Raw genomic sequence first — 144179 nt, 5'->3', positions numbered from 1 at the left:
AAATTCCTCCTTTGGGAAAATCTATTGATTTCTAAACCTTGCAATTGTGACAATTCATAAGCCATGGAATTTTCAAGATTTTGGACACATATACATTGCTATCTCCACAAACCTCAATCCACTCAAGCACAAACTTGTGGATCTTTTTCATGCCAATTATTGAAGCATGACAGCCTTAATAGAAGTGTGACATCCAAAGCGTTTCGCTCAATTTTGTGTAGCAATGATGTTTTTTAGTGGGTGCCTCTGAAATCATTTTTATCAATCCCTTTTTGTCTTTCACTTCTCTTCTTATATAGAGAAAGACATATACAAGATCTTGCACTTGCTATGGTTTTGGCCTCGAGGCATCTTAATATTGTGGGTCTCTTCTCGAGAAAATCCTTTATGAGCATTATGAAAGGGTCAAGCTATTGTGGCCCATCTGGCATATACCTTTGGAAAGTGACTCATTAATCATGGGAAACCAATCATGTTTCATATATAGTGTCAAGGACAAATCATAATATTCACATGGTGATGCATTCCAATGCATTGTTTTTAAAGCTTATAGAAGCAAAGCTAAAAATTAGTTGTGGTGGTTTAGTGGGAAATGGGAAATTTAATGCCAAGGTGGAATGTGGTCCCTTGCCTTTTTTCCTCATTTTTGGCCATGCAAAGTGCCTATGGAATGTGTAGGGTTTTGTGTTTTTCTTTAATTTTGTGTGTAAAAGGTCTTGTTGACTTCTTATGTTATGGTTAAGTGTAATTAGCTTAGTTAAGCTTAGTGTTTTGGCTAATTGTGGTTAGTTTTGTTGGAGAATTAGGGTTGTGAGGGTATCCAATGTTGAGTGCAAGGTTTTGTGTGGTCTCTTGCCTTTTTTGGTAGCTACATTTTAACATGCTTAATGGTGTCTCTCCTTTCCCCGGTAGCTATGATGCCTCTCCTCATCTTGGTGGCTATGGCACCCCTTCTTTCCTTAACGGTTGTGCTTGGTTTCTCTCCATCGTAGCTTGTAGGGTCACTCACTTCTTGTGGTAGTGTGGTTCAAGGCTTCCAACTTGCAATATCACTTTACATGTGGTGGCTAAAGAGGTCAGCATAATTTGACCAAGGATATGTTTCAAAGGTCGAATGGTGGCCTCCTGTCACCTTGCAATCTCTTCTTCTCTGTCGAATGTTGGTTTATGACATGTGAATGATTTTATTTGTGGATAAAATGGCCGCCTCTCTACTGTATTGGCTTTATGTTATCTGTCAAGTGTTAATCTTGCTTTGTCCTTGTCACTGTGATTGCTGGGACTAGGCTTACACGTGTGAAGGTTGCACTTTGCAAACTCATGTGAAGGGACTGTTTGATCTGTAGCTCTCGACATCATGTCATCCTAGCATGCCCCTGGATGATTTTTTCAAGTTAGTATCATTAAAAAGCTAAATTTGTATACATATTGGTGTCGAAAGTTTGTATGCTCTAATAAAAATAAAATCTGAAAGATTCACTAGGATTCAGAACTTTATGCAACAAAATATAAAGTTTGGCCAAGATTTACATTTTTTACTTCAAAATTCAAAAGAAAATATATAAAAGTATACTACACCCTATCAATATTGTGAAACTTAAAAAATGAGCTTGTTAAACTTTCACCAATATTTTATAATAATATATATGCATAACTTTGATAAAAACATCAATGGTGCAACTTATATATGCTGCCTGTGGCTCAGTTTAGATGAGATTTACAAGATCCGGTGGATCCTCCTACCGGTGTTAACTGACATGCATGCTTAAATGTTCTTCAAGACTTGTGTTGTGGATGATGGTTCTCTCCTTTGTTTTTATGCCTCTATATATTACGTGGGTGATCCTTTCCCTTCATGCTTGCAGAAATTTATGTATCCTTTCTACTTCTTGCCTCCTGTGGATTTCGGTATCATAATGGTTGATTTTTGGAAGGTGTGTCATCTATTTCATTTATTTTTGCATTTCTTTCTCATATTTCAAGCTGATCCCTTTGTTATTCAACAAAAATGCTACATGAAATGGCTATCTACTAATCCTTCGAGTAACCTAAGCCGTTTGTCTCTGTTTTTTCGTGCTCGTTGTTATTAAGCATAATGGGTATAGTTCGAACTCATGATGATTAGTTAGTTCTAGTGTAGTTTCTGCTATCAAAAGCTTTGGGATTAATTAGTTGAACTACAGTTTATAATTTGGGAATTTTTGGATTATATGTCCTAACTTGCGTGGTAAATGACAGCTCACGTATGGAATCTCACATAGCGAAAATAGGAGATTTTGGGTCTTATGTTTTTTTTAAATTATGAAGTCTACCTTTGCTGAATAGGGGTTTTTAGTACCTTATATTTGTTTCTACATTTCGTATAAATAGAGGTATAAGAGTAATTTTAAGCACTATATTCAAAAGCTCAGTAGATTTTGAGGTATTTCATGCAGAAAGAGGATTTGTAACCAAAGACATTCTTAGTACCTTATATTTCTTTCTATATTTCATAAAAATGAAGGTATAACATTGCTTTTAAGGAATATATTCATAATCTGAGTAGATTTTGAGGTATTTCATACTAAAAGAGGATTTGTGTTGGCATAAATATGAGTAGGCAGTTGTGATGTACCGATATATATGAGTGGATCTTGATTGTACCATTCAATCCATTGTAACATTAACTTGTGTATTGGATCTATCTTGTGGGAAAATGATTGATATAGATCACATTCATTTTAATTACTTATATCTTTCCTTAAGTTGCTAATGAAAGACATGAGAATAGTATGTCACTTTGTAATGTGTACTTTCATCTCTCATGTAGGAATAATCAAATACATAATGAAGATGGCTTGATATAATAAAATGTTACAGTAAACAATTTTGTTATGTTAGTTTTTCAAGATATACAAAATATAAATCTGCATCTTGGAATGTGTTCCAAAAAATTGGGTTCATTAACTAATATTGAATGTTTTAATATTGGCAAGTTTCAAACATTTCTATTATGGTTTTAGCCAGTGGAGAATAGTAACTAGCAAAATTGGCACATTTCCTTTATATGATCAGTAGATAGCTCATACCTGCATTACTACCACATTTCATTTTTGTTTATGGTTAGTGGATGGATCATTCTGGGAGAACTGGCAATTTTAATAAGATAAGTGGTGTTAATCTTTGCCAATACTAGCTGATTTAACAAGTACTCTTCTAGTAGATAGTTCTTGGTGCCAGATTTGGAAAGACAATTTTTAGTTAGTTAATATATCCTATTGATAGTTCTAGAAGTGGCAATACTGACATTTTAGATTTTGTGAATCGGTAATTATTTTTGCATCATTGTACATCTAAAATTCGCATTACTTTTACTGATGGTTTGTCTTTTGTCACATTTTTTGTTTTGCAAAAAAAACATTAGCAGAGAATTGGTTTTTGGAAAATGTGTTGGAGCATAAACTCCTTTTAATTCAAGATAGTTGGTTGTTGTTGTACTTGCAGACTAGACTTTTTTCATATGGATGAAGTTCGAATTCCCTTTTTTGTTTAGTTTAACCATCATTTGTAAAAGCACATACTTTTCTGAAGTACAGTGTTATTTTCATACCAAATCCGTCTTTTGCTAAGGAGAAAGAGAACACTCTCTTGACCAGTGAGTTCTCTCCTATCAACGACTCATAATACCAGACCCTCTTTGTTGCATGATGTTGCCTCGCTTTTAGTAGCTTCCCCTCCTTTTGTGAAAGGTTCTCCTACTATGAGCAGTCTATCAAAAGTTCTTCTTATGAGAACTCAGCTATAGAGGATAAGAAAGCCAAGACTCTCACCTTTGGAGTTCAAATTTCAAACACTGCATCTCATGTAGATCCCTTGCCATTGACCCCACTAGGATCACCTAAAAATTGGAATGAAGATGAAAAGCCAACACCTATACTACCCCCGCCGAATAGTGAGCCCTTGTGTGTTCAGACATTGACTTGTCTATAAAAAATGGAGTCTTTGAGGGTAGAGTCCTCAATAAGTATGGGACTTACATGTTATAGAATTGTCATACATGAAGTCCCTAAAGGTTGACTTGGTAGATAGGAAGGGTATTGGATGCATAACTTTACACATAGATGAGGTATTCTATGCGGACTTTGTCATCAAGACATTGAATGTAGGGGACCGCGTCCACATGCTAAATTTTTAGGTTTGTGTCAAGAATGCGAGAAATGATGGAGGGACAATAAATTACACCTTCACATTTGATCCCTCTACTTGCATTCAAAGAATTCCAAATTTTGTTGTAGAGCCCTACTTCCTACGAAAAATTCTATCACCAATTGCAAGGACCTCATCAATAAAGGGGAGGGGAATCCATTGCCATTCGCAAGATTGGCAGTCACCATCATTAAGTTGGGCACCTCCTTCAAACAAGGGGATGTTCTTATGGTGACTAGGAGGTGGGAGTAAAGTTTATCATCAAATACTGATAAGCTGCAACTGGCATGTAAAGACCCCCAACGTTCCTTCAAGGATGAAGAATCTAAGCTGGTTATTGCATAGAACTTGTTGGTTGTTCTATTAAGTTTCATCAACCTATTCTAGGCACAAGAATTTTGACTAGTTTGTGTTTGTTGACTCATAGGTACCTTACACATTTGGCAAGAGAGAGAAAGATCTCTAAGATTCCAAATTTGTGCAAGAGTTGGGTGGAGATTGGACATGCTACATGCATGTATCCACCAAGTATGCACAATTCGTCTCAGTGGGAAACTAGCAAACTATCCTTGGTGGATAGATTTCCCTAAAGACCAAGTGTTGGTGTTGGAAAGAGACTTGTATAATACTTATGCTTCAAGTAAAGTCACTAAAGAAAGTAAGGATAAAGTGGAGGGAAGCTTAAGGAAAAATAAAATACAAACAAAAAAACAAGAACCAACTCAAAACAAAGGTAAGGAAGATACACACATTTTGAGTTGTTCTTGTTATTCATAATGAGGGTTTGACGTAGTGTAATAATGAATATCATTCTTTCCTCTCTATTTAGATGAGGATCTATCTAGTCCACCAAGACAAGATAAGGATCGCATGGAGAGTGTAGGTAAGGGTGTAGGTATCTTTTTCGTTTGCAGTTGTTGTTTCAAAGCTTGATTTGGTTATGATTGATAGAATTTTTCCATATAGATACACAATCTATGACAAAGCTTGTAAAGCATTATGTGTTCCCAAAATCGCAGTCACCAAATATTACATTAGCCTATGGTATCGCTCCTTTGTATGCTTGTATGGTTGATGACTACATTAGCATGGGCATGGACTTTGCTCAGTCCAAGAAAAATGAAAAGTATGCCCTTCTTCATGAGTTTTCCATGATTGTGGTTAGTCTAGACCGCGACTACATGAGGATGGGTAGGAAGCTAAAGTCGGCTACTGCAAATTTTATATTGCTTGATTCTATGATTGGCTATCCACTTGATGAGACAGGACCCGCTCCCTTTTGGAATATCTTGCTGAAGGGCCATGTGCATCATGGGCTTGCAGTTGCAGTAGCTTCTTTGTCCCCAGTAGTGGTTGGTTGGCATGCATATGTCCTATGGAAGGTAAGATTGACTAGCACGATTTGTATTATATGTATTCTAATTTCATTCTTCTAGTTTAACATAAAATTATTTGATTGTAGGGCATTGTGTTTCTTGGAAGGAGCGCTTCGCATTTGTTTAGGGCTTGGAAGTTGCTAGACGTGTTGTCATCCATGACAAGCTACCATATGGATACTTGAAAGACCAAGGCAAAACTCTTAAGGTAGGCTACAATTCCATGCATGCTATATTGTGATGTGACAATCTTTTTTATTTGCTTCTCTAAGTGTTATTGATAGATGTGACGCACCATTTTGCATGTATTATATTGTGATGTGACATTCAATTTTTTTTAATTTGCTTCTCTAAGTGTGATTGATAGATGTGGTGTACCATGTTGCATGTATGCTATGCTTTGAACATAAAGTCATCCTTTTCTATGGAGTCTTCAGTATTGGCTCTAATACATAGAGCCAAGAAGAATCCGTCAATTTTTTTGGATGAGAGTGTTCCACAACTTTCCATTGATCCACTTGATTTGTGGACTCACTACGTACCTCTCACTGAGATGACAACCATGCCAATGGCTTCTCAAATGGCACAATGTGGACTTGAGAGAAGTGGTTTTTTTGTTGGGTGCCTTTTGTCTCTCCTGTGTGTTCCAGGTGGACTAGTTTTGGAGATAGGTTCTAGCACTTCTCCTCTCATGCGTGCTTGTCAAGCTACATGTTGGCCATGCTTTTCATTTGATTCACATAGTTGTATTTTGGCTAACATTGTTGAGCCACTTGTGGTGAACCATTCTGGCAAACGAGTGAGGTCATACCATTATGGAGATGGGGATGAAGATAGAATGGACCCTATCACAAACCCATTTGATTAGTATGCTTATGAACTTAGAGCTTTGGATTGTTGTTATGTTTGATTTTCATAATCTACCTCACTGCCTATTTATTTTGGAAGAATGTAAACTTCAAAGCCTATTTAATGGGTATCTTTGAAGCATGCAATTCAACTTTGTAATGTACTTTTCTTAATGTTAATCAACTTTATTAGAGAAACATTGTGTCATTGTTATCAATAACCAAATACATTCTTAGGCATATATTAGCATGCGAGAAGCCATTGGCAAGTTCAACTTGTGGAAATTTATTTTGCCTCTAGCTATTTTGACTTACAGTGATTTTAAATGTATGTTTTGTTGCAGTTCGTTACCATGCTATGCAGAAGAAATAGCAAGATTCGTGTCACGGAAAGGAGATATGATGAGAGGCATTTAAATAGGCCACGAGCTCACAACTACTTTGTTGATAATGAATGTCAAGAGGAGTAGAATATGGTTTTAAAAACCATTTTGATCATAGTTTGCGGATAGTTGTAATAAGAAGACTCATTTTTGAATGTGGTAATATTGCTCCATGTATGCAATCCCATGCTTCCAAATGACACTTCGGTTTTTTGACATATGGGTGAAGTGATTTTTAAACCACCACTTTCTTCATAGTTTGGTCACAATTGTGATAAGAAGAGCTATTTTTAATTTAATAATATTATTCATTCTTCCTGATGTAAACCCATGCTTTGAATTCAATTGGGTTCCCCCGCATATGGGTGAAGCGATATTTATGTTACTAAGTATAACTTTCAAGCAATGTGGTTGTTTTGATTGTTGTGTCAATTATGACAAAAAGACCCATTTTTGACTGTGAAAGAATTGTGGTATTAGCCAAGCAAACCCACATTTTGGATTGGCACTTTGTTTTCTTTCAATTACTAAACCCACATGTTGCCATTGCAGAATATGACTATGCATTGGCTTCAATTGAAAGTTAAGGTAGAGTGTAAGTTTCAACGTTCGTATAGTTATTGTGCCCACTTTTTGATTTAGCAATTTAAGTTTCACTTTGGAGATTCTTCCAAAATAGTGGATTTCACAAAGCTATGTTAATGTTAAGTACCTCTACAAGGGAAATGTGAAAAAACCCACTCACTTTTTCTCGCTCCTTCTGCCGACTACCTCCACAACTAGAATAATAGTTGGGGGTAATGTTGACCCCCCTAAATGAAGGTCTTCAAAAGGAGATGAAGCCAAACAAGGGTGCTAGAAAATGAATGCACCTCAAATGATACATTTGCTAAAGTCAACATTGTATGGACTTTGCAAACCCAAAGAAGATCGTTTCTAAAGTGCTATGAGCTAAATAATGGGTTTAGAAACCTTTTAGATATGTAAATCATGTACAACATGTTGATTCATGATCAAGTGAATGGTATCCTGATAATAGATAAAAATATTTGATTAAAACTCTATAGGTGATAATCCCACTAAGTCGGATCTGCCACATAAGCTAGCTCCCAAACATCTTTCCACCTACATTGGTTGCCTAAACATTCTTCAAATTGCCAAATGTGACCATTGTGCATGAAAGTCACCATTTCCATAGCAATGATGGTGTAGAAAGACATGGATAAAACCTTTCCAAGAGTGTATCTAAACTAGATGATGACCAATGCATTGGATCGGTCTAGCATAAACTACTGGCCATGTATAAGTCTTATGAAGAGAGCTCAAACAATGATTGGATAACATATGTACAAAAATAATGATAAATATAAATGGATCCCATGAAAAAGTGCAGGGTTGCTACACATATTATCAAGGCAAAACGACCGCCAGATTGACATTCAACATAAGCAAATCAATTAGGTCTATCTAAACTTGTAACATTAGAAAACGACTCAAACAAATTGGGTGATAGGCCCCCTGATTTGCAAGGGCTTTACATCATGTCCATATCATCAAAATCCTGATTGCATTCTTATAGTTTCAACCTAGGGGACCCTGCAAGGAGATATATAGGTAGTAGATTAGATAAGTTGTGGAACCAAAGTACATTATCCTTTATCTCTAAAAGCATGGTAAAAAGAGTTAAAAGATAAACAAGTTTAAGCATGCCCACAAACTAAAATGTGTCGATGACAATTTCCAACGACTACTCAACCCTCCTTGCAACATATCCAAAAGCTAGGACAAAACTCTAATGCAATTTTTCATGCACACTTGGAGCTAGTTAAAGTAGTGGGCTTTTGTTAATCAATGTTATCTTGCTTCTAGTCGTTATGCAAGTCCTGTAATGTATATCTTGGTTTCTATTTGGAGGCATTGGCTCTTTGAAGGTGTTCCCATAAAGATTCTTCAATAGGATCTAAGTGAGTGGCAGTCGATTGTAGCAAATAACCACACTGGAGTTTCTATAACCACTGGCTGATGAGGTGGGGAAGGAGCATTGGAAATGCTTTCTTCCTCTTTCTTGACCTCCTCATATTCAAATACATGTTGCTTCCTTGGTGCAACTTGAATCACATACCAACATTTTGCATCCAAGCGTTCGGTTGAAAATTGACCTAAGAATGACTTATGTTATAGGTCAAATTAGCTATCTAAAAATCTATGATGGCATAAATGTATCTATACAATCATCCAGACTTTGATTGATACAATGATGGGGAAAATATCACTCTCATTTTTTCTCACAATTTCTTGAGCGTGTCTACCCAACTTGCAATCATTTCACATCCAACATTGCTTGAGCCTCTCTACACACAACTTGCAATCCAACATACTTATTCACCTCTCAAAAGTTCACTTTCCTGATAGCTTGGATCATTCCAACATACTCCAACTCGCTTTCCATTGTTTGGATTTCCCTTGCATTAGCTTGATCCTCTTGGGAGAAGTTTACCATGATTCCATAATCAAGTGTGTTACACTTCGCATCAACAACCCCTACACAACAATGGTGCTCTGTGACCACATTGCATTGGATGAAATATACTGAACATGAAATCAAATTAAGAAAACTTAGCGTTTCAAATGATCAATGGTATTTCCAACTTCTCATCATGAGAACTATAAAAGGAGGAGATTGCTACTTATGTGAAGATCATTGCCCTTGGCAATTCCTCATGCCCTAATACCCACAATCTCTACCTTGCCTTTGTAATTGTGTCTCAGAGCCATGACGTAGCTCTTGTTTTGTGACTATAGTATGCTAGTATTAGCTCTTGGCTCTAGAATTTCACTTGCAAGTATGTTAACTAAAGTTCATCTCTTTGGTTATTGGCTCTTGACTCAACAAGCCACTACATTACGTATCTCAACCTCATGTTTCCAACAAGTAGCTCTTAGGAGCTTCAATGCCTTTGACATCTATTTATGCTTCCATCATGAGTTAAGATTCTTCCATCCTTGCCATCCTAGAAATGATGGTGTTACTTTGTGCTACCAATATGAGTTGAGATCCTTTCCTCCACACCATCCTACACATGATGGTGGTGTCACGTTGTGAATGCTGACACCTAAAATCAATCGTGACAAGTTTTAGCCAATTGGTCAACCCCTTGAGCAAGGTTCGAAGTTCAGCTTGGAACTCTTTTCTTTTGGATCTTAGTCCAAGTTCCTATCCAAATCCTAGTCTAGGTGGATCTTAGTTTGGGATAATTATTCACATCCCAAACTTGGATGCCTAGAAGTTTACATGTCATTTGGTTCCAAGACTCCTAACTTTCAAAAAACAGCGTGGAATCTATCCAAATTTTCAAATTTGCTACGAAGTTTGAATTTAGTCCACTCAAAATTTGGCTACACTACAGAGTCAAAATTCATGGTCTATCATCTACCTCGCATTTTCCTCCTCATATCCTCACGGTGAGGTAATAGCCTCTGACAAGATTTTGTTTCTCTTGCTCACTTTACGTCATATGAATTTCCCCCGTTGGTTTTGCACGAGCATCATAAACTTAGTAAAATTCTAGCTCTAGCCACCATTGACATGACAAACTATTCATGATGTTTATTAAGACTTGGAAGCATAAACTTGGAAGCTTATTGTCAATTTTTTAGCCTATGGATTAACACTCTAAATCCATCCATGAGAGGTAGTACAGTTCCATTCGTCACTAAGAACTAGCAAGATTGCCGTTGTGAATAACGGATAGGAAAGAACAATTATGCTGATACGCATGATGGGAATCAAGCCTTGTTAACAAAAGGCAAGGGCCAACCTCATTAATGGAACTCGTTCCAGGAGTTATTCATCGCACATCATCCCAAAAGAAAGGGTAAGTGCCACTATTGTAAGAAGACTGGGCTTGGTATAACAGAAAACCAAAGCTTGACTACCCCAAGGTCTTTAGCAGCACAACCTATGTACATGTGCCTAAACAATTGGGAAGCATGTACATGTACAAGGTGATAGATCAGTCACACAAACGAAGTAAGCCAAAAGCCTTGTGGAAAGCTTTGATCTCTCTCTCTCTCTCTCTCTCTCTCTCTCTTACTCTTAGTGTGGCAGGGCTACCCTCTAGCTCTGTTTCTCTCTCTTTGTGGCAAAGGCCTAGGGTTAATTTATGCACTTCCAAACAGTTGGACTCACTGGGATGTGCTTACTAATCTACAAGGAGGACAAGCTTCTAAACTCAGAGTTTGTAGATGATATAGCCCTTTCTGTGGGAAGATTGACATACAGCCTAAAGGGAGTCCAGGGTGGCCTAAATCAGTGGGCTTCCTCATGACACTTGAGGAGGTTCAAGAGATCATGGGCTGGGGGGCTGCCCTTGGCTTTTGTTGGGCCCTGTAAGGTCAGGCAGTGAGGTACTTAGGCTACCAAGTGGGCATCAACATTTCAACGAAGTAGCAGATTACCCAAGTGCTGAGTTACAACAAACTTAACATCACTTTTCACATCCTCGTGACATCTTTGATCTCAACAGATCTGTTTGGGTGTTGGAGGGTCTACGATAGGCACTATGGGAGTAGTGGTAGGTGAACTAGAAGTCGCAGAAGTAGCTGCAGAGGCAGGAAGTGCCTGTTGTGCAAAGACAGGTCTAGTCTCTGATCCATTTACAATACCCCAAAAGTTATGGGATACCAACAAGTGGCGCACCAAGTATGATAACATGGGGTAGTTGCTACCATCAAGTTTGTCTTCATGGGCAAGCATTCCAAGAGACTGATGGTGAGCCATTGCAAAAGAGAATCACAGCATTTCAATCACCGCAGCATGCAATGCGTCCATGACCACCTCGTGACCATAATATATTTCCATGGTTGTTGGTTAACAAGAGTATACCATGCATGTTGACAAGCTAAAGTTAAATTAGCTTGATGAGTATACAACTCCAAACCTTCAAAATCACCTTAGAACTTGTACAAACATATGCCACATGTAATACCCATATATTTGTGATCTAGACATCCAGCAAAAATACTTCAACAACACCCCCGCAATATGCAATGAATGCTACAAGACACATGCAAAGATAGATTTAAGCACATAAGTCAAATTGTAACCAAGATAGAGATGTTCAGGCTCCAAAATATATCAATCCCCAGATCTTGGATGAATTGATTGTCTCTTCCCTAGTAATAAAAGAATAGCCCATAATGATACATTTCACGAGGGAACCAAGCAGCCCCCGCCTTGAGGATGTGCATGATGGATTCTTCTATCCAGGGCGAGGGAAAAGTAGAACAGATCGATTAAGATGAGAGCCACTGCATCCAACTGAAGGCTTCCATCGACGCAGGGTGGCTGAATACCAATCTGGTTCCTCAATGGAGAAGCTGGAACTGACAGTGGAGCCCAGTATTAGCTGCTCATGGCTATGGTGATGGCTGAGAACTCCTCCAACATAGACACTGGATAGTCAGAAGCTGTGGCAGCTGAAGGGCAGGGGCTGCTGGCTGCTGAGGCTGCTAAATTTTCAAATATGGACTAAACATCAGGATAACAAATAAGATATTTTATACCAAGAGTTTTCCAGATGTGTACCAATTTGGCAACATATAAAAAGTAGTTCATTGCTCCTCATTCCTATCCAGGTTTTGTCCAACCAAAAAGCTAGCGCACCTCCTCAAATTCATGCATACTGAAACATGGCTTGAATCCAAAAACTGAAGGAGCAGAGGTGGAAACAAGCCTAGGTCATGCCAAAGGAGATGTATTTAAGTACACCATCAAACCTCCTAAAAGAGAGATGCCGCTCGTCCAAGCAAGCCTCAGAACGTCATCGTCATGCAAATGCCCAAGGGATGTAGCATCAGTGCCCAAATCGGAGGATGTGAAAGGTGTTATTAAAAGATAATCTTGAATCAGAGGATGCCAAAGGTGTTATTACAAGATAATCTTACTTGGCCAACTAACCAAACTTCCCATTTCCCCTTCTGGACGGAACCCGGCTCAATCACGAGTAAGCATAACAAGATGCACCCAAAACCTAACATCTTAAGGACACAACTGCAGGAGCTGGCATCTCAACCTTGAATCCAAGAAATTCATGGTCATAGACCTCACACCATAGGTGGAACCGAAGGGGATCGAACACACACACACACAACAGTGACAAATCCTTGTAAACAAACAAGTCTGCCCCCAAAGGGTGGCAGAAATATTGGGGGAGGTAGGACTATTCAGTATAGGGAGAGGGGCTTTTTATTTATTGCAATGAGCAGCAACTAATCTGGCTGACCACCCAATTACACAGCCACCCGCATTGCCAACCTAGGCAGATCTGAAGCTGCATCAAAGTGGGCCAAAATATACCTGGCCCAGCCTAGCACTTCGGCCAGAACAGATGGCAGCCGCCCAATCCTAACACTAGCAGACCCAGGTCCAGAAATAGCTGGCACTACAACATCAGTCTCAAGAGTGCACCCTTAGGCCTAGAAACTGCAGCAGCCTGTAGAATCCAAGATTCCAACCCTGTATTCAATTTCAACCAGTAGATGAAAAAAAAGTAAATATTCGAGAGACCTGATCAAAATAGGCAACAGTTACCAAAGCATGCGTAATGTCAATTCATTCTTCCTTTCCATACAGTGCACACATGCCACAGATCTTTATATTCAAATAGTAGCTCCAAATATCTAGCATCCCCAAATTAAATATATACCTTCATAAGACTAGAATATATCCAATCTTACAAATTAATATTTCTTATAGAACAAGCAAAAGAACAAAGGAAAGGAAATGAGAAAAATAAAAGATAATAATTGGTAAGCAAAGCTACACTTATGTTCTCATCAGTACCCAAGCATAAGCTGCCATCTGGATTTCGAAAGATTCTCTTCGGTAAACCCAGCTTTGAAATTCCCTAAACTAAATCCATAAAAAACCTGTAAGTCCTGTAGAAACAAGAAATCAATATCAGAGAAAGGGCAACAAGCTAAAGATCTCATTACTCTCTCCAATCACATAACTGAAAGCCATAAAGATCGTACTTTAGAGCTCCACATATGTGGACTGTCAAGTGCGGTCCCAATCCTCAGCCACAAGGCTGAAAAAAGGCTGAGTGCCCAGATCTATGCTGGTACTTCTGTCCTCATGCCTTTGGATGGCTTCAGGGGGGAGCATTGAGTCCCAAAGACCACCTATCTATATAATAGGAATGGCGGTCTGCCCCCCTCCCCAAAACAAAAAAACAACCGGCCCCTAGATGGGCACAGCCAGCCACACCTCATCCCAGGTCAGGTTAACAGCCGACCACGTCAGCAAGATGGCCATCCTAGACGGGTCAGCTCTGGCCCTCCTTCAGCGCTAAAGACCTGAATGTCCTCACATGGGGGCTCACATGTAGGGCATGGCATTTTCAAACAATCAACAACTTTGCAGCATTCATGGACTACTAGAACTTAACCAAAACTTCCATGCGGGAGATCAACCCTTCCCTTTGGACAGAATCCTTAAAGACCACCTATCTATATAATAGGAATGGCAGTCTGCCCCCCTCCCCAAAACAAAAAAACAACCGGCCCCTAGATGGGCACAGCCAGCCACACCTCATCCCAGGTCAGGTTAACAGCCGACCATGTCAGCAAGATGGCAATCCTAGTCGGGTCAGCTCTGGCCCTCCTTCAGCGCTAAAGACCTGAATGTCCTCACATGGGGGCTCACATGTAGGGCATGGCATTTTCAAACAATCAACAACTTTGCAGCATTCATGGACTACTCGAACTTAACCAAAATTTCCATGCGGGAGATCAACCCTTCCCTTTGGACAGAATCCTTTAAGTTCATTCTTACATGCCTCAGGCCTGGACAGAAATCTAACAAAGAGTGTATTATTACACTTCTTAACATCCAATCCCCTGCCATAGCCATGGGCAAGTTTTTCAAGGCATCACAAATGCAGCAGGTGACACCTACAAAGACAAAATCAACTTGGGCATGCACAGAACTAAGCTTTGCATTTTTTTTAAAAATAATGAAGATGCAACAGGAGGAACAGAACGAAACGATAAACAGGCTTACCAAGGGAAAGTGATAGTAAAGGTGCACAGCGACTGAGGCATGAATATGTAATGTACGCCTGACCTGCGGAAGAAAGACGACTCAAAGAGGCATGCACTTTTCAGCCACAACTGAGCATGGCCTGACCTCTCAATGAAGTTTATTCTAGAGCTTCAATGCTTTCACCACACGGCTGTTCATAAGGAAAACTGCAAGTTAAAGCATTGGCACTGCAATATAACAAATCCTTGCAAACCATTTTAGAAGACCTCAATGTGGGCACCAAGAAAAAATCAATTGGAAATTTGGGCCTCAGATCCATAAGCAAGATAAGAACTGTGTGATAGGGGGCAGTTAAAATACAGCAGATTAAGCGATAACATTCCCATCAAGTACGAAATCACTTTTAGAAGACAATCCTAGAGATTCCATAGAACTAGTGTAAAAACGTATGGGAGCGATAAAACGCTCTGTTAAAAGAGGGCAATAAACAAGACTTTTGACAAGGTTCACAACTCCACCCTAGGGTCCCAATATGCGTTACAATTCTAAGCTCCCAGCAATGAAAGCCCACAAATGGGTGAGAAGATGAACACAAAGCGACATCAGTCACCCTGATGAGTGTTCAAAGATGTCTGCTTGCTTTTCCGATAGGAAGGTGAATTTCAAACAGCAAATGTTGTAGCTGCAGGCCAGGACAAAACGAGAGTTTAAAAACGATCTCAAAAAGAAAAAAGAAAAAAGTTAGTAGTGAATCATTGATTGGCAAACCTGGGCTTCACTCCGTTTCCGATGAGCTAGAAGACGAGGAACTACTTTCCTTTCGACTTTGCCTCTCCAGCTTAGCCATTTCTCGCTTCATCTTGGTAAATATCTCCACTTTGGCCATCTCAATACGGGCAAAAACATCAGAAAACCCTACCACTGCCCCAGTTAAAGCTTCCATAGAGTCCACAACTTTAGCTTTACGTTTTTTCGAAGAAGCTTTTCCTGAGAATCCGGGCTGCTCTAGACCCTTCCTCGAACGGCTGCCCTCGTCCAGGGACTCTTGGGTGCCTGTTCTGCTGGAATACTTGTCCTGCTTGTGACGAGGGCTACTGTTGAAGTCTTCCTCCGAAATCCCATCTGTCTCATCTATAGTCGTCTTTCTTTTTCTCCGAAACGGTACATCATACATGTTCAAGTCGGCTGCAAATTCACAGGGAGCATCGATCTGCTCAGGCCCTGCACGAAGCAGATCTGGATGACTAGGCTCGGAAAAAGGTAATTTTACTCCTGCATCTACGCCCCCTGGTATTCTGGCCACCCTTGCTTGCGAGATCATCATGTCATCCAATCTGCTGAAGAGCGGCCACGAGACTACCGAGGACCCAGAGTCCACAGCCTTCTTCTTCTCCAATCTGTACCTTTTTTTCAAACTGTCCACCTTGTCCCGGCATTGCTTCATCGTTTTAACATCCCTAAGTCCCTCTCTAGCGTTAACAGTGCATACAACCTCTTCCCAGTCGCTGTTTCTCAAATAGCCCCGACCAGATGCATACTTCTCGGCATAGCAATCTAGCAAACAAGATACGGCCTCCGCACTCCACTCGCTCTGCCCTGCATTTTTCGCCCGCCTGGATTCCTCATCGCTCCTGGCCGAAGGCGGGACATGATGAACTGCAAACCGGATGTTCTCTCTGTCCACCATTTTCTTACGGCCCGTGCCAATCGGCCTTTTGTCAAAGGGGGTCCGCTTGCCCATCGGAAACCGCCGACCCGCATCTGTCATCGACCGACGGTGACTGGGTTGCTCTTGCTCTTGCTCTTGCTGCTGCTGTCGCTGCTGTTGTTGCTGCTGCTCTTGCTCTAGCTCCTGCTCTTGCTCCTGCAGCCGTTCTTGCTCTTCCTGCTGCAACAAAGTCTCAAAAAGGTGCGTAAGCTTGTTGGTTCGGAGGCTCTTTTCTTCCATCTTGCAAGCTCTTGGCCACGGCAAAGGCCTGTCATGTAATCTGGATCGCCATCGCCATTCTGTCGCAGCATGGATTCTCCCCCCTCTCCTCCTCCTCTCAATTGGGCACTCAGCCGCACAGGTATTTCGTTTTGTGCATATATATATATATATATATATATATATATATATACATATATATATAATGGCTTTACCTTTATTCAAATTTAACTCCTAACTAGGGTAAATAGGGCTCAATTGCCCTACTTTCTCTTCTTTTCCACAACATACATCTCTCCAAGCAAACTCACGTTTTGACTCAATACAGGCATCGTTTGCTTGTGCTATACCCTATTTTTTATATTGCTTCTTCCATCAACCATTACTAGGTATAAAGTGGAAGTGTTTCAAGTTGCCTCCCTCCCCCCCCTTTTAAAAGAGAGTGATCTCTTCTCATATTTACAAAATAGGTTCAACTCATAGATCTTTTTTAGAAAGAGGTAACTTTTATATCATCTTTTATCTTTTGCAACCGATCTATAGGTAAGACCATTAAAAATCACTCAAAAAGTTGAGCTTGTTGTTTTTCTAAAACAAGTTTCTTTAGTTTTTGGATTTTAATTGTAGCACCTTTAGTTTCAAGAATTCTCTCATTTACATCAACAGTCTCAAAATCCAAGACAACATATGTGGGATAGCAAGTCCAAAATGTAACGATCAAACATGTTTTGATAATATGTTGAAAATTTCGTGTAGCTTATATGTACATGGATTTCATTCATATTTCATGCTTGCCTCTAGGCATCATTTACAATCGTCATTTTCGGTCCAAGATAGCAGGAGAATAACATCATAATGTTGGTAGCCAAGAAAAATAACCGGTAAATCAAATAAATATGCCATCGATAGTTTTATCTTTACCAACGGCAGTAGGCTCCCAGGATGATATTTATTCAAGGATTAGTATTAGTAGCAGGAGAGGTGACGAGATTTAAATAAAATTAACCTAAGTTTTTGGGCAATGAATGCGGCGACGCAAGATTAAGGTAAGTAAATGGATAGACCACGCACAAACTTTCTAGAAACTCTTGAATGTTCCAGAGGTCGCCCTTGAGCAAGTATAAAGACAGGTCTAGCCTCAGCTGCCTCGAGTTCTCTCCCTCAGACTTTGATTGCGATGAACCATTTACGCAGAGAAAGTGAGAGGAGGGAGGGAGAGAGGTGAGTGGAGCAAGGAGGAGAAGAGCAGAGGGAGGCAGGGAGATCGAGGGAGAGGCATTAAGGCGATAGTGAGAGAGACACAGCAAACTCCAAGTCCATAAATTTCCTATATTGCTTCTATATAGCTTAGGTTAATTGCTTACATTGATTACGATTGAGGGAGGGAGAATGGTGGAGCGCGGGAGAAGGAGAGAGAGCAAGTGAGGTACAGGGAGGGGGCAGAGTGGTACTCTAAATTTTCTGCTCAAAATTAGCAATCCATTGCAATTGATCCGAGGGTTGGAAATTGTTTGTAGTTTGGCCTCTTTGTAGGAAGCCATACATAAGTGCAAAAGGGTCCTTTTAGCTTTTTATGTTTTAAATAAGAGAGAGAGAGAGAGAGAGAGAGAGAGAGAGAGAGAGAGTGAGAGAGAGAGAGAGAGGGGGGGGGGGGCATTAATTCAAGTAATTTGGAAGATTTTGTTTTTTGTTTCTTGACTTGCTTGTTTATTTTTGCTTAGTCACCTTCTCCCTTTCTTCTTTATTTCTTGTTTTCTTTCTCTTTTGTTTATTTAACGTATTTTAATAAGCATTGGGTTTGGCCAAGAGACTCCATGGGTCTTTAGAAACCCGGTATAGCTACTTATGCTTGGGCATTGATGACGACAAAAGTGTTGCTTTGCCTGCTAAGTATGTCTTCCTTTTGTTTTTCATAAAAGTTTTTGTTTACCTCTTTTTTCTTCTCTTTCATTTTCCCTTTTATTTTCTGTGTAGATTTTTGGTCTTTAGAACAACAAAAAATCTAAATTTGTATGATTGGACTTATTCTAGTCTTACAAAGGTATTATTTTCTATCACCTTAGTGGACATGCAAATTCTTTGAATTTTCGTCCAAGTGGTGATCTGCTATTCAACTACATTGATTTATCTTATGCGGCCCCAATAGTTAAAATTCTTCTCAATTATTCTTTTTATTATTTGAATTCTTTTCTTTTTGTTTAATAATTTATTATTATTATTATTTAAAATTTAAAATTTTTATATTTATTTTTTTATTATCATTTTTATTTTAGTTTTTTACAAAAATTGTGCTTTTGCCTTTTGTTTTAGTTGCTCTCATTTGTTTATTTCTCTTTTCTTGTCTTTGGTAATGACCGCTTTATTTTTTATTTTTTATTATTTATTTTTTATTTATATTATTGGTAACTTTTCTTTTCTCTTTCTCTTTCTTTGGTGCTTCTAGGTTGATTAAGCTCTTACAGTCGCCTTGGGGCCTTGGCTAACTCTAACTGTAATCGTCAGTTTGGGGGTATATTGGCTTAGCAATATAGGCCGGATTTTCGAAGGAGTGAGTAGTATGAGTAGTAAGGTATTAATGACAGTTGATCATAATAGGATGGGCGGTTGAAGTATTTTTCTAGTTTCTTGCTAGTCTTTTCCTTACAAAATGCTTGCGAGAGCCACAAGCGCTCTTCATTTAACAAGATTGTGGTCATAGCTTACACCTAGGGTAAGGTGGACCACAATTGAGTTGTGAGGGCAAGGGAGAGATTATTCATTGCAGTTGTGGAAGTGGTCGAGTGCGCCGATATCCAGCATATTAGGGTAAGGGTTTACCACAATTATAAGCCAATGAATGTGAGATTATGGGAGGAGACTAAGATCATGAGATTTCAAAGAGGTCATCTTTTTCCTTTTTTGTGAAGTGCATCTTCCATGCACCACACTTTATATTCATGTAACGTGCCAATTGTGGTTGATGAGCCAAAACTAAGCCCCATGTGGGCCTTCCCATCTCATTGGCTGAATCTTATCCTCTAGGATTGGTGGAACCTAGATTAGTAGAGGATGAGGGACGAAAACTTGTTCTCTATTTTATTGATCTAAAATGGTTGTTGGAAGCCTTTAGATCCACATGCCTATCCCAAGGTGAGAAGGTATGATCTTTTGTTGAGGGCCTCTCTTGACGTCTTCCTTTGTTGAGTTCCTCCTTAGCCCAACACCAATCCTCCAAGCAAGTGGTCTAGCATCTTATTGCTTACAAGGTATCGAGCAATCTTTTTCAGTAATACTAGATGAAATTTCCTTTAAGTGTAGAAATGTAAGTATCTTCATCGATATACCCTTTGGACAGAAACCATTGGTATGGTGATTGGGCACGAATGCAACATATGTAAAAACTTTGCATCAATATATTCATCGATCATCGATGCAATATGCATTGTATATTATTATCAATATACCCAGTAGGCACGTGTAGCAAGAAAAGGTTTCCATGATAAAATAGAAGGGCAAGAATAGGTATGAAAATGAACATACATTAAACGAAATGCATTATATGACAAGATAGTAAATAATTAAGACACTTACAAAATACATTTGCTCAAGCACTAATTTTCCAAGCAAGTGTTATAGTGAGACAAGATTGTGTGAGGCTATAGCGAGACAAGATTGTGTGAGGGAGAAATGGATTATTATTGAGTCAAGATATAAGGAATCAATTGGGCCCAATGCAAGAGTGCTAGTGTAGCAAGGAGAGCATGGATCAAATGGTACACATTGGCATAAAAGAAATTGATTCTCTACACCACATCTCCCCCTTTGATTGCATCCTCTAGCTTGCCTTCTGCTTACTCTGTTCCTACCTTTAAGTACGCATCAATGTAATTCTTGAATGACTCTTCATTAAATGTCAACCACAAAAAAAGGCTCCCACCATCGAAGTATCGTGTGATGGTCCAAAGGGGATCCTCTCATGTCACAACAATAACTTGGATGAGGATAGGGTGTGCTATTTGCATGGCCACCTCTCGTTGTGCTTCTCATCTGCAAGCACTAGTTTCTAGAAAGATAGTAGAAACAACATGAAATAGTGCTGTAAATGAGATAAACTTGACAATACAGGCTCCCTTCTTGAGCACATGCTAAAGAGTCAATAAAATATGCTTCTTGAAGACTTTACTTTTCTAAAAGCATAAGTATTTTCTCAAAGTAGAGAAAAGATAGATTGATGTAGAGCCACGCTTCAATACTTGGAAGGGGCACTAAAATATGTGCAACCCAAAGTACTTGATGCTAGACTATATTTTGATGTTTGGAAGGCTCAAGTAGCACTAAATTCTGATCAAATATCTTAAAGCCAATCATGTACTAAAAGAGACTAAGCAAAAGACATAATTGAATCATGGTTATAGCAGTCAAGCAGATCAATCAAAGCCAAACAAGCTTCATCTTGCATCCATAACAATCATCGTAATGGGCAAAATTTATTGTAACATTTTCCAACAATTCTATCTATTCATGGCTCAAACATATCCGTATGGCTGAAAATGCAAAAAAAAAAGCTCATACAATCAGGCCAAGGCTTATGTTGGTAGTCAAGCCAAACATTGCATTAGTAGTCTATTATAACTGTCACTCATGCCAAGCATCACAGTGGCCATGATTGGAAGACATAAACCAAGGACCTTATACTATAAATGTTTAGGCCTAGTTTTTCAACAAAAAGTAGTAGAGAACAGCTACAGTGAGTCTAGTTTCTACACAACTGTGTCATGTCAATAGTGTCAACTCTCAACTTGCTACCACCCTGGTATACAAAGTATTCCTAAGCTTAAGAGAAACCAATAATATGCATAAGTGCTGACCACCATTGCAATCCATAACCAATTAATAATGGGCTTTCCATTAGTGATTCTAGAATATTGAAGCCCGTCAGGTATAGCCTTTCAACAAAAAGTGGTTGAGTCACTTTCTCAAAAACCTATTAGACTATATCATTTCATTGTTAGCGACCTATCAACTCCTTCAGCCCTCAAAAGTTCATTAGGCTTCTTCTGGGTCATACAACAATACATATCAGTGGAGGGCATACATGAACCTATTGAAAGTCTACTGAAACCATCATAATCTTAAAAAGCTTTAGTAAGTCCAAGGAAGGCACAAGTGTGCAACCCTTGTATGCATACTCATAGATCCATTTAAAAACATAATGGCCAAGCTTCCATCAACAAGCATATATGAATATACTTGAAAACTATTGTAGCTAGGATACTCTAATAGATGTTCACAATGACTTGGAGGTGGTTGCGAATGCTCACTTCTACAACATGCAAGTCCAAAAAGCTTCCAAAGGCATAGTGGCCTGACATTTTTTGGTACAAAATTGCATATGCAAGCAACTCTCTGGCTAGGGATAAAACTCATGGTCCATGGAGCTGCTACATAAAAAGTGGAGAGAAGGAGAGGGTCATAAGCCTTGCGATAGGAAAGAGGGGAGGGATCTAAGTAGGCAAAGTGAACAAAATGTAGAAATTAAAAGGAGGAGATCAAGGATTCAACCATTCAACCTAGGTGTTCTCCACCATGAAGACAGTGAGCACCCACCTTCCTACTTCACAGTAAAACCCTTGTTAAATCTCAGAACCCCTACACAACACTCCATCTTCAATGTTAAGAATCCATCTGGCCTCAAACTTGATGCTTGGTTAATGTCTTATGTCTAGCTATGGAAGGTGATAGAGCTCAAAAATGTGCCATGTTCTCAAGTTATCCTAGATGGAATCCTTTACTCTTTGACCTTATGTATTATCCATAATTACATGTACCTTTGTGGCCCATATCATTTAATTATGATATGGTCCATTAAGGTACTAAATTGTAAAATATCATACTATTCCCCTTTTACCATAAAACATGAGAGTCATCCACTCCTTAAAACATGTCCATCTATAGTTCATACGAGAAAATCAATGGTAGTGACATCTTAAGCTGGAAAAAAGATAAAAAAGAGTCTCTGTTAGACTACTTGATTTATAATCCTTATATTTTAATAGTACTCACCACATAGGGATACTTGCCTATCTCCCAAAACCAAAACATGAATCGAAAGATTCACTTATACAACTGTGGATAAGAGAAAAGTTACATTGTAAAAGGTTGTCATCCGCTCTTTAAAAGGTCAAATCAAAAAGCTTGCCAAAATGCTCACATATAGTGTATCCATCGCCGCATTGTTGACAATATTAACAAATATTATCTCTTAAGAGCATCGTGGCATACACATAATCCTTATGTAACACTAATATACAAAGTCCAAATCCACACTACATTTAAATAGAATCATCTTGAGTGTATTATCAATATGGTGGTCGTTCAAAATGATGTAGAGTATCTTAACAAAATAATGATTCAGTGGCAATTCGGTATAGATAACCCACATTGCCAAGTGTCCTAATAAATACTCATAACAAACCAAGTCCTCAATAATTACTACCATCACTATTGGATTCCTCACCACCATTGGGTCCCTTCCTTTTCCATGTGAAGACCGAATAAGAATACAGCCAAAGAATGCATAGGATCCCAAGGAGGTACTTGTGTATGTGTGTGTGTGTGTGTGTTAGTTTCTCAATAAAAACATAAACCAATAGATGCAACCCATTATGTTTCCCCTTATCATGGTTAGGTATGTGAGATCCATCTGTATCAACAAACAAGTCATGGGTTCCCAATCGATATCAATTCTGGGGAATCCCAAGCTATAAGGCAATATACAAATATTTATGGCTAAACCATAAGGTTAAAAATTTTACTCAAGTTTATGGCATCCCTTTTGTTAGCTCTTTCCCATGGCTTTCGCAGGAAGAGTAGGGCATTTTTAGTATGTAGGGTTCCGAGGGTTTTTGTCACCTATAGATATATCGGTGTCGTTGTTTGTAGTATAAGTGTAGCTTACGACCTCGGGGCATATTCCTGTGAGACACGTAGGCTTAAGTGTGGTAAGTAAACATATTGCATGCATGTGTGAAAGGATCGTGCATCATCATGATTGGGGTAATAAAGGCTTTCGCCTTCATTGGGGGTTGAAGGGTTTAGAAGGAGTTTTAAGGGTTAGAAAGAGGTTCAAGGTTCAAAAGGAGTTTCCAAGGTTTAGAAGAGGGTACAAGGTTTAGAAGAGGTTCTAGGGTTCAGAAGGGGTTTAAGGGATAGAAGGAGGATCCAAGGTTCAGGGTAGAGTACATGGCGTAGAACTCGTCTCTGTCACAAATCATGAAGGTTAAGGGTTAAGGGACTAAGGGTTTAGGGGGAGCATAGGAGTGGGAGAGTAAGAAGATGTAAGGGCATGGGGGGGAAGGAGAGAGAGGAGAAGGGAGGAGGAGAGGGAGGAGAAGGGAGGAGAAGGAGGGAGGAGGAGGGAGGAGGAGAGGGAGGAGGAGGGAGGATGAGGGGGGAGGAGAAGGGAGGAGGAGGAGAGAAGACGAGGATTTACACTTGGAGACAATTGCTTGGAATACCAAAGTAGAACTCAACACAATGCCCCAAAGAGTGTGGGCTTCATTCCACTATGGGGTATTTATACAAGTTGGAGAGCTTCTCTCTCTACATGTAGGAATTGTAAGACATTCTCTCTCTACATGTAGAATTTGCATAAAGGAAGTCGCATGTAGAAGTTGCAAGTTGCATGTAGGGGTTGCATGTAGCATGTAGGAACTCCATGTAGGACTTGCATGTAGAACATGCATGTAGAAGTTGCATGTACGACTTGCATGTAGAACATGCATGTAGGAGTTGCATGTAGGACTTGAATGTAGAACATGCATGTAGGAGTTGCATGTAAGACTTGCATGTAGAAGTTGCAAAAAGTAGGACTTTCATGTAGAACATGCATGTACGAGTTGCATGTAGGAATTGCATGTAGAACATGCACATAGGAGTTGCATGTAGGAATCGTATGTAGAACATGCAAGTTGGATTCCTAAGAGGAATTATTCCTAACCTTATGCAAGTACAAGTGGAGCTTTGCCACTACTCTACACACACATTCTATGCTACTTAAGCCAATGTTGGCATAGAGACAACATACCCCCGAATCCATTACCCATCCTCGGGTTATGGCTTATTTTGATTTTGGAGTTGGGATGCCATGTGTGTAACCCAGTGGTTGTGGAGCTTGTGGCATGCTAGTCGCTCATGCTATAATGCCTTTAATGCCTTTGGACTCTATCGTCGAATCTTCTTGGCAAAAGGTTTGGTGGGAGTATCATTGTTGAGGCTGGCATTTCTTGCTATCTTACATTCATGTTGGATGGGATTATACCTAGATCATTGAACTTGTAGATCAATTTGTATGCAAGTGTAATATTTGTGCATTTAGGAGATGACTGTGATGTTTGGTGGGGGTCTCATTGCTGAAGTTGTAGACTCTCTTGTCGAATCATCTTGATTCTTGTCCTACTTGTGAATTTATTGCATGCTTTGAGAGTATGGAATGAAATTGTGAGATACTAATATTGATGCAATCTATTATGTGCCTATGCAAAATTGTGTTGAGTGTATGTGATTTGTTGACTAGGTAGGGATTAACTATATGCTTATTTGTGGGATTTCATAGGGCAACTAAGACTCAATCATCCCTAGATGGAAATTGATTACGTCTACCTATATGGGCAAAAATATGCATAGGCCAGTGAGTGTGCATGTAACAATCTAGTGCAAACTATATGTGCAAAAACGTGCAAATGCTAGTGACTGCACATGTAACAATCTAGTGTTAACTATTGAAAACTTCGTGTTCCCAAATCTTCATTATTGTCGGGGATGGCTTGCGTGTTGATGTAGTATTGCTTCAATTGGCTCTTGTTTATGGTTGTGTTGAACTAGACTCCATCCAATGTTTCTAGTAGCACAACTCTGATGGGATCCATTTTTTCAACTCTATAAGGTCCTTAACCTAGATATTTGAGTTTGCCCTTGTGGACTTTGGCATTGTATAGCAAAACTAGGTCACCTTCCTTGATGTCTTCGGCTTTAAGGTTTTTGTCAAACCATGCCTTTTTTATGCGTTTTTCTATTGTTATGGCATGGTAGGCGACTAATCTGGTCTCTCTACGCTTCTCCAATTGATAGAGTCTTTCTTTTAGGGATGCATGATCTCCCATGCATTCCTGTACTACTATACGTAGGCTTATCTTGGGTGTGGTTCGATATGCCCATAAGGCTGCATCTAGTTTCTTTGCCCAATCAAAATGCTTTGGTTCTACTACCTTGGTGAGGATAATGCATAATATTTTGTTGGTGGACTCAGCCTATCCATTCCCTTGTTGGGGGTAGTAGGGGGTTCTTTTTCTATGGATTAAGATAAAGCCAAACAAGAATTCTTGGATAACCTCATTGACAAAATTCATGCCTCTATCCAACACAATTTCAATGGGGCATCCAAATCGAGTGATCACATTCTCGTATAAGAACCTTGCTGTGCTTCTGGCATCTACATTTCTGACTGCTTTAGCTTTAGCCCATTTGGTAAAGTAATCAATGGTGGCCATAATGATGTAGCATGCCTGTGTGCCCTTTGCTACAGGATGGATGGGACCCACATAATCAATCTCCCATTTTTCAAATGGTTTTTGTGCAACGATTGTTGTTAGGGATATGTAGCATGCCTATGTGTCCATTGCTACTAGATGGATGGGACCCACATAATCAATCCCCCATTTTTCAAATGGTTTTTGTGCAATGATTGTTATTAGGGGATTGATGTCCTTGTGTTGTGGTTTAGTAGTCCATTGGCATAGATCACAGCTTTTGACATATTCATAGGTATTTGCCCAAAGTGTTAGCCACCAGTAGCCTATGAGGAGGACTTTTTTTTATGTTGCTTCCCCTTGGAAGTGTCCTCTTGCAATGCCTTCATGGACTTCATTGAGGATAGGCATGATCTCATGTGGCATTACACATCTCCTTAAAACTTGGTCCTTGCCCATCTTGTATAGTTGTCCTACAATGAGTTGATAGCGTGCAACTTTTAAAATTAGTTTTCTAGAATCCACTGCTTTCATTTCGAGGGGTGGTCTACCTAAGTACCCAATGATGTCTACACACCATTCTAAAACAGCATCTTTTTGAAATAGTGTGGCATCTGGCAAGTCGTATTCTACTCCAGTGGCCTCTTCTCCCGGCTTGACATGAGACATGTGATCAACAATCTAGTATTGGGCACCTTTGTGGACCACTATTTTGAAATTGAATTCTTGAAGCGAGAGGAGCCATTTGGTTATTCTTCCTGTTGTATAGGGACAGTTCACGAAATAAAGCAATGCTTGATGGTTGATGTAGAAGACAAAATCATTTGCCAATAAATGGTGTTGAAATTCTTAGCACTATACACCATTACTAGGGCTTCTCTTTTTGTTGTGGTATAGTTGATCTCTGCATCATTGAGTTGTTGACTAGCAAAGTAGAATGGGTAGTCTTTTTTATGTTCACCACATTGGCAAAGCACACTCCCAATTGCATACTTCCACTAAAGCCATCCAAGAAGCTCTATATCTTTGATCCAGCCACCTTTTCCAACATTGTTTTTGTTAAGGGTAGGGGATATGCTCCCTGATTGTGGTGGCATTCACATTCTTTAAGTTAACACATGTTCTTAGCTTCTTGTTGTGTTTAGGCTGCAGCATGAAATTTCTCATTAGCTAAACAAAAATCCAACTCGTCATAGACCATGGTGCCATATTTTAAATTTGTTCGATAAGGTCCACATACCTTATGATGGGCACCTTCCCTAATAGGTATCATGTGTACTCCCACTTCTAGTGAAATTCCCTTCATTTCCTTGTATGACCATGCTAGGTAGTCTTGATATTCCATTAGGACTGCTTTGAGCTTTGTTTCATCTTCCTATGTAATCTATTTCCCAATGAATACCAATTTCTCTTCCTCCCCTTCAAGGGCGAGGTTTATTGTGCGAGTTTTGGCTGGACCTTCATAGATTGGAGTCTCTCCAATATTATTGGTTTCTTGCACTTCAAATTCTCTTACTGGTCTTGGCATGGTTATGGGGACACTACCACTGGTGTAGTTCTTGAAGTAGTCATGCACTTCTTGAAGATCAGCAGTCTCTGATGGTGTTGAACTAGCCGTGCATGGGCTATGGGTGGCATAGTATCATTAACCAATTTTTGAGGCTCTTGTGGACTTTCTTTTTTTGAAGTTTCATTATCAAGCTTCATCCACACATGTGGCTTAAACTTTTAAAACTTCTTACGTTGGGAACTATGGGTATTTGCTATGCATACTCCTTCAAGTCCATCAGGGGACCATTCAAGAGGAGGTGACTCGGATTTTGGGGGAGTTGGCTTGGTAAGATAGAACTTGATGATCCTAGTTTGGACTCATTCGAACTCATTGAATTGGTCGACCTTGGCTTTGCGGCGATGTGTTCCTTTAGCTTTCTTGTGGGATCTTCTACTATTATTCAACTTTGGAGTTTCAACTTTGGGAAGTTTGACCGCCATTAGGGCATGGAGAATGGTGAAATCATTGTCAAAGACATGGTCTTCAAATTGAGCATTTTCAGCCTCTTTTTCAAGGTTCCAAGGAAATTCTGAGTCATTATTGGAATGGGTACCTTCTTCAAGTTCATTATTCCATTCAAGGTCAACCATAAAGAATGGCAGCTCTGGATCGATTAGTTCTTCATGTGTGAGTGGAGGTTTTACCTGCATGACCTTAGCATCAATTTGCAAGAAGATGGGATCTAGTGTATGGCAGTTGCCAATGGTTGCCAATGCTTGGAATCAATTGTTGACATTGCTTTGTGTATCGCCCGTTAAGGCATGATGTTGCAAGGGGGCTGATTTGCTTGAGATTGTCATTGAAGAGGTTTCATCCAACGCTCTAGGCACAATTGGTTCCAATTATCCATGGCGATTAAAACATCAAACAGCACCAAGATGTATGTGCATGCATTCGTGCATGCATGTGTGTTGGTGTGTGGAAGACTTTACAAAACCCTCTTTCATGGGTAAAATGAAACCAATTTAGACAATGGATTTAGAAGAGAAATTATTGCATTTAATGGAAAAGTCTCAACATGTAGGTGAAACCCTATTAGTGATTATAAAAAAGATCATTAAGAGGTTCGCATTTTGCAAAATTTTACATAATGCATAATTGCACCAAAGGGTTGAGCTTTGATAAGTCACAACAAGCATCACTTTTATTAAATAGGGGAGTCTGCATACCTTCCACCACCTAACAAGAAAAACATGGTAAGAACCATCTTAAACCCTAGTTGGGAAGACATGTGTCATAAACACCCCTCCCTTGTTGTCAGTGTCACAATAAAAATAAGAACTTAACCATGGCTTATTAAGCTTAATATAAGCTTGTGAGAGTAAAGACAACTAGAGTAATCGTGAGTTTAGGGAAAGGGTGTAAGAAAAAGGGAATAAATTTGTGATCATTATGGAGGGAATTAATAAAGAAGAGGGGTGTGTGTGTGTGTGTGTGTGTGTGTGTGTGTGTGTGTTTAGATTTAATAATCCCATCAATAAATGAACCATACAATTAATTCAATCATTTGGATAATTATAAAAGGATGCATATGAGAAATGGATTGAAATTCTTTAAGAAAACTAAATTGAAGTAACTTTTGACACTATTGTAATCCAAAATTTTGGTACAGAAAGCTAAAGGATTGGCAATAGAATTCCTATTTACATAGATTTTAAAGCAAAGAATCAGTGTACAATAGTGTCGAATTCGTCCGATAGTCCAGGCTTCGAGGTCAAGGTCTACTTACTTGCCACCATCCAAATACACTATATGTTAGAACAAGATAGCATGATTTGGGTAGATAGGTAATGTGTGTGTTCCCTGGCTTTTTATTGCCTTACCTAGGAACATGCACAACCTTCTAGATTCTAATGCATAAAAAAAGTCATCAAGGAGGAAAAATAAAAGGAGATAATCCATAGAAAATGTGTGAAAAAAAAGGGGGGGTTAGTCCACAACCATTAGAATAACCATCATTTGAAATAGACCAAGAAATGAATAATCATCTTAAGAGAAAAGTTACACCTTGTTATAGGAGGGTAGTCCACACCCTTTTTAAATATGGGGGGTATTCCTCACTAAACTAGGTTGAAAATAGGTCAGAGAAATAAAATGTACATAAATTACTTGACTGGGAATTTCAAAATTAGAGCAAAAAATCCACACCATTTTTAGAAAAATGTAATTAAAAATTAATTGAAAATGGGGGGTAATCCTCACCCATCATTGCACAACAAGGGCAACCTAGACACAGATTTCTTTTAAAGGGAAAATAAACCAATTTGCTTAAGAATCTCTATATGTATTAGTGGCAATTAATTGATTAAAGCAACTAATTAACCAAGAAAAATAGGGGAGAACATCTAACCAAGGGAAATGAAAAGATTGGTTTAACCAAGAAAAAGATTAAATAAAGAAAAATAAAAAGCAAAAAAATCAAACCAAAACTTGTTAAGGACCAAGGGAGAAGGTGACTTAATTAATGGATAAATCTACAACTATATATAAGCATATAAATATATAGAAGACTATATATATAAAGTTATATGTACAACTATATACGTGCATACATATATTTATTATTTTGTGAAAGGGTAACAAGAAAACAAGAGCTACTACGGAGAGTAAGAGCTACGTAGAAGTAGCAGACCACCGTCTCCAGACTGCATGCTATGATAAAAAAGATAAACAAACCAAGTTACGTGGGAACGGAGGGCCAAGTTTGAATGTGAGCGAGAAACCCAAAAAATCGAGAAGAGAAACTTACGAACGTAGAATAGACAGAGGTGCATAGGGGAGAGCTTGGCTAATGAGCATAACTACGTGTAGAATCGTAGTGGAGCTCCTCATGGAGTCGGAGTTGCAAGAATGTTCTTTGGGATATGGGATTGTTGTCTTGTCGATTTGCAGACATTCATTCTCCTATACGTGCATTGCCATGCCAAGAATGTTAGCATAATCAATTCAAATCATGGCTTTGATTTCACCAACTCTAGCCCAACGTTCGTTCCTTTGCTTATCTCATCTCATGGAATATTTCCTCACAATATAAAGAGAGATAAATGCAAACAATTGGCTTTGAAGGCTTGGAAATTCACCTTAATTGGTGGGCTCCTTTACCTTTATCATTCATGTGTAGATGGTGTTCAATTCAGCATACTCATGTTCATAGTAATCCGTTGCAAAGACTTCTAGCATTTGGAATTTATGCATATGCATTTTACAAGTTACATACCCAACATCCAGGTTTTGATCTAGGACTCTATTCTTCATAGCTTAGTTTTGTTATATGTTGGTATGTTGTCCATCATGTGTGAACAAGAGAGAAGCATTACCAAGTACACAGAAGCAGTCACTATGTCCAATCTACACATGTTCTTCTTACTAACAGATTCCAAGATAGTTTAGCTTCAACTGGCACAACAATTCAAGCCTCAGAGTAATCAATTGAAATTTCGGTTCATCAGAACCATCTAACTCAAAATGGAAAAAATAACATCATTAGCCACGAAAGAGTTAGGAGAAATAGGACAGGTTGTAGAAGGCAAGAAGACCTTTTCCAAGTAAACAAAAAATCCATCTAAGTAAATGGCAATGAACTCAGTGAGATAGTCTCGAAAAGTTTCTACCTACCAAGCTAGCAGTCCACTGCCACCAAAACGGCATTGTGCAGCATTTGTGAGCCATTGGGTTGTAAATTTATTCTACTAGTGAGGCTCCCACGGCATCACTTGTTAGCATGGGAAAGTCCTCTTACCAACCATGGTGAGTACAGTTGGCAAATCTCATAATCACTAGGGTAGATTACAATATCTTAAGTGCTCACTAGGGTAGATTACACAATCCTTTTCTTTTTAAATTGAGAAACCCATATGATGGACAAAAGGGAGACATTACACAAAATCTAAAAACCAATAGAAGAGGAGGAGAACGATTGTATATGCAGTACATCCAAGATCTCTCAATTGCAAAGTAGAATGCATCTTACTGTCTCTGATTTTAGATTCAAACAAGAATATACAAGACATTGCATCAAAGTGGAAATAGATAAATAGTATACAAAATATAAGATAGTCAGATTCGATTCTTTATTACTCAACAGAATAGATCATTACAAGGATGCATATTGTGTATTCTCTTCTCATGCTCTCTCCTTTACCCAACTTGTGGTAGCTGCATATACGGTTATAACTTCTAATAGTTAGAACACTTAACCATTCTGATACTAGCTTTGGGTTGATTAATTGATCGCTTAACACATCTTGTGTGGAAACAAGAGTAAGGTGGCTACTCAAACCTGGATCATGTCGAGCCCTCATGTGTGCATTACTGTGTGGGTCTTGACAGTGACACACATGTTGTGGGGATTTGAAGAGATGCCGATGGAGCCTCCACTCCAAGCTACTCCTTGTGAGAGCCAATGCAAGGCACAAGCCATCTGCAAGTGTCACTCAAGCGGCCTCCAGATTGTTGCAATGTGTTTCCATGAGAGAAAGAGGGAAGGGGGAGAGGGGAGAAGAGAGGGAGAAGGGAGGGAGAGAATGGGAAGGGAAGAGGAGAGTGAAGGGGGTGGAGTGGCAAACACAAGGGCACTACAATGGAAACAACAGAATACCCAAAACACTCTTAGAAGAGAAGAGGGAACTTGTATTCAAACTTGTGCAAACAACAATGAAGACCAAAGTCAACCATTTGGCCTTTTATACAAGTCACCTTTTGAAGGGAGGGCCAACCCTAATCTCTTTATATCACTCTCTTTTCTCATTATTTTACCATCCTCTTGGGTCCATGTAGCTCCAAGACACAATCCTGGCTCTATGAACTTTCCATTGTCCATCAAATCACATCAGTTAACCCGCGATGGCATATTGTTAATGAATCTGTTAACATGCCCCCTTCCTAAGGTAGTCTTTCTTGTGCACTAGGCTGAATCTTCTTTTAGTCCTTATTATGGAATGATTGCTAGAAGTATGGATGAGTAATTATTCCGAAACTAGCACCTCAAGGTTTGAGTGAGCCAAGGTGAGTACTTGTGACCATTCAAAGAAGGAATACAAAAAAGAAAAAGAAAAATCGAAGGGGTAAGTTATTAGGAAGAAGGTGTTAGTAGGGGTTTACTCCCCCTTATTTTGCCTGCATATAGCCTATAGGTTCATTTTGTTTTGAGCTCCATATCACTCCTTTTGTTCTGATTGTGTATAAGCTTCTGCTGCCACTCTAGGTATACAAACTTTACCTTGTGTTCCAACTGTCCTCGCCAAGATTTTTAGCCTTCCCGCTAGGGCTTTTCTTCCAATTTTCTGTGTGCATAATCTCAACCTATTTGCTTGCCTGTTTACTCCCTTAATTTAGTTTTTTAAACCTCTTAAATATATTTCACTTTAGCCCTTTTCGCACCTCGCTACTCATATCCTTGCGTGAGACAGCTTAGATTCAAAACTTTTCTTGTTCAGTTAAGATGGTTGCTTATTAGTATGACAACCTTTGATGAAGAAAGATTAGATCAGAACAAGAAGCAAAGCCCAGGCATGGGTCAAGATGACCCTCCTAATATATCTCATGAAACACAACTTGTTTATGAAATTATGCACGAGGGGTTTGAAGACACTCAAAAGGATAGGAAGGACCCAGCTCCTATGGTTGGCATTGCCATTGAGGTGGGATGATATTGTTGACCTCGTAAGGGGATATGCCAACAATGTTGTGATTATCTTTTTCTGAGAACAAATTCCAATTGCTGCAAATGTGTGCAACTAATTGATATGCACTTTGGGTGGTTTCTTTGTTCCAAAGTGCATAATGTAGCCCAAGGTCTTTTTGAAGTAATAATGAAAGATGAACTTCACAAGCAAATGCTTCTAAAAAGCACTCCCCCCTCTATTATGGGCAACACATGGTGCACGTATTGCCTTGGTCTACACACGAGACTATCAATCTTTGATTTATGGTCGTTGATCGGTTTATGTTGGGGTTGTGGATTTCACTCAATTCCTGAAAAAATATTGCCAAAAATTGCAGCTTCATTAGGAAAGGTGCTGTGTCCACTCAGGCAGAATGGAATAGATTTTACCTGTTGTGGGACATGGATGCTCCCACACCATAATTGTACTTGGTCTCGGTGCGTAATGTGCCAATGGGTAGTGCATTATATTAGCTTAAATGGGGTCTTTTTGCAGGATCTTGTTTTGAATGTAATTGGCCACATGGCCTCGGAATGTCCCCTAGCTTTACACAAGATGCCTCCTGATGGTGTGCTTGCCTCTGTACAAAAGAAAGATGTTCATGGGACTTCTGGGATTAATTGTAAAACCAATAAGCATGTTCCTATTGTCTAGAATAAAGGAAGATTGAGGTTGCTCCTACCTCCCAAATGGCAATACTCACATGACACAACAACTCAAGCAAAAGCAAGGGAGAAATCCTTGAATGAAGGTTGGCAAACCCCGAGGAAAATTGTCTCAGCTAGAAGGCCACTTGCATCTCATACATGGATGGGTACTTCCTCTAATGGGAACACTCTTGCCGAGAAATTAGGTATAGGTATTATTTAGGCTGCAGTGATTGCGAGCCATACTCTATCCCCAAAAGATGAAGCTGCTCTCCTATTATATGACCCTCAGGATCATGCTTGGGATCCTAAGATAGATATGTTGTCTTGATCACTATTTGGGGTGCTACTTACAAATTTGTAAATATGTTGCCAAAGATATATACAAATTCTGGCCTCATATAGTGGCCTTGCAAGAGCATAATTAGCATGGTTATGTAGGCTAGGCCAGATTAGTAGGCACTTTGTGAGATATGACATCTTCTATGCTGGTGAAAACTCCATCTCTACATGCCCTTCAGCCACTTGTGGCTTTTAATGACCGAGCTGGTCATTGGATAATTGTGGAATGCCTTGTGCAAGGAGAGATATTTGAATTTGCCTTGGTCTATGCGCCACAATCCTCTCATCACAGAGCTTTGACCTTGAGGGATATGATGAATTATCCTTAAAGGAAAAATGTATTTTTCCATGGGGATTTTAATAATGCACCATAGCCAAGAGACAAAACACCGGGTCGTACACATATGCTTGCTTCTAGAGAGTGCAATGAATCAAATTGTTCTCTCAATTCGGTCTTGTTCACCTCTGGAGAGGGACTCATCCTTTGCGTCTTGGTTGTACTTTTCAACATAGTGCTTATCGAGCCCTTTTGATCGCTAGTAATGTTTAATGCATAGCAATATGATGCCTTCACTTGTAACATGTGGGCTGATTATGCTTTCGTGCATTCAGATCATGCTCCTCTATGGCTGCACTTGTCATTATGAAATTCAACAAGACAAGCTACTAGATAAAAGGTTGCTTTTTGTAAACAATAGTTGTTTGCAACATGAGCCATATCAAAATTTGGTGAAAGATGCAATTTCTCCTCTTTGGACACATTGTCACATAGATTCTAATTATGCATGGACAGCTTTTATCACCTGCAATCAACATGTTATTCGCAACTATGGTAATAATTTTATGCCTAATCTTAGAGAGGATGTTGCCAAAGCTAAAAGCACAGATCAAGAACTAACTGAATTCAGTCATTTTTTAGAATTCAACTCAAGATGAGGCTGCTTGCCTGCATGTGGACACACACTTTGTTCGATGCAATGATCACATAAAGGTCCAAAAATGGGAAACTAGGGCCAGACAAAGGGCTTTTACTGACAAGGGTTGTTCCTTGAAGGAATTTCTCAAAATTTTGCATTATAATAGGCAATCTGCTAATATCTGTCAGGTTACAACTTTGGATGGTACATGGACTGAGATTCCAGAGCACAACTTACTAAGGCTTATGTCTCTCACTTTGCTAAACATTCTGGGCTTATGCTAGCTAGTTGGAAGAAAGGCTTGGTAAAATTGTTTCCCAAAAAACATATGTGACTCTTTTATAGATTGGATAACCATTAGTCTTATACACGTCATCCATAAGCTGGTTGCTAAGATGATCGTGGCCCAAATCAACTTTCTACATGATGGGTTGCATCCTACTCAATATGGTTTTACTTCCCGCAAACATATCACTTATATTGCCAATGCTTATGTCAATATAGAATATTCAAAGTACATTGGGGCAAGATAGAATATTAGCAATGTCAATGTTGACATTGCTAAATCCTTTGACACAGCACAATGGGATTTCATCTCATAAACTATGAAGGTCCTAGGATCTTTCGGGAAAATGTAACATCTTATTAGTTACATCAAGACATGCAAGATCTGGCATTTTGGCAGGTGATACTATGGATCACTAGACCCTCTTTTGTTCTATATAGCAAGATTGTCCTCTCAGTGCTTTGCTTATGCGATCGCTACTCATCCCATGCTACAATACATGGATAATTTAGTAGATGTCGGTGCTTTGCATGGTCTAGAAATACTTGGTAGCAAAACTTTGATTGCATAGGTGTAAGCTGATGATTCCTTTCTCTTGCCGAATAACACAGAAATGATTTTTTCATGCCTCGTGTGCTTTATCTTTATATGGTCTGGCTACGATCCTGAAAAAGAATTTTCAATTCATTTGCATATGGATTTTCACTCTGCGACATTTGATTTTGCTCTTTTCTTCTGCAGCTTTTGGTCATTGGCAATCCTCGCACTCGGACTTTCTCCTGTGTCACATTTATGGCGGAGTTAGAGAATGCCCCTTTGTCTCACATATGGATTCGGATTGGAAGCACATACTCTCCCAAGTTAAATGGAATGATAGGGAAACTCTTGCAGGAAATTCCTTGCGTGCTAAGAACCTTCATTGGCCAAAGGTGTTCACATCTCCATTGGCTTTGTCGGAATGTCATTGCACTTATTTTCTTTGGTCCAAAGGAATCTCTTCTACGAATAATGTGCTTGATGCGGCATGCGATTGGTATGGTTATCTCTTTTCCTATAGCTATCAGACAGTATGCTTTGGGAAAACCTTATAGAGGCTCTTTGGTTTTTATTGTCACAAAAGCTACATGCTTTTCAGCCCATACCCCGTCTTGAAATTCTTGACTGCCTCAAAGATAGATTTTCCAATGGAATGATCATGTTTGCCGTACACTATCATTAACTGATATCACTATTGCATTTGTTTATAAGGTTTTGATGCCTTCCCCTTGGGTTTCTCTTTATGCCAATAGAATCTGGTGTATGACACTCCTCTCGATGGTGGTGGTGCCAAAGATTGCAACACATTTGGGCTTCCAAACTCCCTCTTGGAGAGTTTTACTTGGATTTTCTCATTTGGACAGCTTTTGGCTCACCATCATATTGCTCCTGCCACTTGTCAATGATGTCTATCTTCACGAGAGTCTATGCCTCATTTATCTTGGCATTGCCTAGAATCTCATAATTTCTTGTTATTGTTACACCAAAGGCTTTAACCAGTTTTCCTAGTGCTTGCTTTGACAAAGCGATTGTTTGGATTTCATCCAGTAAGGCAAGGACATGATTTTATTTTTTCGGATTTGTTATTAAGCGCCATGCACTCTATGGAAGGATCGTGACTACCGAGTCTTTGGTGATCCATCCCTAGCTAAGTTTCAATTCTTTCAGGCACAAAATATGCATGTAGGATCTAGATTATCCTACTTCTTGTTATATAGTAATGTCTCCTAATGCTTTAATTGGATGTCCCTTTCATTGGGAGTGTTTTTAGTAATATAAGGACAAATGGATTTCACACCAAATTTGAAAAAGTGTGTAGACAAGGATAAGATGTATGTCTAGATGGTACATGCAAATTAATTGGCATGTCAGCTACTGTCCTAAGCTAAAGGAAGAACTATATTTTACATCCATAGAACTCCTACAAACCAAATCATGCTAAAACAGAATATGTACCCCAAGACATTGGAAAATAGGGAATCCAATTTATTAGTTCACCCCCACCTAATTAACCTAAGCTCGATGAATTTATTAAGGTACAAATAATCTCCCTCCCTAGGGCCAAAAAATCTCCCTCCATTCTCCGAACTTTCACTGCTCTCCTCCCCATTCCATCACTTCCCCTCCCTTTCCCTTTCCCTCCTTCTCCACCTTCCATCACTTACCTTTCTCTCAACTCTATCCCTCTCCCGCTCTGCTCGCAACTTTCCCTACTCTCCTCCCCGTTCCATATCTTCTGCTTTCCTTGCTCTTCTCCGCCTTCAATCATTTCCCCTTCCCCCCCCTTCCATCACATCCCCGATGAGTCCTCAGGAAGCTATCAATTAAACACCAATCTTGGGTTCTCCTAGATTTTGGATCTTTGACCATAATCATTTAGTATAGAATGTCATCACACATTTTTTTGTCAAGATTTCACCATTTTCCCCCGAACAAAGTTTGCACTTCTCCAATTCTTTTTAGCTTGTAACTTAACTAATTGTGTCTTTAATTTATTTAGGTCGAAGCCAACAAACCTATCTCAAGCGAGGAACAACAGCGCTGGTCCTGTGTCAACGGGAGATCTAAGTAGGAGTAAGAAGTTTTTTGCTAGTCAATCCATTAGCGCCGGGAGATCTAAGTAGGAGTAAGAAGTTTTTTGCTAGTAAATCCATTAGCGCCAAGAGAGAGAGGGAGACAATGAGAGAGGCAGTTAAGCGAAGGGAGAGAGGGGGGGGGGCAGAGGGGATAAAGAGAGCAATGGATGGAGAGAGAGAGAGAGAAGGGGGGGCATGTGGCGGCGGGGCTAAGAGGAGGGAGAGAAGGGAAAGGAGAGAGGAGGGGCAGAGCGACACAAGTGGAGGGGAGCAAAAGGGGAAGGGAGTGGGGAGCAAGGAGTTGCCAACGAGGCCGATAGGAGGGGCAAGGATGACAAGAGGAGGGAGAAGGCAGGGGAGGGGGGGCTGCGAGGAGGGGGCACTACTTTAGGTTAAGGAGCTTAGGTTAAGGAACTCATCGCCCTTCCTTTTGTTGTCCCCGGTAAAATCCGAACAGGCCATCCGAAGCAATTTCCCTAGCATCAATCAGCCCCATCTGGAGGCAAAGTTCCTCCCACTGGAAATTACAAGTCCACCATGGGACCTGTCTATTGGGTATTCCAATCTCCTCCGAGCACCCAGATGTCCCCTTCCAAGTTCTTGCACAAGCTTCGCCAACATTCCATTCTATCCAAGCTACTATTAGTGGCATACACACTAGTCACACCAAACTCACTTCCCCCCACCGACACACGCACACCTACGAACCACCCCTCTATGCTTCTACACACCTCTTTAGCAAAAAGTTGGTTTGAGACCAGAACGGCAGCTCCCAGTTAACGAAAGCATCAAAGCCTAGTTTCTTTAAGGTAAACCACAGAGAGTCATCACAGCCACATTTAAGATGATTTGAGGCCTAATCTTCCTAATTACCGACACACACCCCCTTTGTTTCAAGCTATTGCAGCAGCCTCTAACATTCCATGACAGGAGCGCAATCCCAGACTTACTACTAATTCCCTTACCCTTTTCAATTAGTGAGAGCTTTGTATGCATCCTTAATAAAATTGAATCGGTTATCCCTTGACCCTCACGACCCCCTTGCCACATCCTTGATTCGTTTTGAGAGACTCTTATGCTATGGGGTCGCCATATTCTCTTGACCGTCTCCAAGCTGGGGAATGCTGTGCACTTGCTCCTCAAGCGCTCCTTAACCTACGTGCATACATACATACATACATATAGGTTAAGGAGCATGTATGTATGTATACATATACATATATATAGATATATGTATATCTATATATGTAGATATATAGATATATACATATCTATGTATGTATATATATGTGTACATAGATATATACATATATACATATATATATATATATAAGTGTGTAATAAGTGTCAGCAGCAGCCAATCCTTTCAGATGGAATTGACTTATTATACTTCACTGCCAAAGCTTTGTAGCTTGCATTATCCCATATCTATGTACCTATCAATGCCCATGGTAGGTGCAAATCGACTAGTAGTTGTTCCCTCACCAAAAAAGGCTCTCATGCTATTTCTAGTAAGAACAGTTGAGGATATATAGAAGAGGAAGGTGGAAGTAGAGGGTAGGGATAAAGCAACTCGCTCCCTCCTTTTTGGGTGTATGTTTATATATTGTGAGCGCATGAATAGCTAGCTGCAGGCTGGATAGTGCATGCATGCTTTATGATTTGTATGGCCTTCCAACTACTCCTTTATCTATTGAGAGAATAGCCACTTGCCCTGCAGGCTGATTCTTATCAAATTTAGAAGGCCATTCACTTGAAACTTTAACTCAGAAAACTGTCCCTCTGCTGCATTTGTAGTCCACGTTATCCGTACCTCTTCACATCATCAGTGCCCATAAATTAAATAGCGAACTAGCCATTAATAATTCCATGGACTGTCTGTATGGCTGATAGCTCTCGAGGTGAATTTGTTGTCATAGCAACTAAGAAGCAAACCTTGCACCTGCAGGATTTGGCCTGAATCTTTGCTATTACAGGGTAAACAAATGCCAACTATTAGTGCTCCGAAGAGCTATAGAGGGTCTCACTAATGTAGTGGTGTAGGAAACGGTGACATGTTTTTTATGGGTATGGCATCGAATCTGTCTACAGCAGGAAGTTTAACGATCACAACTTCTATAGACAGATTGATTAATGGAATTGTGCAAACAAAAAAAGGATGCGCACAAAGGAATCAGCAGATACCAAACCAACTGAAACATTCATCAGAATCTTTGATGGTTTCTGATGTTGTACAGTTAGATGGCAGGCCAGAATATGCCATCTCAATCCATAAGTCTTTTCTCATTTCTGCTCAATGCAAGGCCAGGGTAAATATTTAAATCAAAGTATAGTTTGAAGAATATACACCACACCATTTGAATTGGCAAAGATACCAAGCTATTTATTTACAATGTTTCTTTAGTATTGAAGCTTCATGACCTCCATGAAGTCCATCGGATGAGTGACTGACTTGCATCCATCTGCAGCCATGCATTCTATCAACAACCTGGTTAACAAACAGAGAAACCATCAGAATCCTGATTCACCATAGAAAGCAGGTAAAACAGAACTATAAAATTGAAGATCTAAAGACTAACCAGAGTATCTTCCCCTGCAAGGCCTCCAAAAATAGTCATGAACCGCAAGCCTTTAAACTCTTTGTAGCCCAAGCCTTGTACATAATCTGATTGCAACAAAAAGCACGTTTGGGAGGATGGATCATCTTTATCAGCAAGTTGACATCCCACCAGGTCTGACTGTTGCCTCCTTCTGTAAATCCTCACTAGCACTAGTTACTGTGATGCAGACACTCCTTGCAGGTACCATGGAGGGGGGAGGGCTTGAGCGGAGCTCACAGTTTGTTGAGGAAGAAAAGTAATTTTGATTTGCCGGAGAAGAGCACGCTTGCATTACATCCAAGCTTGATCCAACCATGAAACCAAGTGATATATCTTTGGGTAGAAACGGTTCCTGGCTTGCAACATTAGCGCTCGCTGATATTCCCAAGTCCAAGGAACCTAGAGAATCAGCCTGAACATTCTAACACAGTTTTATCAAATCTCAATCTAATGCAAGCAGACAAATGCTCAAATACTGACAAGGAAAAAAATATCATGGAGACAAATATGGAGAAAGATGTGCGTGTGTGTCTGTGTGTGCGCACACACGCGCTCTTGTAATATAAAATTACATGGATTTCACCCCCAATATAAAATTACATGTGCATGTGCATGTGCGCATGCGTGCGTGAAGATAATGACTGCAGTGTGGGCAAGCTTCTTAAGTGGCTGTACCAAGGATGGTAGCTGCAATTTATAAGTAACCTGGGGAACAGGCTTGCTCCAATCCTGGCGAGATTGAAGGAAGTCATCCTTGAGAGTATCCTCTCGTGGGTTTTATGAAGTTCACCTCACCGATGCTTTGCAGAAACAGCGTGTGCTTGAATTTTCTCCTTTGTTTTATGGCCGGCAAATGGTGCATGCTATGCCATGGTCCCCTAACAAGGACTATCAAAGTCTCATTCGGCATCATTGTCCTGTTTGGGTGGAGGTGGTTAATTTCCCAGACTATATGCGAGAAGAACTGCCAGGATTGGCTGCTGCACTGGGCCAAGTTATCTGCCCTCCTCGCCCTGCTGGGAATCGTAATAGATTCTGTATATTGTGGGACACGGATACCCCTACTCTCCCCTCCATTGCAGTGGAGGTTGAAGGTTTGCCGATGGGGCAAAAGTACTTTGAATTGAAATGGGGAATTTTCGCAGGTGCTTGTTTTTCATGCCATAAGTACGGGCATTTTGCCTCTGAATGCCCTACTGTCTTGCATCCTCCTCCAGCCACTGCCATACCTCCTCCAATGGTTCAGCCAGCTCGTAAGCAAGAGACTATTGGGTCTAAGAATCAGGATAAAAATGCCTCTAAAGCTGGAAAAGTGGCTTCACAAATCCCAGCCATAGTCAAAGCCAAGGACAAAGGTAAAGAGAAAGAGAAGGCTCCTGATATTGATGGCTTCTTACAGCCCAAGCGGGTTCTCAGGCAAAGACCCCTTCAATCTCGCCACTGGGATGCATCTACTCCTACTCCAGACCAAGCTTCTACCTCAGCCACTCCCTCGCCCTTACTCAATTGGGTTGGAGTCCTCAAAAAACATATTCCTGTCTGTGAATCTGAGGAAGGGCTATCTTTTGACCCAGGGAAGGAAGGGCTGCAGCCCATGATGGCAGATGATTAGCACTCTTTGGTTGTACATTCTTGGCCCTTTCCTTTGTATATATCCTCATGCTTGATAAACTTCTCTGTGTTACTTTCAATGTACAGGGTCTCTGCAATCCCTCTAAGTGGAGGTTAGTGTGGAATTATGTTTTAACCAGGCAGCCAGACATTCTCTGTTTGCAAGAACATAACCAGCATTCTATGGCAGGCCAAGTTGGCCATTTTGGGGGTTATGATATTCACTATGCAGGTACTAAGCTTTTCTCGGGTCTATGCATATTGGTCAGACATGAGCTGCAGCCCCAGCTTGCCTTTAATGACTGTGATGGCAGATGGATGGTGATTCAATGTGATGTCAATGGTGATATTTGGGAATTTGCCTCGGTTTATGCTTCACAAACTTCTGCTTCCAGAGCCTCCATGTGGCATGCTATTGCTTCTTACCCATGGCGATCTTGGTGGAGACTTTAATAACTCTCCCATGTCTTCTGACAATACTACTCAAAGATCTCATATGATCCCTTATGAAAAGCAATCATGGGAAGAATTGCTCACCACGACACATGCGCAAGATTTATGGACAGCCATGCACACTGGAATAGGGGGCTACACCTATCATCATAATGCCTTTACTAACTACTGGGCTCGCCTAGATAGATGGTATTTACTGCAGGCTCAGCAATATACAGATTTCTGCCTTCATATTGAGATTGATCATTCCCTTGGTCTCTCTGACCATGCTCCTTTATGGCTGCACATTCAGTTTGGTCAGCCCTGGGATGACATGCCCTTGCATTCCATTCGGATGAAACATATCAATAAAGGCTATCTGCAGCATGCACATTTTCAACAGTTGATCCGACATGCCATAATTCCTCTTGCAGCACATGTCCATTATGACAGTAATTTTGCATGGCAACGCCTTGTGGACAGGCTTCAGCATGCCATACATGAATATGGGAGTCATTTTATGCTTGATTGGAGAGCTAAAGTTCGGCATGCTAAAGCAGTGGTTCAATCTTTGACTGCACTTTTTCAGATGCAGCCCCTTTCTTCCCAACAAATGGACACTCTCGCTCAGTCAAAAGCTCTTTTGCAAGCTAATGACCGACGTAAATTGGCCAAGTGGCAGGTTCGGGCAAGGATGACTCAATTTTTGGATAAAGGATGCTCTTCCAAATCCTTTTTTCAAGGGTTACATGCTTTCAGGAGAAAGACATCTTGCCTCAGAGTCTGCAAACGGGATGGGGAATGGACTCGGTCTTTCTCAGAGCTTCAACATGAATGCTTTTCTTACTTTCAGAAGCTGTTTGCACCCCCTAATACTACTTCTTTGCAAGAATTACAAGCTCGGGAGACTCTTTTGCATCAAGTGCATCCCATTATCAACCCACAGGAAGCTCTCAAACTGGATATGCCTTTCACTGATAAGGAGCTTGATGATGCCTTGTCTCATCTTAGCCCTGGTAAGGCTCCGGGGTATGATGGTCTCACAGTGGAGTTTTTCTTACACTTTTGGGAGGATCTTAAAGGTGTCATCCTACAAATGATTAATAACTCTTGGCACACAGGAGTACTCCCCTCCTCATGGAAGCATGGCATAGTTAAACTCATTCCCAAGAGGAAATTGTGTGAGCATCTTATGGATTGGAGGCCCATCACATTGATGCCTGTTGTTTACAAACTCTTTGCTAAAATGCTAGTGCACTGTCTTCATCAAGTGCTTTATGAGGGCTTGCATCCTTTGCAATATGGTTTCGTCCCTCGGAGGCAGATTCATGATAATATTGGCAATGCTCTCATGGCTATTGAATATGCAAAATATTCTGAACAGGATGTTTTTATTATGCAAGTGGACTTTGCCAAAGCTTTTGACATGGTCAAGTGGGATTTTATCTCACAAACAATGGCTAAGATGGGCTTCGGGCCAAAAATGGCTAATGTCATCTACTGTTTATATGCTGGCTCTACAGCCCAATGTATCCTTGGAAATCATCTCTCGCAATCTTGGTCCTTGGGTCGTTCGGTTCGACAAGGATGTCCACTCAGTGCCCTGTTATATGCCATTGCCACTCACCCACTTCTCTCATATTTGGATCATCTTACCGCACAAGGTCTTCTCACTGGTCTTCAGATTCCTGGAGCCCCTTCCTTTATTGCTCAGGCCTATGCAGATGATTCTTTTTTTATGCAACATAATTCTCCACAGCAGTTGAAGCAGCAGTTGAAGACTATTATGGACACTCTTTCTTCATATGGCTTGGCTGCTGGCATGAATGTTAATTTCGATAAATCTAGCCTCATACCTTTGCATTCATATGATTGGCATACTCTTCTATGGCCTGGGCACATTATGCAGCCCTGTGATGTGGTCCGCCATCTTGGTCACCCTATTGGCTGGCACATCACTAGGAAACAACAGTTAAAGTGGATTTTTGATAAGCTTCATGCCAAACTCCATTATTGGAAGCTCTCCACTTGGCCACTCCATGTTAGGCTCCGGATTGTCCAGTCGATTATTATGGCTTATGTTCAGTATTATTTGCCTTTGATGCACTGGACTTCTCAAGACATTTCTGCCTTTATGTCTCACGCTATGGAACTGTTATGGAAAACAAAGTCTTCTGCTAAAGCTCTAAGACTTATGAGGATGACAAAAGTCTGTTCCCCAAGGATGCATGGTGGATTGAATGTGCTGAATATTGCGCACCATGTCTTGGCCAGGAAAATTCCTCTTCTACTCACCTTTTTTCGTCAGAAGCAGCCATGGACTCATATGCTTGCAACCATGTGCACGTCCTTACGTACTACTGCACATGGTGCATGGATCACTGATTTTTGGGAGGTCATTTTGGGCAGATTTGTAGGCTCTATCCCGGGTTGCCCTTTTGCTACTTCACTTATTAGCGATTGGCAACAGGTCCTTTCGCATGCTCATTGGGCCCCTTCCGTTTTATCTCATGCCAATTCCCTTCGGCAAGAAAGTATTTATTGGAGTGCTGTTTTTGATCCTCCATTGGCCCTCCAAGAGCCGATTCGGGCATATAATCTCAGCAAATTGGGGATCAGGTGTATAAATGACGTTGTTGATGCTACTGGTCATATGCTTTCCTTCCCTCAAGCCATGGCTTCTTATCCACTAGCCATGCATCACAGGTTTATTTGGGGAAAAATTGCTGAATTACTGCAGCCTTTTCTTCCCATCCCTCCTTTATCTAACAGGGACCGATTATATGATTGGCAGTTACACCCGGTGGGCTCAAATTCTCGTCCTGTTATTCTTCCTAACCTAACGGTTAGCACGACATACTCTTTCCTCCAGCCGTCACCATGGATTCACTTACATCCTAATTCTCTTTGGCATATGGCAAAATCACTTGCTTGGTGGCAAAAGAATCTATGCAATTTATGGAGAAGCAAATTGCCTCTCAAGCAAAAGCTATTCCTATGGCATTGTCTTACAGGAACCTTATCCGTGGGGGTCACTCTGGCTCAACGAAGGATTGCATCTGCTTCTTGTCTTCGATGCATGGCCCCTTCTGAAACGGTGCCTCATTTGTTTTGGATGTGTTCCAGCACTAAGACCTTCCTATGCAAAATTTCCATGTCGCTTCACCTTCGTTTCCCTAACTCTCCTTTTGGGAAACATTTTTGGCTTTTTGGCAGACTTCCTGCAACCATGGTCCATTACTCTTTATTTTTGAACTGGGTCAGATATTGGGCTTTTTGGACCATATGGCAGGATCACAACATGCGATATTTTGGGAATCCGTTCTTGCAATCTTATGAATATTTCAGACTCTCCCTACGGCAATCTATCTATGATGCTTGCCATCAAGGAGATCTTCCTCAGTCATGCCTGGAAATAGTTTTTCTTTGCTTTTGATTTCCTGTTGAGGCTCTCTGCTTTTTTGAGACCCTCATGTAAATTTTGCTGATAATATAATCATGGATTTACCAAAAAAAAAAGAGTGTGTGTGTGTGTGTGTGTGTGTGTGAGAGAGAGAGAGAGAGATTTCAGCATATGATCAGACTGGCTTGCAGGCCATTGCTATCCCATGCTCAGGAGGATCTGGAATTTGCTTGGATCTCTTTCATAAATCGTATTCAAAATGTCATCAAGGAATATGGAAGATGGTACTTGGCAGAAACCAGACAGCATATCCAGTGGGCAAAATCATACAAGCAGTATCTTGTACAGATTAGTCATCAAAGATCTCTATCTGATTCTGAACAGCATTTATTATCTTGTGCTTCCTCTATAATTGATGCCAATGATAAACGCAAGCTGTCTAAATGGCAGATTAGGGCCAGAGTTAAACCCATGCTAGATAAGGGCTGTTCCTCTAAATCTTTTTTCCGGAACTTACATGCACATAGGCAAAGCCAATCTATCATGAGGGTAAGGAAATCAGATGGTCTCTGGACCCAGTCTCTCTCTCAGCTTGAAAAACAATGTCTGGATCACTTTCAGCTCCTTTATTCTCAGCCTTCTTCTTCTGCACCTCAGGTTGCATTGGCTCGTAACAGATTTACTGAGCTTGTTTCTCCCATTGTCTCCCCGCAAAAAGCCTCAATGCTGGAAATGTCTTTTTCAGATGATGAACTGGAGGAAGCCCTTAAGCATTTGGGTAAACATAAATCCCCTGGCTGGGATGGTCTGACGGTTGAATTTTTCGAAGCCTTTTGGCCAAAAATGAAGGGTCCAATTCTGCAGTTTATTAATGCAGCATGGCAGCATCAACATCTTCCCTTAGCTTGGAAGCATGGTCTGGTTAGGCTTGTGCCCAAAAAGATTCTTTGTGAGACTATGGATGACTGGAGACCAATTACTTTGATGCCGGTGATATACAAACTGATTGCCAAAATGTTAGTACATCGGATAAAGGATATCCTTCATGATGGACTTCATCCCAGGCAATATGGTTTTGTTCCAAGACGGCATATACATGACAATATCACTAACACTCTTATTGCAATGGAATATGCCAAATATTCAGATCAAGATGTGTTGGTCATGCAGGTGGATGTGACAAAGGCGTTTGATACAGTACAGTGGGATTATGTCTCTCAAATCATGCAAAAACTTGGTTTTGGCCAAAGCTATCTAATGTCATATATTGGCTTTATTCAAATTCTACTGCACAATGCTTTATAGGGAAACATTTGTCTGAGTCTTGGACTCTCGAACGTTCGGTTCGACAAGGATGTCCTCTCAGTGCCTTGCTTTATGCCATCGCTTCACATCCATTGCTTCTTTATATGGATCACATGGTTGATACTGGACAGCTAGAGGGGCTTCAGATTTCTGGTTCACGACCCTTCATAGCGCAGGCCTATGCAGATGATTCATTCTTCATGCTAAAGAACAGTCCATTGGAGATTCGCCTATTGATGGATACCCTTTCAGATTTTGGGTTGGCAGCTGGTCTTAAAATTAATTTTCAGAAATCAAAACTCATGCCTCTCAAGCTTTGTGATTGGCATGCTATTCTGTGGCCAGGCCAGATTATTCAACTGGAAAATATAGTTAGACATTTGGGTTATCCTATTGGCTGGAAAATCAGTAATAAGCAACAAATGTTATGGGTGTTCAACAAAATTCAAGACAAATTACAATATTGGAAGATTTCCACATGGCCTCTGCATGTACGGCTTCGAATTGTCCAGTCTATTGTTCTAGCTTATGTCCAGTTCTACCTTCCTCTATTACATTGGTCATCTCGAGATCTCTCATCCTTTATGTCTCAAGCCATGGAGATTTTTTGGAAAACCAAGCTTCATAAAAAAGCTTTACGGTTGCTCAAAATGGACTTGCTTTGCTCACCCAGAATGCATGGTGGTTTGAATATAATAAACATCAAATATCATGTGTTGGCAAGAAAGATCACTATGCTCAAAACATTCTTTCAACAAGAGCAGCCTTGGTCTATTATGCTAGCAATTTTGTATGGTCAGATGCGCACACAAGCTTATGGACATTGGATAGTAGATCCATCGGAAGTAGTACTTGGAAAATTTCAAGGTAAAATCCCTGGTTGTCCATTTTCTAATTCCTTGATTCAAGATTGGAAGCAAGTACTCTCTCACATCAAATGGTCTCCTCATCCTGCTTCTCTAGCATCATCACTCAGATTGGAGAGTATTCATTGGAGTGCTGTGTTTTCCTCTCCCCTTGCTGTTCAACAACCCATCAGAGCTTACAATCTTATGAAAATGGGTATTCGGTTCATTGATGATGTTGTAGATATGCAAGGAAATATTCTCCTTTTTCCAGCAGCATGTAGACAATACAACCTGGCAATGCATCATAGACCTATTTGGAAAGCTATTGCTGATCTCCTACTTCCTCTGGTTCCGATTCCGACATTGAATGGCAGTGACAGGCTTCAAGATTGGCACCTTTAGTCTTCAAGTTCAAGCATTTCTTCTAAGCCTTTGCAGTCATTGACATCTATACAGGCTTATAGATTAATTTTACCTCCTCCTTGGATTGCCCATCATGCTAATTCTTTATGGCATCTGAACAAATCATCAGCCTGGTGGAAAGGAAGATTGCAAATGATATGGAAGTTGAAAATGCCATTGAAGCAAAGACTATTCTTATGGAGATGTATTGTTGGTATTCTCCCAGTGGGAGTGAAATTGGCTAAACGACGAATAGCTTCACCTCTCTGTCCAAGATGTCACCTTGCATCGGAGAGTATTCCGCATCTATTGTGGTTTTGTTCATATTCCAGAGACCTTCTAGATAGAATCTCCTATTTTTTATCTCTCAGATTTCCAGCACACAAATTCTACAGGTTTTTCTGGATGTATGGCAAACTATCAGCTTCTTTGTCACAGTATTCTCTCTTCTTCCACTGGATCAGATACTGGGCCTTATGGACCCTCTGGCTGCAGCGCATCCAAGCATATCTGAATTCTCCTCTTCAGCATCCTTATGAGTTTTTCAGATCCTCATTAAGGCAGTCTTTATATGATGCCTTACATGAGGAAGATTTGGATGTTTCTTGTATTCAACTTTTCTTTTACTGTTTCTGATGGATAGGGCTGTAGCTCTATTTTGAGCACGGCCTGGATGTAAATGAATGTTTTATAATATAAGTATCTTGGTTTTACAAAAAAAAAAGTGTGTGTGAGAAAGAGAGAGAGAGAGATGATTTAGTTATACTTTGATATGCGGGTCTCTAGATGTCATTAAAAAAGTCGTATCAGCAAATCTATGAGACATTTACCGATTACAAATTAAAGCTCTATAAATAGCTGTTTCCCTAGAGAAATGTGGCTGGCCTTGTGTACGCCTAAAGTGCCTGGCCAGATTGTGAGCCATGTCTAGAATCTTTCTTCTAAAATCAATGGTTCAATAGTCCTTGCCGATAGGAGCCAACTTCTTTGGCTAGCTGCGTGAAAAAGCCCAACAGCAATGCTGTGCTGCTCCCTGATGTCTTGGTATACTTGACAATGAAGAAAAGTGATCCTCATCCATTTGGAATAGTTTGCAAGCCATGTCTCCCCTTCTGATTTCCCCCATCTACACATTCTATACCTCAAGGTAATATGAACTAGTTCTCATCTTGCATGTTTCACGTCTCTAGAAGGCCCTAGGGTTTGCCATATTTTGTCCAACATTTCTGCATCAAAGGGAGCTGGTGATGCAGGAAATGTTGGACAAGATACATGAAACAATCTAGGGGAAACAATGGCTTTCTGCTATGCTGGTTTATGAAAAACAAACTCGGGACCTAAAACTTTCTTGACCCAAAAGCTATGGTACCCTAGATAACTCACTGCATCAGATTCTAAATCAAAAGCCTCAACATGAGCCACAAGACTCTGATTATTGGTTACAAAAGTATTGGTATTTAGGCAATTAATTGCTAGAATTCAAAGTGGTTGATCCTGATAACACTGTTTTGCCTTCAAACTGATGCAAGTGATAGAGCTATGGACGTTGTGTTGCTCCAAGGTGTTGCTCTAAGGTGCAAGACCAATGGCTTTGAAGGTAAAAGAGTAGAACCAGCTCAGAAAAGCTATTCATCATATAAGATATGTAATGAAGGGGGAAAATGGGCTAATTTAGAGGCCCTTTAGGGGGATTTTAGGTGGGACATGCGGAGGGACTATATAAGTCTTCATCCACAACTCATTGTAGCACTTTTTAATGTGACATCTAATCCTATCTACTCCCGCACCTCCTTCCTCCTATGTGCTGCCTATACTCTCTCCCCCAACCCCTCTCTATCTCTCTTCCCCTCCCCCTCCCGCAACCGCTCCCCCCCCCTCCCGTAGCCTCTGCGCCACCTCCCCCTCTTGTAGCCTCTGCCCCACCCCCTCCCGCAGCCTCTGCGCTACCCCCCCCTCCCGTAGCCTCTGCCCCACCCCCTCCCGTAGCCTCTGGGCCAACCCCCCCCCCCCCCCCCCGCTCTCCCTCTCCCTCTCGCAGCCTCTCCCCGCTCCCCCTCTCTCCACTGTGCCCCCCCTACTGTAGCCTCTCCACTCTGCCCCCCCCCTCCCGTAGCCTCTGCGCCACCCCCTTCGCTCGCGCTTGGCCTGCTGCCCCGTGGTCTGAGGGCCCTTGTCTGCTGCAAGCCTTGGCTTGCCACTGGCCTTGCGTAGGCCTGCGCACCCCTACAGCAATGCTGAACAAGATCTGCCTTTGCAGGAAATCGTGCACTTGAACAAGTCCTACAATGGCCCACAAACCCAAACAGTCTCCGAAGCCAATTGTGGGAGAGATCACAAAGCGCATCTCCAGGAGTGGATTAGCAATTGACAGCCAACCAGCCCTGAAAACATCGGGTACAATGGGCACCAATGCAGTTCTTTCTCCCGCAGCCATCATCTCTACTCCAACCACTGCCTCCCCCACCACTTTACCACTCAGCCTGCCCCCCACAGGAGAGGGTCACAGTTCCTCACCCCCCACACAGCTCCCTTCTGTCTCCACCACTCTTATGTCCCCCCTTCCCCTCACCCAGCAGCCTTTCTCCACTCCTCTGCCATATACAGCCAGCCTATCGCCCACGCCCCCACAGCCATACGCCATGTCCCAGTTCGCACCCTCCCGGGTCCCACCTGAGACGATAGATTACATCTTTACGGAGCTACATCGACTACGGGATCATACCGTAGCACAAGATCAGCTTATTCAGAGCATGCGCCAGGAGATCACTCACCTCCATCAGGAGGTTGTCTCTCTCACTGCTACAGTCACAACGGCCCCGCACACTACACCAGAGGTGGAGGAGCGGATCGCTACCATCCAGACTGCTATTGCGGAGACTACCAGATGGGTGGACGTTGCGAGACGGGCACCCAAAGCAGCACTTCAGCCACCATCGCCGAGCAGGAACAGAGGGCCAGTAAGGCTCTCAACATCCGAGTACGAGGTATCCCCCGCGCAGATTCACTCACCCCCTTAGCGGACGCGACTGCTTTCGTGACCTCTACCCTCGGCCTCGCCGAGCATGGGATCGAGCATGCATGGCACACAGGACGGGACCCCACGCGCCCACAGCCACTCATCATCCGATTCAAGGATACTCAGGCTCGACTTGCAGCACTCAGGCAGCGTGCTACACTACGGGACCACCCTACTATCTTCATGGATGAGGATCTCACACCTATGCACGTGGAAGAGCGGCGCACACTGCTTCAGCAGCGAGATGTAGCCCGTCAGGAGGGGAAGTGGGCTGTTGTCCGAGATGGCCGCCTATTAGTTGGCGCCCGCCGCCGAGCCCCACCAGGTACTCCAGACACGGTAGCAGACTCCCCCCCCCCAAATAGGGAGACATGGTCTATGAGATTCAGACTCAGCACACAGTACTCTTGGCATGCACCATATGGAACTGCAATGATACCCTATGGTCTGACCCTGGGAACTTCTCAGAGTCATACACTGGACGCGACATCGTTTTCTATACAGAGATACATGAGAGCCCTGAGCGCCCTCTCCCCTCGGTCAGTGGCTATACCTGGGAGTCAGTACTCCGTAAGGAGACCAGATATACTGGGGGGGTCCGAGGGTCAGGCGGAGTTGCAGTACTTCTTCGTTCAGCGCTCACGAGCTTGACATCCGTGGTTAGACGGGATGTCCATGCCCGTTACCTATGGCTCTGATTCCGACGCCCCTCCACACGCGACCTCTTTATTGCACTCTGCTACTTTCCTCCCGAGACGTCACATTTCGCACGCATGCTTCGTGAGGATACGGGGGTATCCCCCTATCTAGATCTCTACTCAGACATTGTGGAGTTCTCCAGACGCGGAGAGGTCCTCCTAGTTGGGGATTTCAACGCAAGGACAGGTGCACATCAGACATCACTCCTGGACTTCCACTCAGATCCGGTCCTATTACCTGAGATGGACACAGAGGACTCGGGCTTCCCCCGCTCCTCGGCTGATAGTCGCGCTCCCGTTACTGGGTATGGGCAGGCTCTTTTGGACCTTGGACGTATACATGATATGATCATCTACAATGGACTAGACCGGTGGCCTGCCTCCTCTGGTTTCACATGTTTCCCACATGGCGGAGGAGCCAGTGTCGTCGACTACATTCTGGGATCTCCTGCTTTAGCCCCAGATCAATGACTTTCGCACTACACCCTTACCCCCAGGAGCCGATCACACTTACCTGTTCTTTCATATCCTTGCGCCCCGAGCCCCTCCCAGCCACACCCCGCACTACACTACCTATCATGATATACACTTTGATCATAACCTCTCACCTGATTACTCAACCCACCTAGCCTCCCTCCTCAGACACATAGACACCATACCCTCTCTAGATCACCGAGCCACCCTTATCACCCACTCCCTTCACAATGCAGCCCGCCACATCTTTCCTTCCACTACTCGGTCCACCCGCCCTCCACCCGCTGGCTCCACCCCTTGCAATAGCTGGTATGATGACGAGTGCAAAGCATTACGCCGCACACTCCGACTCACGACCTAGCGAAACGCTAGGGCCAACCCACGTCTCACCAGGGATTATCGTCGACTAGTCCGTCGCAAGAAGCTAGCCTTCCTGCGCCAGAATGAGGATACGCTACTAACTCCAAGGATTTCTCGAGGAAATTCCTAGAACGCCGATCCCCCTCCCCCCTCACGGACACTTCCCTCTGGCACACCTACGCACGCACACTCTATGATATCCCTGATCAGCCTCCTCCCGACCTCTCAGCCACCCCCCGCCCCACTTCTTGTATCCTCTTCACAACCCAGGGAGTCACCCACGCAGCGCATAAGCTTCATAACGGTCGAGCTAAGGATCATGAGGGCCTATGCACAGAGTTTGTTGCCTATGGCATCAAAACTCTAGCCCCCATCCTGGCAACGCTGTTCAATGAAGCTGTCTGCCACGGGTTCCCCAGAGCCTGTACCCTGAACACTATCACACCCATCCACAAAGCAGGAGATCCCATGGATCCAGGGAATTACAGGACCATCATGGTTGGACATGTTATGTCCAAGATCTATGCATCAGTGTTAGATGGCGAGGTCAGTGCTCGCACAGAGGTACAGGGGCTCAGGGCATCCGGACAGGCCGGCTTCACGGCGGATCACTTGACTTACGATCACATTTTTACACTTAGAGGGATCATTGAGGAGGCCAGACACAGGAGACAGAGAGTATATTGTTGCTTTGTGGATTTCCACACGGCATTCGACACCGTTCCCCGCGCCCGACTCATCAGACGTCTGCAGGAGTTAGGCTACGACTCGGTGATTATCTGGGCAGTAGTAGCTCTCTATGAGCGGGTGACGGGGCAGGTCAGGATTGGCACCAGCTGGACCCCAGAGATCACGAGCACTATCGGAGTCAAACAAGGATGTCCCTTGTCACCGACTCTATTTGGCCTCTACATCGACGAGCTTGAGACAACCATCAGGACACTCGGAGATGCAGGCTGCTCTCTTGCGGAGGCTGTCATCCAGATTCTCCTATACGCATACGATGTACTACTATCCTCTTCTGCTACTAGTCTTCAGCGACACCTAGATGGACTTCAGGTCTTCTGTGATACACATGACTTGAAGGTCAACCTTGGGAAAACCAAGGTGATGATCTTCAACACTTCCAGACCCGCTATGCACCGAGAGCAGTTCCTCTTCGCCGGCGACCCTGTTGAGATAGTTGACTCTTACACATACTTGGGCGTTGTCTTCTCAGGCCCGATCTTCACAATGCGCCCGGCCATGCAGGCTAGGATCAGCCGGGATACGCCGCTCTTGCCAAGCTAGAGCGACAGTGCTACCACTCCCACTTCCAGGACCCGCGGACCAAGTCTGTCCTTTTTTATTCTTTGGTCCGCCCAGCAGGCATGTACGGTAGCCCTTGGGGGGGAGTCGACCTTTCAGACATAGAGTGGGCTTGAGTCGAGCACCTACAGATACTGATGTAGGCACGGATGATCCGCAGCAAACCATCGGTACCACACCAGATCATTCTAGCAGAGTTCGGCGCCTCACCCCTACAGCTTGATGCGGCTTTTCAGGCTATCACCTATCTCCACAGAATCACGGATTTCAGCTCCTCCGCCGACGGTCGCCTCCGCCTACCTTGGCTAGCCCTATCCTCCTCTATGGCCTTATCCGTTGATGGGGACCAGCGATGCTGGTATAGTCGTCTTTCTAGTTGGTTCACCCGACTGGGCCTCAACTTAGACCGGTTGCCTCCTTTTTAGTACAGCCTCAACGCTCCACCATCTCCCCTCTCCCCCACTGACCAGGAGGTCAACCGGCTCATTCGAGTGGATCTGCTCTAGCTCCACACCTGGCGGACATGGTTTCTTCACTCCGAGCTTCCTGTGAAGCTCGACTTCTACCGCCGACACTGCCTCCAGATCTCACAAAAGGGCTTCATCACACCTCTGGGTTACACACAGCTTCATCTACCACATGCGCTCCGGATCTCCCTTGGTCAGTTTAGGGTCTCGTCACACCGATTACAGATCGAGAGCAGACGCGCAGAGGGTATCCCACGAGAGGACCGCCTTTGCCCACTCTGCGACTTGCAGGAGATCGAGTCGGAGGAGCACTTTGCTTTCAGATGTCCTATCTATTATGCCATTCGAGGCCAGTACCACTGCCTCTTCTGCGACGGATTCGGCTCCCTCCCATAGATGTTGCAGTTCCCGGAACAGCGATGCCTAGCCGCTTTCTTACATGAGATGACTCGCCACCGAGATACCTCTCTCCGAGCACGGCGACACGAGCAGCACACACAGCGTGAGGACACCCAGCGGCCTATCCCTGACTTCTTCCAGTCACAGGATACCTCTTCTCAGTCTAGCCGACGACGCGGACGTGAGCGAGAGCCAGAGCCACGACAGCTGCGCCAGTGGACAGACTCACACATCCAGATCCATGACATCTCGTCAACGCTCTCTGCCCGCCCCACCGGGGTTACCGTTGCCCTCATCCACAGGGCCACCCGCTGCCCCCGACGACCGAGCTCGACTAGGCTGCGTGACGTCAGAGGCCAATCATCTATCGCAGGGTTTTTTCCGACCTCCCATTTGACGGCCCCTCTATGATTGGTCTCTGACGATCACCACCTGCACATGTATACTGTATCTCCCCCCTCTGCCCCCTTTTTGGTGCCCCCCCCTTCTTTTTTGTATCGTCTGGAGGTAGACACATATTTTTTGTATCAGGACTAGACACACAGTCCTTCATAACCTCTTCTTTATAGAAACGGTTGGCTGGCCCATTTTGAGACCGCCACCATTATGCTCATTGTATCAGTTATCTTTAGTCTCATAGACCTTCACGGTCTCCCGAAGACTTTAATAAACTTTCTTTCTTTCTTTCTTTCTCTTCGTCTCCCTCTACCCCTTCCTCTCTCTCTCTCTCTCTCTCTCTCTCTCTCTCTCTCTCTCTCTCCCCTCTTTCCTCTCCACTCTCCTCTTTCCCCTTTCCTGCCATCTCTGGCCTTCACCAATTCAGCCCCTGCCCCCTTTCATTGCATTGGTATCAAAGCACTTTCCTTGGTACCATCATGCCAACGTGCAAGCAAGCAATCGACCATCTTAGTCTTCAAATTACTACACACAACAAGGTGCATTTTGATGAGAATCCTGAATCTTGCACAGTCAGATAGAGCTGATCTCTCATTGCCTTCGAGGCATAAGTGACTATAGCAAGGCTTGGTTCCCAAGGGTATTGATTTGCCCAGGCCTTAAGCCTGTCAATCGCTCAGGACCGTCCCTCAGGCATTAGCTGCTCACACCGTCTCACGCCGAAGGGTATCGCCGTCCGTCACTCACGCCTTCAACCCGTCAGTCTGTTAGCCAGTAGTCGTTAGCCGCCCGTCAATTCGCCGTCGGTTAGCCAAACCGTCTGTGCCATGGACTACCACCTCCCGCACCATTTTTCGGCAGCCTGCGCCTCCTTGCAAAAAAAAACCTAAGAAAATTATTTCTTAGGTTAATGTGACTGGGGTTAGTTAGCTGGTTAGGCTTAGTTGTTTAGGTTGGGTTAGTTACTTGGGTTAGGTTAGTAGGTTTGGTTAGCTAGGTTAGGTTTAGTTAGTTTGGGTTTAGGTTAGGTTAGTGCTAACTAAGGTTAAAGGCTGGGTTAGGTTGGACTAAGGCAATATCCTAGGGTTAGAGCTGTACTAACTGTCCTAGGTGACTTAGGACCCCCCCCCCCCCCCCCCCCCCAAAAAAAAACAAAACACTCAGAATTTTCCAGCCTCTTTTAAGGGGTTTTTTACAGCCCTATTTTGGAATAGGCTGATTCGAGCCCCGTTTCGAAGGCTTCTTCGACGACCTTTCTCCTAAGCCTCTCCATCAACCTTTTCGTGGTTCCACACACTATCTAAGGTGCTCATTACAGCGGGAATTGCTGTAAATTTCTCTTTGCCTACATTCGAGCTCCTCTCTCCAAGGCCACTCGTGTTATATTGCATGACAGTGATGAGGCTGCTCAGTAAGAGCAAGTGCCTGCCACAGTGGTTGCATCCACTGGTGGTACAGAGGTTCCTTCCACTCAGCCTCTCTCTCTTGCATCCTGGGAAGCGCAAGCAGTGTAGACAGTTTTTGGAGGCCCTGTCCTCTATGCTCCAGGGTGCTTTCCACCAGATAGGATAAGAGTTCAACCAGCACCTTACCACAACCATGGCTATGCATAGCAGATTGGTCAACAGATCACATATGCCATTGCTATGCAGGATAAGGGTAAGCAGCCCGCACCCCAACATCGAGATCAGTCAGATAGCCATGATGAGTTCCCGAGCCCACGCAGAGGGTTTATGGCTGATGCACGCCGTGCCTATGAGCATGTACCCCAGCATGGGAATAACACTGATTCGGGAGATGCTTTTTCTGTGCCGCAGAGCACTTTCTTGACAGATACCAGGCGACCTTTTGGCTCACAGTTTCCTGTTCTACGCAGGCTAGGCCGACCTTTGGGTATGCATTCATTCAGTATTGCACCAGTGAGCGTGCTTGGATCTGGTTTTGGGTTACAAGGCAGTTGGGAACAATATCAGTCCTCTTCTCAGGCTTTTTACCGCACCATCTTTTCAAAGGGATGCCTTTGGAAGGCATACTCAGCCAGGGCTTGCATGTTTCTATGGCTCCGGGCTCCGCCAGTGAACACCTTTAGTCAGACACAGCCCGTGCATCAGGTTGGTGGTGTTACTACGTGGCAGAATGCTGTAAATTAGCAGCAAGTGACCACAGACGATATGCTCTCAGATGCCTTACGCTCTTACAGAGCCTTGCCAGAGGAAGTGCGGGATGAGATGCCCTTTCCTAGTATGTGAGCCTTAAGTGTGAGGATGCCCGACATTCTGGTGGGTACAATAAGCAGTATGCAGCAAAGGATGTGAAGGATAAGCTCTCAGTGCATAAGTTTAAAGGGGACACTCGCACTCCCAATGAGTTGGAGGAGTGGCTCACGAAGCTAGAAGACAATTTCTGCTTCTACCCGAAGTCTAAGGAGGACCGCATCATTTTTGCAGGTATGCATATGCAGGAGGACTATGCCCACACATGGTGGCGATACATGAAGGATTCACCTTAGAGACCAACCACCTGGAGGGGTTTCAAAGGATTGTAGGTCACTACATTCGTATCCCCACTCGTCTCAGATCAGTACTTGGCTGAATTCTATGCCTTGTACAAGACCAATATGGTCCAAGAGTATTTGCAGCGCTTCTGGAGGCTTTCCCTGGTTGTACAGGACGTATCTGAAAAGGGGAAGCTGTTGTGTTTCATCTAGGGGTTAAGCCCTTCTCTGCCTGCAAATGTGAAGACGCATAACCCTCAAACTATTGAGAGGGCAGCTCAGCTGGCAGAGGTATTTGAGCCGAAATATTCCAGCAAGTATAAGAGTAGAATGGGCAGCATACATGGTGCTGCAAATGAGGCTAAGAAGAAACCTAAGATGGGTGACTGGCATGAAAAAAAAATTGCAGCAGCGCCCTTTCCAAGGTTTCCTACTATTTCAGGTAGTAAAATGCCCTATGCCAGGCTATACAGACCATCAGATGCCAAGCCCGAAACTAAGCCTACTGCTGGAAATGAAAAATCAGAAATTAAGCAGTATACCAGGGCCATAATGGATAGTAGAAAAAAGGCAAACTTATGCTTTAAGTGTGAGGAGAGAAATGGACCCCTGAGCATTGGGATGTTTGCAAGATGTGGAATACTGGTTCAGCCAAGCTCAATATGATCGCTGAAATCTCTGATGATGAGGATTTGGTTGATGCCACATATTCATTCGATGCCTCTCATGATGAGACAACAAGATCACATGATGCGGATGAGGCTCCTGACAATGGAGCCACAAAGAGGATTGATTTTCCTTTTGATCCGGGTGGTGCAACTGGTCATGATATTCATGATATGTCATCACTGGACATTCAGCCCACTCGTGGCATGCGAGGTCGTAGACCTACGTCTTTTCTTATGAAGCATCAGGTTGCTAGGGATTTTCATGCACGTGCGGATTCTCGTGGAAATGCTCCTGTGGACGAAGACGAAATTTCTTGGGATGCCCAGCCTACACTTTATACCATCTCTCTTCATGCCTTGATGGGTCCTAAAATTGCTGAAACTATCAGATTGAAAGGGCAAATCAATGGCACGACTGTTCGCATGCTTGTGGACAACGGTAGCACTCATAGTTTCATCAATTCTAAGACCTTACAAAAGGTGGGACTTATTGCTACTGAGATTGACCATGGGCTGCGAGTAGAGGTGGCAAATGGACAGCATTTGGTCAGTAAATTTTGTTGCCAAGATGCAAGGACCAAGCTCTCTGAGGATTATGATTTTGCTGGGGATCTCTTGGCATTGGATATGAGCCCAATCGATGCTGTCCTGGGCTTTCATTGGCTGAAATCCTTGGGCAAAATCAGCATGGACTTAAATGCCTTGTCACTCAGCTTTGTTCACAGGGAAAGATCTATAACATTGCATGGTATTGCAACCCCTAAATTGCAGGTCATTTCAGCGAAGCAGCTGGCCAGAGAACTCGAGGGAGTGTGCCATCTATGCACTAAATGTGTTGGTTTCCTAGCAGGGTAGCATTTCCCATGTTGAGGATTGTGATATGCAGAAATTGCTCTCAAAATTTACAGATGTGTATGCTGATATGCCTTCACAATTGCCTCCACGAAGAGATGTTGATCATGCCATAGTGCTTGAACCTGGTAGCAAGCCCAAATAATAAGGCTCAGTATCGTCTCTCGAAGGTAGAACGAGAAGAAGTGGCCACACAAGTGCGAGAATTGCTTCAGAAGAATTTTCTCTCTCATAGCACTAATCCTTTTGCATCTCCAGTGCTCCTAGTGAAGAAGAAAGACGGTTCATACCGCATGTGCATTGACTACAGAGACTTGAATAAGGCTAATATCAAGAACAGGTTTCCGATCCCTAGGATAGATGACCTGTTGAATGAACTCAAGGGTGCTCGATTTTTCACTAAGATTGATTTGAGGTTAGGCTACCATCAAATCAGAATGAGAGAAGGAGATGAGCACAAGACACCCTTTCGCACAGAAAGAGGTTTATATGAGTTCAAAGTTATACAGCCTCTCCCTATTCCAAAAGGCAAATGGACTCATATCGCTATGGATTTCATCACAGGGTTTCCTTATACAAAGAAGAGATGGGATAGCATTTATGTGGTGGTAGACAGAATGACAAAATAGACTCATTTCATACCCACTAAGAACCGGTATTCAGCATCATAGGTTGCTTGGCAATTTATTGAGCATGTTTTTAAACATCATGGCTTCCCTCAGGAAATTAACAATGACAGTTTATGGGTCACTTTTGGCAAGAGTTATTCACGGCAATGGGTACTCTCCTCACACCTAGCACTGCTTACCACCCAGAGACAGATGGACAGTTAGAGAGAGTGAACAAATGGGAGGAGGATAATGTTTTCCATGTGTCCTTGCTAAAGCCGCATGTAGGACAGCATGTCCAAGTTCTTCCTGAGCTACCACCTATGGATGAGGAGGGTCACATCCTCTATGCCCCGGAGCGCATCTTGGGTTTCAAAGACCATGTGCTAAAAAACAAGATCTACGTAGAGTATCTTATCAAATGGCAAGGTTTCCCTGAGGATGAAAATTCATTGCAACCAGAAAGCATTGTCCAGGACTAACCCTATCTCCTTCCGGGTTGATTACCACTCATTGTAGCACTTTTTGATGTGATATCTAATCCTATCTACTCTCCCACCTCCTTCCTCCTACGTGCTACCTACACTCTCTCTCCCAATCTGTCTCTATCTCTCTTCCCCTACTCCCTTTCTCTCTCTTCCTCTCCCTCTACCCCTTTTGTTAGAATTATTGATATATTCTAGCAGTGACCAATGTAATAACAATAAGTGGGTTAGGGGCACTTTTTCCTCATTTGGAGGTTTTTCCCCCTAACCACAGTTAGTTCACTAACTACAGTTAGTGAATAGGATAAGGTTTTGTCTAAGTTGGGTTAGGGGCACTTTTTCCTCATTTAGAGGTTTTTTCCCCTAACCACAGTTAGTTCACTAACTATGGTTAGTGAATAGGATAAGGTTTTGTCACTTAGACAAAACCTTACTCCTCTTGTACTTTGTTCATCTCTTCTATTGCATACTCACGTTCAGCTCACTCTCTTGCTCTCTTGCATCCTGCTCCCTCATTTTCTATCATTTGGTATCAGAGCAATTCGATCTCCTGCCCTTGCTAAGCTCCTTCAGCCTGCTCAGCTCTTGCTAGTCACTCTCCATTCCAAGCTTGGGAGAGCCCAACCCGTACCTGCATCTTCAGAGTCGACCTGCATAGCCGTCCCCGTACAGCCCGCGTTGTTCCTTCCGTATACCCTGATATAGTCGTCCGTACCGCTCCGCACCTGCAAGCGCACCAATCCTGTATAGCTCTATCGAAGTTGTCCGTACAGCCTCATACACAATACGGACTGCTCCCAAACAGCCCTCATTAAGTGTCCGTATAGCGTAGTGCATGCATCCTTACAGCGTAGCCCAAGTGTCCATACATCTCTGTGCATATGTCAGTACAGTGTTGTGCCAACCAACTATACAACGCTGTCTTTTCGTACAGTCCTGCATAGACTGTCCATACATCCGTACGTAAAACATACAGTGTACGGTTTGTTGACAGCGCAATCACGCATTATTGGTCCTTTGCATCTGTAAATTTTGCAGATAGATTTTGGGATTGCCAGATTTTTTGGGGGCTTTCAGATCCTTTGCAAGCACATTGCAATTTGGAGTAGAAATTGCAGATTTCTAGAGCTTTTGTGCATTTTTTGGCAGACATTGCAAGCAAATTGCAGAGATTGGCCAGGAAATTGGGGCTTTTGCAAGAGAATTGCTATTTGGGTGAAATTTGGGGCTTCTAGTGAACTTGCCACAATTTCACTCAATTTCAGCTCAAAATTTGGGGCTTTTGGTTTTGCACTGCAATTTCTTGCATTTTTTGGACTTTCAGATATTTAGCCCTCTTTTGGATGCAATTTCCTTGAAGAAATTGGGGCTTTTGGCATTCGGATGCAATTTAGCATTGCACAAGCATTTTGGGACTGTTGTAGGCACTTTTAGACTCATTTTGAGTGACATTGGCATTTACAAGATATTTGGGTGCATTCAGAGCCTTTGCTAGGCTGAGACAGCGACCTGTCTTTTGGTTTTCGACACCACACCCAATTTCCTATATCTGGGGCTCTTGGACACTTTGCAGCTATTTTGCAGGAACACTTGGCAAAGATACCAGTGGATTTATGCTTCTATCTTGTTGCATTCAGAGCCATTGATTGGCTGCGTTTTTTGGGAGTTAACAACTTGCATTGATATCCCAGCAGGGATTTTAGTGTGCGCCTTCATTCCTAGAAAGGGAATTCTATTTTGTGCATTTGCTGCAATTTTTTGGCAGACATGGCCCAAAACAATAAGAATGACTATGTCTTTGGTGTTCTCTCACAAGAGGATGAGTTGGATAGTACCAACTACTCCTTGTGGAGTTTTATGGTACGCAACATCTTGGTTAGCAGACAACTTTGGGACTATGTCAATGGAGATGAAGCGAGGCCAGCTTCTATGGCTACACACGTCACTCCTACAACTGGAGGTTAGGGTAGAGGTCAAAATGCAGCACAAGTAATTGGAGCAGCTTCTACTCCAGTGGCTCCCACAGCAGAGCAGAAAAGATGGGATTCTAGGGATGCACAAGCGCTATCAGTGATTTCTCTTTCTATCAAGAGGTTCATTATTCCTCACATTCGGTCATGCAAGACCTCAAAGGCAGCTTGGGAGATATTAGAAAATCTTTTATTGCTGTAAAATAATTACATTCATAGTTACTTCGAAACTAACTATTACTCAACTAAAGATCTCAGTATAAGCTGTATACACATCCTGATCAATCAAACGAGTCTAAACACAATCATAGAATGATTGCTGCAGAGATCGTTTGAAAAAAATAAAGGATGAAAAAAGGGGATCACCAAAGACTCTATGATTTCTATCCATCCATGAAGTCCATAGTGCCCAGTAGCGTACCCATATCAAAACCCTGTCTCGGTCGATGAAAACCAAACAACCAGAAAAGCCTACCAAAAGTAACAGTAGGAAATCTCGCTCGAAGCCTCTGTCGGATGAGAGCGATGAAGGTACACGTATGTGGACAAAACCAAAAAATGTGTAGCACAGATTCAGTGGGGTGTAAGCATCTGTGACAAACAGCCGGAGCAATATGTCTATGTGCAAGTAGCTGGCCAGATGGAAAAATGCCAAGCAGGACTCGCCAAAGAAAAAGCTGTTGTCGAAGAGGGACGTTGTAATGCCAAAGGAGACGCAGCCTTTTTCTCCACCACTTTAGTGGGTGATCCATATGCCAAACAGTATTTGCTCTGTCAGAAATCCAAGGCGGAAGTAATAGCACTTTATACAATGATGGCACTGTGATATGTGAGAACTTCAAGGGACGGGCTGAAGAGTAAGAAGAGCGTAAAATCCAATCCTCAAGCCTATTCTGAAGTTCCATGCGAGGTACTGGCAAAAACGGTTGAAGCATTGCTGAAATCCGATGCCAGAGAGGACGATAATGAGCTCCCAAACCGTATTTGCTGGCAGCCATAGAAAAGGATAAAAGTGTGCCATCATCCTGAAGTACATATGCCACAGACGTGATGCCTTTAAAGGAGAGAAAGTAAGAACGTCTTGGTTCTTGAATGGCCAAAGAAGGGTGGAATACTTTAGACCAATAAATATTCTCAGCCCTCAAGGAGTTTCCCGACAAAGAGTCTCGGCCATGCCATTCCAAGTGGGATAAGATATGTTTCCAATCAAGAAGCAGGCGAGAAACAAAAGGGCAGCCTCTGATCTTGCCTTGGATAGAGCCAAATATGAAATCCCACTGAGTTGGCTGCCAATGCCCAAATGCAGAAGTATGAATATGTAATAAGAGAGAGCGGATCATTAAAGCCCACGGCTGATCTCCTTGCATAAACTGCAACATCATTTTTCCTCTGTGAGCAAGTAAATGCATGTGAATATTGAGAATGTTCAGACCCCCGTGCATCTTTGGAGAACAGAGACGATGCATAGAGAGTAATCTGAGACTTTTCTTGCCATTTTTGGCACACCAGAAAATTTCCATGATAGCTGACATAAAGGAGTTCAACTGTGCCTTAGTGAACATAATGAGAGGCAGATAAAACTGTATGTATGCTATCAAAATGGATTGTGCGATTCGCAAACGAACATGTAGTGGCCAAGTTGCAAGCTTCCAATATTCAAGTTTTGCCCTCAACTTTGTCAACACCCAATCAGTTTGTTGGGAACGGGTGAGTTCCCAACCTAGAGGATAGCCGAGATGTCGAATAAATTGAGAAGCGGGGACAATTTCCCCAGGCCACAGAAGACTGTGCCAACTGATACATACACTCAAGCACACGTTAGCTAGGCCTATACCAAAGTGTATCTAAGATCGCATACTCCAAGCACTCCATATCTGCAAATTCCGCAACATTAGCAAGGACCACACATGGGAAGTTGGCAATCTCATCACCCAACTACGTCGGATCTCCCACCAAGTGTCAAGAGTGGCAGCGGAAGATGTAAGCAAACTGAAGCTACAGAATCACACAGAGAATACTAGAGACAACAAGATGTGCCACAAACAGATCTGCTGTAACTTAGCCCATAAACCAGGGCAGCAACTGTAATACAAGGAGTCCTGAACAGGATGAGAAACAGGAGCTGCAGAAGGGGCTGAACTGGAGCAAAGGATCTGGGCACAAGGAGGCTGGAGCCTGAGAGCACGGAGGCTGGATCCTAGGAACGAGGAGGCTGAAGGAGCCTGGAGCGAGGAGGCCGAAGGAGCGTGGAGCACGGAGGCTGGATGAGCCTGCAACGAGGAGGCAGGAGGAGCCTGGAGCGAGAAGGCTAGAGGGGCCTACAACGAGGAGGCAGGAGGAGCCTGGAGCAAGAATGCTGGAGGGGCCTGCAACGAGGAGGCAGGAGGAGCCTGGAGCAAGGAGGCTGGAGGAGCTGCACCAGAAGATCTGCAGAGGGAGCGTGGGCAGCCAACAGAACAGCTGAAGGGAGGCTCCGGTGAAGATGGCCAGGAGCAGGCTGAAGACAAGAGCCTTGAGGAGCTGCTGGAAGAAGTGATTGAAAGAACTGCAGAGATAAGAAAGGGGGAAGAGAAGGAGGCCCTTTTATAGGGCAGGTTCAGGAGGGTCGGCCAGATGGCCTAGACCGACCAGCCTGGTCGGTCAGCCAACTGGGCCGACCAGCTGGTCGGCCAGAGCCAGGTCGGCCAGGGGCTGGTCGGCCAGCCTACCCCCTCAGGCCCCCCTGCTGCGTGGGAGCTGGTCGGCCAGCCTCGGCCCTGTCTCGTGGGTGCCCCCTCTAAGTGTAGGAATAGCCTCCGACCGATGGAAAATAGTGTCAGATACAAGTGTAGAACCGGAAATGAAAGAACCTTACGAGGGGCGGGCACACCCACAAAGAAGCCCTCACTCAGAGCAGTGTGCACACAAGTACACTGTAGACAAGAGATGCATATAATGCTAACACCCCCTCTCAGCTCCTGTCGAAGAAGCAGGGAGCTGGGTGAGTCCGCAAGAAGCTGGTACTGTCGATAACGAGCCAGATTGTTGAAGGATGGTGAATGGGAGAGTCCCCCTCGAGAGTATGTTCCCGGTTGGGGCCATGTAAAGAAACAATCCAAGACTCGGAGTGTAGTGCAAATGAGGAAGGTTTGTCGGTGAAGAGAATCCGGTAGATGGGAACCTGTACGAGAGAGTAAATGGAGAAGAGGATGTCTGTCCCCCTCTGAAACTGCGACGATGTTATCCTTCCAGGTGTCATAGTTAGTACCATCTATCTTCTGAGTTTCGGAGAAGTGGGGAAGGATTGGGATCTGTATCTGGGTGTGGAGATCCGTACTTTTTAGACAGGACTGATGATTTCTTGAGTGGCTGAGGCCCCCCATGTGTTTCAATACCAAACAGAGAACAATCGAACCCAAAGATCAAGAGCCAATAAGTTCTGCCAGAAACCCCTGAATAAAGTCGTACGGGTGAAGACGGGAGCCGACCCGATGCGCGATGAAGGAAGGGGGGGAGAGGCTCTTGATGAAGCAGTAGGCTGCTATTGATAGTCCGGGGTACGGAGGCAAAAATTCACAAAACCGATTTTCAAGATGCCGACTGGTGCCTGGCTTCGGGGTAGGAGATGCTAGAGAAGCTGTCGAGGTCATAGATGTACCTGGATTCAAGGGCAGGATGGATGCCGAGCAAAATTGGGGCACAAGAGGCACTGCCGACCAACAAGACAGGTGCCTAGGAAGATGCCGACCAGAGGGAGAAGTGACCAAGGTGCCGATCTCGGGGCAGGAGGAACAAAGGCCCAGGTGTTGGTGGAAGCTTCAGTAACCAAGAGGATGGGGAGCACCTAGTGCTCTGATACCATGTCAAGAGTGGCAGCGGAAGATGTAAGCAAACTGAAGCTACAGAATCACACAGAGAATACTAGAGACAACAAGATGTGCCACAAACAGATCTGCTGTAACTTAGCCCATAAACCAGGGCAGCAACTGTAATACAAGGAGTCCTGAACAGGATGAGAAACAGGAGCTGCAGAAGGGGCTGAACTGGAGCAGAGGATCTGGGCACAAGGAGGCTGGAGCCTAAGAGCACGGAGGCTGGATCCTAGGAACGAGGAGGCTGAAGGAGCCTGGAGGGAGGAGGCTGAAGGAGCGTGGAGCACGGAGGCTGGATGAGCCTGCAGCGAGGAGGCAGGAGGAGCCTGGAGCGAGAAGGCTAGAGGGGCCTGCAACGAGGAGGCAGGAGGAGCCTGGAGCAAGAAGGCTGGAGGGGCCTGCAACGAGGAGGCAGGAGGAGCCTGGAGGAAGGAGGCTGGAGGAGCTGCACCAGAAGATCTGCAGAGGGAGCGTGGGCAGCCAACAGAACAGCTGAAGGGAGGCTCCGGTGAAGATGGCCAAGAGCAGGCTGAAGACAAGAGCCTTGAGGAGCTGCTGGAAGAAGTGATTGAAAGAACTGCAGAGATAAGAAAGGGGGAAGAGAAGGAGGCCCTTTTATAGGGCAGGTTCAGGAGGGTCGGCCAGATGGCCTAGACCGACCAGCCTGGTCGGTCAGCCAACTGGGCCGACCAGCTGGTCGGCCAGAGCCAGGTCGGCCAGCCTACCCCCTCAGGCCCCCCTGCTGCGTGGGAGCTGGTCGGCCAGCCTCGGCCCTGTCTCGTGGGTGCCCCCTCTGAGTGTAGGAATAGCCTCCGACCGATGGAAAATAGTGTCAGATACAAGTGTAGAACCGGAAATGAAAGAACCTTACGAGGGGCGGGCACACCCACAAAGAAGCCCTCACTCAGAGCACTGTGCACACAAGTACACTGTAGACAGGAGATGCATATAATGCTAACACCAAGCCCAGTCCTCTCCCGAGCATCTGCATCCCATACCACAGATACCCACCAATCCAGGTGTAGGGATTGACTAGGTTTAGGCCCGCTCTAGGTCCTGGGGTCCCAGGGAGACCATCCCTGTGGGATCCCCAAAATACTAGATTCAACCAAGGGTGTCCCGAACTTAACCTAAGAGTTATCTAACTCTAAAGGACCCCTTTAAGTGGGTCAAGTGCTAGGACCACATTATGTCTGGTTGGCCAGACACACCCTATCCCTATAAAAGGTCCCCTTTGGGGAAGCATTTGGCAGTTCATGAAGCCAGCGACTAGTTGGAGCTCACACATGGGACACATATGGCAGTTCATGAAGCCAGCAACTAGTTGGAGCTCTCGTGTGCAAATCACCATCAAGGTGAAGATCCGTAGAGAGTTCCATAGCTATAGTTAGCAGCAGGGGTCCCTTGAGCAGATACTGAAGCCTGAAAAGAGGCACACGGCAGTTTGGAGGAGATCCACAGCAGAGGGTGCAGCATACAAGGCTCTGCTCGTGCTAAAGGTCATATTCTTTTGAAGCCATATGTCCCTTCGAAAGAAATGTGTAATTTTGAGAAAGGGTGTGCCCTTTCATGAAAAGGTGTCTCAATTCGGCATAGGAGTGTGTTTATTCATAAAGGAGAGTGAACGTAGATGAAGGGGTATGTCCTTTCACAACGGGGTGTATCCTTGAGTGAAGGGATATATGTATTGTTTCACAAAGGGGATCTGTTCAGTGAGGAGGTGTGTCCACATAGGTCTGGGTCAGCCCAAACACACGAAGGAGGACGAGTCTCGTTCATGCCCATTTCATGTCATCTAGTGACATGAGGGGATGGAAATGCGACTAATGTCAAAAAATTGGCACTCTCTCCACCTCTTCCCGGCATAGCAGCATGGAATGCCTAGTGTTGGTATTGGGTGAAGGCCAGAAAGTGGGGTTCATTTTTCACAGGCAGGAGTGAAAGTTTGCTCTGATAATAGTGTACAAAATCCTAGAAATTAAATATGATTACTGAGAATATAATAATAGTAGGGAAACTATGAAGAATCAAAATGTCTGAAATGTGTGTCAATGCAAACCTCGATGACAGGGTACACTGCAATGCTATAATTAGAAGCACGATGCATCTCTTCATGTAAACGGGTGCCTCTTTGGAAAACTTGTAACCCTTGTGAAGGGTTGTGCCTCATGGGAAGTGTCCCATCGAAAGGGCATACCTTTTCACAAGTGCCCATCCATTCAAATATCTAGAAGTCTCAGGTTAAAGAAATAAATCCATCGCCAATCGTGACACTTGAGTTGTTATTATGCCAGTAATAATTGGGACAGAGTAACAAAGTAGCAGTCTTTTGAACTGCTCTGAATGCTTGGCATAACTGGTGGAGGACCAAATAATTTCTAAATATTAACTTATCTATGGCATGGATCAATTCCAGTTGTGGACACTATACTGAAATGAATAGTTAGTATAGCTATGTTTAAGAACCTTATTATAGGTGCATAAGCTCAGATCTCATCTTGCAAATTGTTATTGTACTAATCGCCCTACACTAAGCAGCCTATCTCGATCCAAAAATAACCTAAGAATTTTCATACCACATTTTAAAAAAAACAATGAATTCGTCACTCAGCCATAAAGCAGTTACACTCAGGCATTCCCTATATAAGTTCGCTTACCCAATAAAGCTCCTGAGCAGAACATTGTTTTGAAACAAGCTCTGACGGTGGTTGCACAAATTGAGAGGCTGGATCACCTTTTGCTTCATCTGCGTATGGAAGTTCCGCATGGCTGAAACTCTGCCATATCATCAACATGTTTTTTGAGATTGAGCAAAGAAAAGAGATTCCTGTCCACAACATCTTAATTGCTGCAATAAAAACCGTTTTGCTACCAAGTATATATAAAGTGCTTAGCTATATCTGTTTAAGTTCCACAACTGTACCTGTTTCCATGCTTCAAGACTTCCACAATCAGAGAGAGTGACAGCAATAGCATCGGACTCTTTCATTGTTTCCTCACACCTTGAAGACTCTATGCCACAGTTTGTAGAAACTGATTCTCGTCTTTGTGAAACAACTTTCTGAAATGCGAAAGCATCCCGTGTATCCTCACCGTCCCAAGCAGGTGCTTCAGCACAATGCATAAGGTTTGTGCCCACTCTCAAAGCATATATACTTTGAGCAGCAACTGCAGCATCAAACGAATCCAAAGACTGAATCGGCTGCAGTGCTTGAGTCGATACAGACCCTGATACAATGTGACCAGCCTGAGAAACTTCGTTAAGCAGCTCACCAACACTAATATTTGTCAAACTGTCAACCCAGTCTATTTCAGTTGGTAACAATGAACCACTATTGGCTGGCTCCTGCATCATATTCACACAGGGAAAACAAAATATGATTAAAGAAGAAAAGACAAGACAACTATTTCACTCTGGCTTTCAGAGGGAAACACACAGTGAAGGCTTTAAAATATATAGAGTTACCCATCTTACAGAAGATGTATACAATTTGCTTCTCCAGGCCCTTCTATTCTTAAACCAAAAATGACAAGTCGAAAGAAAACCACTTCTCTGTTAAATTTAGCAAAGTTATGCCTATCTTATTTCATATTTCACCCACTTCCAGCAATCAAGATCTTCCATTACACATACATCAGTTCGAACAAGTGCAACACATCTCAATTGACTGATCCTACATATACCTGGACACTCCATAGTCTTTGGGGAAAGCCGTCATTGCTGCCCTCATAGAGCCAGGAACATCTTCCCAGGTGACCTCCATTGTGCACCGATTTATTTGAGAAAACTCTGCCCCTGTCACTAAGACAGCCTGCTGAGCTCTCACCAAGTACACTTACAGCATTTAGTGCATCTACTTGAACAAGTCCATTTGAACACTTTGTAGAAACTAGTGATGAGCCCTTTGAAATCTCCAATTTCTTTGGATCTGTATCCGCTTCATCGTCATGAATCTCAGATATTTTTCTTGGATGTATCAAGGCACCACCTCCGCCTCCTGAATTTTGACTTCTGGCTTGTTCCGTAATTGACATTTGGGATATGGGATTACAATGTGTGCAAGCAGTTTGAGCTGACAAGTCCTGTTGTTTTGTGCTCCCAGTATAGGCACAAACAACTTGAGATAATGTCTCACATCCACCTGCCTCCATTTTTGTTTCTGTACCAGCAGATGTGCTGGATGGAAGCCTTAACAATAAAGGCACATGAACAGTTGCATGGACAGTATCAATGCCTGTCTTACACTGTGAGTTCACTTGCAACCCTGCCCCAACACCAACTGCAGATGATGGTGCAGAACCAGAGAGCTCTGCACTTGAAGACTGAAGAACACGAGAGGAAAGCCAACCATATCTGTAGGGCATATCAAACAATGAAACACATTGACAGAAAGGCGAATCAAATAATAGAACACCAATTACACTTGAGGGTGCCAAAAATCCCAGTCATCGATTACCTCAAACGGAACACAGAAGGGCTCCCTAATGCTGCATACACATCTCCTGCAGTGATATGAGCATCACATATGCTCCAGCTCTGAGTGGTACTAGCTTTAGTCCTTTGTGTACCGAAAGGGAAAAGCTGAAGTTGGCCTGCTGCAGCAGAAGACCTCCCCCACTTTTGAGTCAGGTGCCGTAAAACTGAGGATATTGCTTTCCGTGGTTTCAAAGTCAACTCCAAGTATGGATTGAGACCATCCTAACAATCATCCAAAAGGAAAGGTGATTTGAAAGGAAATTCATCTCTACAGAGTCCAAATCAACACGAACCGACCTTTTAAAGGAGCCCTTAAACAATACCTGTTCTAAGGATTTGCGAGTGGCCTCATCAATAGGAAATAGCTGTAATTTCAGCTTGTCTGCCTGCTTTTCTGCTTTCACTACAGCCTCCACGTGATTCCCTGCCACTGTGAACAAGTCTATTAGAAACACTATAAAAGCCCTGAAATCTTAATGCACTCCAAATATCTCAAAAATATCTCACATGAGGGATTTGAAACTTGATACTCAAATCTGACATGAGCGTTTTGACTGTCAACAATTACACCAATCTTCAACAATCATCAGATTCCCACCTTCTGGAATACCATTATGATCTGAACCTCCTTCTGTAGTTGAAGTAGGAAGACTGGCCTGCATTTCTGAGTGTGCACCACCAGTTGGAGTGCATGGCTTTAGATATACCTCACTTTGTCCCTGCTGTTCAGCTGCAGCTGCCCGTTCTAACTGCTCTGCAGCTTCGGCCACAAGATTCACTCCTGCACTAGCAGCTTTCTCCCATTTTTTCAATGCAGCTGCTGAAACATTGCAATCTGGATGGCAAATTCGAATAGAGAATAAAGATTCAGAGCATGTAAATGGAGTGTTAAATCTACTGAAACTCCCCAAAAGTAAAGGGGCCTCAGATAAAAAGGAAGATGTTACAATTGAAACTCTCTCTCTCTCTCGCACGGAGTTCTTTCAGCCAGATCACATAGACCCCCACGAGACGAGACCTCAACATGACCGTGACCCGGAGCCTGTGACCCAACAGCTCACACAGAGGGTTGACACACAGATCATACTTGGGGACATCGCCTCCTTGTTTCGAGTCCGGAGCCCGACCGACGGGGGTCACAGTGGCCCTGGTTAGACGCAGAGCCACGACCTAGAGACGTACCAGGACTGCACCCTTGAGGGGCCGACAACGCTCTATTGCTGACCTCATGCCTCCACTGCCTCATCCATCCTGATGTCCTGTTGCTAATGATGATGATGATGATTATGATGATGTTGATGATGATGTTGAGATTGATATATAGTCGACTATCGAAATGACTATGTTGAACTATGTTGTACGTAGGACTTAGTACTGCCATTTTGCATTTTTTGCATTCTGCATTGGTGTGGATGCTCGTTTAGTAGCTCCACTACCACAGCTCATTGTATTAGGTCTCATAGACCCATCGGTCTTCCGCAGACTTTAATAAACTCTCTCTCTCTCTCTCTCTCTCTCTCTCTCTCTCTCTCTCTCTTTGTGGCACGTTGATTTTGTGCTATCTTGTATACAGAGTTCTTGATGTCCCATGGGCCCATTTTGGCCTTTAGTGGACAATAATACACTTTCTTTCTTTCTTTCTTTCTCTCTCGTGCGGGGTTATCTGCGTTAAACCAAATCAAAGGAGGCTGCTTCATCGAGTTTATTGCGGCCAAAGACTTTAATAATCTCTCTCTCTCTCTCTCTCTCTCTCTCTCTCTCTGTGTGTTAAACCAAATCAAAGGCTGCTTCATCGAGTTTATTGCGGCCAAAGACTTTAATAATCTCTCTCTCTCTCTCTCTCTCTCTCTCTCTCTCTCTCTCTCTCTCTCTCTCTTGTGGGGTTATTTGCGTTAAACCAAATCAAAGGCTACTTCATCGAGTTTATTGCGGCCAAAGGCAAGGTGCGATGTTCCACCGTGGAGCAACAAAGTACTCACAGGAAGCCCAATCGTGAATCACGCAATGGTCAGATCTTCAAATGCTTGGATCCACATGCGTTTACAAAAATCCACTGCGAAATTCAGATGATGGACGTGAAGCGCCTAGAAGGACTTCCAAATCCTGAGGTAGGGGCCACGTATGGAGAAGACGCTCAGCGTGATACATGGCAAGTCATTAACCCTCAAGTCTTGAGGCGTCCATAGGCGACAAGGAGCTATCTCCTCTCTCAGAACCGGCCCAAGCGTTGGCAGAAAAGATCGACGTTAGGCAGCTAACGGGATACTCCGAGAGCGTCACGACGCTGATGTATTCATAGCTCTTGCAAGGTACATAGTGATGACGTGGCGTTTACACGTAGCGCCTAAGTAATGTGGCAGCCTGAAAGTCCACGTGGCACATACACGTGGCAGTGCTGACGTGTGAATCTGACACATGTCAGCTGATGTGGCACTTGCAGTAGGTCGTTGATGTGGTGTGGCATCTGACGTGATCTGCCAACTAGACAATTGATGTGGCATGGCCAGCTAGATGCTGAGGTGGCAAACCTAAGGTTAAGCTAACCTCATCACAGCTAGTTGACCCGGTTAGAGGTCCAATTGAGGCAGCCTAACTACACTGTTCTTCCAACTAGACCAGGGCAGAATTAATCTGGTCAATCTGACCATACAGGTACCATCTAGTCACAAACTAACAAAACCAGAACAAGATTAGTTTGGTTAGTGTAACCAGCTGATTACTCATCCAGTTACTGTCCCCCCTCCCCAAAAACCAAAAAAAAAAAACATAGTTGCAGAAAAAACATAGTCTCCAAGATGAGAATGTAAAACTGAAGGCAAATACACACGGAGATGAAGGGGAGCTTCAGCCATCCTTACACGAGGAGCTGAACATCATTAGGGAACAAATGAAGCAGCTCAAGGGGGCAAAGGGAACTTCAGAAGAAGGACGCAAGATTATAGATGAACTGAAATTTGAGAATGAAAAACTCAGAAAAAACTTTGTAATTTTGCACTATGAAGGGTAAACATGCTGAATTCACCCAGAAGATTAAGAAAGGAGAGGCTGCAATCTTGGAATGGAGAGATGTGGTCAAGAAAAGTACCGCTGTCCCCAAGAAAGAGTTCATTCCAGATACTCTAGAGGAGGATAAAAGGAGAAACAGTAAAGCCCTAAATGTTTTAGTCAGAGGTCTCACAATGGGAGACACTCCTATGGCAGATGCAAAAGCCTTGTTCACCAAAATGGGTGTGAACCTGACATGTGAGACAGCTTGGAGAGTTGGCAAGCCCGATGCACCCACAAGGCCACTTGTGATGAAGCTCCGAACAGCCATGGATAGGAAGACCCTCATGAGCACGAGGGTGACCTTGAAAGGAACCCGGATCTACCTGGACGATGACCTCACCCTCCTACAGTAGGAACACCAGAGGGAAGGTATGGTACACATCATGGCAGCGAGAGAAGCAGGGAAATGGGCTGCATACAGGGATGGTAGGGTGATCATCCGAGAGAGAGGAGATCAGGACCACGGGGAGAAGGAAGAAAGAGGGTGAATTATGACGGTGTCGGGCCAATGGGACACAAAGTGGACTGAGAATTGTAGTGTGGAATTGCAATGGCACACTCAGGTCCGATGCGAGCGGTTTCTCGGAGACATACACTGACAAAGGCATGGTCTTCTATATTGAGACACATGAGAGCCCCGAGAGAGGACTGCCCACTGTGACAAGATATACATGGGAGTCATCTCATAGGAAGGAGACAAGGAGAGACACTGGTGTGCGGGGCTCGGGGGGAGTGGCTATCCTCTTTAGATCACACATGAGACCTCTCATATCAGTGGCACGGAGAGAGGAGCATGCGCGACACATGTGGATACGAATCCAGCTGCCAGACGCACGACCGATTTTGTGTTATTTCCCCCCAGATACTTAATCCTATGCACGTGAGGTCACCACAGAGGGGCACAACCCATTATGAGTCAATTCAGGATGATATCACTGAATTCTCCAGGTAGAGGGACATCCTCCTTCTTGGTGACTTCAATGCACGCACAGGGAACAGGCAGGTGGGCCTGCTAGATTTTGCATCGGATTCCCTCATAGTACCAAAACTAGATGCAGTTGAGCCAGAGAGATGAGAGCTCACCTCACACGTGAGAGAGCCCTTGGCCACTTGACATCACCCGAGGCACAGCGGATCTCATGACGACTGACACGCTCTAAGCGGCGGGCCTTCCCCACCCACAGAATGGATGAGGTGATCAGCTCATTTCGAGGGGGAGATCCCACCATTGGCTGGGGGCTTCTATCGAAGGGGAAGCCACCTATCCCCATCACAGAGCCTAGTGTTTTGCACACTTATGCATGCTCTCTTTATGATGTTCCAATGCAAGCACCACTTGATATGTCCATTATGCCCAGGTCCACCACTTGCCACTTGCCACCTGATATGTCCACCATTGGCTGGGGGCTTCTATCGAAGGGGAAGCCACCTATCCCCATAACAGACCCAGGTGTTTTGCACACTTATGCATGCTCTCTTTATGATGTTCCAATGCAAGCACCACCCGATATGTCCATTATGCCAGATCCACCACTTGCCACTTGCCACCTGATATGTCCACTATGCCCAAGCCCACCACTTGCCACTTGTTCACTGCACAGAATGTGCCGGCTGCACTCAGTCGGCTTCATAACCGAAGAGCACATGACTATGAGAGGCTACGAACCGAGCATTTTGATCATGGACAGGAGGTTTTGGCTCCAATCCTAGTGCAGATGTTCAACCACGCCATATGTCACGGCTTCCCACCCTCATGGAGTACCACCACCATTGTACCGATACAAAGGTAGGTGACCCCATGGATACTAGGAACTATCGCACTCTCATGATTGGCCATACGCTGACCAAGATCTATGGATCGATACTGGAGAGGGAGATCAGCAACCATACAAAGGCACATGAGCAGCGTGCTCTAGGGCAGGCAAGTTTCCGGAGACAGCACTCCACACTAGACCACATCTTCACCCTGAGGACTATCATTGAGGAGGGGAGGTCGAGATGCCAAAAAGTCTACGCTTGCTTTGTAGACTTTCAGAAGGCCTTCGACACTGTCCCGCGATCCCGCATGATCAGGACACTACAAGATATGCAGATTGCAGAGGTTCTGATCTGGGGAGTGGTGAGCCTATATGAGTCCGTCAGGGGGAGTTTGTGTCCCAGGAGGCCTATTAGATTGGGTTGAGAGCATGATCGGGGTAAAGCAAGGATGCCCTCTCCCACCGACTCTCTTCGGGCTCTACATTGATGAGATAACATCTTTCATAGACCGTTTAGGAGGCAAGGGAGCACCACTAGCTGACTTGATGATACAAATTCTACTATACGCGGATGACATAGTCCTCCTGTCATCTTCGGCAGAGAGACTACAGAGACATCTAGATGCCCTAGAGGTGTTCTGCAGAGAGAGAGACCTAATGGTTAAACTTGAGAAGACCAAGGTCATGATCTTCAACACCTCTTGCACAGTGCTTCACCGACATAGCTTTACATACCATAGTCGACCAGTGGAGATTGTGCAGTCCTATACATATTTGGGTGCAGTTTTCACAGGGCCAGTTTTCACGATGACCCACGCAGCCAGAGCACGACTCACACGAGGGTACGATGCTTTGGCCCGACTAGAGCGACAAGGCTTCCAGGCGCACCGAGATCCACCGACCAAGTGTTGTCTTTTCGACACTCTAGTAAGGCCGACTGCCATGTATGCGGCACCTTTTTGGGGGTGTGATCTTTCAGTAGCAAAATGGAGGAGATTTGAGGGGCTACAGGTGATAATGGGCTCTAGGATGATTCGGAGTAAGCCCTCCTTCCCCCATCAAATAGTACAGGCAGAGTTTGCCAAGAATCCTCTCCGGGCTGATGCCATTTTTCAGACTGTGACATTCCTCCATAGAGTTTAAGACCTACCTCGCGAGAGACTTCAAAGGCTGGCACTAGAGTCTTCCATACGACTAGCAGAGAGTGGGGTAGGTACAGCATGGTATGCACGCATCACCGCATGGTGTGCCAGTCACGGCATTCAGATGGATCCGCTTCCCCCGTTTCAATGTAGCATGGATGCACCGCCCAAGTTGATCCCACGGAATGAAATTAACCGCATCAAACAGTTAGATCTCCTCCAGCTCCACACATCTCGCACTTGAGGGGGGGATAGGAGTTCCCCACCAAGACCCAGCTCTACTATGACCACTTTCTGAGAGTATCGGAGGATGGGCTCACCATCAGACCTCAGTATCTCGGGGACAGAGGAGTCTCACACGCACTGAGGATTGCCATCGAATAGATGCAGGTATCGTCCCATCAGCTGAGGATCGAGGCAAGGAGAGCTGCAGACATACCCAAAGAGCAACGGACTTGCAGGTTGTGCACGATGGGGGTTGTCGAGACAGAGAAGCACTTCCTATGTGTCTACCCAACCTACTATGAGATCCGAGGGCACTACCACTGCCTTTTTCAGGAGGGGCACGACTTTGGCCCACTCGCACGACTGATCCACTTCCAAGACCAGGTCCGTATTGGGCTCTTTCTGATGGAGATGTGACGACACTGAGAGACGCTACTACGACATATCAGAGAGTAGCAGGATGGGACCACCGTACCATAGGGTACTGAGGTAGACCAAGCGCAAAGACACGTCATGGATTTCTATGCATTTGACTCAGCTCTAGGGCACTCTAGGGTAGAGGAGGAGGAGCTAGCCGACATGAGAGATATATGGATCGGTGGAAAGAGCTGCCACAGCACTGCTGGACTAGGGACACAGAGACCTTACACGATGCGACAGGCGACCACAGCACACACGATCGAGGTTCGACCTATTTCAACTCTCCTCACGGGAGATCAACCAAGGCGAGGCGTCACCCTTGACATAGCCCATTGGATCCAGAGATCGAGGAGACCACGCCCTCCACCACCACAGGGGACAACCCAATAGATGCAGACACGTGAGCTCTTTGCATCTCATCAGAGAGCCACCATGGAGCATGGATACGTGGAGCCGGTTCATGCACTTGGAACTCTAGCTCTGAGAACTTGATATTTTCATGCCACCCTCATGCTATTTTGCTACTTTTTTGCTATTTTGTACTAGCCCTTTGCCCCGGCCCACAGTGGTCTGTATGAGTTACTTGATTCCGTACCTTGTTCCATAGGCCCGCGAGGCCTCCTGCGGACGTCTCTCTCTCTCTCTCTCTCTCTCTCTCTCTCTCTCTCTCTCTCTCTCTCTCTCTCTCTCTCTCTCGGGGTTGAGTCTTAATGTCCAGTGGAGACCCAACAAGGCCAATATTGAGTGGGAAGCAATGAGCAAGAAACAAGCTGAATGTGTATATAAATATACCTCCATAAACTCGAATATATCCGATCTTAATCTTACAAATTCAATATTTTTATAGAACAAACGAAAGAAGGGAGTTTGCAAGTGAGTTTAGATAAGATTATAAGCAGATGAGAAAAAATAAAAAGAATAACAACTTAGTAAGCAAAGCTACGCTTATGTTCTCATCAGTACCCCAAGCATAAGCTGCCATCTGGGATAATGAAATGAAAGTACAAGTGTGGCCTATATGGCCCAATTTAGGACTAAATGCCCTAAGTGTGCTAGCGGACTTGTACTTATAGTACAAACTGTACAAACTAGCCTACAAGGCTCATACCAAGGAATGTGGCAACAAAACCCCCTCCATGAGATTGATAAAGTATCCTAGAAATGTCACAGCCATACCTGGAAGCTATATCATAGGTGCACATGTTCATCCGTGATGGATATGGCAACCTATGGTAGTACAGAGATAGTAAAACACCTAACAAAAGCTACCAAGCGTAAAGCTTGCTGAAAAGCTTCAAATCATGGGTTGCATTAGGACCTTGGTGAAGAGATCCGCTAAGTTATCCTCTGTCGGAACATAGGATAAATGTATGTCCAGCTGACAGTACATAATGATGGTGAACCTCTATGTGCTTGGTACAGTATGAAAGATAGGATTGTACATAAAAGCCAAAGCACTCTTGTTGTCGGTGTAGATGGTAGAAGAAGATGTCAAGATCTGCAAGGAGCTTACGAAGCCAAACACACTCCACAGTAGCTGTGGAGGCTGCCCTATACTCAGCCTCTCAACTAGAAGTAGATTTTGTAGCCTGCTTCTTGCTGAACCAAGAAATGCATCAAGGCCACAAGCATGAAACAGTTGCCATTGTGTGAAACCCTCATGTCGTAACAACCGGTCCAGGCACTCTCCGTAAAGCATGCATAACCAGTGAAGACTTATCATGATAAAGAAGCCCCAAATGCTGCATGCCTTTCAAGTAACGGAAAACACACATTCACTGCCTGCCAATGATGTGTACTCGATTTGTGCATGAACGTGCTTAGCTAGGAAACGGCATATTGCACATCAGGCTGAGTGTGATAGAAATAAATCAGGCAACCAATAGCCTGGAAATATAGAGTGGCATCAGATGGATCGCTCCCATCCTCTGAGAAACAACAAAAGCCAGGCTCCAAAGGTGTCGAAACCAGCTTACAATTCTCAAACTGAGAGCAAAAAATCTGTCCAATATACTTAGACTGGCTCATCATAACGCCCTACTCAAAATGAGCAAACTGGATGCCAAGATAATAATGCAACTACCCCATATTTGACATGGCAAAAAGCTTCTGCAAATCAGCCTTAAGGCTGCAATTTGCTAAGTAGATGGCCCAGTGATAAGCATGTCATCCACATGAAGAATTAAAATGAGTAAATCTGCTCCAGAATTACTGACATGAAGTGCTGTTTCTGTGTGGCTGTTCTGAAACCAAGGCATATAAAATGTGCATGATCTTGGCTTAATGTGCCTGGGGTACCAGCTTCAATCCATAAAAGGCCTTACGCAGCCAGCATACCTTATTTTCAGACCCTCAACCTCAAAATCAGGAGGTTTGCTGGCATTTACTTCCTCAAGCAAATCACCATGAAGAAAGGCAGTCTTGACGTCTAGTTGATGGACCTCCCAATGCCTATGAGATGCAATAGCATTGACAAACCGAATGTTAGTGATGCGTGATGTGGGGCAAATGTCTCTTCAAAGTCAACGCCTTGGTGTTGAGCGTAGCCCTTGGTAGCAAGACAGGCTTTTAGTAGTCTGCGCTACCATCGGCTTTCCACTTCTACTTGTAAACCCACTTGGTGCCGATGGCACACTTGCCAGGGGGCAAGTCACACAACTCTCATGTGCCATTTTGGTGAATGTAATCCAGTTCTGCTTTCATAGCATCCATCCACCCTCGCCGTCAAAAGCATCCTTATGGCATAAAAGCTCCTCATTACAGGCTTGGCAATCAATGCAACATCCAAAACATTGCCATGCATCTGTCTTTGTGCACCTCTAGTGCGGGCAACCAATGGTTCAGCCTGCTTGCTGTCCCTCAGGGTATCCAACAGCCATCTGGGGACTGTTTTACGTTGTCTAATGAACGCCATCTGCTTGGCAACTGCTTGTTCAATAGCATGATCATCAAGTGAAGGCAAATCAGGCTGAACATGTGCATCAGGCAAAGGCTTAGCACTGCTAGCTGATGAGGGATTTGTACCCTGCAATTGCTGATCTGAAAGAGAGGTAGCAACGCCTTGCAGAAATGTGTGAGCCTCACCTTCTATTTCATTTGTTCGACACAAGCTATGAATCTTCTCTTCTCTTACCTTTTACTTTGAGCTCATGTGACGTGATCCTCATCTTGCATAACAGGCATTGCTTGATACTTGACATTTTCTCTTCAAGGTAGCTATGCATCCTATCTTCAACATAAAGTTGATCTCTATTTTGTAAAATGTCATCTTCTTTATCAAGCATGCATTGATCTCTATTTTGTAAAATGTCATCTTCTTTATCAAGTATTGCATGCATTCCATTTGCTCTACTCTTTAAATTGTAGAGCCAAGTAATTGTATGACTTGCTCAGCTACAAGTTTTCTCCTTCATTTGTGAATTTAAGTTGTTTTTGTCTTATCCCAATGATAATGTTCTATCAGGAAACCTTGCCCCTAGTGTCTCTGAAACATATCTAAGAACTCAATCTATCACCCTCTACTCTACTTGGTGAGTCTCTATAAGACAATCTTCCCAGAGGAAGTCTTGCACCGTGGCCGCAAGATTTGCTATAAGCAACCAAAGCTATCTACACAAGGCGCTCATGCCTCAGAGAGATGCAGCCCGAGCTCAGGGCAAGTGGGCAGTGATCAGGGATGGCAGACTCATCACAGGCACCTTGAGGCGTGCTCCCACAGTGCTTAGAGATGGCAGACCAGCAGATATAGCCCCACCTCCACCTCCTGCTACGACCGCTTGACGGGACAGGGCCCATGGGACACACCACCCATCAGATAGTCTACGCATCGCTGTATGGAACTGCAATGGTTCTTTTATAGCACAGCCAGGCAATCTACGGGGGGCATTCTTTGGGAGAGATATCATCTTTTTCACGGAGACACACGAGAGTCCAGAGAGACCTTTGCCACGAGTGACAGGGTATACATGGAGATCTGCCTTCAGGCAGCACACTCGAACATTTGGAGTGAGAGGATCTGGAGGAGTGGCCATTTTGTACAGAGAGCATCTCGATCGGATCATCACAGTGGAGAGAGCGGATTCACATGCCCGATTCTTGTGGGTACGCATCCGCCGCAGAGCCCCTCAGCGAGATCTTTTTATTGCAGTTTGCTACTTCCCCCCGGCGCAGTCGATCTATTCTTCCACTGGACCAGGCCAGTCCATATTTGAGGATCTCTCAGCGGACATTGCAGATTTTTCACATCGCGGAGAAGTCATCCTTTTAGGAGACTTCAACGCGAGGACCTCAGACAGACAGGCCCTCACTTATGACTTCATGGAGGATCCGGTCATACTCCCAGCATTTCACGATGATAGCCTCTGTCGGACTTCATCAGACTGCACAGTACAGCCCACAGATCAGGGACGTCAGTTACTGGAGCTCCTCACCTCGCACAGTATGGTCATTTATAACGGCTTGTCCAAGTGGCCACAGTCTTCCATGCCTACATTCTCTTCTACTTCTGGGCGTGGTACTAGCGTGATCGACTATATCATAGGTCCCCCGACTCTAGTCCCTTCCATCCATAGCCTTACTGTTAGCCCCTTCATGCCCTCTGCCGACCATGCACTCATCCACTTTACTTTGACTAATGTCTCCCATGACCCACCCCCCCTCGTTATCATGACCGCCAACCCTATTACGAGGTTCATTTCGACCACCAGTTCGATGATGTATATAGCCAAAACCTCAGCCGCCTACTCCGTCCTCATCTATTAGATGCTCTACCATCCACGCAGGACCGGTGGGAACTTGTACATACTTCACTCGTTTCTGCCGCTCACATGTCGTTCCCTGCCACATGTCATTCGTCTAGTCCCCCACCGGTCGGTCTTGTTCCTTGCAACGGTTGGTATGACGAGGAGTGTAAGGAACTCCGCAGGAAACTTTACCTTGAGACCAAGGAGAAGTCTCCCCTCCTTGCCGAAACCAAGAGAGACTACAAGTGGTTGGTTAGGCGCAAGAAACGCCAATTTCTAGCCCGGAATGAGGAGGAGCTGAGAAGCTTGCTTTTCAGCTGTGACTCCAAGGAATTCTGGAGAAAATTCCTCCGCTCGAAGTCTCAGAGCCCCCTCACAGATCCACGTGTCTGGTCTGCATACACTTCAGCTCTATACGATGTTCCAGATCAGCCAGCCATCGATTTATCCCATTCCCCTAGGCCAGCTTCATCTAGTCTCTTCACACCAGAGAGTGTCCGTGCAGCAGTCCACCGATTGAAGAACGGGAGAGCTAAGGATCATGATGGATTGCAAGCGGAGTATGTAATCCATGGGATTGATGCCTTAGATTTTGTTCTTTCCCGTCTCTTCAATGAGTCTGTTTGTACAGGCCTACCACAGTCCTGGTTAGGCAATACCATAGTACCTATCCACAAGTCGGGGGACCCTATGGAGCCGTCGAATCACAGGACCATCATGATTGGCCACGTTATGGCCAAGATCTATGCATCAGTTTTGGAAAGCTCTATAAATGACCATGCCGAGACGACAGGACTCAGAGCCAGAGGGCAGGCTGGATTTCGCAGGGATCATTCGACACTTGACCACATCCTCACACTCAGGGCACTGGTAGAGGAGGCGAAGTCACGAAGGCAACGGCTTTATTGTTGCTTCGTGGACTTCAGGAAGGCATTTGACACAGTTCCGCGATTCAGATTGTTTCAGAGGATTCGCCAGATGGGCTTCAGTGGAGAGATACAGTGGGCTATCATGGCTTTGTATGAGAGGGTCACTGGTCGGGTTCGGACACGTGAGGGGCTCTCAGAGGAGGTATGCAGCACGATTGGGGTGAAGCAGGGTTGCCCGCTCTCTCCTACTCTCTTTGGATTATATATTGATGAGCTAGAGATGTTTATACAGATGACAGGCGGTGTGGGCTCTACTCTCTCAGGATCCTCCATTCCTATCCTCCTGTATGCGGACGATGTGGTTCTCATTTCCTCTACTGCTCAGGGCCTCCATGCACATATTGAGGCACTCCACAGGTTTTGCCAGGACAGGGGCTTGACCGTAAACCTTGGCAAGACCAAGGTTATGGTTTTCAACACCTCTGATCGTATTTACAGCACGGATGAGTTTTGCTTCACTTATGACGGACAGCCCATTGAGCTTGTTAGAGAGTACACTTATTTGGGGGTAGTTTTCAGGGGACCGGTTTTCACCATGACATATGCAGCACGAGATAGGATTAGTAAAGGGTATGCTTCGTTGGCTCATCTTGAGCGTCAGTGTTTTCAGTCCCACTTTCAGCATCCCGATACGAAATCCTTGTTTTTTGATACATTGGTGAGACCAGCTGCGATGTATGCAGCTCCTTTCTGGGCAGGAGACCTCGGCGCTGCAGATTGGAGACGAGTAGAGAGGTTACAGATCATCATGTTCTCTCGGCTCATTAGGGCCAAGGCTACAATTCCGCACGAGATCATGCTAGCAGAGTTTGGAGCTACTCCCCTTGCATTGGATGCAGCGTTTCAGTCGGTCATGTATTTGCACAGGGTTACGGAGTTTGGAGACTCAGCAGCAGGCAGAGCGTGGTTGCCATGGTTAGCACTTGCATCTTCTATGAAGTTGGCACGATCTGGGACCCAATACTGCTGGTACTTCAGACTCACTAGGTGGCTCACATCTCTTGGATTAGACATGGATAGACTGCCTCCCTTCCGATACAGCATAGATGCTTCTCATCTCGAGTTGACTCGCCACGAGCTTAGCCAGGTCACGAGAGCAGACTTGCTGCAGCTTCATACGTATCGCACTTGGATTTATCCCACGCAGCTTCCGACGAAGATGGCCACATATCATGACCACTTCCTTCGGATCTCAGAGGATGGATTTGTCATTCCACCAGGCTATACAGGTATCCACATGTCCCACTCACTGAGGATTGCCCTTGGCCAGCTTAGAGTCTCTTCGCATCAGCTCGAGATAGAGGCTGGTAGGATGCGACGCATGGAGGATGGACGGCGACCAGGCCGAGAGACCAGGATCTGCCCTTGTTGCACCATGGGAGAGGTGGAGTCAGAGGAGCACTTCATTTGCAGATGCCCGCTATATTATGAGCTCAGAGGTAGATTCCACTGTCTCTTCACGGATGGCTTTGGACCTCTCTCACGAGTGATGGACTACGAGGATCAGCATTGCCTAGCTCTTTATGTCAGGGAGGCCACTATGCTTCGACGAGACTACCTCAGAGACCATCAGCACAGACCGGAGCGTGATAGAACCCAGCCTGATAGAGCTCAGGCACACGCTATACCAGAGGACAGAGACCAGGAGGAGCACGAGGAGGTCAGAGCTCACACAGGACACATGCCTCCACCCTGTGGATGTACATATGAGATGGTTTGTAGACGCCGCAGGATCTTGTTACATAGAGGACGTACTCGTCGCTTCATCTCCAGACGATCCAGGATGATGGCAGCTTTTCGGAGGAGACTTACTCATGGAGATCTCGCCCCACCAGCTGCTCACCTCACCTTTGCTCAGATTTGTACTCTCATAGCAGGAGGCAGAGTCGATGGATAGGATTTCCAGTATTATTTTGGTTCTCAGACTCCGTGACACCTGGACTTGTATCTTTGCATTGGCATATTGTACTCATCCCCCCATTTTGCACCCAGGGGCGGTTTCCTTGCATCTAGTTTACTTTGTATTTAGGCTCAGATTTGACATTATGTACTTTCACTTGCATTGTATTGCGTAGCACTTAGATGATATTCGACGATGCCTCTTCTTTGTGGCACGTTGATTTTGTGCTATCTTGTATGCAGAGTTCTTGATGTCCCATGGGCCCATTTTGGCCTTTAGTGGACAATAATACACTTTCTTTCTTTCTCTCTCTCTCTCTCTCTCTCTCTCTCTCTCTCTCTCTCTCTCTCTCTGAGATTAACCGCATCATACGGTTAGACCTCCTCCAGCTTCAAACATTTCGGACTTGGGGGGGGGGGGGCCAGGAGTTCCCCACCAAGACCCAGCTCTACTATGACCATTTCTTGAGAGTATCGAAGGATGGCCTCATCATCAGACCCCAGTATCTTGAGGACAGAGGAGTCTCACATGCACTGAGGATTGCCACTGGACAGATGCGAGTCTCCTCCCATCAGCTGAGGATTTAGGCAAGGAGAGCTGCAAGCATACCCAGAGAGCAGCGGACTTGTATGCTATGCACGATGGGTCGGGTCAAGACCGAGGAGCACTTTCTTTGTATGTGTCCCGCCTACAATGAGATCCAAGGGCGCTACCATTGCCTTTTTCAGAAGGGACATGGGTTTGGCCCACTCTCACGACTAATCCAATTCCAGGATCAGGTCTGTATTGGGCTCTACTTGATGGAGATGCGGAGACACAGAGAGACACTACTGCGACGAATCAAAGAGCAACAAAATGCGACCACCACGTCACAGGACACTGAGGTGGATCGAGCGCAGAGGCAGGTCACCGACTTCTATGCATCTGAGTCAGCTCAGGGCACTCGGCAGTAGAGGAGGAGGAGCTAGCTGACATGAGAGATAGATGGGTCAGTAGAGGGAGTCGACACGACACCACTACTAGATGAGGGACACGGGGATCTCACATGCGACAGGAGACCAGAGCACGCACAATTGAGGTTCGACCTATCTCAGCTCTCCTCAGAGGCGACCGACAGAGACGTGGCATTACACTTGACATAGCCCATCGGATCCAGAGATCGAGGAGACCATGCCCCCCACCACAGTGCCAGACAGCTCGACAGATGCAGATAAGTGAGCTCTTTGTGTCACACCAGAGAGCTATCACGGAGCCTCGATACATGGAGCCAGATCATGTTCTTGGAGCATTAGCCCTGAGCGCCTGACATGCCTCACTCATGTTACACACTATTTGGCTTTTCTGGCCTGACTTGATATGATGTACTACATTAGTATTTCAATTTATGTGTTTTCTAGTACTCAGCAAGGGCCTTAGCGAGCCCTTCGCTCCAGCCCACAGTGGCTTGTATGAGCATGATTCCGCACTTTTGCCTCATAGGCCTGCGAGGCCTCCCACAGACGTTAATATATATTTCTTTCTTTCTTTCTTCTCTCTCTCTCTCTCTCTCTCTCTCTCTCTCTCTCTCTCTCTCTCTCTCTCTCTCCCGCCTAGCCCCTCCGCCCACACTACGGCTACCCGCACAGCGGCGCCTCTGCTGCAGCTGCTGTTGTTGCTGCCATCGACGCTGTTGTTGCTGCTGCTGCCCCGCTCGACGCTGCTGCTGCTGCTGCTGCCCTAGGCGACACTGTTGCTCTGCCGCGCCATTGCCTCGTCCCTTGCTGCTCCCCCCTTTGCCTTGCCTCCCCGCCTTGCTCTACCTCTCCGCCTCAGCTTGCCTCTCCACCCCGCTACCCCCTCAATCCACCCCACTAGCCCTTTGCCACTTCCACTAGACCTCAGCTCTCAGCCCACTTCGCCAGCCCTCCGACAGCTCCCCAGGTCCTCAGCTCCATTCGCTGCGCCTCCACACCTCAAGCTTCACAAAAAACAAAAAAAAACAAAAAACAAGGGAAAGAAGGCCTCAACCACACTACAATGAAAGTGGGGACAGGGATGGGGACGTGAAGGAAGGGAAGAAAAGCACTATTTGATTGAAGCACCATGCCTACAAGAGCGGGAGTAGAAGACACATGGGGCAAACTAGCTTTGGAGACAGCCATGGCAGCCCTCTCTATAGGGACAGCTCACAAAGGCACTACAGAAGTACTCACATGCCTCAACAAAATCTACCTCGTGTTGATAGAAAAAATAGACAGCTTGGAGGCCAACCAATGTGGCCCTATTGGTTGAGAAAGCACATGTGGACAAAACATTGGCTGAGATTCGGAAACAAGGAGGGAGGGTACAAGAGGAATGGAGAAAGGAGAAAGCCAAGAAAGAAGAATGGGAGGAGGAGAGAGCAGATTGGGAAAATGAGAAGACCAAGCTACAAGACCAATTATACACATTGGGGACTGAGTTACAACAAATGAAGGGCAAACAAACAACATCAGGTGGTGGCTGCAAAGTTATGGATGAGCTCAAAGCAGAAAATGCAGCTCTTAAGAAAGAGATGGAGGCCATGCAGAGTACCATGAATGGTAAGCATGCTGAATTTGCACAACAGCTCAACAAGGGGTAAGAAGAAGTTGTTAAAAAGGGATCAACAGCTCCCAAAAAAGAACTCATTTCTGAGACACTAGAGGAAGAGAAGAGTGGGCCAGTAAAGCAATGAATGTTCTAGTTAGAGGTTTCATAGTGGGAGACACCCCAATGGCAGATGCTCAAGCCCTATTTGCAAAGATGGGAGTCAACCTCACATGTGAGGCAGCTTGAAGGGTCGGGAAAGACGGAGATGCAAACAAGACCGTTAGTGCTGAAACTTCGGACTGCAATTGATAGGTCCAACCTTATGAGCATGCGAGCATCCTTGAAGGGGACCAAGATCTACTTGGATAATGACCTCACCCTTCTACAGCAGGAACATAGAAGGGAAGGCATGACACGGATCATGGCAACAAGGGAAGCAGGGAAATGGGCTGCCTACAGGGATGGCAAAGTGATTATTCGAAAAAGAGCTAACAGAGGGGACAAGGGAGAGGGGAGAAGGAAGAGGGTGAACTAAGACGGTGTCAGAGCCGGGAGAGGAGTGCACAAAACAAGCTGAGTATGGCTGTATGGAACTGTAATGGTACACTATGGTCCGACCCAAGTGGCTTCTCGGAGACATACACAAGCAGAGACATCATCTTCTACACTGAGACACATGAGAGCCCAGAGAGAGGGCTGCCCATAGTGACAGGGTACATTTGGGAGTCTGCTCATAGGAGAGAAATGAGGAGAGAGAGTGGTACGAGGCTATGGAGGTGTAGCTGTCCTTTTCAAAACACACTTGAGACCACTCATATCTGTGGTACAGAGAGAGGAACATGCACGTCACATGTGGATACGAGTACAGCTACTAGATGCCCGACTGATCTTCATTGCAGTATGCTATTTCCCTCCACACACGTCATCATATGCCCATGATGTCACTACACAGGGGCACAGTCCTTATCAGACAATACATGATGATATCATAGAGTTCTCCAGACAGGGAGACACCCTCCTTCTGGAGGATTTCAACGCAAGGACGAGGGATAGGCAAGTGGGCTTACTTGACTTCACATATGAGAGAGACCCCCACATGATGCCAGAGTTAGATGCAACAGAACTTGGGATTCGGAGACTTTCTGCACATACTTCACATGTGACAGCATACAAGCGACACTTGCTTAAGTTGGGAGCTGTCCACGACTTCATCATCTACAATGGCCTTCAGAGATGGCCATCATCTAAGGGATTCACATGCTTCCCACATGGAGGCGGGACTAGCACAGTGGACTACCTACTAGGCCCATTGGCTTTTGTCTCACGGATACATGACCTCACCATAACCCCCCCCCCCACTTGGAGCTGACCACTCATATCTGGCCTTCAATGTTCTTGCTACTACACCAGGCACAGGGAGAGTTCCTACCGCTACCCATACCCAGTTCCACTTTGACCGTGCCCTTGATCTAGTGTATGTGTGTCACTTAGCTAGAGAGCTTCCGGCCTTATTGGAGGCTGCTCCCCCAGAAAGGTGATGCATACATGGCAGTCGGTCTCACCAGTGTGTCAAAAAGACAACACTTTGTCGGAGGGTCCTTGACGTGTGCCTGGAAGCATCACCTCTCTAGTCGGGCCAGAGCACCCCATCCTCGTGTGAGTCATGCAATACCTACATGGGTCATCGAGAAACCTGGTCAAGTGAACACTACCCCCAAATATGTGTAAGATTGCACTATCTCCACATGCTCCTCATGGTATGTGAAGCTATGGCGACGGGACACTACTCGCGAGGTGTTGAAGATCATAACCTTGGTTTTCCCAAGGTTGACTATCAAGTCACGGCATTCATATGGACAGACTTCCCTCCTTTCAGTACAACTTGGATGCACCACCCGAGATGATCCCACGAGATGAGATCAACCGTATCATACGGTTAGCTCCATACATCTAGGGCTTGGCATGGAGAGGAGTTCTCAACCAAGATCCAGTTCTACCATGACCACTTCCTAAGGGTCTCGAAGCACGGTCTTGTCATCAAACCTCAGTATCTCGAGGACAAGAGAGTCTCACATGCATTGACGATCGCTATCGGTCAGTTGCAAGTCTCGTCACATCAGTTGAGGATTGAGGCAGGGAGAGTTGCGGGCATACCTAAAGAGCAGAGGACTTGCACACTATGCCAGATGGAGGAGATTGAGACAGAGGAGCACTTTCTATGTCTCTGCCCAATCTATTATGATTGCCGAGGACGATATCATTGCCTCTTCCAGAAGGGGCATGGCTTTGGTCCATTTACACGATTGATCCATTTTCCTGATCAAGTTTGTGTTGGGCTCTATTTGATTGGAATGCGACAACAGAGAGATATATTGATGCAACATACTAGAGAGCAGCAAAGATTGAGGCCACAGGTCACAGAGATCCACAGAGCACAGACACTTGTTACAGATATATATGCATCGGAGTCAGTTGCCAGCGAGGCTAGGGAGAGGAGCTTGATGAGATGAGAGCATCATGCACTAGCAATGGGAGTCTCCACCACGATACTACCAGATGAGAGACATGCGCTCCATGTGCGACACGGAGAGGGCCACGCACAATCGAGGTCCAGTCCATCTCAGCCCTCATCAGAGGTGACTGCCAGAGACAAGGAGTCACCCTTGATGTAGCCCTTCAGATACAGAGATCAAGGAGACCACACCCTCCACCGCATGGAGGGACAGCTCGACAGACACTGATACGAGAGCTCTCACATCTCAGTAGAGAGCCACTAGGTTACCTAGATATATGGAACCTAGGCATGTACTAGGAATGTTAGCTCTAAGCACCTGATACTTTCCTGATATTTTGCTACTTCTACTACTTTGTTCACTAGCTTAGCACTTTAGCTTTCAGCAAGGGCCTTAGTGAGCCCTTTGCTTCAGCCCTTAGTGGCTTGTATGAGTTACCTTTTGGCTTTGCATTCGTCTCATAGGCCCGCGAGGCCTCTCACAAACATTAATACATCTTTCTTTCTTTCTTTTTCTCCCCCCTATGTACTTGCCCCGTTTACTATGAGATCTATGGGCGATACCATTGCCTATTTCAGGAGGGACTTGGTTTTGGGCCTCTCCCCCCTCTGATCAACTTCCAGGACCAGGTCTGCGTTGGTCTTTATTTTATGGAGATGCAACAATATAAAAAAACCCTGTTGCGCCAGATCACAGACCGGGAGGAGCAAATGAAATATGAGACTATAATAGCTCGAGCTCAGCAACATGTCACAGTTTTTTACAATTTTGAGTTTGCACCTGGACATGGTGGAGTGGAGGAGGAGATAGATAATATGAGGACCACATGGTCAGTGGGATGAGATGACGGCGAGCTGAGAGACAGCTAGAGATGCAGAGACAGACCAGGACACGGAGGTTCAGCCCATCACAGCTCTACTTAGAGGAGATCGCTCGACCAGAGGCATCACTCTCGACATGGCCCACCAAATACAGAGATCACGGAGACTACGCCCCCTTCCACACAGAGAGACGACCGGAAGACACAGATACAAGACATTTTCGCAGCGCATAGGAGAGACATCATGACACCTGGCTATGTATTTTGATTTTGACTCAAAGATTGATTACTAATTTTGTTTATTGAGGTTTGAGTTTTTAGTTTTAGCATAGTACTCAGCAAAGGGCTCTAGCGAGCCCTCTCCTTCAGCCCACATTGGCTTGTATGGTTGCTCTGTGATTGTACTTTGTCTCATAGGCCCACGAGGCCTCCCAAAGGCGGTAACACATTTTCTTTCTTTCTTTCTCTCTCATAGCATAGCGCTCAGCAAGGGCCTTAGCTTGCCTCAGCCCACAGTGGCTTGTATGAGTTACCCTTGGATTGAACTTTTGTCTCATAGGCCCGTGAGGGCTCTCAAAGATGGTAATACATCTTTCTTTTTCTTCTTTCTTTTCTCCACCTTTGTGAAAGCATAGTGCGAGGAAAGTCTATAGTACATCCAACTCAATACCAAAGCTCTACACATGTCTTGATTTAAACATGTACCACTGCAATTAGAGAGAACAGTCATGAGCACTATGTTTCAGCATACACACGTAAACATGAATATATTATATACCAGAAGGCTTCTTTCTCTGTCTTGCTGGACGTGATAGCTCTGATTTGCTGCGACCAGTACGTGGCTCTGTTTTCCGTTTAACTGTAATGGATCGACCTGATCCTGCCTTTTCAAGGCATAAATCCCCAACTGGAATATTTTTCACAGCCTCAGAGCCACAGGCATTTGGCTTCCCTGCAACAGGTGCAACTATCACAGGTCCAGTAACCACAGATACTGCTCGTGGAGCTTGTTTCTTGTTTGCTTTCATTCTGTCCTTCAAAAGTTGATGTTCCTAAGAGAGATTGACCAGCATTTATTAGCAGCAGAACTGGCATAAGAACACAGAATCTATTCCACCCAAAACTGAAGCAAACAAGAGGAAGAGATGCAATGATACAAACCAAAGCAGTGACAAATGTTTTGAAGCGCCTTGGCTTCAGATGCAGTTTTGAGGCTGAGCAGCTATGTTTCTCCAAGAGGGACCACCTAAACCAGTGACAACAAATTAGTGAATCCTGAGGCTAAGCTGCTATGTTTCTTTAAGAGGGACCATCTAATCTAGTGACAAAAAATTAGTCAAACCATTGAAAGCAGTAGCTTCCAGACACAAAGGCAACTTCATGCACACAGGAAATAAAAAATTTCTATGCTTGCCTACAAAAGGTCATCTGACAGAAAGTGAGACATCAAAAACTTGACTGAGGAAGATATCACATTTTACCATGACAAATCTCCAGCAATGTCATTACATGCACAGCAACACTTTCTGCAGCGAAGCTGTGCTTCTAGTTAATTGCGTGATTCTTTTGTGTACTAAGAGCATAACACAATGCTATTGATTAATGTGATAAGAATGGTTAGATATTTTTAAGGTGCCACAAGATATGGCATGTCCCCTAAATGCAATGTGGCACTAATTCATTGGTCGATCATGGACATGTCACAAAGGCATGTACCTGCCACTACACACTCTAGGGCAGCCAATCAGGTGTGAAATCACACTCTACATGTAGTCCAATGTGCTTTAATTGGTTAGTGAAGAGAATCATACTCTAGCTTCTTGGTGAAACCTCATATTCCAAGCTCAAGTTGAGTATATGGTAAGGATAATGTGCTTCTTGTAGAGCCATTGTGGATCGCGAGGATCCCAACAGTACATGAGTGATGCGGGCTTTTCCAGGGTTGGCCTTTGTCACAGCTGAGCCTGCCCTTCACCTCTGGACAGCTGATATGTGTGGGTGTGTGGATCTGTTTATGGTTGAGAGCATATGTTTATACCAGGGTCTACACCCACTGTTGGGTACTGATGACATATGTTGGGATATCATTGTATCTAGTCTGTGCTATGCGTGATGGAGTTTAAGGTTTTTAACCTTGTGGGTGAGTGTCATAAGCTTTAAGTCTCCAAACTTGGGATGACCACCTTGAGTAGGAATCCAACCAGGATACACATGGCCTGCACATAAGAACAAAAGTACAACACAGGAAACTTGGAAATGGGATTCCCTCAATAGTAGATACATCCATTTGGAACACCCATAAGGAGGAGAGCTAGGTTAGGAGATCCACTCCTAAGCTTGAAGTCTAATCCACCAACGGGATAGTCCCCTTCAACCACTCGTAGGCCCAACAGGGGTATGCCTATAGCGCTACCTAAGAACCTTGAACAATGAGCCCTCCACTTTATATATAAGGCATGTCTCATTATGTAATTAGCATGTAGCCCTACAATTTAGTGTTAAGATATAAAAAGCCCGCTATCCCTAGGATAGGTATGCTTTTCCGAAAGTAAACTTACTTTCCAAGAGAATCCCTCACCAGGGAAGTGTGCATGTGTGCAGATGCATGTATGTGTGCACCTGGTTACACTTTGTTCCTATCCCTAGATCAATACAAATCTTGGAGACATCTGGGCTCAACCTGGAGCCCAGCTCTTACTGGGCTAGACCAACTAGCATTATTCCCCCCCTTAAAAGAGGATTTATGTCCTTATAAACTGAGGTAGGGCATCTTTTTGATGGGGATGGACATTGTTAATTACTTAAAACAGAGATGAGTTGCTTGTAGAGATGTACAGATGATAACGAAAAGTACATTTGAAGGCCATGTGGAGGTATACAGAAAGCCAATGATGTGAAATTTTACAAAATATATTTTGGACAAATACTGAAAGCCTGGAAATATTAAAGCTTCGATTTGATTTTTTTCTCCTTTGAGCATTTCCTGGATTTATCTATTTATATGTCTTCTGTGTAGTAGATGACATGCTGTGAAGGTGAAGTTTTCATCCAAGTTTTGGCTTGCTGATGTTTTTATAATTCTGTCCATTTATAGCAGTAAAGTTTTTTGCTTACAATGCTCGTTTGGGAGGGACTAAAAATAAAGTATTAGTGTCTACAGAGGCCATTGTATCATGTATGACTAATCATTCTGAATTGTTTCTCATTTATAAATTGAGATCTGAATTTCAGAAGACTGCAGTTTTGGAGACTTGACAAGATAATGTGGTCACACACAGAAAACGAGAGAGAGCCTGACACACAGTCTGTTCTCAATAAAGATGATGAAAATTGAAGTTGTGATACATTCAAATATACACAAGTGCACACAAAAATTAAAATTAAATTGGATTTTAGTTTAAAAATGTCATGCAAGACATGGAACCCACCAGCGAAGCATTGCGGAGTTTGCATCTTTGGAATTCTTAGCATCCAGTAGAAAACCAGGACCCAGAAGTTTATTCATCCGTTTGATTAGACGATAATAATAATGTCGAACCTAATGCAAGAAGAAAGAAACCTAATGTCAACATAACAACTTTTCTGAATTTCTTACTTCTAGACTTTTGATGCACAAACGTTCACATGTTCCTATCAGAAAAGCTATTGCATATTTGAAACACATAAACTAAAGAAATAGTCACGTGACTCAATCTGAAAGGAAAAGCTCTAATTTAGATGGCCTCATAAACCAAAATAGAGAGGACACCTGATCCTTGTTTTTGCTTTGAACCCGTCTTGTGATCTTCTCGAAATTCTGAAAAGATACACCCGCATGAGCATACATATGTGCATATCGCAAGGATTAATTAATTCGTAACCCAAAGACAAGGAAAAGCAGGAAGCAAATACAGACAGGAGACTAAATAAACAGATGGCCAGTATGGACCATTACCAATAGTGAGCCACATAGACAGGAATTTGTAAGAGACAAAATTATGATTGGGACAAACCTTCCCCACATGCCGCAAGGCAATAAAAAAACTCTCCTCTTCCTCACGGGTCCAGGCATCCCAATGCCGAGTAGTCTTCTTCCCTAAAATTAAAACAAACATTGAAAATTGTCTTATAGTATCGAAACAAAAAGTTTCCCAAATTCGAAACCTGCAAACCATATCTGGCTCCATCAAGCATGTCAAATGCAAGCAAACCCACAGTCTCATAAGATATCACTAGAGGATTTCTTGAAAAAGAACAATCATAATATTCTCACCACTTTACAATTTCCTAAAAGAGATTCCCTTACAATTTTAGAAAGGGTGGCACTTACAACACCACCCCTACAATCAGAGTGGGCATCTTATTACAAGAAATATGAACTCTCTTGGGAGAGTTTTTGCACAAAAGCTAGGACAGACTCCGACAAACCCTTCGGGGCTGCTGTTTTGTATGAAGTTTTTTTCAAGCATTAATAGAAGGTTCCTTTCTTTGCAACAAAAAAAAAAGGGTGGGACAAAGTTAGGGGTTGAGATTGCAAAAGGACACGAAACAAGAGTCGAATTTGGTAAGGAAGAAATATGCAGTACACAAAACAATACTTTTTCCCTAGGGCCAAGTATAAGCTATCATCTGGGTCTTCAAAAGCATCTAGTATGTTCAAAAAATGGAAATTCCTATTAATTTCTTCATGTTCCCTCCCCCATTGACAAATTAATTTAAGGTGGGTTTGACAGATTTAACGTAATTTACTTGTCAAATAGAATGAAGCTAAGATACGCATAAAATCATCAATTGCTTTCGGTGTCCCTGCTTCTAGCTCCTTCTGTAATCTTGTCTGCAGAAAATATGTCCCTCGGGCTACCTTTCTCACGTCCCTCTGCACTTCGATCCCTGCCCTCTTCTTTCGCCTTCCTCTTCTACCCTTCTCACCTCCCCGTTTACTTCGATCCCTACGTTTCGCCTTCCTTCCCACCTCCTTCTTCACTTAGATCCTCCCTCAGTCCATTGAGCCCCCTACACATATTCGGGAGCACTCTTCACAGGACCCCTTCTCACGATGGCGCACGCAGCTCAAGCACAACTCACATAGGGCGGAGTGCTTTGGCTCAGCTAGAGAGGCAGTGCTTCCAGGCACACTTCTAGGACCCACCGATGAAGGGCTGGCTTTTCAATACACTAGTGCGACTGCCATGTATGCAATACCCTTCTGGGGGAGTGATCTACCGATGACAGTGGAGGAAATTCGATCGGCTACATGTGACTATGGGGTCCCGGATGATTCGGAGTAAGCCCTAAGTACCACATGAGATAGTATGGACTGAGTTCGCCATGACACCTCTACAGGTTGATGCCATCTTTCAGAAAGTGAAATTCCATAGAGTCGTGGACTTACCTTGATGGAGACTACCGAGGCTGGCGTTGGAGTCATCCAATATCCAAATGACTAGCAGAGAGCGGAGCTGACAGATAGTATGCACGTATATCCACATGGCTTGCCAGGAATGGTATTCAGATGGACAGGCTTCCCTCCTTTAGAATGGACACACCCCCTGAGTCGATCCCACGTGATGAGATTAACATATCATACGGTTAGATCTCTTGCAGCTCCATACATATCGAACTTGGGGGGGTGGGGGGGGATCAGGAGCTTCCCACCAAGTCCCAATTCTATCGCGACCACTTCCTGAGAGTATCGGAGGAGGGATTCATCATCCGACCCCAGTAACTCGCACACAGAGGAGTCTTGCATGCATTGAGGATCGCGATTGGACAAGTGTGTGTTTCATCCCATCAAAGGAGGATCAAGACGAGGAGAGCAGAAGGAATACCCAGAGAGCAACGGAGTGGTTGAGACAGAGGAGCATCTTGTATGTGCCTACCCACCTTACTATGAGATCAGGGGACAATACTATTGCCTCTTCCGGGAGGGGAGGGGCTTCGGCACTCTCACGACTGATCCACTTCCATGACCAGGTCCAGGAACATAAGATATAGAGGTTGAGAGGACACAGCAACACGTCACAGACTTCTAAGCATTTGAGTCAGCTCCAGGGCACATCGGGGTGGATGAGGAGGAGCTAGTTGATATGCAGGCAGCCTAGATCACTGAGAGAGGGACACTGAGACCACCTGTGGCACGCAGAGCGACTAGAGCACACTCTATTGAGGTCCGGCCTATCATAGCTTTCCTCAAGGGAGACCGCCCAAGACGAGGGGCCTCTATGAACATAGCCCAACGGGTTCAGGGATCGAAGAGACCACGCCCTCCTCCGCCATCACAATGTGAGACACCCAACAGATGCAAAGCTGAGATATTTTTGCTGCTCACAAATGAGCCACCACACTGCCGAGCTTTAGTTTCTAAGTCCCAACTCTAGCCTACTTCAGTTAGTTTCACTTAGTATCTGATTTATACTTGATTTTGCTCGAGCTATTGAGCTCTGTAGATCAATTTAGCACTAAGAAAGGGCCCTAGCGCGCCCTTTACCACAGCCCATTGAGACTTGTATGAGTTCTCTCGCGGACGTCTCTCTCTCTCTCTCTCTCTCTCTCTCTCGTGGCTTTCAGCTTTACGACATAGGTCAGTCCTTTGAGACCAGCCAGTGCTCTCCATGCATGAGAACCTCACCCCTCTACAAGTTGAGGAGAGACGCTCTTTGTTGCAACAACGGGATCAAGCCTGGAAGGAGGGAAAGTGGGCAGTGGTAAGAGAGGGACGACTTCTCACAAGCCCCCGTAGGGCACCAACCCCCTCCCCTACATAGGGAAGCGGGGTCTATGAGACTCAGATATCCGAGACCCTATCCTGCACCATTTGGAATTGTAATGGTACCTTATGGTCAGAACCAGGGAACTTCTCAGAATCCTACACAGGTCACGAGATAGTCTTTTACACAGAGACACATCAGAATCCAGAGTACCCACTACCAGTAGTCAGCAAGTAGTACATGGGAGTCTGCCTACGGAGATGAGACGAGGGGTACAAGGGGGGTTCGAGGGTCAGGTGGAGTCGCAGTCCTTTACAAATCCACACTTTTGGGGACCATTTCAGTAGAGCAGAGAGAGGTGCATTCTAGGTTTCTTTGGATCCAGATTCAACACATGGACAGTCGGGATCTATTTGTTGCAGTTTGCTACTTCCCCCCTGAGACCTCCCACTTTGCTAGAGATACTCGAGGTGAGGATGAGATATCTCCATTTGCAGCTCTTTATCAGTCCATTGTTGACCTTTCTAGCCGTGGAGAAGTCCTCCTAGTTGTGGACTTCAACGCGAGGACAGACACCCATCAAGTCCCACTACTCGACTTCAGAGATGATTCCACTCTACTGCCAGACATTGACCTTTAGGATGCAAGTATGCTACGGGTTTCGGTTGACAAACGAGGTCCGATCACATCTTATGAACAGGCCCTATTAGACCTTGGCAGAATGCATGATCTCCTTATTTATAATGGTCTTGAAAAATGGCCCACCTTAGGTGGTTTCACATACTTTCCACATGGGGGAGGCTCCAGCGTTGTTAATTACATCATGGGATCCCCTGCCTTCACATCCCACATCACTGATTTTACTGTAGCACCTCTCCCTCAAAGGGCTGATCATACCGATCTTTTCTTTAGCATTTTCACTCCCCGTAGCACAGTACCTTCCACCCCGCTAAGCTCTTACTCCACCTATCATGATATATGCTTTGACCGCGATCACTCACCTACTTACTCTGGCCGTCTGTACATACTTCTCACTTATATTGACTTCATACCCCTATTAGAGGATCGTGCTGCCCTAGTCACCCGCTCACTACACGAGGCTGCCCTCCACGCTTTCCCTCACACCACACGCTCCACCCGCCCACCACCCCTTGGGACCGTACCCTGTAATAGCTGGTACGATGATGAGTGTAAGGCTTTACGCCGTCAACTCAGATTTGAAACCAAAAACAGTCTTTCGAGCGAACCAGAGACGCTACGCAAGTACCATCGACTAGTACGCAGAAAGAAACTAAACTTCGTTCGCCGGAATGAGGAGTTACTGAACATTACTAAGATTTCTAGAGTCACGATCCCCCTCACCACTCACTGACACTCAAGTCTGGTATGATTATGCGCGCACACTTTATGACATCCCAAATCAACCAGTCCCTAACCTCTCACATATGCCACACCCCATTTCCTGCGCGCTCTTGACTAGGGAGGCGGTAAAGGATGCCATAATGAAACTTCATAATGGTCGAGCGAAGGATCATGAGGGACTATGCACTAAGTTCACTGCATATGGGATTAACCTCCTAGCCCCAATCTTAGCAAAGCTCTTTAATGAAGCTATTTGTTTGGGGTTTCCACGCACCTAGACCATTAACACTATCTCACCGATCCACAAGGCAGGGGATCCCATGAGCCTGGAGAACTACAGGAGCATTATGATTGGACATGTCATGTCCAAGATTTATGCATCGGTACTTGATTTCGAGGTCAGCAGATTTGCGGAGCGTCGAGAACTTAGAGCAGCAAGACAGGCCAGATTCTAGCATGATCATGGAGCCATGGACCACATTCTCACATCATATGTATCATCGAGGAGACAAGGGCATGGAAACAGAGGGTGTATTATTGCTTTGTGGATTTCCACAACGCATTTGACACGGTTCCTCGAACCCGCCTCATACGACGCCTTAATCAAGAGATCATTTGGGCTGTCATGACACTCTATGAGAGAGTTTCAAGCAGAGTCCGAGCAAGATATGGGTGGACAGACAAGATCATGAGCACTATCGGGATCAAACAAGGGTGTCCATTATCACCCACCTTGTTTAGCCTCTACATTGACAAGCTTGAGACAGTGATGCAAACATAGGGGGGGGGGTATGTTGCTCTCTTGCGAGCACTTCTAAACCATTGCATATACCCAATAGCTATCTTTTATCTCTCATGTTGGTGCCCCTCCAAAACAGGATTAGAAAAGTTTATAAGAGTCCACAGATCCTTCGTGTGGGGGTAGAGTGACACAAGAAGGAGAATATCAAAGGTCAAATGGTCCTTTTGTACCAGACCCAGAAAGGAAGGAGGGTTGGGAGTCAATAAAATACAGTTAGCAGCATACAAATTGACAACCACGTGGATAATAAAAGCCATCACCTCTCAGCTATTGGTAACCCAAAACCCTGCATGACTAAGGGGAGTAAGCTTTGGAAAATCTTATGGGGGGCCTTTGAACAAATCAAAAGTCACATAGTTCTCTCTGGAAAAGGGAGTTTCATGGCTCTAGATTCAATCTGGGTGTCTGTTTTCTTTACCAAACAGCAATTAAGTGATGAGGATTTCCTAAAAGCATGGCAACTCTCAAAGAAGGGGCTAACCAACTGGGGAGATTTGTGGGACAAAACCAACCTCAAATGGAAGACATGGCTTGAGATAAGAAGGGAAGACAGACTCAATAATGCAGATCAAGAGCTGGTTATGAGCAGATTACAATTGTGGGAAGGAGACATTACCTGGAAAGGGGGCAGGGTCTTAAACTTCACTAAAGAGTTCAGCTGGGTTGGCAGTTCATCTTTCTTACCTATACCTACTCCTTCTGAGGGCATTGAAGAGGTTGTTTCCACACTCAATGCCAGATGGAATCTTGCTGATGCTGAAAGGAAATGGGATAACAGGTTTTCGTTGATCTGGGATAGAAGGATACCAGAGAAAATTTCTACTCTTTTGTGGCTAATTCTGCATAAAGCTGTCTGGACTAATTGTAGAAGCCTCAGGATTGGTAAGGGAGATGGCACCTGTAAATCCTGTGTTGGACTCAAAGAGGACATATTCCATCTGTTTATCTCATGCCCCAAGGCAAGAAAAGTCTTCAGTTAATTGGAAGTCACTTCTTTTGGGGGATGCACTCAAGCTGCCCTATGCCACATGGGTGTACATCAGGGCACATGCTTTATGGTTTATTTGGATTGCCAGAAATGCTTATCAATTTAATGATGAGGTCATGCATGCTGATCAGTTGTTTTTGAATTGATATGGAAGGTACTTTCTTACTAACTGATCACTACCATCTGTGGTCCAGGCCAAATTCCTGTTGGATCAATAATTCCATAACTTTAATGAACAGATTTCACAACTGCAGGCTGAACTGGAGGACCATATCAGAGATGCTGGGAGGTGCACAAACTCCAATGTTGATCTTCAATCACAGCTCTTACCTCCCTTTTCCCTGTCAAAGAAGAACCTACAGTCTGAAGGGACATCCTTTTTCTTCTGTCATAAGGCTATGTGGATGCTGCCAGTTCACTAGAAGCAGCTTTTTTTGGTCTTTTTGCTCTGATCAGGAGATATCTTGGCTACAGATTGTATATTCCTCTCTTGAGAGAGACTTTTGTTTTTGAAGACCTTATGTGTACAAATCATATGATGATCATAATATAAACAAACTTTTTTTTCTGCCCAAAAAAAAAAAAAAAACCAGACTTGGTGCAGTAAAACCCTACTTCACAGAAGAATCGGTAAAACTCGCAGTGCTCATAAAACCTGAGTAATGCTAACTCAAACCATGGAATTTCCAGAAATTTCTTGAGGGCTTTTGATCTGCTGATCAAACTGAGCACAATGATGTAAGAATCATGCTGATCTGACAGCTTTGGAATTTAACCTAGTACAGGGCTGCCACGTGTCCAACTGATGACTGGAGCAACTTTTGGCGATGAAATTTTGCAGAGAGGTAAGCCCCAAGATGCCATGCTCCAAATTTCAGAATGAAATGACAAGATTTTCCCCACCAAATTCCCAAAAAAGTGCTCTAATACCACTGTAACTAAGCTAGCCTACAGCCTACTAGCTTAGGTCTAATTCACAGCCTAAGGATGTAGCAAATGAATGCAAAGGTGAAGTACAGCATGTAGGTTGCAGAAATTTAAGAGCTGAAGCATCAAAGTACCTGGCTTGTGTGTAGATTCATAGCTAGTGAAGGGCTGCACCAGCAACAGGGCTAGGAAAGAAGATTCCTAGGCTAGGAGAAGACATCCTAGTTCAGCTTAAAGCTATTCAAGCTTCAGCAGTATGAGTAACCACAAGTTTGCATTTAGAAATGAAATGAGTACATGGTGCAGCAGAGCCCCCTTTTATCGATGTGGGCCTGGCATCAATTACAAGTTTACTTATGGGATGGCCAGCCTATGATGCCACGTGGCAGATTATGGCTACCCTTACTAAAAGAGCTATTTATTTACAAGCCATTAAAAGGCCCAACATTCTAAAAGCTAACTGAGTAAATTTACCCTTTGTTACATGCTTAAGCATGACTAATCAGTCCAGCAGATCACTGTTATGCTCGCTTCTCCACTCTCAATAAAGAAGAACAAGGGCTGGAGGGTGTAGGTGCACTATAGAAAGAAAGTAAGAAAGATTTATTAACATCCTCAGAAAGGCCTCACGGGCCTATGGGACAAAGTACACCGAGAGAAGAAACTCATACAAGCCTCTGTGGGCTGAAGCAAAGGGCACGCTAGGGCCCTTGCTGAGTGCTATGCTTAGCCAAAGAGCTAAAAAGCTCAAATTCAAAACTCAAAACTCAAAACTCAAACTAAAAACTGAGACCAAAATCCAAAACCCAATGCCATGGAGGCTCTCCGATGGGCTGCAAAGATGTCTCAGATTGGGTCTGTCGAGCTGTCTCTCACTGGCGGAGGACGTGGTCTCCTCAATCTATGTATCCGATGGGCTATGTCAAGAGTAACGTCTCATCTCTAGCGGTCCCCTCTGAGAAGAGATGAGATAGACTGGACCTCGATCGTGCGTGCTTGTCACTCTCTATGTCAAGCGGTCTCTATGGCTCTAGCTTGGCAGCGTCGCACTGTCTCTCCTTGCTGATCCATGCTACCCTCATGTCAGCTAGCTCCTCCTCCACACCACTATGTCTTAGATCTGACTCAAATGCATAGAAATCTGTCACATGTCGCTGTGCTCGGTCTACCTCAACCTCCTACAGCACGGTCAGCTCTTGCTAGTGTCTAATCTATCTCAATAGTGTCTCTTTGTGCCATCGCATCTCAATTAAATACAGCCCAATGCAAACCTGGTCATGGAAGTGGATCAACCATGAGGGTCCCCCAAGAAAGGGTGGAAGACGGTCCAGCGAATACCTTGACTAGCGAACCATGTGGATACGCGTGCATACTATGCTGTGTTGACCCTGCTCTCTGCTAACCGTCTAGATGACTCTAGTGCGTCTCCAGTTGGGTAAGGCCCAAACTCTATGGAGGAATGTCACTGTCTGGAAGATGGCATCAACTTGGAATTTGGAGCTCTTAATAAGATAACTATAAAGTATGGGTTCTTAGTTCCACAGACTCATAAGAATCCATGCATGGGCATATCCTTTGAACTCAAAGCACCTTGGGACCTATACATTTGCTAAAGATGCCATGAACTTATCAATGTCATCAAATTAGGTCCTAACCACTCAAGGCGGAAGGTCCCCTTCCACATTGTGGTTGGCATGGACTACTATGACTAGCATCAACTCAACCCTTGCCAATCCTGAACCTTCTTATAGTCAATATGAGCTGTGAGCCATCTTTTATGGCATTGCTCACCATCCCTATAGACTCTTTCTTCTACAAGACTTTAAAATCTCAATGACAATGAAACTACGTGATATATCATGTCACTAAATGATAGTTGTCCAGCTGGGTTTTTTCCTTGAATGAGCACTGCCTTCTCTTTCACGGTCCAACTGGGATTTCTTACTCAAGATAGTCGCACAAGCCTATGATCTTCTAGTTGTTTGCTACAAGCTGAATTACACACACACAATCAACACGGTTTACAATCAAGTAGCCCAAGCTTGCAATGAAGAGATAGTGAGATCTCACCTGACTCTGCGGCACTTGGTGTGTGAGCCGGATCCATGTTTGTGCACGAGGATCTTCTAGCTACAGGCAAACTACAAAACATACAGAAATATCAGAAAGCCCGCTTGATAGACGAGAGGCAAAAAATTTCACAAAACGATAAAGCATGTGATAGTGATGGTGGGGGGAGGCGGGAAAGGTGGAGCAATGCTTATGTAAACAAGAACGTAAAACCTCAAAAAAATTATTATATAGATGAATGCAGAGTATATATAGAGCCTGCACTTCGAGGCTGCATTCCACAAAAGAACAAATCAACCTCTTCCTAAATCCTTTTAGTATAGTACCACAATGTATACTAGACAATAAATCATCAATTCATGCAACAACATACATTGAATTGCTTTGTCTCAAAGCTCAGGAAACTCAACATGTCATGCCATGAGGAATGATTATTCTATTCATTAATAAATCATTAAAACATTATTGCATTAGTACCACTAAAACTATGTAGCATTGGCCAATGATTATTAATAAAGATATGCACTCACGTGTCGAAGTTCTAGGGTAATAGAAAAAGGAAGGGTGCATTAGAGTGCATAAAATGGTAGGTACATGAGTCATAGGCCAAGGGTAGGTCTAAATGGGAAGATGGACATTGAGTGATCTCAAGGGACATCAATGAAGGTCATCCCCCTTCATTGTGATCATGTGTATCATTCTCTCGACCACCTTGCATGTTCCTTTCCTTATGTGCCAATATATGCTCCGAAACTAAAATCTCATCAAGTCGTTCAACCTCTGGCTGCATCTCAGAAGGCATATGCTCCGGCACAATTTCCTATAAAGGTTTGAGAAGACTCACATGAAAAGCATTGTGAATCCTTACTAAACTTAAGGAACAACGGGTCTTTCTCCCTTCTATTTTTCAACCTTGCCTTTTCAAAGCGCAAAGGAACCCAATCACCCTCTGCAAACTCTAGTGCAAGATGGTGATGATCAGCTGCTTTCGTTTGCTTTGCCCGAGCCTTTTGGAGGACATGCTTGACTTTCTGATATGCTATATCAATGCTCTCGACATACTTGTCGGCCTTGAAGATCTTATCTTTTGTATGCAAAATGGGTGGGACTTTCTTCGCTCCTTCCACTATCTCAAACGAAGCCTTATCTATGAAAGTATGCACAGTGTTGTCATAAGCAAATTCCAGCAATGGCAATTATTGTTCCCATTGTGTCTAATACTCAGACACATAGCATTTCGAAAGATCAAGCACAGTGGAATTAGCCTCTTCCGACTGCACATCTGTCAGTGGATGAAAAGAAGATGAGAACTTTAAAGTAGTGCCCATATTCTCAAAAAGCCCTCTCCAAAACAAACTCATCATACGCAGATCTCTGCCAGGGCATGCCACGATACTTAAAGATGTTCTGCATGAACAATCTAGCCAGATGATCCACTGTGATCTTCTTCCTCAACAGAATGAAATGGATCTGCTTACTGAATCTGCATATCACGATTCAAATGCCATCATTCGATGTCATATCCTAGGAAGATAAAAATGGTCTCCCACAATCTATCCAGAACAGGCAATAGATGCAACAATCCAAGTGCCTTCTGTCAGTCAAACTTGACCTTCTGACAAATAATGCATGTCCTAAAAGCCTCTACATCCCGACTCAAAGCTAGCCAATAGAAATGGTGCTCCACTACCTTCACCGTGGCATCAATGCATGTATGCCCTGCATACGGTGGAGCATGACTCTATCAAAACCTTAGGCCTCAACTGCTTTGTGACACAAAGATCACCATGCATCAAATGAAAACCATCTCTAAGAGTATAAAAGCTCATGATGCTGACCATTAGACAATTGATCACCGATCCTTGCAAAATTTGCATCCTCTGCATACTGGTCCTTCATTGCATCCAACTCATGGTGGTATGCAGTGAATACTGCTGAAACCTACGGCTTCCTTGACAATGCATTAGCCACAACATTCTTTTGCCCTCCACATGCACTATTTGGAAGTAAAAAATGGATAAGAAATTGACCCAATGCATATGCTTCTCAAACAACTTAGACTGAGTGAGAAAATATCTCAAGGTCTAGTGATTTGTCTACACAATGAAATCAGCCCCTAGCCAATGCCATTCCCACACGCATCACACTAGACAACAAAGGCTTTTCGGAGATCTAGCAAGATCAACATTGGATCCAAAGTGAGCTTTTCTTTCAGATTCTCAAATGCTGCACATTTTTTGTCAGCCCAAGTAAATGACGCTCCCTTCTTCTGCAATGTATGAAGGGCTGAGGCAATCTCAGCATGCATACATCATGCAAGGTCCTCAATTGTGGCCAATTGCGAATCACCTCTATCTTACAGGATCCATAAGCACTCCGTCTTTAGACACGATGTGCCCCAGAAAGTGAATCTCAGGCAAAAATAATTCCTTTGCATGTATAACCTGTTAAGCCAGGCAATCTCCAATTCTAGAGGACAGGATAATCAAAGGCCAAACTAGCGCAAAGGTCCGATAAATTACACGTTAAAACACCACAGGTGAATCTCCGTCAGGACAAAATCAACAACCAAAGCCCTGTCAAAAACAGGCCCCTGAAGAGCCCAGGATCGGAGGCCACAACTGGCCACATTCTGGCCGACCAAAACTGGCCGACCAGACTGACCTGGTCGGTCAATATCTGGCTGACCAGACTGACCAGGTCGGTCAGATCTGGGCCGACCAGCTGGTTGACCGACTGGCCCTTCCCTATTTAAAGGGGGGGGGGGGGGGGGGCCTAGGTGCTCCTCACTATCTTATGCTCCTGAGGTCCCTGGACACCCTGAGCTTCTGCCTCCACTTCTGCCTCCTGGCTGCCTCCTCTGCTGCCTCCACTTCTGCCTCCTGGCTACCTCCTCTACTGCCTCCACTTCTGCCTCTTGGCTGCCTCCTCTTCTGCCTCCTTTTTCAGTTCCAGATCTGTCTTCTTCCTGCACCAGATCTGTCTCTCCTTCCAGCTCCAAATCTGCCTCCTTCCTGCTCCAGATCTGTCACTCCTTCCAGCTCCAGATCTGCCCCCAACTTCTGCTCCTAATAATGTTCTTTTTATTCTAGATCTGCAGCAACCCTTGCATCAGTTTGCTGTCTCAGATTTGGTTGAGTTCCAACTTGTGGAGCTAGTGCAGAAGTCCACTACAGTTGCCTTCCCTGGAGGATTGATGTTTGCTCCCTCCAGAGCTTCTCTCTCATATCTTCTCTTGTATTCAGTTCCGTTTGTGATATATATTTCTTCTTCAGCTATCATTAGTCTTCAGTATTGTTTTATTTGCCTCCAAGTACTTTCTTTATATGGTATCAGAGCCAGGTGTGCCAATCGACACCTGAGCCTTGATCTGGAAAGCTTGGAAGATAAATCATCACCTGAAGATGTCTTCTCCCTCTTCCCCGAAGCGATCTCAGCCTGAATCGACCTCTATTCAACCACCACCCTCGTCATATGTCGAGAGAGAGTCTGCAAGGATTGAAGGTGATGAATACCTCTCCAAACTCTTTAAAGAATTTGCTGAATTCCAGAAATGGAAAGAACTTGAAGCAGGTACCTGCACACCTCGTGCTTCTACTTCTCCACGTTTTTCTCCGATACGTCAACAAGGACCTCTATTCAACTCAGAAGAAGCTGAGCAACATCTCAAGTTCGGTGCCGACGAAGAACAAGTATACCCTGACGAAAGAGGACAGGCCGGCATGAGAACATTGGGTTATTCGACAGTGCCTATCCCACAAGAATCAGTGCAAGGTATGTTGCCCTATTCCCTTGGTGCAACTCCATCTGTTATGCAAGGCATAGGAACGAGTAATCACGAGGACACAGATCCATACATGCATGTGAACACGCGCAGACGAGAAAGGAGAAATGCGTCTGACAATGAGTTTGCTTTCGGTTCACATTCTTCCTTCCCTCCCATCCCTCTCATATCTTCCGCTGCCATCTTTCCTCTAGTGGCTTCTCATCCTCCTCCTTCTCCCATGCCACTGGACTCCTATAGTTTATTTCCCTCTCTCTCTCCCGCTGCCCCTTTTTCCCCTCTCATGTCATATCCCGCCTCTCATGTTCATCCCTCCTCCTCAGGACCTTCTCCGAATCCTTTTATTCCTCCGGTGGTGCCGCCTCTCCCTTCTTCTCACTCCGCTCCTGTTCTAAATTCTCTTATGCCTCCACCGGTTGCTTCTCCCTATCATTCTCTTTCTTCCTCTCACCCTGTCTCTGCAACAGCCAAACATGCTTTCACTGATATGACTCGTTTTAACGGGTCTAATTATACCACATGGTCAAATCTCATGCGCCATGTGCTTGATTCTCAAGACCTATGGGAACTCGTTCAAGGTACTGAATCGCAACCTGATCCTCATGTTTATCCTTATCAGGTAGTTCGCTCGTGGCGACATCGTAATGCCACTGCCATTGTCGAAATCATGCAAGGTCTTTTGCCTGAATTTCACTCTCAATTACAGCATTTTGATCTTGCCTCTGAGCGATGGGCACATCTCACTGACCGCTATGCAGCTTGAGATCGTACTCGTCACATCAATCTTGACCATGATCTCCAACAATTCCAGATCCTTGCTGACGATGATCTCAAGGTCAAACTGGCAGATTACCGGCGGTTAGTTGCTGAATTTGCCACAACTGGTCCTTTCAAATCCGAGGATGACCAAGTTACTCTCTTTTTAAACAAACTTCCGCCCAAGTATTTCAGTTTTATGCAACAAATCATTTCTCAACCATCTCTTCCTACTTTTTATGAAGATCAACCCAGCTTTGGGAAGCCCTCTCCCACTCCTAACTCCAATAACTCCTCTAGTAGTAAACCCGCCTGGCACACCCTTCCCAAAAAGAATAGGTTTTGTCAGCATTGCCAAAGAGTTGGGCATATTGATGATGAATGTCGCTCCAAAGCCAAAGGCATTCTTCCACAGCCCCCTACCACGACTCCTCAGCCACCTCGTTGGACTCCACAGCCCCCTACCACGACTCCTCAGCCACCTCGTTGGCGCCCTAGGAGTGGTCCTCCTCCTCCGAACACTGGTCTTTGGAGACCACAGGGCCATGTCACTAATCATTTCACCCCATCCCCTCCTTTTATCACTCCTGAAGGTCTGTCTGACTCGTCCACTGGAGATTCTCTAGACTTCACTTCTCAAGCCTTGATCCATATCACCGAGCTTGACTCCTCCCCATCCATATCTGGATCAGCATTTCATACTCTTCCATGTGGCTCTAAAGCCCCTTGGATTGTGGATAGTGGAGCCACTCATCATATGAACTTCTACTTCTAGTTGGCTACTCAGCAGAAGCCAAAGCTTATCACTTATTTGATCCTCGCACAAACAAAGTTTTGGTTCGCCGAGATGTGGTCTTCGATGAAAGAGATCTTCTAAAAAATTCCTCTATTCTCTCTGCTGATGACGTATCTACTCCTATTCCCTCCGACAATTCTCCACCCGAAATTTCTCTCTCTCCTCCCGAAACTTCTTTCTCTCCACCCATTGCTTCTCCTCACGACCCGCTGCCACGTTGGTATCGACAAACTATGAAGGATTCCGGGATTATTCCCTCAGAACTTCCTCCGTCCGGTCCTCGACGCTCTACTCGAACAACTTCTTCCACTACCACCGCCTCCATTTTTACCACATCCTATATTATACATTCTGAACCTGCCACTTGGCAGGAAGCAGTTCAACATCCTGCGTGGAATCGTGCCATGGAACAGGAGCTTGAGAGCATTGATCGCAATGAGACCTGGATTTTGGTCGATCGACCCACTCACAAAAAGGTCATAGGAACCAAGTGGATCTTCCGAACAAAACTCAAAGCCGATGGAACACTGGACAAGTACAAAGCTCGCTTAGTAGTGCAAGGATTTCGCCAAAAACATGGTATCGATTATGAGGAAACCTTTGCCCCTACTGCTCGATTAACTTCCTTTCGCCTTCTTCTCGCCCTAGCCGCTCATCACCGCTGGTCTATCTTTCAGATGGATGTCAAGAGTGCCTTTCTCAATGGCTACCTTGATGAGGAAGTCTATGTGACTCCCCCACCTGGTTTTTCTCCTCCTAGCCATGAAAATAAGGTATTCCGTCTCCGCAAAGCTCTTTATGGGCTTAAACAAGCACCTCGATCGTGGTTTCACAGAATAGACACCTTCCTCAAAACTAATGGATTTCATTCCACTCCTTTTGATCCGAATTTATATATCCATCAATCTTCAAAGGGGGTCTGCTTTATCTTACTCTATGTAGATGATCTTTTACTTTTGGGCTCTACTCCCACTACACTTCAATTCATTAAAACTCAACTCAGCACCACATTCGAAATGACCGATCTCCGTCTTCTCTCCTATTTCTTAGGCATGGAAGTTGTTCAGCATTCTGGTGGCATTTTTGTTTCTCAACAGAAATATGCTCTTCAACTCCTTGATCAGATCATTCCCCACGAGCCTAAGCTCGCTGCCACTCCCTTAGATCCCACAGTCAACAGATCTGTCTCTCCTTCCAGCTCCAAATCTGCCTCCTTCCTGCTCCAGATCTGTCACTCCTTCCAGCTCTAGATCTGCCCCCAACTTCTGCTCCAGATAATGTTCTTTTTATTCCAGACCTGCAGCAACCCTTGCATCAGTTTGCTGTCTCAGATTTGGTTCAGTTCCAACTTGTGGAGCTAGTACAGAAGTCCACTACAGTTGCCTTCCCTGGAGGATTGATGTTTGCTCCCTCCAGAACTTCTCTCTCATATCTTCTCTTGTATTGAGTTCCGTTTGTGATATATATGTCTTCTTCAGCTATCATTAGTCTTCAGTATTGTTTTATTTGTCTCCAAGTACTTTCTTTATATAACCAGCCTATGCTTTCTGAGTTCTGCAAACACTATTGCCAAATGCTTCCTATGCTCTCTCTCATCCCATGACAACACTATCATATCATCAAAGAAAGTGCCCACAAAAGATCTATGCTACCGAAACATTTTATCCATCATTCGGTTAAACGTGGCGGGAGCATTCGTGAGTCTAAATGGCATAACCAAGAACTCATACAGCCCAAAAGTGGTCCTAAAAGCTGTCTTGGACACATCCTCAAGCCGAATGCGTATCTGATGATACCCATTCTTAAGATCTATATGGCTGAAAATGGCTGATCCTTCCAATCGATCCAAGACATGATCAATTCTTGGTATTCTATGCACATTCGCCATGAATCATCCTTTTCCTGGACCAACAACACTGGTGAATAATTGGGAGACGAACTGCGCTGAATCAGCCCCTTTTCTAATAATTCATTCACTTGGCTCATGATCTCTTCTTGTTAGGATGCACTAACTCTATATGGTGGCTTGTTCGGTGGACTATTGCCTAGCACTACATCAATAGCATGATCCTCATGCCTTTCAAGTGGACGTCCCCTGGCAAAGAGTCAGAAAAGCAATCCCCAAATTGACCAAGGAAATTTGTTTGCTCTTTATTTAGCTTAGAGAAACTGAACTGTGGATCACAAGACGTAACATCCTGTGCAAAACCTAAATACGCAGAAAGCAAACAGTAGGAGCAGATAGAACAGGGACTGACTCTCCCTTAAGTTTAACATCCAAAACATGAGTCGTCCTCTATGCATCAAAGTGATCTTCCGACTATAAGTATCCACCATAGCACCACGGCATGCTCAACAAAACATCACAGCGCTCAAGTGGTATGACATAGAACTCCTCATTGTTCACAAGACTCTGTACGTGCAAACGGAGCTTTCGCATGATTGGGGTAAGAGGTGTACTAAATCCAAGAAAAGCCAAGCCTACCTCACTCATGGGCACCATCTCTTTTGCACGGATTCTCAACTTGCCCGCTAACTGAAGGGAATAAAGTCTGCACGAGCCCCTAGATCAAAGAAGATCAAAGATATCTGATCTCTCACCTAGCCCCATGCTCGGCATAACTCCAAGGTAACCCAATTGGCTGCTCGCCAATAACATCAGGCATCAATTCTACAGCTTCTTGCCTTTTTTATCACCCTTATCATCAGCTTTCTCTTTCAATTTGTGTTCAAAATAGTAACAGGCTTCATGTCCCTCTTCTTTGCAATGAAAGCATTATGGGCATCCATCAAAGCTTTCCTTTCCTCATGTGACAGCCGGTTAGAGCTTGGCTTATCACGATGCTTTCCTGCAACAAAAGGAGCCTTAGGAACATACCTTGACTTTCCTACTTTCTTAGGATTATCCATCCTACCAGCAGTCTCCTTTGCTTTGCCCGATGCATCCTCCTGGGTTGAAAGGAAATAAACCCTTCCTTCCATACTAGTCACATTACTTCGAGCCACCCACACTTTGCAACCTGAGATTGGGCATGAGTCCAGTAACAAATCTCTCAATCTTAAGCACTTCAGGTGGGACTGCTGGATGTAGAGAAGCCCTCCACTCCTGCCAGAGCTCAACAAAGCAGTCCACTTCCTGATTGGGCGCTTGCTGGTTGTTGCACAACTTCTTGGGACCCCTTGTACACACATATTAGACCAAAAAAGCAGCTCTTACCTCCTGATATTCAGCATCCCGATTTTGGGTCCCAACACATCTTGAAAAAAACTATGAAACCATATCCTCGCTTCACCCTACAGCGAATAGCCTCGGATTTGCAGCAGACTCCTAGTCTATCTTTGCCTTTTAGCAACACTGTGAACTCCAGGCCTTTGATGAATTGAGAAGCATTCTCATTAGGCAAACCCATTGGGAAAATCTTGGGCCATCTCGCTCTTGCAACAACAGCCACATATGTGACGTGAGTACTTCTCCTCAATCACATGAAATTCCTAAGGGAACTCCTCGCCAGGGGCTCCCAAAACAGTGACGAGAAACTAGAGGACCGTGGGTGACCTTTATGATAGACCACTAACACACAAACATATACCGAACATTAGAAAAGGCTAGTAACTCATATGCTTCATCAACACATCTTGCAATGATCATAACTTCTACAACCCACACTATTGATTTCTGCTTCCGCAAACACGAACAACGTTCAAAGGAGGCTCTCATACACAAGAAAGACTCTGGTCTAGTGCAAAGTAGGAGCACTATCCTTCTTCCAATCTTGCCCACTCCTCATCCCTGATACAACCACAACCAAGGGCTGGTCAAAGGAGAGAGAGAATGCTCCAAGAGGGGACCCAGGATGAGGGGAGCCTTTTATAGGCCCCCAAACCAACCAAGTCGGCCAGCATTGGCTGGCCACTGATCGACTAGCAAGGCCCGCTGATCTAACCAATCAAGTCGGCTGACATGACCCTGGTTAGGTCGAGTTGACCCGACCAAACAGGTCGGTTGAACCGCAATAGTTGCGGCCCAACACCCAACCTACCTAGACTAGCCTACTCAGGCCTACCTAACCTATCCTCTTCAGGTAGGCATATCCACATAAAAGCCCTCTCTCCTATGAGATGCCATCCTTAACACCCTCTCTGTAGCTCTTGGTGAGCACAATGATTTGAAGAAGCAAGCCGTTGAAGATGCAATCATGGACACTCCAACAGAGCGCTTACTAGAATTACCTTCAAGAGAGCACAAAATTGCATGGATCCCCGAACCATAATGCCACCTCGAACATCAAACGATATGTCCTCAACTATGATTTCCCATGCCAATCTACACTGAGTTCCCAATGGGGTATAATGCCCTGTGGTACACACCACGATCTGTATCCACTGGTGAACACATCATGAACAAGGAACTCTGGTACATACTGTGCCAATAGTCTCTACGACGTCAAGCAATGAACTCCGAACTGATCTTGTCCATAGCTCCACAACCTTGCTTTGCTTCCCAAACTTTCAAATGATCGGGGCTCTGCAATTTCTGCGTACATGGTTTTTGTAAAAGAAAAAGACAATGATATGCATGCTGAAATGAATGATGCAGACAAAGATAAATTTCAGTTTCTTGTAAACTTTAAAGATTGTTTTTCCGATGCTTTGCCAGGAGAGTTACCCCCAGAGAGACCAAAAGATCATCAGATAGAGTGAATGCCTGGTAGTGAGCCACCAAATAGACCACCTTATAGAGTCAGTGCGACTCAGAGAGAGGAGATTATGGCTCAGGTGTAGGACTTGCTGTCCAAAGGGTTGATTCAGCCCAGCTCGTCTCCTTTTTGCTCACCAGTACTTCTAGTACAAAAGAAAGATGGTTCTTTTCGATGTGCATTGATTATTGTGCATTGAATAAGATGACCATCAAAAATAGATTCCCGATACCACGCATAGATGATGTGCTTGACCAGCTCAGAGGAGCAACAATTTTCAGTAGGATAGACTTGAAGAGTGGCTATCATCAAGTCACAATACAACCACAAGATGTGCATAAGACAGCTTTTCGCACTACATTCGGGTTGTATGAATACTTAGTGATGCCTTTTGGGTTGACAAATGCTCGAGCTACATTCAATAGAATGATGGATTGCATCTTCTGAAAGTACAAGCATTTCACGGGTACTTTCTTTGATGATATCCTAGTCTTTTAAAAGACAGAAGACGAGCACAGGGAACATCTTGCTTTGGTATTTCAAGAACTTCGAAATCATCAGCTTTTTGCCAATAGCAAGAAAGGTGAATTCTTTTTGGCAGAAATCCATTATCTCGGGCATATAATATCCAAGAATGGGATACACATGGATCCTGCAAAGATCCGAGCCATGCAAGTATGGCTTGAGTTGAAAACTGTGCATGAAGTCCGTAGTTTTTTGGGACTTTGCTCCTATTACAGGAGATTCATCAGGCATTTTGCTGATATAGCAGCTCCACTACATGACCTTACTAAGAAAAATGCAGCCTTCACATGGGGAATATCACAGAAGAAAGCATTCAATACACTCTAAGAGAAGTTCACTACACAGCCTATTCTTGTAGTCCCGGATCTTTATCAACATTCTAATGTTGATTGCGATACTTGTGGAGAGTGTGTTGGGGCTGCATTACATCAGAATGGACATGTAGTAGCATACGAGAGCCGAAGATTGTGTGATGCTGAAAGATATCTGGGAATCTATGAGAAAGAGTTATTGGCTGTAGTTCATGCTGTGAACACATGGAAGCATTATCTTTTGGGTGCAGATTTTACTGTTAAAACAGATCACCAAAGTCTGAGATATTTTCTAACTCAGACAAAACTTTCCAAGAAGCATATGAATGGGCAAATATGCTGTCAATGTATCATTTTCAGATTGTCCATACCCCAGGAATTCGGAACAAAGTGGCAGACGCCTTGTTCCGAAGACCCCAGGTCAACAATGTGACTATTTCTTATCATCAAGACTTGGAAAGCATGAGGGAGCAATATGCTAATGATGCAGATTTTGGCGAGATTTTACAGCAAATGCAAGAGCCCCAATCCACCAGTCACTATTCCCTGAAAGATGGGTATTTAATGAAAGATGACTGCCTATGCATCACCCAAGAGATGAGGAAAAAAAATTTGGAGGAATGCCATGCACCTCCCTATGCTGGACATAGAGGAATCACAGCAACAACTCTAGCACTAGAGAGGTATTTCTTTTGACCAGGGATGCGGAAAGATATACATCAGTTTGTTACTGAATGCCTTACGTGTCAGAAAGTGAAGTATGATAGACGGAAGGCACCTAGCCTACTTATGCCTCTTCTCGTGCCTCAGGCACCGTGGGAAAGTATTACAATGGACTTCATTTTTGATTTGCCAAGATCAAAGTCACGGAATGATGGGATTTGGACTATCATTGATAGATTCAGCAAGCAAGCTCATTTCATTCCAGTTTGTAAAACCATAAAGGCAAATCATATGGCTAAGCTTTTCATGGCGTAGATTTTTAAGTACCATGGTATGCCTAAGTCCACTGTTAGTGATCGAGATCCCAGAATGACTAGTCTATACTGGAGAGCTTTATTTGATAATATGGGGACGAATTTGAATTTTTCTTCTTCTTTCCATCCCCATACAGATGGTCAAAGTGAAGTAGCAAACTCTACAGCATTAGATATGCTGAAATGCTACGTGGGTGACCAAGGTTCAGATTGGGAAAAGTACCTACCATTGGTAGAGTTTGCTTACAATAATATAGTACACAGCTCTACAGGAAAAGCCCCCTTTGAGGTCATTTATGGGAAGGTGATTCTGCCACCTATATTGAGGACCAAAGATGAAATATTTGCAGCTGATCAGTTTGTGAGAGACCTCCAGACAGCTTACAGCCAAGTCCGGACAGCAATTGAAAGGTCTCAAGAGAAACATAAAAGAGCTGCAGATAAGCATAGAGGAGACAGTTAGATCTCAAGGAAGGGGATTGGGTACTCCTAAAGTTTGAAAAAGCTAGGCTCCGCAAGTTTAAAGGCAAACAAAAAGTGTATGCAAAGTTATCTCCAAGATACTATGGCCCTTTCAGGGAGGATTCACAATGCATTCCATGTGAGTCTTCTAAAGAAATTCCAGGGGCCAGAGCCTACAGAACTAGTATCCGAGGATCCACCACAAGTGGATGAGCTGGAGGAGGTCCTTCAGCCACAGCAGATTGTGGACCATACTGTACGCAAAGGCCCTCAGGGCAAGGAGTTTTACAGGTATCTTGTAAAATTCAAGAATTATACGACATTGGATGCCAAGTGGATGGATGAAGACATGTTGTCCGATCATCCACAGCTTCTGGATGTTTTTCAGTTGAGGTCAACTCAATAGAAGCCGAGGGGATGTCACCACAATGTAAATATCCTAAGTCAAAGTACAATTGACCATTTATTTGATCATAATTAAAGAGTTTTCCATCTGGGTTAATTATGGTCAAAAGAGTTCTTTTTTTTAATGGTCAAAGAATTGACTACGGTCAAAGATATTTGACTCTGGTCAAGTAAACCTGACTTCAATTGGGGAGACTTGGTTTATTACCAAGAGGGTTAACTACGGTTAACCAAAGAACTACAGAGCTGACTACAGTTAGAGAGTGTTGACTTCGGTCAACGAGACTTGGCATGCGCCAAGAGGGTTAACTACGGTTAACCAAGATGTGCCAACTTCAGTTGGAGAGTTGTACCAACTTCGATTGGAGAGACTTGATTATAATTAAGGCGCCCCGACCCTTGGTCAAAGCCCCTTAATTATGATCAAGGGCGTTGGCTTCGGTCAACCAGAGAATAAATATATATTTTTATATTTGTTATGTGTGCACATGTGTTCAGTGGGGACTCCCACCGTGACTAGAATTAGTCCACAGTGTGTCATTTGCATGCAAAGCGCTAACAATTAATGGATGCCATGGTGGTGCGCTTTAATTAATTGTTGCAGGTACTAGGAAGACTTATTTTCCTAAGCGCTACGGGAGCCTAACAAGAGTCTAGGAGGCGGTTCGCGTGACCAAGTGCTTTGAAGACTCCACAGTTGCCCTTAGTGGCATGCAATTAGGAAAGTAATGTAAAAATTGACAAGTGGCTTATTGCCAAGGGAGCCTAAGAGCTCATGTAATTATTATTCACGTTTGAATTTTTGTATGAACAGCTTCCACACTGAACTCTTGTACTCAGTTTCCTCTCAAGTAATAAAAACCTTCGGGGGGGTCCAGCCCGATGATTGTCCTGGGCCCTAGTGTATCTATTGAGAGAGGGAGAGAGGGAGAGCAAATGAGAGTATCTTTGAGTCTTTTACGAGTAAGATTTCACCTACCCCCTATAGTCTTCTGCCCCCTTGTCCCCTCAAATCGGGGGCTCACAGGTGGGGCAGTGACTTTCTAACAGGCATGATCCTAGGTTAATCATGGCGGTATGTGAAACCAGCCTTTGGGGAAACCAAAATGCAGTGAACAATTATTAACCAGCAAATGCCATTATTACAGCCACTTAGAGAAAAACACAGCAACAATAAATGGGAGCTAAATTGCTCCTGCTCAGAAACCGGACAGCCGTTGGCCCCAATTCTTGGCACCCCTTTCGGTATTTCTTTTTTCCTTTATTCACAAGGCAAAAATTACAGCAAGGACAACTCCCTTGCACAAAGTAGCAAGCTAGCCAACTGAAACCCAAAAACTGGAAGGCACTTGGCATCCTGCTACTGTGGCAATTCTTGGCATCCAATCTCCAGGGCACTGGTAGATAACATTCCAATTTCCAAGGCGCAATTCCGTGTAAACTGGCATCCAACTGGCCTGAAGCTTATCCTCTATGAGGACTATGCTGAAAACTCTGGAAGGATCCAGCATAATGAGACTGGGGAGTTACAGGCCTATTCCATCGTGGATGGCCTCAATAAGTTTCATTATGAGCTGGCAGATGGGAAAAGAATACAGAAATTGCAAAATAGCCGCTCTGAGTAGCCGAGGATGAGGAACACAAACCTGTGGTGTGAGAAATATGCTTGTAGAGGAGGAATCACAGTCTAGTTTACAACTTGTCATCTACATCAAGGGAGTTCTAAGCTACAGGATAAAGCTTGGCGTCACCAAACTTCATTACTAGTCTTCTTGGTAATGGGAAGAAGATAGATGGATATGTGAAAACAGCTCTTGAAATCTGTACTTTAAAATTCAGTTGGATCCTAGGATCCCGTTAAACCACCTGTGGACGCTCATAAAGCCTTTCATTTAATTCCTCACTCTCACTCTCTCTGCTGATGGCTGAAGTGGTGGAGGATGGGAACTCGGGGCTGCTGGCTGCAAGCAATCTTGCTCTTGGCACCTGGACACTCTGGGCTGCTTAACGGGCTGAGGGCACATGCTTGTGTCAGTAGGGATGTAGGCTGCCTGCACACACCCCTCCCCTCGTGCCATGGACAGCCAACAAAGCATGACTCAGCCCTGCTGGCCGACCTGTGGCTGCCAGGGGACCAGCTGGAGACAGCCGACCACCTGCCAGATGCAAACTACCACGTTGCTGCAGCCATGATGTGCTGACGTTTGGCTGCTTCGGACGAGGTATCTTAATGAAACAGCTGGTCTTGGGAAGCTCTTTGTTATGGTGACTGGCCACAGTTCAGGGCTCTACAAGCAGGGCCAAACCACGTTTCAACCTTTGTCCTGTCCTTAAACAATTGACCACATATGAAGAAGGTCAGACGTGCATATACCTGGGCATGAAGCACGATGAGCTCGCTCAACTTCATTTTTTGCCAAGTAGTTCCTGACCCAATCTACTACCCTAGCATTTTTAAATCGCTGCGACAAATTGAACTCGGTATCTTGTTGTTGCTCTTCTGTTCTACAATAAGCCCGTCGGAAGTATGTACGATTCTGCCTTAGATCTTCTTTTTCCCAACTTGACACTCAACGATCTCACGGAGACCCTCCCCGCTACACGAGCAAGGTCGTTGTTGCAACAATTTTATTGCATCCGAATTTGTATGAGGTTTGGATCTCCAGCAAATAGCGTGCATTGTTTACAAATTATGTAAATGTAGAGAAGACTGTGTACTTACCTCCACACCGTGTTCTTGGACGATCTTGCAGTGACTCCACGAGAAGTTGCTCCCCCTTTTGTGCAAAACCTTTACGCTGGGAATTGAGTTGCAAGTTTTGTTGGGTGATTGGTGGAAGGACAAGGTAACATGTTCGATTACAGCACGGTCATCCTCCCAGACATTGCGCTCCTATTCCTATTGGGATTCAGAATTCCTTGGGACTCGTACTACCTAGAGACCCTTTTGAAATTAAACTTGACAAATTATGACAGTTTATAGGACGCTTTAGGGCTCAATGATAATGGGTCTTTTTCCTAGTTTTATAAATCTCTCCCCCTCCCAAATTGATGTCTTGTGTCTTTGATGAAGGGGTCCAACCACCCTTTGAAAACTACTTTGCATAGGGTCCCATTCAACACTCTCTTTTTTTGGGGGGGTAAAAAAAGTGATTCCATTATCCCATTCAACACTTATTGTACAAAATTTAAAGGAGGTTCAAGGAGCCTTGAGTGTATATTTCCTTGAAGCTATGGTTTGAATAAAGCATTAATCAGGCAAGGCCATAACAGTTTTCAAGTCAACATACCTATCTAACTTGATCATCCTTTATGTAAAATAAATAACATTTCCACTTTTCATGTGTGTTTTTCCTAGCTTGCAACAAAGACTTTCTCAAGAGACAAGGTCACATGTATACAAAGGAGGGAGGGAAAGAAGGGAACCTACTAGGAATGATAAAGCAATCAATCCATGGGAGGCTTAAGGGAGAGTCTCATAGAAGAGGAGAAAAAAATTTGAGAAAAAAGAGTGGAGGACAAGGGAAGGCTACAAGACGAGCCCCCAATGATGCAAGGTGCCATGTAAAGGGCTCTGGAAGAGGAGGAAAATGAAGAGGAGGAACCCCCAATTATTTAATGCAAGTTGTCACATAAAGGGGCAAGCATACCATTGAAGAGGAGGTAGGCCCTCACGATGAGATTTATTCAGGGATTAGTATTAGTAGTAGGAGCAGCGACTGGATCTAAATAAAACCCAAATAAAATAACATAAGCTTTTGGGTAATGAATGCGGCGACCAAAGATTAAGGTAAGTAAATGGATAGCAAACAACGCATGAACTTTCTAGAGACTATCGAATGTTCCAGAGGCCGCCCTTGAGCAAGTATAATGTGAGGTCCATCCTCTTCCTCACCCCTTAGACTTTGATTGCAATCAACCATTCGCGCAAAGAAAGTGAGAGGGGGAAGGAAGAGAGGTGGGTGGAGGAAGAAGGAGAAAAGCAAAGGGAGGAAGGGCAGTAGTGAGAGAGACATGGGAGACTCCAAATCCTTAAATTTCCCATTTTGCTTCAATATAGCTTAGGTAAATTGCGATTGAGGGAGGGAGAATGGCAGAGCGAGGGAGAGGGAGAGAGAGCAGAGAGGCACATAGAGGGGGCAAAGGGGTGCTCTGAATATTCTACACAAAATTAGCAATCCATTGCAATTGATCTAGAATGGAAACTGAATTTACGAAGTAGGAGGAATGATAGGGAGGAGGAGGTAGAGGAGGAAGGAGATAACAAAGAGGGGAGGAGGAGGAGTGAGAACGAGGCCAGCAGCACGAGAGGTGAGGAGGGAGGAGGGATGGTTTGAGGCATCTGGCCTTGTGACTTGTTAGGAGGGAGTGCTCCATGGTAGGTGACCCCTTCTCACCAACAAACATTTTGATCATTATCGTGCATGCCCATCTTGTGAGATTGGGCAGGATCGGTGTGGTTGTTGCATGCCATCACAAATAAATCTCCTCCATAGCAATATGATGTTCAATAGTAGAACTATTAATTTTGGAGTTGCATGGAGAGAGGCCAAGCTACAACAATAAAGAAACCAACCTATTTTTAGGCATGGCATTGAGACAGGCCAACTAATGGCACTAAAAGTGGGAGACATAGAGTCGAACAAACATCATATATCTTTACTCAAATAGTAGTGTCAAAATCACACAGTGTCAAGCCTAATCAATAGTTTCATCACTTAAGATGATTTTTTGGTCACTAGCAATGTGGCCTAATTATCCAAATCTATACATAATATCCTATGGCACACTAATTCATGTAATGTGTCCATCTATCACATAAGCTAGCCATCACCAATGAGTTGGCATAAATTAAAATCTATATGCCATGGCATCACTTGATTTCCACTATGTGAAAAATCCATACTTAGCTAGTCACCAACAAGCTTGCATACTTAGCTAGCCATCCATCGCATAAGCTGGCCATCACCAATGAGTTGGCATAAATTAAAATCTGTATGCCATGGCATCACTGATTTCCATTATGTGAAAAATCCATACTTAGCTAGTCACCAACAAGCTTGCATACTCTAATCATGTATGTGATCCCAGAAACTCTAGCCAATAGCATAAGCCAACATACACTAATGTGTATTTTCACCACCCTTTAGCCATTCACACACGCTGTGGTCCTCTCCATGAAAATCCTTGCTCTCCCCATACATTGAAACTCAAACTAAAAAGTAACCCAAAAAAGGGAGAAAGGGTTGACAAAGGGTAGTACCTCACTTGAACTGCCAGAAACCTGTCAACACTCTTGAAGAACTCTAGAAATACACTAATGGGTATTCTCAAGACAAGATAAGGGAGGGGATATATCTTCAAGACTCTCTAGCCATTCGCACACTCTAGGGTCCTCTCCATAAAAGTCCTTGCTTTTATCATACATCGAAACTCAAACTAAAAAACTAACTCGGAAAAGAGGGAGAGGGTTGACAAAGAGTAATAACTTGCTTGAACTCCTAGAAACTTGACAATTTTCTTGAAGCACTCTAGAGAGTAGTAATCCTTTCGAACTCCACGTCACATCATTGTCAATTTGCAAATAGAAGGATGGCATAGCAAGGAAGAGAACGTTGGGCAATCCCAAAGTGACATACCATCTTTATAGGCAGAGATAGCTACCACCCATGAAAAAACTATATAGAGCTCAACCATTAAACTTGTCAATTGCTATCTCGCCTTCAATCACTATGTCACCGAAATGCCTTACTTCTTGCCATGTCCAACTCCCAAAATGATACCTTGTCCGATATTTGTGGTTGGCATCCTATTTTCTATTAGATTTGCACAGCTCAAGTCTTGTAATTTGAAGAAAGTAGATTGATGCTTGCAATAGTCAAGGCTTGACTTTCAAACTTAAAGGATTTGTGATAAGAAAGAGCAGAACTTTAGGTGTTTGTGATAAGAAAGTAGATTGATGCTTGCACTAGTCAAGGCGCTTGACTTTCAAACTTAAATTATTTGTGATAAGAAAGAACAAAACTTTAGGTATTTGTTCAGATTAGTCCATCTCTATGAAAGTGGTGACCAAGCATAATTCTCAAAGGTTTTGGTTGGTTTCACTCCTTCCTGGGCTCTTTTTACATTTTATACAATGCTAGCATAGCCATGAGCAGTCCTCATACTTGAATGCTTAGTCTCTGATAAATTCACAAAAAGAACAAATCCATGGTCCTTATTTTGTTCCGTGAAAGGTCCCCCCCTAGTATGGATAAGATTATTTTTGCTCAATAGTAATTGTGAATCGATCGATCTTCCAAATACCTTTGCCTTTTGGTTTATTGCACTACGAGGTTCACGAGAAAGGTTGTTACTAGGACTTCACCCATTGATGATAACTCATTGCTACGGCGGAAATTCAATGGGGGATTATATTTCCTGAGTCTCTTCACAAAAGGAGCTATATAATAAATGGGTTGCCATCAAGGAACATTTTGCGTGTTGAGATGAGCTGAGATAAGTGAAGGTGGTGAGTTGTTTGCATGAGGAAGGAAGGATTTTGATTTGTCAAGGGGAGGAGGAAATGGCCGAGTTTCTTGTGGGAGTAGGGCTAATGTGAAATACTTACAATTCCTTTAAGTAACTAGTCCTTGCTCTTCACTCCAGCAATCATCATCATCATCACCCAAACACCTGCTCTGTGCTCCCATGTAGGTTTCTCAACAGTAGCTTCTCTCTGGTAGCTGCTCCAAAATTTCCTCTCCATGGCCTCCAGGAATGACCCACCTTGCTTCTTGCATTCTTTGCAAGGATCTTACCTCACCACATGCCGTGCTTCCTTGCATTTGCGGCTTTGCCCCCTCTTTCCTGCTCGGCAATTAGTTTACGCAATCCCAGTCCTGTTGCTTGGCTAAGACGTTGCTTCCCTGAAGCTCCTTCAGGCGTTCATCCCGAGGGTACTTGCCCATTGTCCACCATTGATTAAGCGCGGCTTAGCTTCGTTTCTGGAGGTTTCAAAGTTAATCCACCCGGATTATAGGGAAAGAGACGTGAAAGACTTAGCACGGTGTGTATCAACGAATCTACCAGAACGACTGTAGCGGTGACATGCTTGCATGCTTATATTGTCAGCCGCTTTTCACTTCGTTAAACCGGAAAATGAATTTGTGCTGTTTTGCAGAATTTGCCCGACCTATCATCTCTATGGGCTAGCTATTGAGGGGAGACCCTTTCATGGGAGGAATAGATGACGACGATCCACCACCCTTAAAGCGTACAAAGACTTCAACGACAACAGATCTCGGACTCAAAGAGCCACATACAACCGTGTTTTTGGGGTCTCCTGGCATAGCAATGGCCAGAACCTTACCCGTATCTGACAGTGATACAGTTGGGCCTGAAGGCTTCCTAAGGAGGGTGGAGCTTACTAGGATAATAACACAATCTTTGTATTCATTGGGCTACGAAAAGGCAGCAGCCCTTTTAGAGGAAGAGTCCGGCATTCCTCTTCAATCTCAGGTTATCACCGACTTTAGACAGCAAATTCTTGATGGGAAGTGGGACGAGAGTGTTGCCACTCTAATGACTATGAGATTTGTCGACCTTGATACCTTGAAGTCAGCAGCTTCCCTCATTTTGCAGCGGAAATTCTTTGAGCTTCTAAACAAAGGCGATGTTACTGGGGCTCTGAAAACACTGAGGTCTGAGATCTCTCCTTTGCAAATCAAGAAGGAGAAATTACATGATCTTGCTTCTTGTATCATTTGCCCATCCAGGGTTGAGTTGCTCTCAGCCGCCAAAGATAAATGTGTTAGCATAAATCCTCGATTAAAGCTGCTAGAAGAGCTTCAAGGTTTACTTCCGCCGTCCGTTATGATTCCTGAGAAGCGGCTGGAGCATCTCTTGGAGCAGGCATTGAACGTGCAAAAAGAGGCATGCATTTTTCACAATTCTGTGGACCAGGCTTTGTCCTTGTATTCTGATCACAGATGTGGCCGGGACCAAATTCCAACTCAGACCGTTCAGGTTCTTTTCTTCTGACCCCATCTGGACTCGATTCAGTATGGATTTACTGCAAGAAGTATTATTTTTCAGCCGTGTGAAATGTTGGGTCACAAAGGTCGTTTGGGGTTGGTTAGAAGCCTGTTACTGGTTTGCATATGAGCTGTATAATATTTTTGTGTATTCATGCCTATTTCCGGCTTTGGATGTTTTTTCGCGCTCTTCCTGTCTCGTGGAATACTTGCTTGGAAGGATAATACCTCTTGCGGTGACCTCCAAGGTAGCGACTTTATACCAAAGCCGTGAATTTGAATGGGATCCTTTTCTATGCGTGAGGATTATGTTTAAAAATAGGATAGGAGAAATTAGCTATGATTACAAGTATTGTTATATGGTACGTACAGTTGATCCCTCTTATGAGAGTGTTTTGAGAGTTTGAAGGGTTACCTCTTGTAGCATGTACATAAATGTTACAAATCTCTTATGAATTTGTTCCTTTAAAGAGTCACCATGCTATGTGCTGACAGCTGCTCGATCTTGCATAATATCATTGGATCCCATTAAGAGAGAATGTGTTCTGATTTTCACTGCATAGAAGTGAGAGCAAACTGCCCTCCAATGGGAATCTTCTATGGGTAAGGGCAGCAGGATCTTGTTGTATCTTCCCTTATGTGGCAGCAGGTGGGGCTTTCCATGATGGCATGTTTAGAGAGCAAGAAGTGGTTTGAGAGATGGGGAGTAGAAAGAAAGAAAAGAAAGAAAGAAAGAAAGTTTATCAAAGTATTTGTGAGCTGAAAGGGTGTAGCTACTAAACGAGCATCAATACCCATACAAACTAAAATGTGACAATCATAATAACATCAGTGATAACATCATGTCAATATCAATATCAATATCAATATGGTCATCTCCATCCTCACGACCATCACATGTCATCAGAGTACACAAGGCAAGACCCGGTCCAGTATCACAGCTGCACCCCCCCTCCCCCCCCCCCTCAAGGATGGTGGGGGAGTGGTAACATGAAATCAGAGATAGAGTGCTGTTGTTTGTCCGTGGATGCGGCCGTAAGCTGTCTCCTAGTTGTGGCTCTGCGTCTGACCAGGGCTATGGGGACCCCTATCGGTCGCGCTCCAACCCTGAACATGGAGGCCCTGCACCCTACCCTAGGTGGGCTTTTATGGGGCAAAGGGCCTGCAAAGCCAGCCCAAACCAGCTGACTGAAAGTCAGCCAGTTTGGGGCTGGTTGGCTCAGCCCCAGCCCCCTATTTAAGGGGGAGGACCTTGCCCTCATCGCTCATTCAGTCCTCCCTCCCTTCAGCCTCCTACAGCTCCACTCCAGCCCCCTCTGAACAGCCTGACACTCTCCAGCAGTGGCCCTCTGACCAGCCTCAGCTCTTGGCCTCAGTTCATCCCTCTTGGAAGGTGTTCACACACGGGAGTCGGGACAACAAACGGAGTAAGGTTTGGGGTCTGTTTCAGCAGCTCTTTTCAGTTATCTTTTACAGTTTGCACAGCTCACTTCTCAGCTCTATATTTCAGTCATCTTTCAGCTCTCTTTAAGGAGCCGTCACTGTACAAGGCTTCGGTTTCTGATCCTGTTTGTGAGTCCTAGGGCCGAGACTGACTCGTTTTTCAGTCTGTTCTTGTTTCTGGATAGATTGATTGATCTGGCCCACTATGCAGTTGTAGTTGACTATTTCTATGATTATGACTTTGTTAGCATAGATTAGTACTCAGCACTCGGTGGACAGTAATATATCTTTCTTTCTTTTCTCACTCATGTTGTAACTCGGTGGCCAACACAAGCCTATCCCTTGCCTTGCAGAAGTGTCCTACATCGCCAATGTGGACAGCATCAAGGTCTCGGTATTGGTCGGCGTTGCCTCTCAGGTCTTTGGGTATGCTATACATGTGCACAGTGTTGATGGTCATTTTGTTCAGTGCGCAGTAGTCGATGCACATACATAATGAACCATCTTTCTTCTGTACTAGCAGTACAGGGGAACAAAAAGGAGACGAGCTGGGCTGAATCAACCCTTTGGACAGCAAGTCCTATACCTGAGCCATAATCTCCTCTCTCTGAGTCGCACTGACTCTATAAGGTGGTCTGTTTGGTGGCTCACTACCGGGTATTAATGATCTTCTGGTCTCTTTGGGGGTAATTCCCCTGGCAAAGCATCGGAAAAGCAATCTTTAAAGATTACAAGAAACTAAAACTTATCTTTGTCTGCATCATTCATTTCAGCATGCATATCATTCTCTTTTTCTTTTACAAAGACCATGTACGCGGAAATTGCAGACTTTATTGCTTTACCACATGTAACATCAGATACAATGGGGATAGTGTCCCCTTTATTCCTGGCAACTAAACGCTGATTTTTCCCCCTATGCACAAACTCCAGCACTCTTTCAGGAAGAGTCAACTTCACTGCCTTGCGATGAAACCAAGGCATTCCCAAGACTACATCATGATGTTTCAATGGAGAAATGAAGAAGTCTTCCTAATCCACATAACTCTGTACATGAAGACGGAGCTTCCCTATCAAGGGAGTGACTGGCACATGATTCCCACAGAACATCTGATCGGCATCCAAAGCCCTGCCCAACTCCTCCATCTTTATTCCCAGCCTCAGGGCTAGGTCCTCTGATTTGAAATTATTAGTAGCCCCTGGATCAAATAAAATCAGCGCTTGCTGGTCTCTGAATTTTTCCCAAGATAGCAACAATTCTCGTTCCTCTGGGTTTGAAACATGACCCTGTTGTCAGGAATTCCTCCTGCCATTGGCTTTTGCGGTCCCCGTGGCTTCTCTGCCTCTTTTCCCTTTGAAGTTGAAGGCTTTTCTGGGCACTGGGCAGCCACATGCCCCTCTTTGCTGCACTCGAAGCATTTCCCATCTCTACGGAATTCAGCTATCTGTTCAGGGGTGAATGGAGATTTGCCTTTATAAGTCTTTGAAAACTGAGTACCCCTCGGCTTCTGAGGCTGAAACCCTATCTTTTCAACCTTGGGATACTCTTTCTTTTCTGATTTTGAAAAATCAGTTTTCTTTCTTTCGGCACGTCCTGCATGCAAGGATAGTACCATGGATGGATCTTGTAACGGCACAAGACTAGCTACTGAAGCTGAATGCATAAGGTCTTGAATGTTCTTTGCCCCCAAAGCATTCACTACTGTCTGGATTCTTGGAGTGAGACCTGCTCTATACTTTCTCATTTGGGTTCCTTTGGAGATCTTTTTGAGAGGTGCAATCTGCAAATAAGCATCCCAAAACTTTTGGTTGTACACATCCACTGTATCTCGTGCATCCATATGCAAACTGTCCCAATCTTGAAGAACACGGTCTCTAAACTGTTTAGGCATAAACTGCTGGTAGAAGGCTTTCTTGAAGTCCTTCCACTTCTTTGACGCACCCATCTGTGGTCTGTGCACTCCACCATGCACTAGCTGTCGCTGTCAAGTGCAAACTGACCATTCTTAACTTGGAGGATTCTGAAAACTTTTCTGTACCGAATGCAGCATCAAACTGCCTGATGAACAGCAATGCTTTGTCTGTATGACCATACTGTCCATTGTAGGTCATAAACTTGACAAATTTACCTCCCTCTTTGAATTCCTTGGTTTCTGTGGAAGACTTTCTCTTCCTAGACTTCTTGTGTTTCCTTCTTTTCCTTGATGGTTTATCTGATGAAGAAGAAGATACAGAAGTCGAACTCGAGGTAGACGGTGATGGACTAGGAGATCGATCTCTTCCTGCTATGGGACCATCCCCTATGAGATCTCTCTTTCTCTGGCTGTACACGAGAGTGTGCCTCTGGCATTGGCACATCATATACTGCATTAGGCATAGCTTCTGCTTGAAACAAATGCTGAGCCCTTGGATCCTTTATGAGATTTTCCATCTCTTGTATACGAGTGCGTACCATCTGCTCAAATTCTTGCTGAGTTTGTTGCACACTTCTCTGATTTGGATGTGCATCCCTATCTTGTGAATCCCACTGGATAGGTGATTGAGCCATCTTCTTACAACTCGTCTGAGATCTGCAAATTTCTCGCACACACACTGTGTATGCAACTGATGCACGCTGCCTTTGCTTTTCAAAGAGAAAATTTACCTCAACAAGAGGTGTCTTACATTCACAATCTATGCCAGTACTGGCTATCAATTCAAGGCATATACCCACATAGTTGCCAAAGCATCAACAACTATATTGCCCCTTTTCTGGCTACTGCAAATGGCTTCAAAAAGCATCTGTTTTTCCCTCTTTTCACTGCTCAAAGGCATGCGTACTCTTTTTCTGCAAATCTCTGTTTTTCTCTGCTTTTCTGCTGCTTTTCTGACAGTAAAAGTCTGACAGGTAGGTGAAATCTGCTAGCAGAAACAGTCTCTGCAACTGTCCCTTTTTTTTTTTTGGTGGGTTTTTTTTTTGGGAAACAGTAACCAAATGAAGTAACTGACTGGTTACTCTAACCAGACTAACTGGCTCTAGTCTGATTGGATGGTTACTGTCTGGTCAAACTGACCAGACTGATTCTGTTCTGGTCTGGTTTGGTTGGCTCCCAACGCGGCCTTAACCACCGTGGTCTGGTTAACCAGCTATAGTCTGTTTAACTACACCCAGACTTAGCTAGTCAAACCTGGTCTGGTTTGGTTGGGCCAACTAATTGGACCTCTAACAACTAACCAGAGTTACACTAACCACGGGTTAGCCACTTGTCTGCCGCATGTTAGCGCCACGTCAGCATCTGCCACATCAGCTTCCTGTCAGCCCTGCCACATCAGCACCTACCACGTGTCAAAGCCACGTCAGCTGCATGCGCTGCCACGTCATCATCGCACGTGTGGACCTACTGGCTGCCACGTTAGGAGCTGCCTATCTGCCACGTGTCCTCCTGCGCCACGTGTCTGTTGACCTGTGAAGACTACCTCTGCCACTTGTCAGGTCTGCCACATCATCTCTACTACCTGATTGGGCGCCATGTCAACACCAACGCCATGGTAGCAACCCTGCAAGCGCTCTGGAAGAATTAAGCGACGCTGTGACACCTGCCAGCGATTCACGTGGTACCTTCTAAATCCCGTCGGAGAGAACCTTACATCAACGTCTAGCCATTTCCAGCCCACACCTATGTGAAGACTTTACCGTAAGACCACGTCAGGTTGCTCTCTCCGAAAGCGCTCACGCTGCGTAGACTTCTGTAGGTGCTAAAAAGTTCCACCAGTGCTCACATGAGGCGGAAAGTTATCTTTCTATAGGTAATTTTATCACCATAGCGTAGCCTCCTCGAGCGCTATCGCCTTCACGAGGGTATGCAAATTGATACAGGAAGCCAAAGATCGCCTTGCACGTTCACGCGATACCCAGGCAGCTACTTCGCTCATTGGCAATTTGATCGCTTCCATTTGCTTTGACTCTCTGTCAGAGGCGTACTCTGCAATCCATGGCACCCTACGTGAAGCCATCTCGCCAGTGTTTTGGAAGGCAACGCAAATACCCACCATTTTCCCACTGTTTCACTTCGCAAAAATACCCGGAAGAGCATGACGCCGTTCTGCTTTTTTTCTTTTTGCATAATTGACCGTCGATGACGACCTTCCCTTAAGGCTTACTTTCCATTAGGTGTTCTAGGCCAAAGCCTGCACTCTTCAATCTTGGATCGTCACTTTCTAGGAAGAAAATGAAACCTTACGCTCTGATACCAATGCAATTCACTAGCTCTCTCTCTACAGATCCTCTCGCTATGAATTTACTGCAGAAATACTCAAGTAGAGCTCTCTCTCTCTCTCTCTACACACTGCTAGGGCCCAAGACAACATGTCGGGCTGGACCCCCCCGAAGGTATTTTATTTCTTGAAGAGAATCTGTTACAAGAGTTCAACGTAGAGCTGTCTGATACATACATTCCAAAAAAACGTGAATCCTTACAAGAGCTTCAAGCTCATTTCAAATTGGCAACATGCCACTTGTCTAAAATCTAGACTAAGTCTTAATTACATGCCACTAAGGGCCATTCTGGAGTCTTCAAAGCACTTGGTCACACGAACCGCCTCCTAGATGCTTGTTAGGCTCCCGTAGTACTTAGGAAAAATGACTCTTCCTAGTACTTGCAACAATTAATTAAAGCGCACCACCATGGCACCCATTAATTGTTAGCGCTTTGCATGCGAATAACACACTGTGGACTAATTCTAGTCACTGTGGGCGTCCCCATTGAATACATGTGCACACCTAAACAAATATAAAAAATATATATTTATTCTTTGGTTGACCGGAGTCAACACTCTTGATCATAATTAAGGAGCTTTGACTAAGGGTCGAGGCGCCTTAATTATAGCCAAGTCTCTCCAACCGAAGTTGGCACAACTCTCCAACCGAAGTTGGCACATCTTGGTTAACCGTGGTTAACCCTCTTGGCGCATGTCAAGTCTTGTTGACCGAGGTCAATACTCTCTGACTGTAGTCAGCTCTGTAGTTCTCTGGTTAACCGCAGTTAACCCTCTTGGTAATAAACCAAGTCTTCCTGACCAAAGTCAGGTTTACTTGTCTAGAGTCAAGTATCTTTGAGCAATCCTTTGACCATTAAAAGAACTCTTTGACCATAATTAACACATATAAAACTCTTTAATTATGATCAAATAAATGGTCAACTGTACTTTGACTTAGGATATTTACATTGTGGTGACAACAAGTCCGTAAACAACCCTTTCCTTTCGTAAGTCACTGTCAGATCACATCCCTTGAAGGGTGCCGCGTACGTGGCTGTGGGCTTCACTAACGTGTCAAAGCTATCCCTTCACCAGGGGTCTTGAAAATGCGCCTGAAAACACTGTCGCTCCAGTCAGGCCAAGGCCCCTTGCCCTTGCGTAAGGCATGCCCGGGCTGCATGGATCATCGTAAAGAATGGTCCTGTAAAGACTGCCCCTAGATATGTGTAAGGCGGCACAACATCTCTATATAGGAGCTGATCTTTCTCTCTAGTACTAACGCATAGATCTTAGCAAGTGAGTGACCAATCATGAGAGTGCGATAATTCCCTGTATCCATGGGATCACCTGCCTTGTGTATCAGCACGATGGTAATAGTACTCCAAGCAAGAGGAAAACCATGACATACCGCATGATTGAACATCCGTGTTAAGATCAAGGCCAAAAGCTCTAGCCCATGTGTAAAGTGCTCAGCTTGTAAGCCCTCATGGTCCTGTGCCCTCCGGTTATGGAGCCGACGTAATGCAGCTCTCACATTCTGTGGGGTAAAGAGGATGCAGGGGGTGGGCTGGGGAAGAGCAGACATATTAGGTGGCATCTGAGCGGGGACCTTGTAGAGGGATGTCGCATGTGTGCCATACCTTTGCATCTGTAATAGGTATAGGTGGTTTCCTCTCTGATAAGAACCCCCATGCAAAAGTGGGGTCCCCTCCACGGAATGATCAATACACCTCATCCATCCTATGCAAGAGGAAAGCTTGCCTTTTATGTCGCGCCAATCGTCGTGAGATCTGGTCAAGTGTCCCAATGCCTGCTCGCATATGAGATGAGATCTCATCTCCTTGCACTCATCATCATACCAAGAATTTGGTGGCATCTTCCCAGTTGGGGAGTGGGCTGTAGATCTGGTTGTGGGGAATGATCTAGTGGTAGCATCATGTATAGCAGATACCAATGCATCATAGGCTAGGGCGAGGTGTGCATCAATCTCTCAAGGGAGTTGCTAAATTGCGCACGTGCGAGTGAGCGCGAGAGAGAGAGAGAGAGAGAGAGAGAGAGAGAGAGAGAGAGAAGTAGAAGTAGAATTTATTAACTTCCACAGGGGGCCAAAAATGACCCATGGGACCATCTCAATACAATGTAAAGAAAGTCTCCTCAAAAAGAGGGGCCAGGAATCTATGAGTTCCTGATGACATGTAAAGAGACGGGTGACAAAAGATCCCAACGCTGCCGGAGAGGCAGTAGAGAGATCTGATGTCAACTGAGTGGAGTCCTCCAGTATTTGCTGGTAGTCCTCCCTGATATGTGCATATCGGGGGCACTGTAAAGCTACATGTGCCTCTGTCTCAACTGACTGCAAGTCGCAGAGAGTACAAACTCTGGCGTGTCTGGGCTGATGCATCCAAGCTCCCTTCTCTATAGCAAGCGTATGAGATCTGGTGCGAAACCTGGCTATATTTCTGCGATAGAGCAGGGGAATAGGTGTGCTAATGTAGGGCTGAGCAGAGGCCTCCATGAACATGTATGTAGACCAACATGAAGGGTTTATGTTGTCTTGATAATACTCCAGCTTTGTCCTCTTTTCATTTGTCAACCAGTGGGTCTGCAAAGTGCTGAGTAGGGACATTTGAAATTCTTGCATGGTGACCTTTTCAGGCGGCATGGTCAAGTATGCATCCACTTTCCATCGGCTGAACCATTTCGTTATGTCTGTTGCCCACCCTGTACAAATGATCTTACTTTTGTGATTCTTTTGAAGCTTTGTGCTGGCAGTCCATGCTCTATAAGGTAGTCTATCTGGTGGCATTTGCTGCACCTCTAGCAAATATTGCATAACTCTGATCAATGCATGAAATTCGATCGGCCTCCTACCTGTTTCCAATAGAAGCACTGAGTATGGGGTAGTGGGTTTGACACCAAGGTGCCTGCGTAGAAATGCTTTCTGCATTTTTTCAATCTCATTCCATGTAGATGCTGAAATACTGCCTCCCCATACTTCCACTCCACATAACACTGTCTGCACTACATATGCAGCAAACAATACATTTCGAATTTTCCAATTGCTGGTGTCAGAATGCCTGCAGTCATTCCCAAACTGGTGTCAGTGTGCCTGATGTCAATCCCCCAATACTTGAAGGCACTGACATATTCAATAATCTGTCCATCAAAAGTGATCTCTGGAGGATGCTTGGGCTGATTGGTACATAGTGCCATCATCTTTGTTTTTTCTACATTCACTTGCAGCCCACTTTCACTGCAAAAAGTCTCGAGGACCTTTAGTAGTTCGTGCATGGAGTCCGGGTCGTATGCAAAGAGAGAGAGAGAGAGAGAGAGAGAGAGAGAGAGAGAGAGATGCAATGTTATAGAAAACATTTTTCCCAACTAAAAGCAATGCTAAAGCTCCAACTTGACAATTTTGTAAAAGCATTCAAATACTAACATTTGTAAATTAAACCTGAAATTTTATTCCTTGAACTTAAAGGAACCCAAGGATCCCAACATTGAGACCCAGTGGAGTGGGTCTCTAACCGTTCGTAGATGGGTCATGCTACTCGTATATATAATACAGCATCAATAATGTTCTCATAGAAAGCCCCTTTGGTTCTTGGCGAACTCATGTTCAATACTTATAAATATATAGATATACAAATGTCTTTTAAACTTAAGTCACAAGTGTTGCACGTCCTGTTCTTTGTTGATATTTGTGTATGGTGCTTTTTCTCCTTCGGATCTTGGGGGAAGTGGGAGGCTAAAACATGATTATTAAAGGCTATTTTGTAACCTGTGTGGTGCCTGCATTAGTAATGGAAGTATGTTGCTTTATTTTGGATTGATGTGCATTAAAGAGACTACATTATATTGTTTTGCTCTGATTGTGGAAAAGGGAAAATTATGTATAATGAGTTCCTGTGATCTTGCCCGAGGTTTCTCACTGGACGATGCTGCTTTCCAGGTGTTGGATGTTCATGAGAACGAAGTCTGGTTTTTGCAGTTTTCACATGATGGAAGACACTTAGCTTCTGCTTCAAAAGATTGCACAGCAATTATCTGGGAGGTATCTTTTCAGTTGATTTGATGATGTGGAATTGACGTGCTTTTGACATTTTCCTATTAAATAGTGTGTGAGTCACTGGGACTAGAAACTTAATGCTGTCAAGCAGATGATACGAATAAGTGACAGATGTTCGGTCCACCTTTAGAGTAATTGTTTAGATTGTTGGAGATATTAAAAGTAGTGTCAATGTATTAATAAGGCTAGAAGGGTAGAGGCACACACTTTTTCTCTTACCTAAGGTTTTTCCCCCTAACCGCAATAAGTAGTTGAGTTAGTAACATTATTTGAGTAACATTATTTGATTTGTTAATTTGAGTAACATTATTTGATTTCAAAGTTTATTGTGGGTCAGGTATTGTTTGCATGGTTGGGATGGGTATTTTCTTATTTTGGACCATGCATCATGGACAAGTGCATATCTTTTACATCGGTGGGCTTCTACCATATTGGTGTGTGGCCAATGTGTATGAAACTTTGTAGAGGCATTAGTTGAGAAATTTCCATCTCCTTACAAAGTTTGATGTGGAATGGATATCGTTTTCATGGTTGGGCATGCACATTCCTTTGTTTTTTACCATGCATCATGCATAAGTGTTTAAAGTATGAATCAATAGGCTTCTACCATATGCTTGTGTGTCTAATGGGTATGTTCTTTTTTAGAGGTCTTTTTCTTAGAGTCATATATTGGGCATGTTACATTTCATTGTTTTGGACCATGCATCATGCATAATTGAAAAATATATACTTCAGTGGGCTTCTACCAGGGGGGTGTGTGTGTGTGTGTAGGATGTGTATGATAGTGCCATATGTCTATGTACCCTATGGGTATGATACTTTTCAAGGCCTTAATTTGAGTAAGATTCACATTCTTGCTAATTTTTGTGTGTTTCCTATTGTTTAGATGGATGTGCATGCATATTTCCTTGTTTTTTACCATGCATCACCGGAAGTGTAAAAAATATGCATTGGTGGGCTTCTTCCATATGTGTGTGTGTACAATGGATATGATACTTTGTATAGGCCTTACTTTGAGAAGTATTCATATGCTTAAATGAAAATTGAGACCTTTATTTTTACCATGCATTATACATCACGTTTCTTTGTTTTTATTATAGCCTATAGGGCAATAGAGATGCAAACTATATTCCTCCCTTGCACCCAAATATATCTATGCAGTCACAAAGATTTAGGAAAGCTTCTAGGAATTATAGAGAGAACACGAGAGCACACTTGGATTAGGTTGGTGTAGAGGACCCAAGGGACACACATAAAGAATATAGCTTCCCAATCGTAAGCGATAAGAGGATAGATAAGATGAGGGAGTTGTCACCACAAAGCAAGGGTACAAAGGTTGTGCTTTTGAAGGCCCCATCGATCTCCACCAAGAGGGAGGATGCAATGCCAAACATGGGCATCGCCCCTTTTTTAACACTGATAGGACACATGCACTGTCTAAAGGGTGCTTTTCCAAGGGAGGGAAAGCTTATTGGCCTCAAGTCTCATGATTGTGATGTGTTCTTGTAAGTGTGCTTGTCTTTCAATTTGTCAAATGGTGATGTCTTAAATTTTCATTTGTATATATAGTTCATCTTCCCCATTGTGGTGAAAGGATGCTTATCAAAAGATGTTAGAAAAGCTATCTTACAAGATTAGAAGCATTATGAGGTATGCTTTCTATCAATGATTTGATATCATTTTAGTACATTCCTAAAGTCTTTAACGAGTAACATTAAAATCTTGTTTGCATGTGGTAAACATGGAACTCTTTAAAGGAGATCCTTATCAAGAATCATAAGCTAGGTTATACTCATCAGAGCTATATACCGACTTGATAAGCACTCCTTATTGAGCATTATGACAATCTATGTGCCGGGCTATGTGCACACACTTGTACACATAGTGGAGAGGTAGCCACTGTGGGTATAGTTCATATTTGTTTGATATTTTTCTTGGAAAATTTTATGAGAATTCAAAGGTATTTAAAAGTCAAAAGGCAAGGAAATTTAGAGACAAATGCACTCTCGGTTTAGCAAAGATGAAAGAAACTATAGAATTGGGAAGTAATCACCCCATATTTAGCCATACCAAAAATTGTTTTGGTCATATGATATTGAACCCTAGTTAATGGTTGAAGTAGGGTTTTCTTATGTCAACACTCTTCTACTGCACGCTCTCATTCTCTCCTATTTTGAATTAAAAAAATTTTAGCACCAGCCCCTTTCTGGTCACCACCTTTTGGAACAGTTTTGTTGGGGGGATTTTTGCTGGTTGGTTCTCCAGGGACTGGGTGCCACTTCTGCAGGCTTTTTTCTCCGAATCTGCTGATTTGACCACTTTTTGAGAGAGTAAAACCTCTTTTGGAGGTGCTGTCACTGTCTGTGGACTGTCCACACTTGTTTGTGGACTGCTGCTATTGTTATGGACTTGGGCTCCATCATTTCCAGCTCAGATTCTCTGTTTCTGAATAAGTCACACCTGTTTTTTGAGCTGGGGCCTCTGTTTTTGGGCCGGTTTCTAGCCGCCACCTCTTATTTGATGCCAATTTCAGACCTGTTTGTGCACATTGCTGCTTAGGCGTTCTTTCAATGGCCTGGTTCAGTTTCAGCCAAGATACGAGCAGGTACAGGTGTACTGTACAGATCACACAGAGGATGGTGCTCCCACTGAAATCTCCTTGATCTATTTGATCCTCTCTATAATTACTTTCATTTTTTAGAAACATGCTAACATTTTCCTTTTTAGGGACTCTAGGTCCTAGAAAATCATTATGGAATTGATAAAACTCAATTCATTAACCATTGGCATTTGGCTTAGGGAATCTGGTACCACATTTTATTTTTCCTTTCAATATGTCAATTGAATATCAATCTCTTGCACTAATTCAATTCTTCCTTCAAATTCTGGATGATTGTAAATCCATTTGATACTTTGTTGATCAAATATGATCTCAAATTATAAATAGTGCCTCCATGTCTTCAATACATAAAGTATAGCATATAGTTCCTTCTCATATGCCGATTAATTCCGTCGAGCATGGTCTAAGGGCCTTAGCACATGGATGGGGCTAGCATGGGTTTAGGATGAGAATCTTTTTGTCATCATTACTCCCATCCTACACCAAGTGGTCTAGGATGGATTTAGAATGGGAGTAGCCACCTTTTTTCCCATCCTGGACCATGGCCTCTAGACCCTGGCAGCCAGAATGGGTTCCCCTTTTTTAGGGATTCAAAAACATGCAAGGATGACATGTATTCTTGTCCCCACGTGGTCCCCACCTCCTAAACACATGAAATGATGCCATGTGTCCTCTTCCTCCTAAACCCATCCCTAGTTCTTTTTTTGTTAGCACACGGTGGGATGGGAATAGGATAGAAATATGCATGGGACCACTTGGGACCACCTTTTCCCATTCCCATCCTATTTCTTCCCATGTGTTAAGCCCCTTCTTACTTTCAAAGCTATTGTTTGCAAAGTCACGAGCATCTGTTTCAACCACAAATGGCTTGTTGGAATCCACTATCTTTAAGACAAGGGTTGCAAATGTAGCTACTTTTAGTGTTTCAAAATCTTCCTTTTATATCCTAGATGAAGGTACTTCTCTTCCTTAAGCTAATTCATGATAGGAATAGCTATTTCAGCATATTCTTGGATGAATCTTTTACAAAATCCAAACAAATAATCCAAACAAATACGAGAATATTTGTATTTTCTTCTAAGTTTGTTGGATGTGGCAATTGTAATATGGCTCTTACCTTTTCAGTCCATACGAATATGATATGTCAAGTACTGTACTTCTTTTACAAAGAATCCACACTTGGATTCTTTAGCAAGAAGAGAGTTATCTCTAAGCAATTAGGACACTTTTTCAAATGGCTTCTTTCTTGTTTTAGTATAGATGAGGAGATCACCTAGAAAATACTATAGTAAAATTTTCTAATATGGCCTTAAAGACACTATTTGTAAGTGTCATAAATGTTGCTGGAGCAGCCAGCCCCATGACATTCCTTTAAATTGGTAATGCCCATACCTAGTACGAAAAGATGTTTCGATCAAGAGAAACTTTATGCTTTTTAACAATGTCAAGTAAGAGTTTACTCTTTTCAAGTGAAGAAGAAATTAATTTATCAAAATAAATAAAATCTTAAATAAATATCTCGCATTCTTATTGGTATGGGAGTCATTTGAATTCCATTGAATAAAGAACTGGATATTAGGTATGTCATGTTCCCCTTGAATCTGGAAGACTTGTCGAGATGCATAACTTAGAAAGCCAAGGCGTCCTCATAGCCTTCAATGTCCACCTCTACACCATATATGAGGGTGTCCCAAAATTTTCTATCACTGCTCTTTACAAGAGAGACTACATGTGTGGCACTTAGACTCTCAGGTAACTTCAATTTCATGGACCATTGATCTTACTTCTTTCCTTGATATTTCCATGTATCCTCCTTAGATCATGAGGATCAAGAGTGGGCTGTGACATTGCTGATGATAAACAACACATACGTGTGCTATCCTCATAGTAAACCTCTAGTTCTGTGTGCTTTTTTGTTCCTTTAAGCAGTAGCACTAGTACGACATGTGCTTGTTTTTATTGAGGTTTAGGGCTTTAGCTTCCATCTTTTGATTTCTTGGGCAGTTTTAAGCATAACAATCTTTGTGTAGACATTTACAGCAAAGGTTTTCTTGCTTAGCTTTTTCATAGTCCTTGTTTTTCAAAGTGGATACATTTGAGTTTGGAGTTTCTTGGGTTGTGCTTGGAAAACTCGTTTTTAAAATTAGTCTCATTCTTTTTAAATTAGGAATTCTATTGAATTCGGGAACAAAGCTAGTTTTGATCAATAGTTCACTTTTAGATCTTCCTGTTGTATCATCATAAATCTAGGCATGCTTGACATCTTCTTCAAACATATCTGTTAGATCTCTCACAAAACCCCTTATTCTTTGAAATTCATCAATGCGTTTTCGTTTGAGGATTGCTTTTCTATAATTAGGTGTATTATTGGAACGAAAGCTCACATGCCTTCTCAAGCTCATTTTGTTTGCTTAGACCAATACTTGGGGGTTTCGTCAGTAATTGTAAGGATCATCCACCATTTACATGATTTATTACTCAGGATTAGACTAGCTTCCTCAACTTGATTCTCAAGAGGTGTATTTCTAAGTTTTGGAAATCTTGCATTTTGATAAGAACGTATTAATAGTGTCCTTATTTCTTTCTTTTTCTTCCCCACTATACATCGGTGGTTTTGGGGCTTTCAAGACATTTAAGATTTCTCTAAGCCGAGGGGGAGATGCTTCAAATTTCTCCCCCTCTTCAAATTGATGTGGAGTTGGCAATTCACCTTTAAAATTTAGAGATTACAACTTTGAAACTACTTCAGGCAGAGTTTTGAATGAATCATTGATTGACTCTAATTAAGTGTCTATGTCTAGGTTTTTGAATTCCGAATAATAATTGCCATACTCTACTTCCGTATTAATAGCGTCCTTATTTATATTTTTCTCTTCCCCATTATGCATTGGTGGTTTTGGGGCTTTCAAGACATTTGAGATTTCTCCAAGTCGAGGTGGAGATGCTTCAAATTGATGTGGAGGAGTTGGCAATATACCTCTAGAATTTAGCGTCTTTGCCTACTCAGACGCCTTCGACAACTGCTTTCGCAAATTGGGCAAAAAAGTGTAGATGACAGCCGCGGCGCCTCACTAGCAGTGTGGAAGGCAACAGACTGCATGGAACAAAGAAGATGAACTAACCGACTCTAATACTAGTGTAAACGATTTTTCATACATAGAGGGCTTTTGATCTACCCAGACAAGGGAGAGGATCAACATAGAGGGCTGAAGAGTGGTCCTTTTTGGAATGCAAGTGTGAGTGATAGTTCAGATGCAGATTGGTATTTTGAAAGTGGTGCATCTAGGTAGATTACTTCTGGGAAGCAGTTGCTTATTGTTGCAGCTCGCTCCTGTAGCAAAACATCATCATGTGCCAATTATCTTGTGAAGGGAGTTGGAAAGATTACTTCTTGGAAACTCTGACATCCTATTATAGTACGTGCTCTTCTCTCCTATTATGAATCTGACGAATTTTAGCACCTGTTCCTTGCCTCCTTGCAATCTCGTTTACATTTTTCACATAGATTACAAAGTTTGTGAGTTTAGGATCTGTGAAGTATTTTCAGTTGTCGTGAGTCTCTGGGCAGATATGTTTTGAAGATATATGAATTCCTCTTTAGACATTGTCATGTTTTGTTTATGCTTGATGAGGCTGGTGTTGAAGCATCCATGTGATCAAAGGTTTGTTCGTTTTCAGAACAGCTATTGGATGATGTAAATAGTATCCTTTGCAGGACTGACCTTTGGAGCATTTTTGGTCATTTCATTTTGTTTTTCTGTAGCTACATCTCTTTCTACTTGGTTTTCATTTCCTGATATGCTTGACGAAGAAAAAGATGTGGTGGTGTCTAGGTGGCAATACAAAGCCAACCATGTGACCTGTTTTGGGTTGTTCTGGGGCCAGGTCATACATGAAGATTTTGTTCAGCTGAAGTACAGGTTGACGGGCCATCAAAAGCCTGTTTCCTTTGTTGCCTGGAGTCCGGATGACCGGTTGATTCTTACTTGTGGCAATGAAGAAGTTGTGAAACTTTGGGATGTTGAGTCTGGGGAGTGTAAACGTACCTTTCATAAGCCCAACAGCAGTTTCAATGCATGTGCCTGGTTTCCTGATGGGAAGCGGTTTATTTCTGGTGGTGGTGATACATGTATATATATATGGGATGTGGAGGGAAAAGAATTGGATTCCTGGAAGGGAGTGCGGATGCCTAGAATCAATGATCTGGTTGTCACACCAGATGGCAATCATATGATCAGCATTTGCGAGAAGGATATCAGGATTTATAATATGGTCATGAAGGTAGAACGACTGATTGAGGAGGAAAAGTCAATTACTTCCCTCTCTGTATCAAAAGATGGAAGGTTCTTGCTGGTGAATCTTGTAAATCAGGAAATACACTTGTGGGATATTGCAAGCAGCTCTAAGCTGCTATTTAAGTATAATGGACACCGACAGACACGTTATGTTATTAGGTCTTGCTTTGGAGGATCTGATCAAGCTTTCATTGTAAGCGGCAGTGAAGATTCGCAGGTGTGTCCATTTTTATACCACATCTTGCGCAGAATCTATCTTTAGGCTGTGCTTTCTTGTGTGTAGTTACTGGACTGCTACAGTTTTAACTAGTGTCGGGCCACTAAGTCAGGTGAGTGTTCTTTACTTGGAAGAATGAATTAGTAGCCACGCTCAGTTTAGTCCTGAATAAGTGTGGCAAGAGGAAATGGGAAGTTGGATTATGTAGCAGTAGAGCTTTGAAAAGATTGCAGATATTGTAGTGAGATCAAGACTTGAGATCTGTTGCATAAGCTATTGTTTAATGAGAATGTATGCTACAAAAAGTTTTCCGATTTTAAAACGAGTGTATTGATTGTATTGGAATTGTGCAGGTGTACATATGGCATCGAGGCAATGGGGAGCTTTTAGAAATCCTGCCTGGCCACTCTGGAACAGTGAATTGTGTCAGCTGGAATCCTGTTAATCCCCACATGTTTGCATCTGCCAGTGATGACCACACCATCCGCATATGGGGGTTGAATGAAAATGCGTATAAATGGAAAGGACCATTCACTTGTAATGGCATTGTACATATGGTGAATGGTGGCCCCGTCTTGCCAATGGAAAGCTTGGGGCCTCACTGACAATCATTCGGGGGACATTTTGGTCTGATTAAGTGAAGTATCTTCAAGCATTGTAAATGTCCTCCTGTTTCTCATTCAACAAAAGAGCAATTGTGTATGGTCGCATAGTGGTGTAACAATGGAGTCATGGTGTTGTCGGATGTCCACATGGTTGTGATCATTTCTTCTTTTGAGAATTATTCCTATCACTACGCAATTGATCCTGAAGTCCCATTATTAATTGGTAATGCTCTAAACCATCATGTTGATGTCGTCCCTACAATTCCTTCCTACCCTTTTGGGTAACCTGAAAATATGGATGGTAGTGCGCTTGCAAATAATTTGTCAAAGTGTTTGTGAATGCCTCCAGCACTCAGTTTCGAGGATTTTGTGGTACACCAAAATACTTGAATCCTGTTCAAAAGATCACTAGCTCCCCTCCTGAATAAAAAATACTCAATAAAGATTTCATGGTTATCTGAATGGTACGTGATTAACACGAAAAAACCATAAATAAAGATTTCATGGTTATCTTAATGGTATGTGATGATGGTTATGGAAGCAATTGTAAACAAAGATTGCTCTTTACTGCTTTAGCAAGCTGCACGCTTTTCTTGTGTATTGCTAGTCTTTTTAGTTAATTGTCGACACATGTGGATTTATCTTTAGTTAATTGTCGACACATGTGGATTTATCTTTAATAAAAGGAAAAGGAGACGGTTCAAGGAACTATATGTAAGATGAATATTTCCTTTGTGACCTATACTTGTTTGTGGTAAGCATTTTCATTGGTGATATGCCGTAATTGAAATTGCATTTTTTGTGACAAGAAGAGGACAAAACATGGTAGGAGATTGGAGCACTAGGGACACCAATCAATGTAGAGTATTTTAAAAGAGTACATATATATATGTGAACCCTTTGAGGCTAACGTAAGGGGTTTAACCCTCTTGCTTTTAGCACTCTAGTGACACATATGCACAAAGGAGGATAACATATAAAGTTGCCTTACTTCAAGATGATGAGTTTGGTGTTGAAGGAGTATCTTAACTCTAGGTTAACTCATGAACCTAATAGTGTTTCTCAAAAAGAAAGAAAGAAAAAAAAGAAATATTAATGTCTTTGGGAGGCCTTGAGGGCCTATGAAACAAAGTACAAGGGCAACTCAGACAAGCCATTGTGGGTTGAGGCAAAGGGCTTGCCAGGGCCCTTGCAAGCTTCAAAAAACTCAAAAGTTAGCCAGTCCTTGAAATTGGTACTCCAAATACATAGCTAGGGTACCATGGTGGCTCTCTTGTGAGTGGCGTAGATCTCATGTCTGTATTTGTCGATTCGTCTCTCATTGTGGCGAGGGGCATGATTATCATGATCTCTATATTGGGAGGGCCATATCAAGAGATACCTTGAACGGTCCCCTTTGAGTAGAGCTGGGATGGGCCGAACCTCCATCGTGCGTGCTCTGGTCAATCCTTGCATCGTGCGTGGTTTGTCTCTAACTCCATTGCTCCATGTCGTCTCTTCCCACTGATCCATGTTGACCTCATGTCAGCTATCTCCTCCTCTATCCCACTATGTCTTAGGGTTGGCTCAAATGCATACCAATGTGACATGTCACTGAGCTCGATTTATCTTTGTCCCTCCTGGCTATTGTTTGATTTTCACTCTAGGGTCTTTGTGTCGATGCATCTCCATTA

At 43.8% G+C, this 144179-nt stretch overlaps 3 protein-coding genes and 1 pseudogene across 4 annotated transcripts; 2 read left to right on the top strand and 2 right to left on the bottom strand.

The window, feature by feature from the left end:
- Nucleotides 1-15273: 15273 nt before the first annotated feature.
- Nucleotides 15274-16916, bottom strand: LOC147883707 (uncharacterized). Its single transcript, XM_087398070.1, has 2 exons — nucleotides 15608-16916; nucleotides 15274-15521 (listed from the first exon to the last, which is right to left on the bottom strand). The coding sequence occupies exon 1, from the start codon at nucleotides 16785-16787 to the stop codon at nucleotides 15615-15617; it is 1173 nt and encodes a 390-aa protein (XP_087254196.1). The 5' UTR covers nucleotides 16788-16916; the 3' UTR covers nucleotides 15274-15521; nucleotides 15608-15614.
- Nucleotides 16917-40483: 23567 nt separating this feature from the next.
- Nucleotides 40484-119924, bottom strand: LOC147883705 (TSL-kinase interacting protein 1-like). Of its 2 annotated transcripts, none has more exons than XM_087398990.1 (15): nucleotides 119732-119924; nucleotides 104297-104367; nucleotides 95454-95536; nucleotides 95210-95257; nucleotides 94890-94999; nucleotides 92623-92707; nucleotides 92240-92513; nucleotides 72014-72250; nucleotides 71739-71845; nucleotides 71396-71637; nucleotides 70623-71292; nucleotides 69862-70284; nucleotides 69596-69715; nucleotides 40871-41303; nucleotides 40484-40779 (listed from the first exon to the last, which is right to left on the bottom strand). In XM_087398990.1, exons 2-14 carry the CDS (start codon nucleotides 104331-104333, stop codon nucleotides 41001-41003), a joined length of 2739 nt encoding a protein of 912 aa, XP_087255116.1. In that variant the 5' UTR covers nucleotides 104334-104367; nucleotides 119732-119924; the 3' UTR covers nucleotides 40484-40779; nucleotides 40871-41000. The 2 variants fall into 2 exon arrangements, with proteins under 2 accessions (XP_087255116.1, XP_087255117.1); XM_087398991.1 differs by having other exon boundaries at nucleotides 71739-71839.
- LOC147883706 (uncharacterized) lies at nucleotides 52280-58160 on the top strand (annotated as a pseudogene).
- Nucleotides 119925-123489: 3565 nt separating the features above from the next.
- Nucleotides 123490-142727, top strand: LOC147883704 (WD repeat-containing protein 26 homolog). The gene is made up of 5 exons (XM_087398666.1): nucleotides 123490-124057; nucleotides 124172-125016; nucleotides 134653-134754; nucleotides 141275-141901; nucleotides 142255-142727. The coding sequence occupies exons 2-5, from the start codon at nucleotides 124225-124227 to the stop codon at nucleotides 142504-142506; spliced, it is 1773 nt and encodes a 590-aa protein (XP_087254792.1). The 5' UTR covers nucleotides 123490-124057; nucleotides 124172-124224; the 3' UTR covers nucleotides 142507-142727.
- The last annotated feature ends 1452 nt before the right edge of the window (nucleotides 142728-144179 follow it).

Source organism: Dipteris shenzhenensis, chromosome 27 (assembly GCF_047967505.1).
Source record: "Dipteris shenzhenensis isolate YYH24624 ecotype China chromosome 27, Dip_SZ_1.0, whole genome shotgun sequence".
NCBI classification, from domain to species: domain Eukaryota; kingdom Viridiplantae; phylum Streptophyta; class Polypodiopsida; order Gleicheniales; family Dipteridaceae; genus Dipteris; species Dipteris shenzhenensis.
Note: the sequence above shows the minus strand (reverse complement) of the source record. Positions and strands in the feature narration are given on the sequence as shown.

Coding starts and splice junctions, on each gene's coding strand:
- LOC147883707 (XM_087398070.1), bottom strand. CDS start 16,787: ATGGAAGAAAAGAGCCTCCGAACCAACAAGCTTACGCACCTTTTTGAG.
- LOC147883705 (XM_087398990.1), bottom strand. CDS start 104,333: ATGGATCCGGCTCACACACCAAGTGCCGCAGAGTCAG. Junction 95,000..95,209: donor AAAGCAAAAACAAGGATCAG/GTGTCCTCTCTA, acceptor TTCTTGCATTAG/GTTCGACATTATTATTATCG. Junction 41,304..69,595: donor CTGCTCAGGAGCTTTATTGG/GTAAGCGAACTT, acceptor TAGAATGTTCAG/GCTGATTCTCTAGGTTCCTT.
- LOC147883704 (XM_087398666.1), top strand. CDS start 124,225: ATGGGAGGAATAGATGACGACGATCCACCACCCTTAAAGCGTACAAAG. Junction 134,755..141,274: donor GCACAGCAATTATCTGGGAG/GTATCTTTTCAG, acceptor TTCTGGGGCCAG/GTCATACATGAAGATTTTGT. Junction 141,902..142,254: donor GCGGCAGTGAAGATTCGCAG/GTGTGTCCATTT, acceptor GGAATTGTGCAG/GTGTACATATGGCATCGAGG.